At 39.0% G+C, this 144,179-nt stretch overlaps 2 protein-coding genes across 4 annotated transcripts; both read left to right on the top strand.

Moving 5' to 3' along the window:
- The first annotated feature begins 4,016 nt into the window (after positions 1 to 4,016).
- On the top strand, positions 4,017 to 84,306 carry igsf9ba (immunoglobulin superfamily, member 9Ba). The gene is made up of 21 exons (XM_053647050.1): positions 4,017 to 4,211; positions 24,130 to 24,327; positions 34,161 to 34,307; positions 47,950 to 48,101; positions 54,269 to 54,386; positions 59,431 to 59,572; positions 62,432 to 62,577; positions 64,194 to 64,336; positions 64,454 to 64,594; positions 64,950 to 65,069; positions 67,580 to 67,730; positions 70,557 to 70,680; positions 70,993 to 71,168; positions 71,323 to 71,549; positions 72,498 to 72,582; positions 72,864 to 73,025; positions 73,602 to 73,647; positions 74,344 to 74,430; positions 74,974 to 76,503; positions 78,428 to 78,558; positions 83,775 to 84,306. Exons 1-21 carry the CDS (start codon positions 4,148 to 4,150, stop codon positions 83,996 to 83,998), a joined length of 4,314 nt encoding a protein of 1,437 aa, XP_053503025.1. The 5' UTR covers positions 4,017 to 4,147; the 3' UTR covers positions 83,999 to 84,306.
- A 6,215-nt stretch (positions 84,307 to 90,521) lies between these two features.
- Positions 90,522 to 131,590, top strand: arhgap32a (Rho GTPase activating protein 32a). Of its 3 annotated transcripts, XM_053647058.1 has the most exons (23): positions 90,522 to 91,876; positions 91,982 to 92,098; positions 96,347 to 96,464; positions 97,760 to 97,850; positions 97,939 to 98,033; positions 98,163 to 98,247; positions 105,548 to 105,634; positions 110,731 to 110,868; positions 112,139 to 112,231; positions 114,067 to 114,189; positions 114,276 to 114,353; positions 114,759 to 114,840; positions 116,152 to 116,301; positions 116,405 to 116,507; positions 120,661 to 120,805; positions 120,890 to 120,972; positions 121,154 to 121,261; positions 124,359 to 124,504; positions 124,623 to 124,824; positions 126,173 to 126,321; positions 127,026 to 127,097; positions 127,199 to 127,879; positions 128,044 to 131,590. In XM_053647058.1, the coding sequence occupies exons 3-23, from the start codon at positions 96,376 to 96,378 to the stop codon at positions 130,323 to 130,325; spliced, it is 5,082 nt and encodes a 1,693-aa protein (XP_053503033.1). In that variant the 5' UTR covers positions 90,522 to 91,876; positions 91,982 to 92,098; positions 96,347 to 96,375; the 3' UTR covers positions 130,326 to 131,590. The 3 variants fall into 3 exon arrangements, with proteins under 3 accessions (XP_053503033.1, XP_053503034.1, XP_053503035.1); XM_053647059.1 differs by having other exon boundaries at positions 90,522 to 92,098; XM_053647060.1 differs by lacking the exons at positions 90,522 to 91,876; positions 91,982 to 92,098 and having other exon boundaries at positions 96,269 to 96,464.
- The last annotated feature ends 12,589 nt before the right edge of the window (positions 131,591 to 144,179 follow it).

Here is a 144,179-nt window from a genome sequence, read left to right on the forward strand (position 1 = left end):
ACCGTTTTTGATGCACTTTTAAAAGGTAAGACATTTAAAGAATAAGATCACATATTCTCAGCATATTTGAATCAAATTAACTTGTACATTAAAGCATGCTACTCAGTTATTCCTCATTGAATTAGTAGGTTTAGGGGATGTTATCAGATAACAGATTAGGCTACTGGAAGTTAGCAACATAACAAACCACGAACAGCCTATTAAATTAATTGTAAAATTTGTTCTCTTAATGTAGTTTCATCCATGATTGTGGAATTAGAGGAAAAAGCTTCTAAATGTGATTTTTTTTGTGGGGTTGGGGGTAAATATTAGTTAAATATAACATTGGGGCATGTGATAGTGATGGGTGGAAGTGGTAAAATGAGGATATCCATTTTATTTCTTATTACACGTGTAATAAAGAATAAAGTGCCTTATTGTAGGAAAAGAGCTATTATTTTTACGATGCATCCTATTGATATTTCTCTCAGTGTCCTCATCCCTTCATTCCTCAGTCTTTGAAACTAATCTAGGCAGAAGACATGGTACTCCTAATTTTGAAATAAAAATATCATTACAATTAGTAAGAAAGTTCATACATATTATACCTGTGTCAACTGTAACACTACAGCTGTAACACATCAGCAGCAATGTGCTCTATGTTCATAAGTCCAGGGGTACATTGTGGTGCAGGAGCCCTCCTCTTTTTGACCACAGGACTCTGCACAAAGATGGTGGGAATAGCATCTGGGGTGCTTCTCAATACTCGAACTGTTGCTTCCTTGTTTCCTCGCTCCTCTGTCCACAAGCCCGTGACCCGGAAATCGATCGAAGTCAGCCATCTTGAAGGACATATCAGTTCTCTAATTGCACTGTGAGGAAGTGAGGAACGAGGAGTGAGGAAGCTTCCAGAGGAGCTAAGAGCAGGGATACATGGGTGTTTTCTACACAGAAGTGTTTCTTGTACTTTCACATACTATCAGTGCATTTTGCTTTATTAAGAATGTTGTTATTAACCATGCTACAACAACATAACGGCAGATCCCTGAAGCGCTGTGAGGTCATCCAGCTGAGAACAGCCATCGTTAATTGACATCACTTTGAAGTGACATTTTAAGAGAGCGAGGATATTCCAATTGACCTGCTTCGATTCTTCTCTTTTTGCATCTCATTCTTGCATCCTTCCCTTGCATTCTAAGGGGGTGGAGCTAAGATGCAAGGAAAGGAAGCGAAGAAAGAAAACGAGGAGGCACAAATAAGAAGTGAGAAGCACCCTCTTGTATGTTTTGGTCCTGACAAACTGGTCTGCCTCAAAATGTACCTTCAGAGTGACTTGAGTTTACTTCCCACTTACACCTCCTTATTGTCTACCCACATACCGTACATATCCCACAGTGGTTAAATGCACAGTAATAGGGGAGACTTTATACATAGTTAAAAGACAACTAAGAACATAAGACCATGGCCTGAAGACTCTCTGCAATGAGACAGCACCATCACCATGAGTCTAAGCTCCCCAGGTTTTGCAAGTCTTTCGCTGTACTTATTTTTAATAAACTTCCCCGTGGTGTGGTCTTTGTGGAAAACATGCAAATACACTTAAGTATGATTATCTCACAAATTTCTTTGGTGTTGTAATGTTTTGTTATATTTATATTGGTCCTGCTGATTTGAGTCAACCATTTTTTTCTCTTCTGCGTGTCAGTGGGGAAACCCAACATTCATACTCCATTCTCTGAGCGATTGGAGCATCCCCATGCAGCACAGCAAACCATGGTGGACACTATACAAGGACAACATGGAGGAAAGGACACAGGAACCATCCATACATCCATCCCTCTATCTTCTATACCGCTTATCCTTCAGGGTCATGGGGAACCTAGAGCCTATCCCAGGGAGCATCGGACACAAGGCAGGGTACACCCTGGACGGGATGCCAGTCCAATCACATACACATTTACACACCCATTCATACACCATGGACAATTTGGACATGCCAATCAGCCTACCCTGCATGTCTTTGTACTGAGGGGAGGAAACCGGAGTACCCGGAGGAAACCCACAGCACAGGGAGAGACTCCACACACACAGGGAAGCAGCGGGAATCGAACCCCCAACCTGGTGGTGTGAGGCGAATGTGCTAACCACTAAACATAAATGTTGTAATCATTAGGATTCATTTAATTTCACTTTACATTCCACTTATTTGCAGTGGATTTTCTAAGGCAACACACTTAACATCATGCTGCTGCTGCTGCTAGTCCATTGACCCATTGTGCAGTGAGCTGACAATCATTGATAGTCACCTGTCTTTTGTCCTATCTGAAAGTCGCTATTAGTGATTGCGCTTGACTAACTTAGAAGTTTAAGAACATAATTTTTTTAAAATTCAAAACAACAGTGACACGGTCTTTAACCATGGTATGTTAACAAGGCAGGTAATGCTAATTGGCCACACCAAGCCTCAAATATAGCGGATTTTGTTATTTTTTAAAGCAACATTGATATAATTATATAGATGCATCCAAAAAAATGTGAATATTGTGGAAAAGTAATTTTTTTCCCGTTATTTAATTAAAAAAGTTGAACTTTCATATATTCTAGATTCATTACACATAAAGTGAAATCTTTCAAGCCTTTTTAAGTTTTAATCTTGATGATTATGGCTTACAGCTCATGGAAATCAAAAATCCAGTATCTCAAAATATTAGAATACAGAATTTATAATACAGAAATGTCAACCTTCTGAAATGTATGTTCATTTCTGCACTCAGTACTTGGTCATGGCTTTAATCCTTTAACACAAATTACTGTATCAATGTGGTGTGGCATGGAGGCGATCAGCCTGTAGCACTGCTGAGGTGTTCTGGAAGCCCAGGTTGCTTTGATAGCGGCCTTCAGCTCGTCTGTATTGTTGGGTCTGGTGTCTCTCATAGATTCTCTATGTGGTTCAGGTCAGGTGAGTTGGCTGGCCAGTCAAGCACAGTAATACCAGGGTCAGCAAACCAGTTACTAGTAGTTTTGGCACTGTGGGCAGGTGCAGAGTCCTGCTGGAAAATGAAATCAGCAGTGGACCGACACCTGCAGATGACATGGCACCCCAAATCATCACTGACTGTGGAAATTTCACACTGGACTTCAAGCAGCTTGGATTCTGTCCCTCTTCTCTCTTCCTCCAGACTCTGGGACCTTGATTTCCAAATGAAATGCAACATTTACTTTCATCTTCCCCATGATTGTGGTTGTTTGTACTGAACCAGACTGAGAGAATAAAAGCTCAGGAAACCTTTGCAGGTGTTTTGAGTTAATTTGCTGATTAGAGCTCTTCTCAGGTCGACATTTCTGTATTATAAATTCTTTATTCTAATATTTTAAGATACTGGATTTTTTATTTCCATGAGCTGATTTTTTTTTTTTTAAAAAGGCTTGAAATATTTCACTTTATGTGAAGTGAATCTAGAATATATGAAAGTTCCACTTTTTGAATTAAATTACAGAAAAAAATAACTTTCCCACAATATTAATTTTTTTTCTGAGATGCACCTGTATATACATACTACATACACATGTCAGTGTGTTATAGCCTATATAAAGATTTTAAATCAATGCATTCATTGGCTACTAATTACCAAAGAAAAAAAAAATCACAGTTCAGTCTCTCTAAACTCAAATTGGCCGCAAAAAACAAAACAAAACAAAACAAAAAAAACAAAAAAAAAAACCCCTGGAGCTCTCTGAAATCTACATGAATCACGTGACGATCAAGCGTTTGGAACTTCCGCTCTGCATTTCCCCCTCCAGTGTTGCGGTCGCAGCGAATGAGCGCGCGGCGTGGGCGGGGCCGGGGGCTGAATTCCCGCACTGGGTTTCGCGTCGCGCTTGAGAAGCGTCTCCGTCTTCCACGAGTGTGTTGGTGCAGGTGTCCGGGGGGAGGATGAGGAAGAGGATGATGATGATGATGATGATGATGAGGATGAGGATGCCATAAGAAAGGCGGGCAGGGGCAAGAATGAAGGGAGACGCCGGAAAGAGAGAAAGAGAAAGAGAGAGAGAGAGGACGGGAATATGATATGAATAACGGGAAAACGGTGCGGTGCGCGGAAATCGACTATGTGCAAAATATTGAAAGGGCCACACTGAGCTGTTATTTCTGGTCGGCGACAGTACTATGATTTGGTATGTGGCCACTTTGATAGCAAGCGTTTTCAGCACCCGGGGAACGACAGCTCAAGGTGAGTGGAAGAGCAGCATTATATATTTCTCATTAAAACAAACAAACAAACAAACACAGCATTCATCAGCATCATTATTTGCGTTTTGGAGTAGTCCAGGTTGCGCTAGCAGGAAAACATGAAGAGGTGTTTGCATTTGTTTTATTTATGTATTTATATATTTATTTATTTATTATCCATGCACAATGCACATATTCCCTGCATTAACTTGTGTACGAGTGCAAAGTCCTAAAGCCATTCATCCTGATTGATCCTGCGCCTGATCCTGATGTCTTCTGCCTTGTGTGAGGCCGTGAGCAGCGCCCAGACACAAGGCGTGTAGCATCGCCTCCAGCCCCATCACCTCTCATCTGTACACAAGCGACGCGCATTTCACGTGCCATTTAAGATCCAAACGCGTTTTAAATGACTATACTGCATATGTGGCATGGGAATGAGATAAATACATTAGAATAACCGAGCGCAGACGAAATGCATTATTCCTAGCATTCAGGAGACACTATGATTTCCAGTCTGTGCACGGCATTTGGGCAGGAGAACAGACTGGGGACGTGTGATTGTTACGCTAGGATTTATTCTCGGCATTTTGCATGGTATAGTCTATTCTCTCTGCAGTTATTTGCATTATAAATCACTTCAATCGCGTATTCTTTTGCAGGCGCCATGCTGCATTCAATAGCTACTCTGTTTTGGTTGCACTGCCAAATCATAGGCCTCCACTGTATTATTATTATTATTATTATTATTATTATTATTATTATTATTATTCGTGTTTTTATTGCTTTACGTTTGACCACAGCTTGCAGACCCTTGGACTTATTTAACCTTGCGTTTTCCCCGCGTGTCCAGGAGGAGGGGTCGCTCCCTCGCGCTAATTAGGACCACGAGCGTGCATCTGGAGTCCATACAATTAGTCTGCATGCATGGCGTGGAAGTCAGTTTGTACTCGATCATTTTCACTACCCTCACACGCAACCTACTGCGTCGGTGCAGTTTTCTTTTTCTTACTTTCTTTCTTTCTTTTGTTTATTTATTTATTTTATTATTATGACAATGCACATCGTCTATTTTTAGACCTTTAGATTTACACTGTATTGATATTGACGTTAAAAAGGCACGCGAGTGCGTGCGCGGGTGATGCTCTAAAATGCAGGCTGCATTCCCAGTCCGGGTCTTCTCAAGCGTCTGAATGAAAATAAAGAAATAAAGCCATGCGAATCAGTGATCATTATAAGCACTAATTGGCTTGTTGGTGGTGTGGCACAATGCGGCTTTGAAGGCAGGCTTTGAAGCGAGTGAGCAGTGTGAATCAGAAACTGACAAGGACTCCACTGGTCACACAGTGCAATAGGCAAGGTCATCTCAGAGCCAGAGTAGACCAGAATAAGCACGGGAAATGTTGATTTACTGCTTAAAATGTCTAAAAATGGAAAGATGTGAGCTGCAGGAAAGAGCGCGGGACAATTCGGCGCGCCTGTGGGCGGGGCTACACACTGCAGGTACAACTAAAGCAGTCTGAACATTTACTCCATTTATCCGTATGTGATGTCATAATCTGTACGTAGGAATTGCACAGCATTAAACTTACATACACGTTTATAGCACCGCGTTGTTGAATTCCTCAGTATGATTGGTCAGAAGGCGTTGGTTATTCTTCTCTAACAGCAGCTCTGAAAGTAGTCCCGGCTGTAAATTAGGTGCAGATGTTTATATTAATGCGCTCATTCCATTACATGGTTTCTATAGTAACAGCTAGTTCACAGTGGTGATGGGAAGTTCGGATCATTTTACTGACTCGGATCTTTGAATTTGAATCCGTCATTTCCTTCATTTCAGCAGAATATAATAAAAATGTTACATGTTAAATTCCCCAGAACATCTAGTACTTTACACAAACCTTGATCACATTTGGAATAAAAAATAATCTATAGGCTAATGCAGCCAAGGCTGAATTATGAGAAACAGAAATTATTCATTAATAGCTTAGCTGGGTCTTCAGGCTATGCAGTCTGTTAGTTTACATTACCTCCCGATCTGAGTCGTTCTTTTGTCACGTCACATTTGTCACGTCTGTTCCCAAGAAACAGAAATGATTAGTTCATCTCTTGAGTCTTTGGGTTCGAGCCGTTTGTTCATCCCGTGACTGCTCCATAGGCTGAATGCAGTGGGGCTGTGACGTGATGAACGAGCGACTCGAATCCAAAGACTCGAGAGGTGAACTAATCATTTCTGTTTCCTGTATAGAACCTATGGGGTGTTGCAGCGCATGCGCGGTCAAGACAAAATGAATGAATCACTCTCTGAGGCAACTCGTTGTTCCCGAATCATATTAAAGATTCGTTCAAAATGAACAAATCGTTCATGAACGACACAACACTAGTTCACAGGGACTTGAATGACACACTAGGGCTGTGCCATGTCGTATCATCCATGATATACCGGTACAATTCCTCCCCATGATAAGAAATTATCATCCCGCAAAATCGACGATATAGTTGATGACGTGTTTATGCTCCACAACGTGGGCATCTCAAACATAAAGCAGGAACAATCATGGCAGAAGGTGGAGGTTAGATTATGAATCCTGCGAGTGTTGGTCTTTGCATTTTACTGGAATTTGAATTTGTGAATAAAATTCATGTTCTTTTTTTAATTCTACTTAATTGGTGTAGTTTAGCATTTGACGATGGTCAGGATTAAGTTTTACTTTTTCGGATCTTTGTCTGTGTTTGCACGGCTCTCGAGACTGTATGCTGATGTGACTTGTGGTCAAAAAGATAGTGCTGGACGTTACTATTTTCTTATCACCATTTATATCGTTACCGCAAACAAAAATACCGTGAAATATTGTGATATAGTTTTGTCTGTATTGCCCATCCCTATGGCACACATGCGCATAAGCTAAGAACAATGATAAACAGATTGTTATTATTTATCAAAGAAAAAATGTAACTGATTATTTGGGGAGGATTTCTGTTAATGTAACCTTTACTGAAAAGAGTCTTTAGAGACGAAAGGGTTTTCACGATTTTGGCTTCTCAGTAAAATGACATGCTCTGTTTTTCATATTGTTAATTTCAAAAGAGAGAAAAGAAGAGCGGCTGGTGAGAGAATGACTGTTTATAGCTGCTGTAACATGAGTGAGAACAGGAACTAGTCTTGTGGATAATCCAATAACATTAAACATACCTATAAATGGTTAAAAAACATTCATTAATACATTCAGTAATTTGTAATTAGAGTTTTGTTCTTTGAATGGTTATGGTAAAATCTTTATAGTTTCTACTGTGAATGTATAATGGCTTTTTTGTTAAAATATCTATGAATTTTAATGATATCAAATTGTCTGAAGAATGGAAGGAGGACGTTCATCTAATCATAAACCATAACATTTTAAAGATGTGAAAATAAGAGAAAGCGTTGCCACCGCAAAGCTCCAGGGTCCATGGTTCGATCCTGAGCTTATGTTAGTCTCTGTGCTGAGTTTCAAATGTTCTTCCTGTGTCTGTATGGGCTTCCTCTGGGTTCTCCGGTTTCCTCCCACCTCCCAAAAACATGGCTGCACAAAATTGCCCCTAGGTGTGAATGAGGTGGTAATGTGTTTTGGTGACCTGTGATGGACTGGTGTCCCATCCGGGGTGTAATCCTGTCTTGCATCCAGTGTTCCACTGCAACCCGAACCAGGATAATGAAATTACTGAAGATGAATGAATGAATGAATAAACAAATGATAATATGAATAATGTATGTAGGCATTATCTAACCATGCATATTGAAAGAGAAGGTACCGTTACATTCCAGAAAAAAACATAAATGCTTAAATGAACTGCTTAAATGAACTGCATTTCCTACTACCTAAGGAGGTAATGTACTCTAGAGATGTAAAATCATACACGCATGAGTTTTAAAAATACATTCCCAGCAACTGATCACTAGTACTGTAATGCCTCACTTCTCAGAAAGGTTTATTCTTTGCATTGATACATTGAGGATTTGTGTTCAAGTTGGTCTCTAAGCACCATCTTTAAGGAGGATATTATATGAAAATAGGGCATGACATTAAACCTGAAAATGAATATCATATGCTGGTTTCCATAACAGATTGCCCACCAAAACCTGGGTCTAAAATAGCACCATAATTCCAAAATGTTCCTGAGATATTATTGAATTGAACCTCAATGAAAAGCTAAACCTAGGACCTAGGAATGGTCTATATGATGGAATAATATTTGAAGACTTTTTCACAGTTAATAAGACATTTTCACAATGTGTGTCATGCCATATATGTTTGCAAACAAAACACTGCTACAGCGTTTAAAAAAGCTCTTCAAAAGCAAGGGGTTTAGTCATTTTATACTCAGTAAAAGAGTTCAGTCATTTGAATCGCAGAAAAGTTCAGTCAGATACTTGTTACAATGAGTCACATGTCACGTCATACCTGTCGAAGCCTGTGTTTGCACATAAAGGTAAAAAAAAATTAGCATGGTGGCATGGTCTTCAGTCTTGAGCTCGGGTTGACTGTCTGTGCTGTGTTTCGCATGTTCTCCCTGTGTTTACATGGGCTTCATAGGTTTTCCTCTCCCAAACCATGCTAGTAGGTGGATTGGCTATGCTCAACTTCCCCAATGTGTGAATATGTGTTTATCGCACCCTGTGATGGACTGGCATCACTTCCAGACTGTATTCCTGCCTCACACCCAGTGTTTCTGGGATAGACTCCGGATCCACCACAACCCTGACTAGGATAAAGCTGTCTTCAAGTCTAATGCTAATAGGTTTCTCAGTTCATTGATTTTCTTTGTGCCCCTGGTAGTTAAATTCAGATGACTTGCTGAACACATATAAATGAACCAAGATGAGGAGAGACATGGCTCATGGATAGCTAAGGGCAGAGGTATTCACACAGCCATCTGATTGCTGATAATGCCACACCCTTGGCAAAGCGACTTCCTTGCCACCAGTTTGCCATGCAGTGTATGTTTGACCTTCAGCCTTCTGAGGTATCGGGTCTGTTAGAACAAGAGCAGCCGACTTTTCATTTTCTGCAGTAACTCTCAGTAACATTTTTTTCCCCAAGAATTGATCAGATTGTAAATCAAGCACAAATGCAGCGGATTTGTTTCTGTATCCTATAAAGACATTCCACTTATGAAAACAGGTATGGAACAGAGAACTGTAAAGACTGTAATACTGTAACACACACAGCATTTCCTGAAGTTCTTTTTTCCCTTCAGGATAGATTTTATTTCCTATTATCAAGCACAGTAAACCAATAAATCTGGATCAAGTACTTCCTGGCTGATAAACTGTAATCTATCTGGATGATATCCCTTCTAGTAGTTTTAACCCATCTGCTGTTGGAGAATGTCTAAAAAAAAGATTTTGCAATCCTTTTACTATCATTGTATCATCATCATCCACAATTCTGAAGCTTAAGCACTAAAATTTAACATCAAATCAGCTGTGTCCAGTCAGTATGTGGAATGAAATGTATTCATAAAAATATATTAAGATATTATATATATATAAAGAGTGGTTAGCTCGTTTGGCTCACACCTCTGAGTTTGGGGGCTCGATTCCTGCCTCTGCCCTGTGTCTGCGGAATTTGCATGTTCTCCCTGTGCTTCAGGGGTTTCCTCCAGGTACTCCGGTTTCCTCCTCCAGTCCAAAGACATGCGTTGTAGGCATCTCTAAACTTTCTGTAGTGTATGAATGTGTGTGCGATTGTGCACCGCCATGGATTGTCCCCCGCCTCATGCCCCGAGTCCCCTGGGATAGGCTCCAGGCTCCCAACGACCCTGTGTCGGATAAGCGGTACAGAAAATGGATAGATGGATGGATATCATGATATGTTAGAAAAGCGTATTGTGACATAATTTATTACACTATCTCTATTATATTATTATATAACCCTTCCCCCGTGCTTTTTTTTTAATTTCCCCCCAAAATTTGATGTATTCACAGTTGGTTATTTCAATATTATCATTTCTCTCAACTGCCGAAAATTAATCTACCGTAGCGAATTAGTGAACAGAACACAAGGGTTAAATGTGTTTGTTCAATATTTTTAGGTGCTCCTGGTCTGCCTATTTGGTCACTTGCAAATATGTCACTCAGTTTGGCTTATTGCAGCTCTCAGTACAGACTGAGTTTGAGTTATAGCTATGCACGCAAGCTTGAGCTGAGACACTAGCTCTTCACAGACTTGGGCACACTGCCACTGTGCTCTCTCTCTCTCTCTCGCTGCATCCTCTTGCTTTCTCACCTTACTTTCCGTCTCTCTTAGCCCTCCGTCAGCTGGAGTTGTCACCATGTGGCCCGTGCTGTCTCCTTCAGATTTATTAAATATTCAGCAATCTGCTTACAGATACTGAACTGCACTCGGTGTCTGTGTGCTAAGCCTAGACCTGCACACCTCTGTAGAAACTCCTCCACATCTGAATGTGTTATCAGTTTAACCCTACTGTGTGATATTCATTTTCACACATTATAAAGGGAAACAACTGTATTACCGGGGTAGGGATCCTACATTTCCATGCTCTATTGTGCTTGTTGTATAATTTACCACATTGCACTTGTAATGTTATAAAGGTAACGCTCTCAGTGAGCTGCTTTGGGAATCTGCTGTCCTGGGTGCAGAACTTATCATAGATTAATCTAATGTAGAGAAAGTGGTTGAGGCCCTGCTGCGTTTTGCATAAGACCGCATTTCCTGCGAAGGATTTGTTCTGCTGTCCTCAGGTTTAGGTATAAATGTAATCAAATGCCTTTACATGCATTATGGAGAGGAAACTGCACATCTTGCCTGGACGCTTTTTATGTATAGTCTATATACACTCACTGGCTGATGAGCAATGCCTAAAATCATGCAGATACAGGTCAAGAGCTTTAGTTAATGTTCACATTAAACATCAAAATGTGGGAAAATGTGATGCTTTGATGACCTTTGATGGTGCCTGGTTTGAGTATTTTAGAAATTGCTGATCTCGTGGGATTTTCACACACAACAGTTTGTAGCGTTTACACAGAATGGTGCAAAACCCAAAAAACATCCAGCGAGTGAGGGTGGAAATGTCTTGTCGATAAGGTCAGAGGACAGTGGCTAGACTGGTTCAAGCTGACAGGAAGTCTACAGAAACTCAAATAACTACTTTTTACAACCGTGCTGAGCAGAAAAGCATCTCAGAATGCACATGTCGAACCTTGGTGGTTGGGATACAACGGCAGATGTCCACGTTAGGTTCCACTCCTGTCAGCCAAGAACAGGAATCTCAGGCTACAGTGGGTGCAGGCTCACTGAAACTGGAAAGTTAAAGAAAAAGACCAGGTGATGATTTTTCCTCATTCTGATGTTTGATGTGAACATCTCTTGACCTGTATCTGCATGATTTTATGCATTCACTACTCGCACATGATTGGCTATTTGCATAACTGAATGAATAAGCAGGAGTTCCTAAAGTAGGCAGCGAGAGTGTATATATAGAATTCAGTTTTCACCATCATGCTATAACAATAAATCATTAATTAATTAATTCATCAATTCATTAATGTATTCCGTCCTTCCTTCCTTCCTTCCTTCCTTCCTTCATCACAGAGCACCATGTACACACATATTCTAACACTCATTCATACCCATGAGCATTTTAGCGTAGCATGTTTTTGGGAGGTGGGTGGAATCCGGAGAACCTGGAGGAATCCCATGCAGACAGAGGAAGAACATGAGGAACTAATAGACCATAACCAGAACTCAGAGCAGGATTGAACCAGTGAGCCTGGAGCTGTGAGGTGGCAATGGTAAGCACACAAATAACAATAATTTAGAAACGGGACAAATTCTTTCCAAACCAGTGCCTGGAACAGACTAGTAAATGCATTGTGCTGTACACTGCATGTTGAGGCTGGAAACAGATTGGGAAGTTCAGGGACACCAGGCTCCAGGTGGGGTGAGTTCATGGGACGAGAGCAGGGTGTACACTCTATCAGATGGACATCAGTGACCCTGCTAAAATGACCATGTCTTGCGTTTTCAAAGGACTTAGTGACCATCTGGTGTCCCTGAGGTGTCTGTACTACTCTACTAACTTTTTTTTTCATGCTGTACTGAAGTTACTGTGCTGAAGAAGATATTGTAATGTCTATGATGCAATCTTGACACAATTCAGCTCAAGTTTAATAAAACGTGACCTCTAAAGTGAGCATACTAATAGAATTCTTGAGGAGCGTAGGCTCTCATTTCTGAATATGAAAGTTAGTAAGCCAGCATGTGGGCTCTGGCTGCTTTGGTATTTGGCCTTATGCTGTAGTCACAAGTGCCCCTTTCAATATACATTACTGATGGTTTAGGTAGGTATAAATTTGAATGAAAATATGGGTGATAAGTAATGCAAGACAAATTCAACCTCTCCGCTTTTCTCTCTCACCTCTTTTGTCTCTCTGTCTCAGTTTTAGGTAAATCATACAAATGCTGAGGGATATATCATAGGATGCTCTAGCTCCAATCACTTAACCCCATAAACTCCTACAACTTGTCATCAGGTTCAGACTTACATCATCATACCAAAAGAAGCAAGACGTAAATACTTCCATTTACTGAAAACAAGTATTCTGGAGATACATTTTGATGCCAACAGAATTTAATATAGATATTTGGATTTGTTTCAGTTAATTGGACAAAAATTATGTTTGTTGCCCCGGTAGTTAAACCATTAAAATGCCTGGCCTCGATGGCAGACCCAGACTTTTTATAACTACATACCTTTTCTATTAGTTACAGTGTAGTAACAGAAAATTCATAATACTTACAGAATAATATGCTTTAAGGTGCATACATTAATATAAACATTGGGCATCCAGGGGAAACCAGTCCATTACAGGGCAGCATGCACACACACATTTTGGAATAGCTATTCCACATAGTGGCATGTTTCAGGGAGGTGGGAGGAAACCAGGCAACCTGGAGGAAACCCATGCAGACATGGAGAGAACATGTGAAACTCCACACAGACAGTAACTCAAGCTCAGGATTGAACCAGGGACCCTTGAGCTGTGGGGCAATAATGCACACACTGTATCACAGGAAGAAGTGTGTCTGTATTTATCAGTCAGTTTTCCAAATACAGTCCCCTCTGAAAGTATTGGAACAGCAAAGCCAGTTGTTTTACTTTTGCTATACAGTGAAGACATATGGCTGTGAGATAAACAAACAAGCAAAAAAAATTATAGATCAGAATTTCAGCTTTCATTTCCTGATATTTACATCTTGATGCGTTAAACATGGTACTTTTCATTTGAGCCCACCAATTTTTCAAGTGATCAAAAATATTGGAAAATGTCACTGAGAAGTGTTTCTTGTTACCCAGGTGTGCCCTGTTAGATTGATTGTTTAAACAATTAATAGCTCTGAATGTCTATTCTTGGTTTGAGCCCTGGATTTCACCTGTGAAATCTGCATTTGTTGTTAAAAAAGGATAAAGCAACATGAAGGCCAGAGAGCTGTCTATTGGAGCCGGAGTCATTGCACATACATTGGGGATAGCCAATACAACAGTTTGGAATATCCTTGAAAAGAAAGAAACCACTAGTGTAATAACAACCAGACATGGAACAAGTCAGCCAAAGAATACAACAGCAGTTGATGAAGGAAACATTGCGAGAGCTGTGAAGAAAACCCCCAAAACAACAGTCATTGACATCACCAGATACCTCCACAGGCAGGGGTGAAGGTATCACAATGTATCTTTTGAAGATGACTTTGAGAGCAGAAATAAAGAGGCCATACCACAAGATGCAAGCCATTCATCATCAGCAGGAATCAGGAAGCCAGATTGGAATTCACAAAGAAATAAAGAGATGAGCCACAAAAGTTCAGGAACCAAGATTAACCTCCTACCAAAGTGATGGACAGAAAGGATCAGCTCATGATCCAAAACATATGAGCTCAATGGACAAGCATGTCGGTGGTAGTGTCGGGGCTTGGGCTGTTTCTGGAACAGGCTCACTAATCTTTATTTTGATGATGTAACTCATGATGGGATCAGCAGAATGAATTCAGAAGTTTAAGGGAACATCTTGTCTGCCAATTTACAGAGAAATGCATCCAAATTAATTGGGAGGAACTTCATCATGCAGCAAAACAACGACCCAAAACACACTGCCAACTCAACAAAGGACTTCATGAGGTTGAAATACGTGGAAGGTTTTAGACTGCCCAAGTCAATCCCCAGTCCTTAACCCAGTTTAGCAGTATTTAACCTCCTGAAGGGGGAACCCCCCCCCCCAAAAAAAAAACAACAACAAAAAAACAAAACAAACAAACAAACAAAAAAAACAACAACTGAAAGATGTTACCATGTGGTCTGCTGCCACAGGTGCCAGGAATTAGAAGCTGGAATTCTGATTTATTGTCTCATATTCTCATAGAACTCATATATGTTTTGATAAGCAGCCCAAATGTCTTCAATATGTAGCAAAAACAAAAGAATTGGCCTTGCTGTTCCAATACTTTTGGAGGGGACTGTATATACAGTCAATACTATTTCGCAGAATGATATTCAAATTGATCTCCCAGAAATGAATTATTGTTGCATGGGTTTTACTTTGGGGCTAACTAAAGTTTCTGTAGTTTAGTTGATTCAGCTACAATGAACCATGTCTGTTGGGAAAAGAGACCTACAGACATAAGCTTTGATCCAGCTCTTGTCAGCAACTAGATGTTCTCACATTGCTAACATTCCTAACTTTTATTTTACACAAAGAATGTCAACGAGATATGCTAAAAAACAAAATAACAAAGAAACTGAAAGCAAAAATGAACAGGAGGCAGCCGGGGAGGCTGTATCCTTAAAATATTTATCAGTACAAAAGAGAAGGAAAAAGATTTTGTGATATATGTAAATAATATAAGCTATTAGATAAAGATAATAGAATTTTTGCGCCTTGCCTCCTTGGTGTAAAAATATTGCGAAAAAAATCAGCTACTGTATTGTAATGATTCTTGCCAGTATAAGCAAAGAAAATGAGCTGAGTCCACCTGTTCAGGTATGAGATGTGTGTGCTTAAAAATTTCATGGGATTAAGACAGTAAACGGGGTGGGTGATATATAAGAAATAAAACATGACCAATTTTTTTTATGTATTAAAAAAACAACACATTCACAAAACAACTTAGTTTCCTGCTTTATCACTTACATTTTAACAGGTATAAACAGTTATTCTCTCACCAGTCTTTTTTCTCCCTCTCTCTTTATACAAAAAAAAAAAAATACAGCGTGTCATGTTGAGAAGGCAGAAAAGTTCTCCATCCTAAAGACTTTGTCATGTCGGACAACTTAAACAGCTTGTTACATGTTACAGAAAGCACTGATACAGGAGACTCGTTCCAAAATGCTCAATAAATGTCTCCTCTTGATTAATGAAAACCTCATCAGATGAACAATCACATATATTACAAGTCATTGTGAATTAGGTGTTGCTATAGAAACAAGCTGCTGTTTTAGAACATTAATCAGCACCTTCAGTACCTTTGGTATGAGGCAAAAATATCATAGGCCATTATAGATTCAGACATTTATTCCAGCGTTTAGAAAAAAAAAATGTTGAGCAAAATTAGTTACTTAAAAATGTTTTAAAAGCAATGACAATAAGAAAAAGTGTGTCATGGTGCTATTATATCATGATATTGATGATATCGGTATCATGTTGTCATACTGCCCAGCCATAATAGTAGCTGACTTTAACTTGGTTGTGTCTAGCATGTATTCTGCTGCAATATCACGACACAGACATTATTCCAGTGACTGTGAGACTCCAGGGTGAAGGGAGGGTAGAGAGTGAGGGAGGGTCGAGGGTGAGGGTAGAGATTCCAGGACAGAACTCCTGCCTCTGAACATGTTCCTGTTAATCAGTGTCTAAAACTCCCTGTGTTGAGTTTGTGGTACAAATTTGCTTTGATCTCTCCCTCCTTCTCTTGCCTCTCAACAGTATGTGTTACCAGCATTGGCCCGACTCTGGCCAGTTTTTTTGTGTTAAATGACCTTTACCAAAGGCATGCTGGTGTTTAAATACAGATCTATCAGTGGCCCAGGCAGCCGAGCGGTTCTCTGTACATGTCTGCTTACCTTGCTGCATGATTGCACATTCCCGATGTGTCTCAGTGTTACAAGTCTAATGCTGTCTTGATGTCTGAGGATCGCAGTTGATAGACGCTTTCACACCCTCCTCCTTCCTTGCCTTATGCTGAGATCTTATACTTGACAAGTAATTAATGTAGGTGAACATCCTGAAAATTACTCATCGAGTGATAGAAAATAGCTATTCGTATTATATAAAGTTAGCCTCCACTGACGAAGGCACAACGTGCTGACAAACATATGTATATAGACTTATATCCCCTATGTATGGAGAGGTTTGGTACACCCTATATTATAAGCTTTTATATGGGTTAATACTGAACTGGAGATAGAACTTCAATAGTATACCAGGGTCACAAATTAGTATGTTTTAGAAAAAAGATTTGGTTGCTCATTTACTATATTCAATATATAGAAACTGAATATAGTGTATATTATAACAAAATTATTCAGAATTCTTAACTCACTATGTACTAAGACCTGAAAGATATACTGGTTGGCCAATACAAATGACTGATAAGACTGATGTTTTACTGACTTACTGTTATCAATTAAACTTTTGTTAAAGCACTCATAATGACTCATAAAATGGTCTACAGACATCAATAGGTGCTAGATACTAATACTAATTAGTAATACTTGTAGTATACTCTCTCCTGGCCTCCCTGTCAATTTAAGGCAATTGTACCATTTGGGAGCCCACAATGTTTTTTCATTTTACTTGTTTGAGAATTGCGAATTTTCGACAATGGTTAAATTATCACTCCTTAAAATTTATATTGCTACTGGTTGTTGGTCATGCCCTACTATGGACTAACAATTATGTGTGTAAGCAAGCTTTTGCACTCTGGGCTCCTTCATTAAAAATTCCATCAATAGTATTTCTGAGATGATACTATGCATCTCTCCCAGTGTTTCCCATCCCAGTCCTTAGAGCCACTCTTAAGGTCCACTTATTTGCTGTCTTTCAATTACAACCATCCAGAGTCAAGAAGCACATAAATGTGAATACCTGATCTAGGTGTGCTGGAAGCTGGGAAAGAGCGAACATGTGGACTGTCAAGAGGATTTGGTTGGGTAACACAGACTACATTTACATGGACAGCAGTAATCTAATTATTGACTTTATTCTGAATAAGACAATATTGTGATTAAGGTGTTTACATGAGTCGATTAACGGTACATGTCATTACGTCACTGCGCCACGCCGTCCGACGTTCCCGCTAGAATTTCACGTATCGACATACAGTTCTTCTTTGTTGTGGTACCGTATACAGTTTTGGGTGTTTTTATTTTAAATTTTTACGAAAGCTTCAAGTGCGGTTAATTATTTGTCATGCTACACTTGCAAATAGACGACAGCTTGAAGCCATGGGCTGTGTCCCAAACCGTGTACTTACCTACTATATAGTAGCCGAGATGCATGTATTTGGCCTACTATAGGCCTATAATAGGTAAGCACGCGGTTTTGGACGCAACCGTGCTCTCTTGTTTGGCGTAAAACAGTTGAGCACTGCCGTGTGTGATCATGTCCTGTCACAGGTAGTGGTGGGGAATTACTGAGAAATTATAATTAATTGTTGATGTTGTGTCAAAATCTTACTTAGTTAAAAGTGGAAGTATTCTGACAAAAATCTACTCAAGTAAATGCCAAATTGTTGCTAGTTTTAAATGTACTCAAGTATTAAAAGTAGTTTATGTTTTTAACATATGAAATTAAGTCGGTAACAGCAGATAACGAATTGGCACGATTCTTCATAGTTTAAATCTATATTGATGAATTGATGAATTTGATTGGACGATTTTAAACTGAAATGTAATAAAACGCACAGAAGTCCATTCAATTGATTAAAAGCATAAAAATGATTGGATGGATGAGAGAATACAGTTTGTAATGAGTACTTTAAAGGCCTAAAAATATAAGGAGTAAAAAGTATGTTTATTGTGGAAATTTATTTAATTAACAGTACAGTTATTCAGTTGCAATAACCGCACACACATTCATGACCTTGATTTAGTATCTTGGTGCTACATTTATACAGTTGTGCACACAATTATGTGTCAGCACAAGATATTGTAGGATGTGTTGGATCAAGTGCTATTTTATAAACGGAACGTGGAAGCCATATTGTTGCAATCTTCTCATTCTTCTTATTACTGTATTCACCTTTTTTAATGTTTAATTTAAATTTTGCTTTTAGGTTGTATTTGTTTCACATTTGACAGCAAAGAAAAAAAATCAATTTGCTTCTTTAGTCCGCATTTTCTATGCTGTTTTTTGGTTTAAAGACAAGTGTGTTTAAATGTGATGGTCTAGTTCAGTGGTTTGCAAATGTTTTGTAGCTAAGGAATCCCTTAAAAAAATATTTCCACTGACCCCCTCTGTATGGATTTTTAATATTATTTTAATATATATATATTTTCTTTTCCTGACATTTTCACCAATAGAACATATTAGGCCTGAATTGACTTTGGTGCTTGGACCCCAAAATATAATAACTGTGATATTGTTGGTTGTGATTTCTGCCACTGTAACAAAATCAAAAAAGGGGTCAGACCCCTGAGGGGTCCCTGGACCCTACTTTGAGAAACACTGGTCAAGATGCTATTGAAAAATCCCCTCTGCTGGTTTTACCCCGGAAGAATCTGGCAACCTTGAAGGCATGACGTCCACACAGGTGACTTGTGTAATCTGAATGGTGCACCCAGAAAATTGACTCAGTCATGTACTTAAACCTCACAGTAAGGATGATAAAACATAGGTCTTCCACAAAAAGAATAAAATAATTTCAGCTTTGGTGAAGGAGGTAAACATGCCTTTCGGCACAGCTCACAACGGACACGTTTTTGCAGTGCTAATGTACAGAATGACTGAAGGGACTTTGGATGTGCGCTAAAGGGTTCATTTGACTTTGTTGTACCTGTCAGAGCCGAAGCATACTGAAGTGGACTAAAAGGTGATCGCCTCACCAGTGCAGCCACAGCTCACAATGTGATGAACTCGGCCTGCAGGGCCTATTTCTGTTTAAACCCTCTGTTGCGCCCACAATAAATTATAGCTTATTTGTGTCTGTGCTGTTTTTCATGTGTAATTGCATTTGTTGTTATCCCAGACGCACAATATTTATTATTAAAATAATGTGCGTGCAATACATGGTTCTGCTAACATTTTATCCAATGAGTCTCCAATTACGTTGTAAGATGTCCACATTAACAAGCCTAAACCTGCATGTACCCTACGTGTAGGACTGAGGGGTTTTTATTGCGAGGTTTCTGTTGTGTGCAGGATTTAGAGAGTGTAAGAGAGTTGTGCACACATCCCCTTGGCCATTCATTATGGCTAAACTGCCTTTTGTGTGGCTTATATTTGCACACTTGTGCTGTCATGATAAGCTCAGGACCACACACATAATTTGATGAAATCTGTTCTGTTTCTGTCTAAAAGCTGTGCAGGCAAAATCTAATAAAGTGACCTATTTCCCTAGAACAAGAAGATGAAACTGGTAAATACTACCATTAATTGCTGTATAGCAGCACTTACGCAAGAAGATGTGGAAATAATTTCTGCTGCAGAAAAAGCCCTATCTGTCAGTGCAACACAAATATAAGGATTCTTAATGTTTTTGTTCTCAGCTGTGTTCCTAGACTTGGTGGCCTTCTGAACTTTTCTGCAGTACTTTTAATGGTAATTTTTTTTCCCTTTTGTATCTAAATAGTCCATTGCAGTTTTAGTTTTTAGCTTCTTTGGAGAAGTTACCGAGTGAGCTGCTCGGTTTTCCACGCAGTGTCTCAGAATTGGAGAGTGCACCATCAGCAGTTTTTGTTTTTGTTTTTGTTCCAGCAGTGACTTTCCTCTTCACTGAAGTGCTGAACGTAATGTACGTTCTATTGAAGTGAACATTCTCAAGCTACAAAGTGGAACCAATGGGGAAAACCCATTCCTGAGAATATTTTTTTGCTGAGACAGGTACAATGACCTTTAGCCATTACTCACAGGGCTGGGAGGGGCCTGTATGTCGATTGACTAATCCATCTCCCTTATTATCAGATCTGACCAACTGCAATTTTGAAGCAATCAATTAGCTGGCCAGAGGCGCTGCATGTCCTCTCATTAATGCAGTGGGAATTTCATCTGCTGCCTTTCTATTAAAGGCAAATATTTGGTAGTTGAACAGTTAGAAAGCTGTCAGTTTATAGAAAAGTATTCTGATCCTGTTGCTCCTGAAATTGGCTTGTTTTTATTTATTTTTTTACCTTAATTACATGTAAACTGACTAAACAACCCTCACAGTAACCATTCGTGGGAATCATACTATTGGCTATTGAAGTTAATTTACAAAAAACATTTGAAATTTCAATTGACAGGTTGATTATTTGAGTTCTCTGAAATAATTCTGAATTGTGAGGCTTTACATGTCTCTGAGGAAGCACATTAGCCTTTGCCCTTTCAGGTCTGTAGCTATCATGTGATATGTGAGAATTAGCTAGGAGGTAAAAATTGTCAACACCACATCCGGTGTATAAGGGGAGTCCATCCATCCATTTTCTGTACCACTTATCCTACACAGGGTCACGGTGAACCTGGAGCCTTTCCCAGGGGATTTGGGGCACGAGGCAGGGGACACCCTGGACGGGGTGCCAACCCATCGCAGGGCACAATCGCACACACATTCATTCACACACTATGGACAAATTGGAAATGGCAATCAGCTTTAAATGCTTGTCTTTGGACTGGAGGAAAGCTGAGCACCTGGAGGAAACCCCCAAAGCATGTAGAGAACATGCAAACTCTGTGCATGCAGGGCTGAGGTGGGAATCGAACCCCCAACCCTGGTGGTGCGAGGCAAACGTGCTAACCACTAAGCAACCGTTCCCTAATAGGTTGTACTCAACACCTCTAATCAGTAGACAACTAAAATAAAGGTTGAAAAACAGATTTTAAAAAACTCCTTTCACTCAAGTCATTTTAAAAGACTTCTCCAGTCTCCGCTGCTACAGACGCTCTATCAGTATAATGATGCTTGAATTCATGATGATAACTACCATCAATGTTGAAGTCCAGGGCACTTTTAGTGGGTTCAGAGAGAGAGAAAGTGACCTTTTCACAGCTAGACAGTGAGTATGTCTCTGATGTAGAGTAGGAGGCAGTGTGCATGATCTGCTCAGTAATGATGGAGATCTTTGGTGATAGCAGGTTTTAAGCTTTCCACAAACAGAAAACAGTCTTGGTGGACATGTTCAGGGGATCTTTTCAAGCCTTTCATGCTCTTTTCAGTCCAGGAGGCAGCGAGGCAGACTGCTTGTCACAATGAGGGTCTTTATAACTGCTTGTATGGTTTACAGCGGATGATGTGTCTAGGGAAGTTTTCAGAGCAGAGAACAAGTCATTTGTCTCAGGGAAGGGAGAAATGGAACATACAGCTAGAATGATATATTGAAAACCCTTCAGTTAAGAGGTTATTTCAGAGAGAAGTCAAAGATATAGTCTATTTAGATTTGGTGAACCCATGATTAGGTCGAGATGTTTTTAAAGAGTCAACATGCTCGATTGTGATTCATAGGCTTTTTTTTCCAGTGCATATAGACCAAGTAATTTTAACATGATACAATTTGTTAAGGAAGCAGCAAAAATATAACTGCAGTCTAAAAGGTATTAAAAGGGTTTAATAGCATTCGTCACTATTACACAGCAGACAGTGAACGAGTCACAGTCACCAGCATGGCACAGATTAATGGAGAAGAGATCGTCGAAGCCCAATCCTATCACTAACAATAACATGATTACCCATCAGTGATAGTACTTTATTAAAATCTACAGTTTACTTAAGCATTTAATTTACACCATGCAGTATAAGTGCATTTAAAGTATTCTTCAGATCGGAATGTCTATTAGCCCGATTCGTTAACATATATATATATATATATATATATATATATGTGTATATATATATATATATATATATATATATATATATATATATATATATATATAAAACAATATTTCATTAAAAAAACAATTACTTGAGTGTAGGCTAATGACTTATTTTATTTAGCTAATATTACTGCTATTGCTACTTCATATGTTGACAGTGTATTAGTTACTTGATTGGTATACCAATCAAGCAAACAAGCATCTACTTTACGTGTACACATCATAAACACTATATTCACTGAGTTGACAGTAGATTAGGTATACCAGTCTAGTTAACCATTAAACTTACAAATTATTTTATACTGGTCCAACTTTAATAAGTCACTGTTACATTTATGTCAGGTTTGGTTAGTTAGGTAAGGATTTGATTCTGTTACTTTGTACATTAGGTTAAATTATTTTTCTCAGTAATGTTAAAAAAAATCATTTAAAAAAATAATCTTTTTCATGGCCTGTGCAAATTAATACAGTTCAGTACATGACAAAATATGGCAGTGTTCAGAGGTGGATAGAGTAGCTACTCTAGACTACTCTAGTACTCAAGTACAAGTAAAAGTAATAATGTTAATAATTACTTGAGTAAGAATAATAAAGTATCCAATGAGAAGACTACTCAAGTAGCAAGTTACTAGTTACTTCGAATTCGATTAAAATGAAGGGAAAATTACATTCAAGTAAATGTAACAAAGTAAATGTAGTGCGTTACTGCCCACCTCTTACAGTGTTTTAGTAGTTGTTTTTTTTTTAAAACTTTCATAAGATAACAAATTTAGTATGAATATGTTCGCCTTAAGGTTATCTATACACTAGTGCGCTCCAAAACAAAGACAAAATTCACATTATAAAATATATGCATTTTAAATTTACTGTCTCTCTCTCTCTACCAACAATACGGATCAACAATTTTGTTGACATCACTCTGCACTTCAGCTTCTCATCAGATTTTCTGTCCAATCGAATGCTCTCTAGAATTTGATGTGTCCCGCCCCCAACCTTACAAAAATCACCTTGCCGAAGTTGCCATTGTTGAGCGAGAGAATCATATCAGCGAGCATGGGTTTTTGCATTTTTGGCTGGTCGAACACACAGGTTGTATTCAGTAAAATGTAAACTGGTTAAGAAATGGCTTGAATTCATTCACTTTGAAGGAGGGATTTGTGCCTGCTCATGACTCTGTGGCAGACATTTTTCCATGGTACTAACTGTCAAGCTCGGGCTGTGAGGTAAGCTAAATGCTACTGGCTATTTAAAAAAGGGGAGGGGCCACTTCATATGTCCCACCCAGACTTCCTGTTTCAGTGGAAATTACATCAACACATCGAATAACGCTGCTGTTTCAAGGCACTTCACGGGGACTTTAGTATGTTAGAAATTGCAGCAATACTGCTAGCTAAGTCAAATTTTTTAGACTTGTTGGTTAAAGGTTGTCTAAATATTTTGCCAAAAATAAATAGGAACACTTGTACACCTGCACATGTATGCAGTTATCCACTGCATACAATCATGCAGATACAGGTCCAGAGCATCAGTTAATGTTCACATCAGAATGGGAAAAAATGTGATCTCTGTGACTTTAACCATTAAATGGTTGTTGGTACCAGATGGGCTGGTTTGACTGTTTCAGAAACTGCTGAGCTCCCCAGAATTTCCACTCACAACAGTCTCTAGAGTTTACACAGAACCGTGCATGATTTTATGTATTGTGCTGCTGCCACGTCATTGAATGATTGGAGAACTGCATAAATGTGCAGGTGTTCCTATTTAAGCGGACGGTATGTTAAATTCATGAATTATTTTGATATGAGCCTCCTGTAAAATGATGTATGTTTTATTCAACACCCTTCTTGTCTGTGTCCAGGTGTCCACGGCGTGAGAGAGGAGCCCCAGTTTGTGACGGCCCGTGCAGGAGAGAGCGTAGTTCTGGGATGTGATGTGAGCCACCCCCTCAACGGCCAGCAGACTCCCTATGTGGTGGAGTGGTTCAAGTTCGGTGTGCCTATCCCTTTTTTCATCAACTTCCGCTTCTATCCTCCTCATGTGGATCCGGAGTATGCTGGTGAGTCCAGAAGTCTTTGTGTACAGTCTATGAGTGGGATTGGACTGTATGTCCATTTGGCTCAAGTTCATGCATTATTTAAAAAACCTGAATATGCATGCATTTTGTTTCAGTTGAACATTTAGATGCATTGCAATGCTAATTATGTGACATATATACATTAAGCGGTCCCATTTGGCCTGAGCTTGCTAATAAGATTTGATATCCAATCTAATGTCTTTTCTAATCATTAGGCTTTTAAAGCTTCAGGTTGATTTTTCCTACTAAGCATGTGAGATGCTCTATACCAACCTGCCACTTGTTCCTGTTAAAAAGTGCATAACACATCAATTATCGTACGTCTGCTGTTGGAGCTAGTAGATGACACACACACACACACACACACACAAAGCTGTGAAAGACACACTTAGATCAGTGACATCAGCAATGTGGATATGCCAAACCTAGTGGCAGACATGAAGAAAGTGTCCCATGAGCAGCGTGATTCTCTAAACTAGGACATGTGAGCAAGTAGTGCGTAATTTATCTCAGACTTGAAGACTGTGGAGCACTAGAAAGAGGAGGCAACATCATTATTTATAAGGATGAGAATAAGATTTGTGTGAGATTGTGTGAGTTTAACTCACAAATCAAAGACACTATGAAAAGTGATTAGACACACCCACACCCATTGGCACTCTGATTTTCTCCCAATTTGGTCATTTGCCAATTCCCACCCACTAGCTATCGCTCCCTTATCACACACACACAACAGCTAGCAACCAGGGAGGATGAATTCTAGGACTTTCTCCAAGATACGTAAAGCCAAACACTGTCTTTTCTATCCTAAGTTCATGCTGCTTTACAGAGCACCTGAACCCTCATACGAAACTGCCTTTTTCCTCATACATGCTACAAGCTCACAGATGCTACAGATTGGTTACTGTCGTTGTGATTGACAGGGGTGAAAGAATATGCCATCCCTCCAAGTCTTGGTTTCCTGGCCACGGATGGCTGTGGCATTGTAGGGATTTGAATTTGCGATCTCCAGATTAGAAACCAAGCGCTTTTCTGCTGCAGCACTCAGAAGCGATTTTTAATCTTAACCTGATTGAAAATGAAAGCTCAATAGCAAATCTCCAGCTCACATAAACATAAATAGATTTTTGGTGTGAACGCAGAGAGTAGTGAAAGTAGTGATCGTCTCACTATTTGGCTGCTTCTCCATCACATTTTAAATTAGAAATGAGGTCTCATGTTCAATTTCAATTCTCTTGAAATGAGCCAATGCAGCACAGCGGCATCTTTAGTGTGGTTACTACAGTCAGACTGCAGCTCATTATGAAAGACTGCATTGTCTTCCTCATGGCTTACACTCCTGACTCTGGCTCACCCCAATTCACATGTATTTCTTTAATTGCCTTAACGACAACCTTTAATTGCCTTAACAACAATCAGTGGTGTGGAATTTTATTTGGAGCTAGACTTTTTAGTGGGTTTTAGCCACCAGCTCTGTCCTAGCATGCTGCCTGATGACGTGTTTCAATATTTTGCTCTTGGGCATAGTTGATATCTGACAGGGATATTTTTATCCATTTGTACTGACATCAAAAATAATTAATATATATATAAATACAAACATCTGGTCTTTTCTTTCTAGGCTATTTTAACATTGAAGCTGCACTCTCTAAACACCATGGGCGGCACCCAGGGTGGGCTTATGAGAACTACTACTGAAAGCTGGAAATCACAACTCAGTATAATGTCATTTTTGACCTTGATGTGTTTCAGCTACAAAGTGAAATTAAAGATGAATGCCTCTATGAAAGCGTGTTTTGTTAGAAGCAAGCTAACCAGCTAGCATTAGTGAAATGAGTGCTAGTGTTACCTTCTCAAAACAGCAACTATATGACCAGTGCTATAGATTTAACCAAATAATCTATCTGTATTTGACTGATCTAAAGAAAATACTACTATCATCTTATATAAAAGTAGAGTAGTGGTACTTTATTTACTGTTGACAGTGAACAGCTGTGTTGATATGACACCATACAATAAATTCAGGGTCAAAGCTTGTTACTCAGATTCAAATAAAACTCATAACTTAGATTTGACTAAAGCTTTTAACGTGGACTTGACCAAACTCGTAACTCAGATTCAAATAAAGCTTGTGACTCAGATTCAAATAAAGCCTGTAACTTGGATTTGACTAAAGCTCAGATCCAGAAAAAAACTTATAACTTGGATTTGAATTGAAGTGTATAAATCAAATTTGACTAAAGCTGGTAACTCAGATTTAAATAAAACTCATAACTTGGATTTGATTAAAGCTTTTAACTCGGATTTGACTAAAGCTCGTAACTCAGATTGAAATACAGCTTGTAACTCGGATTTGATTAAAGCTTGTAACTCAGAATATAAAGCTTGTAAATCAGATTCAAATCAAGCTTGTAACTTGGATTTCACTAACTTGGATTCAGAAAAAAAAACTTATAACTTGGATTTGATTTGAAGCTTGTAAATCAGATGTGACTAAAACTGGTAACTCAGATTAAAACTCATAACTTGGATTTGACTTTTATTGTATTTGGCGATGAAAGCACCACATGCTAGCCATTAGTCCACTAGGAAACCATAACTTGGATTTGATTAAAGATTGTGAAACAGATTTGACTAAAATTCCTAACTTGTTTGTTTTTTCAATGTTAAAGTTATCACCCAGAACAATAATGATCATTTGAACAGCAGAAGGTGTATAAATTGTACCTGCATACATTGCCATCGCTATCAACTAGTCTCAGAATAAGTCAGAAAAAAGCTTGATATGGATGTCTATTTTCATCTCAAACAGCATGCTGTTGTATTTTAGGAATATCCAACACGTAACATACACCATCCCTCAGGATCCTTGGTAATCATTTCAATTTTCATTGAACTTTTTCGCATCCCAAATGATTGTTTTTCGTATGATGCCCAAAAGTGCATTAATAATGGTTTTAATAGATGCATAAACTTTTTATAACTTGTCCTGAATGGTTATAAGTGAAAGCAACCATAAATCATTCATTTTCACTGAGATTAGGCGAGAGTTACTTATTGCTATCCCTGTATTACCAGGATGAGAATGTGGAACGTGAAACTGCCACAGGGAGAGAGAAAATAAGATCGAAAAAAGAGATAGATGCCAATGGAGACATAAAGAAGAAAAAGGTGAATGATAGACCTGTCATAGAAACAGAAATATATTAAGTGAGCCAAGAAGAATAAGGTTTGTGTACAGGCAAAACTATAACAGCGCTTTTCATTGTTTTTAATCAATCTTTAATTTGTTAAATCTGTCCAAAGGGTTTGCAGATTGTTTGCAGATGCTTGAGTTGGGCAGTAAAGCCAGGGGTTATATGTCATGGCCACTGGTATCATGGAAATGGGATTAAAACAGTATATCTGTTTCTGTCCTAAGGCCTTGATTCACTCACAGTTGGGTGGCCAAAACGAATTCCAGTTTTGGAATCAAAATGATAACAAAATATCATCTGGTTTGTTTCTGGCGGAGATATGTAATACTGTAAGGCCTCCAAACTAGTAAAATCAACATATTTTAATTTAATTATTTATGTTGACTCGAGTCCAAAAGTTATGTCAATATTTACGCAAGGGTAAATTTATTGTCTTTAAAATCATGCACATATATTTAAGCCTGAAAAACAATAAAATGTGGAGTGAAGGCAGCAGCATTTTTGGCTGTCAAATTTAATGATATAACATAAAAGCAAGATAAAACAGAAAAATAAAAATATTATTACAGTTATATATGTATGAAAAGATTCACAGCATTGAAATCTAATAGGAGACTTGTATATTGTCAGTATATTGCTGCATAGAGTCGTAGTGGTAATTATCACATTAACATTAATCACTGCAAATTAGGTTTAATGTAATAATACGGCTTTCACTCTTGTTATTCAGCAGCTTATAAAATAGCACTTGATCCAGGGATGGATTATGAGACAGTGTGTCACTGGGCACTTACATTAAAGAAGTGTGATGCTATTTCAAATCATTATTACCATAACCCTTGTGCCACAATATAATTAATACTGTATTTCCATTGAAATAATGGTACCAGAGCTCAGCTCTGCTTGTTGTGATGGAGCGCCACTCTCTCTCCCCTGAGCTTTCCTCCCGTTTAACCCCTGAGGATATGTCACTTATGGTCAGGTGTTGTGTTCATTTATTCATTACCCCACATACAGTAGGTTTCTATTTACATTTTATGTTGTGTCTAGTTTGGCAAGTTAAAAACCTGCTTAGCCTAGTACCGTGTCAGTCACACCTAGAATTTAAATAACTGCTTTAACTTAAAATACTTCTTGTGTAGTATTTTCATTGTCTGGTGTCCACATACATTTGGCCATTAAGTGTGTATATACATCTTGTCCTAGCTTGACATGCTATCTCCGGTCACTCTGTACAATCCAAGATGATTATGAGTGAGACTATGATAAAATCTAGTGGATTGTTCTCCTAAGGACATATACAGAGTTAAGTTAAGTGCAGTTAGTGAGGATTTAATACCGACATTGCACACATCACTATTCCAGATTCCACATCATGGCTGTGCTCTTCTTCCACACATCTTTTAATCATGTTAATGTAATACTATAGTTGTAGTTCCTGTCAGTGCCAACATCCGTGCGAGATTTCATAATATAATTGGTTTACATTAATACTATGTGAATTTTTGAGTGTATTATGTAGTAATAGTATGCAGTATTTATAGTTTTGAAAGTCCACTTGTTAATCAGTGCTTATCTCAAGGAGCAATCATGAGTGCTTAGTCAGCATTATCCCTCAAACCAGGGTCAGATTTCCTTTACAGGGGCATCAAATGACCAAAAACTTTGGTTTTATTATATTAATTAAACAACTCCTAACTCCAACTCCTACATTAATTAAACTTGTAGCCATTCATTAAGCTGTGCACACATAATTTAGATGATATTTTATATATATTCAATTATTGTCAAGTCACATTGTTAGTTAGCATGGTATATTCAATAAGATCCAGTATCCAGACATAATTTACTTACTGACTGTTCATAAGGCTCTTCATTACACTGAACTACAAAGTCAGAGTTAGTGTCATAAGAGAGAGCGTCATTACTCAACACATCCACATAACACATCAACAGTCTGTCATCTTGACATAAGAATGAGCTAAAATGACAGTTGAAAACTACTTGAATAATTCAGTTTTATTTTACTTCACTAATAGATATTGTCAGAAAGCAGCTTGAGCAGAAATCCAAATGTAGCTTTCCCGTTGCAATCAAGATTATTCAACCCCCATTGCAAATCAGGTTTATTGTCAAAATGTACAGATGTGCAGCTGTTTGCAATGAACAAATTAAACAAAAGCAATTGAAAAAGTTCACCACAACGAATGCTTCAAGTGGTTTCCCCAAATTCAACCCGAAAATGCAACTTATAACGTAGACGTGGTGGCTCTGTGATGCTGTGGGGCTGCCTTGCATCCTCTGGCACTGGAAACCTGCGGCGTATGGAAGGCAAGATGGATTCACCTGAAGTATCAGGAAATCCTCGGAGAAAACGTCATGCCGTCTGTGAGGAAGCTGAAGCTTGGGCATCATTGGACCTTCAAACAGAACAATGATCCCAAGCTTACCTCAAATTCCTCCAAGACTTGGTTGCAGAAGTCTTCCTGGAAGATTCTACAGGGCCATCACAGTCACCTGACTTGAACCCCATAGAAAATCTCTGGTGGGATTTGAAGGAGGCGCTTGCAGAACGCAAACCCAAGAATATTACTGAACTGGAGGCCATTGCTCATGAGGAATGGGCTAAGATAACATGAGCTGCATTATTAGGGTTAATTGGTTCAGCATGCCCTATCCATTCCAATGAAATGAATAAAACCGGAAATGAACTATTCAGCAACTACCGCAGCATGTTTAATGTAATTTATTCACAAGCGCTGGCGTGTGGATTATGTTCATTAAGCTGCTAAAAAGCTTGGACGCTTGCTCCTCAGCCTGCATTAAACAATGAGTAGGTGCTGAAAAATTACTTTATGATACACCAAGATGAGAAGCACCGAGAGCAATCCAGCTATAGTTAACAGTCTGGATGATGGGAAGTGCATGTCTCAAGTAGTGGCTGAGACAGTCTTTTTCATTTGCCAAGAGAGTGTGGATTTGCTCTCTAACCTCAGTGCTGACGCCTCCCCTCATCAGCACTTTATCACCCTGTGCAAAAATAGATGTGTTTCTCCAAAGCTCTGATTTTATAGAAAAAAACTCTTTTGCTGCAAGGCTGCAGCCCCCTGTTTCCCTGTGGCATATTGATTTCCTGCTCTGGAAACCTGCAGTTTCCTCTCTCAGGTACGGCTTGCAATCTCAGGACTATGATATATACTGGTCAATACACCAGTGCTGTGAAGCATGAAAACTGGCCACACTGTCAATATGCCGATGTTTAATCTCAAGGAAAGTCTTCCACCATGGAGATGAGAGATGGTATCTCACTTGGTTTCCAGGACATAGCTTCCAATGCAGTGAGAAGCATAACCCTATGTAATGGCACAATCTATGATTTACACTATTTTACTCACTTATTGCTGATGAAAGTTTAATATGGGTTCTGGGAGTCACAGTACGCCATCCTTTACTATTGCATGTACTCTACCGTTGAATGTATGCTGTTATGTGATAGCATTATAGGGTTAATATCAAGGATTGCTTTCCAGGTTCTTATAGTGTGTTGCATTATTCAGTCCTCAAAAATATACATACACTATATGGGCAAAATTATGTCGACACTTGACCATGACACCCATATGTGCTTGTTGAACATTCCATTCCAAAACCATGGGCATTAATATGGAGTTGATTCCCCTTTGCTGCTATAACAGCCTCCACTCTTGTGGGACAGCTTTCCAGTTGATCTGGACTGTTGCTATGGAGAACTGTGCCCATTCAAACATGAGAGCATTAGTGAAGTTGGGTGTTGATGTTGGGTGAAGAGGCCTGGCGTGCAGTCACCTTTCTATTTCATCCCAAAAGTGTTCAGTTGGGTTGAGGTCAGGGATCTATGCAGGCTACTTGAGTACTTCCAAACAATCCTTGGCAAACCATGTCTTCTTGGACCTTGCTTTGTGCACATGGGCATTATCAGGCCGGAACACTCTTGGGCCCAGCCCCTTAGTGCCAGTGAAGGGAAATCCTAATGATACAGCATACAAAGAGATTCTCCAACTTTGTGGCAAAAGTTTGGGAAAGGCCCACATATGGGGGTCATTGTCTGGTGTCCACATACATTTGGCCATTAAGTGTGTATATACATCTTGTCCTAGCTTGACATGCTATCTCCGGTCACTCTGTACAATCCAAGATGATTATGAGTGAGACTATGATAAAATCTAGTGGATTGTTCTCCTAAGGACATATACAGAGTTAAGTTAAGTGCAGTTAGTGAGGATTTAATACCGACATTGCACACATCACTATTCCAGATTCCACATCATGGCTGTGCTCTTCTTCCACACATCTTTTAATCATGTTAATGTAATACTATAGTTGTAGTTCCTGTCAGTGCCAACATCCATGCGAGATTTCATAATATAATTGGTTTACATTAATACTATGTGAATTTTTGAGTGTATTATGTAGTAATAGTATGCAGTATTTATAGTTTTGAAAGTCCACTTGTTAATCAGTGCTTATCTCAAGGAGCAATCATGAGTGCTTAGTCAGCATTATCCCTCAAACCAGGGTCAGATTTCCTTTACAGGGGCATCAAATGACCAAAAACTTTGGTTTTATTATATTAATTAAACAACTCCTAACTCCAACTCCTACATTAATTAAACTTGTAGCCATTCATTAAGCTGTGCACACATAATTTAGATGATATTTTATATATATTCAATTATTGTCAAGTCACATTGTTAGTTAGCATGGTATATTCAATAAGATCCAGCATCCAGACATAATTTACTTACTGACTGTTCATAAGGCTCTTCATTACACTGAACTACAAAGTCAGAGTTAGTGTCATAAGAGAGAGCGTCATTACTCACCACATCCACATAACACATCAACAGTCTGCCATCTTGACATAAAAATGAGCTAAAATGACAGTTGAAAACTACTTGAATAATTCAGTTTCATTTTACTTCACTAATAGATATTGTCAGAAAGCAGCTTGAGCAGAAATCCAAATGTAGCTTTCCCGTTGCAATCAAGATTATTCAACCCCCATTGCAAATCAGGTTTATTGTCAAAATGTACAGATGTGCAGCTGTTTGCAATGAACAAATTAAACAAAAGCAATTGAAAAAGTTCACCACAACGAATGCTTCAAGTGGTTTCCCCAAATTCAGCCCGAAAATGCAACTTATAACGTAGACGTGGTGGCTCTGTGATGCTGTGGGGCTGCCTTGCATCCTCTGGCACTGGAAACGTGCGGCGTATGGAAGGCAAGATGGATTCACTGAAGTATCAGGAAGTCCTCGGAGAAAACCTGTGAGGAAGCTGAAGCTTGGGCATCATTGGACCTTCAAACAGAACAATGATCCCAAGCTTACCTCAAATTCCTCCAAGACTTGGTTGCAGAAGTCTTCCTGGAAGATTCTACAGGGCCATCACAGTCACCTGACTTGAACCCCATAGAAAATCTCTGGTGGGATTTGAAGGAGGCGCTTGCAGAACGCAAACCCAAGAATATTACTGAACTGGAGGCCATTGCTCATGAGGAATGGGCTAAGATTCCTCCGGAACCCTGCCAGAAGCTATGCATCTTGTTTGCAGCAGGTCATAACAGCAAAAGGGTGTCCTACTAAGAACTAAATATGCTTCCCATGAAGGGGTTGAATAATTTTGAAACTGGAGAAGTCATTATAAGTTGCATTTTCAGTTGAATTTGGGGAAACCATTTGAAGCAATCGTTGTGTTGAACTATTTCCATTGCTTTTGTTTGATTTGTTCATTGCAAACAGCTGAAAGTCTGTAAAATTTGACAATAAGCTCGATTGGCACTGGAGGTTGAATAATTTTGATTGCAACTGTAGATCCCTAATGAGCAAGCCAGCGATAACAGTGGCAAGGAAAAACCTCCTGAGAAGTCATCAGGAAGAGACCTTGAGAGGACTAAAAATGGAACCCATCTTCTTCTGGATGATTATATAAATTATATAGGATTACCTCCATGTAGAGTCTCCTTGCTTAAATGTTAAATAAGCATAATAAATGTTTTCCTCGCACCTCCAGTGTTGGGGGTTTGAATCCTGACTCTACCCTGTCTGTGTAGTTTGCATGTTCTCCCCATGCTTTGGGGGTTTTCTCCAGGTACTCTGGTTTCCTCCCTCAGACCAGAGACATGTGTTGTAGGCTGATTGGCATTTCCAAATTGGCTGTAGTGTGTGAATGAGTGTGTGTGTGATTACACCCTGCGATTGGTTGACACCCAGTCCAGGGTGTCTCCCGCAAAGTGCCCCGAGTTCCCTTGGATAGGCTCCAGGCTCCCTGTGTAGGATAATCATTATGGAAAATTAATTAATGAATTAATAACACTATATTGTTAAACTTAAATTATGTGAGCATTCACCACACAGGAAATGATAATGTATTAGAGCAAGCACATTAATATCTAACCTGTACAGAGGTGTGCTTATATAGAAAACTCATCAACACCATATGACCAATCAGATTTAAGAATTCAACAGCACTGTGATGTAAGCACAAATAATGCTCTGGTTTAGTCTGTGGTTTCTTGTGACAGAGTGATGAATATGAATATTTTACAAATTGCTGCGTTCTTGTCTGTATCTGCTGCAGGTAGGACGAGCCTACATGGCAAGGCGTCTCTGCAGATTGATCAGGTGCGCTCGGAGGACCAGGGCTGGTACGAGTGCAGGGTTCTCATGCTGGAACAGCAGTATGACACCTTCCACAATGGCAGCTGGGTCCATCTCACAGTCAACGGTTAGTTACACACCAGACATTTGTAATCTGGAGAAATCTTTTATAGTCCAGAGAATACAAAGCACTTTGAATGTTTCGCCTGCTCATGTCCATTAAGCAAACTCCTGATGCAGGAATGAATGCGCTTCTGTTTTTTATGCCTAATGATCTTGTCGCTGATTCATCCAGCTGAAATACACATGAAACTATTTCAAGATGGTAACTGTGCACTCTTGCAAAATGGAGTGTGTGAAATGTACAGCTACAATCTTATTGTATTTGACTGATTACATTGCCTGTTATTTTCTCCCAATGGACATATTGAAGCTCGTGTTTAAAATGCAGGGGCAGTTTTTGGCAGGTTTGCAATAGTGAATGTTTCAAAATAGAACGACTGATTGGACTCTGTCAGATCCAGCGTTGTTGCTCATTCCGAGGGTTCACAAGCCGAACTGATGATGGAACTGGAAAAAAATATGGCCATTTGGGCTACCTTTTTTTAGACTGCTTGCGTGTCATGTGGAGACTATTCTGATCCTTTAGGGAACTGAATAACATGAAATCAATTCCAAAGGAGCAGTCAAGGAGCAGTAGAGTCTGAACTCACTCGCTCATTGTTGGAAATAAGCTGTGCACTGTGGTGTGTCTTTACTATTTTTATCGAATCAGAGTTTTCTAGGATGTTGCCTCAATCTTGCTTAATGCACTGCCTTGTTCTGTTCTAAGATTTGATAAGCTCAGATTGCTGAGTTGGTGTGTGTGTAGGTATAGTATATGAGTGTGTATGGGGGGGTAGGATGGGGTGGGGGGTTATTACCACCGTCTTGAGAGGATCATACACACCAGGAGCCATTAGGCATTTCTTTATAGACTCTTTCTATACTCTCCATGTATAATGGACAAGGTAAAATATAAGTAAACACAACGTCATTTCATATTCATCAATGAATCAGAGGTGTACTGTATGAAGCTGGGAAGTGGCAGTCAGACAAAGTGTATCTCTTTCCTCTGTTACCACTCTTCATACAATGAAGAACGGTTATTGTGCTATAAAGCATTTATAATGTTGAAAGTAGGTGTATATATCGTATAAGTCAAAATCACAAGTTTGGGCATTACAGTAATTTAGAAATGCTTTACTTCACTTTATAAACACTCACTAAACATCACCACTCAATAAATAAATAAGGAAGGAATAAAACATGATAGGGTTGTTGAAGGAAAATCAATGATAAGGTGGTGTGATGTAGGCTAACATGGAGCATCCAATAATAGCACATCACAAAGTTTTATTGCTCTTATATCACAGCAATTACAGTTGTAACAATTGCAAATTTTGTGCCAACAATGACAGTTTTTTATTAATTTAACCCTTTCTCACAGTATGGAAATTGACATTGGCCATTTCAATCAGTATAAATAAATGAATGATATATATATTTTTTTAAAAACTTTATTTTATGTTATAAGACTAGTCAGGACACTGTTGGGTTTCTGCGTGTAGCGTACAGTGGTGCTTGGAAGTTTGTTAACCCTTAAGAATTTTCTATATTTACATTTACGGCATTTGGCAGACGCCCTTATCCAGAGGGACTTACGCTTATCTCTGAGCAGGTGAAGGTTAAGGGTAAAGGTTAAGTCCAGCAGTGGCAGCTTGGTGGTGCTTAGATTTGAACTCATGACCTTCCAATCAGAAGTCCAATGTCTTAACCACTGAGCTACCACATATTTCTGCAGAAATATAACCTAAACATCATCAGATTTTCACACAAGTCCTAAAAAATAGGCAAAGAGATATTACATATCTGTGAGCAGCAAAAGTCTGTGAACCTTGAGGATTAGCAGTTTATTTGAAGGTGACATTAAAGTCAGGTGTTTTCAATCAATGGGATGACAATCAGGCATGAGTGAGCACCCTGTTTTGGTTAAAGAACAGGGATCTATCAAATTCTGATCTTCACAACACATATTTGTGGAAATGTATCATGGCACTAACAAAGGAGATTTCTGAGGACCTCAGAAAAAGAGTTCTTGATGCTCAACAGGCTGGAAAAGTTTACAAAACCATTTCTAAAGAGTTTGGGCTCCACCAGTCCAGAGTCAGACAGATTGTGTACAAATGTGGGAAACTCAAGACTATTGTTACCCTCCCCAGGAGTGGACGACCAACAAAGGTCACTCCAAGAGCAAGACGTCTAATAGTCCACGAGGTCATAAAGGAACCCAGGGTAACTTCTAAGCAACTAAAGGCCTCTCTCTCATTGGCTAATATTAATGTCCATGAGTCCACCCTCAGGAGAACACTGAACAACAATGGTGTGCATGGCAGGGTTGCAAGGAGAAAGCCATTGTTCTCCAAAAAGAACATTACTGTCCTTCTGCAGTTTGCTAAAGATCACTTGGACAAGCCAGAAGGCGATTGGAAAAATGTTTGTGGACGAATGAGAATAAAATAGAACATTTTGGTTTAAATGTGAAGCGTTATTTTTGGAGAAAGGAAAACACTGCATTCCAGCATAAGAACATTATCGCATCTGTGAAACATGGTGGTATTAAACATCATGGTTTGGGCCTGTTTTGCATTTGGGGCAGGACGACTATGACAAGGGGAAGGAGGGGCCAGGCTGTGAGGATGCACGCCTGGCACTGATTTGTCTAATCAGTGGGAGAGAGCGATAAGGAGTGACTGGAAGCACCACAGGGAGAGAGAGAGATGCAACTGTGCATTATGTTTGAGTTCTGTTTGTGTGTTTCTCTTGTGTTTTATGTTCTGTTTATGATTAAATATTACGTTTGCGTTCAGCCGGTTCCAACCTCCTCCTTGCCTGTCTTTGAAGTGTTACACCATCATTAATGGAAAAATTTATTCTGAATTATACCAGCGAATTCTAAAGGAAAATGTCAGGACATCTGTCCGTGATCTGAATCTCAAGAGAAAGTGGGTCACGCAGCAAGACAACGACCCTAAGCACACAAGTCGTTTTTACCAAAGAATGGTTAAAGAAGAGTCCAAGAGCCAAGTCCTGACCTTAATCCAATAGAAATGTTGTGGAAAGACCTCACAGTTCATGTGAGGAAACCAACTAACATCCCAGAGTTGAAGCTGTTCTGCACTGAGGAATGAGATAAAATTCCTCCAAGCCGATGTACAGGACTGATCAACGGTTACTGCAAATGTTAATTGCAGCTACTGCTGCACAAGGGGGTCACACTGAAAGTACTGAAAGCTACTTTTGCTACACACAGATATGTAATTTTTGATTGTTTTCCTCAATAAATAAATGACCAAATAATCATATTTTGTCTTATTTGTTTAATTGGGTTCTCTTTATCTACTTTTAGGACTTGTGTGAAAATCTGATGATGTTCTTGGTTATATTTATGCAGAAATATAGAAAATTCTAAAGGGTTCACAAACTTTCAAGCACCACTATATGATGCCTCTATGTTTAGCTGTTGGTGAGCAGGGTGAATGTAAAGGGGAGGGGTGTGAACTCCCTGCTGGGCAAATAATTCACACCTCTCCACAATAACATTGGTACAGAGATAAAACAGACAACACAACTAAAGCTTTTTGATAGTAAAGCACTGTATACAACTGCCATAATAAAATTTAAACCTAGTAGGCTAGGTTTAAATTCTCTACTTTCACATGAGCCATTAACCACTACTGTGGAGTGTGACATCACAAATAAATTCAGTGGTGAACACGGACACCCCCAAAACAGGCGGATGCTTGGCCTCTGGTAAAAAGACTTGAGAAACCTTGTTATACTTTTCACATTACATTGCGTTTAATCTGCTGGAATGTCCACTAAACAAGTTAGTTCCTGTTATCATTTATGTTATAGTACCTACAAAACCATTGTTTCTTGACTTTCCTATGTCAGAAAACACAAACTTATCATTCACTTACATCTGACTGTTTCAGACCACAGACACTGAAGGATCCTTCCAAAAATGCTAAATAACCATCTCTTCACAGAAAGGGTGCACCATATCAAAGATTGCACACATTTTAAAAATCTGTTTATTTGCAGTGTCTACCATACAACTCTCTGTCTAAGCTGTCACTATAGAAATGATAATGTATTCGAACAAACTTGCCTGCCAGCAGGAAACTGTTATCAGTGGTTTACATGTCTCTGCACACAGCTTAGGGTACATAAATGAGTGAATGTGTGATGCCCTGTGATGGATTAAGGGTGTATTGCACCCAGTGGGCTTGGAATAGGCTCCCGCTTCACATCCGTGACCATTGTAAAGTGCTTACTTAAGCTAGGTGACTGATATATAAGTAAGTAAATAATAAAAATGTTCCCAGATTCAATTAATTTTGTGTGTACTATAAGTGCACATCCATGAAATGCATCGCAACTATGAATCCAACCATAAAAATCCCTGTAAATCAATCTAATTATTGCAATCACAGTAGTATTTCAAATAATAAGTTATTATTTTGCTGTATATGCTAGTGATATTTTCCCTATGTCTGCCATGTAGGCTTAGAAACCCATTAGGCCATCTCTGGAATTGAGCCATGCTAGTATCAGGTAAACACAACAATATTTCCAACAGTAGATTTTCCCAAACGTATTCCAGTGGTCCGAAGTAAGTGAAAAAATTTGAATTTGGCCTTTTCCTTCCTTTTGAGCTTATCACTCTGCCTGATTCATTATTTATTTTCCTTACTCAATTCTGCTAGAAATATTACACCTATCCCTTCCACAGAGAGAGTTTGCATTTTATTAGATGATGAATTTAATATGATCCATTAAAACAATATATAAACTATCATGCTTCATGACTCTGTAATCATTGCCTGAAGGTCAATTCTAAAAGGCCTTCTGTCGCATATTAATACTATCATTAAGGCGCTGTAGGCTTTGTGTATGTGCTGATAGGACTGACAAATTTCAACACCGGCGTGTTTTGTATTCTGACTGCAAAACATGCAAAAGAAGCTTCAGTCTGCTCTTTGTTTATCGTTCATTACTTTACATGTAGGAGCTGCAGTAAAAACAGAATGAGATAATGATCGTAATAATCACAAGGCCTTTTGGTCTCTGTTTGTACTGTACCATTCAAGCTTAGCGCTTAGATTGAATTTATTGCACTCTTTTATATCAGCTGTAAACTGATTTGCTAGAAGTACACCCTCTTCTTTTCTGGATCATGGAAGTAATGTAGTGAAGGCTAGAACTGATGTCTGAAGCAATTTGGAAATACACCTTGTAATGTGAAAACTTAAGACACTTCTGGTGCCTTCCAGTTTTGTGTGTTTCCTGTCTCGTACCCTTCTGTTTCATGTGACGTCACACTGTATAATTGCTGCCATTTTGAGGACTGAATAGGGCACTGAATGTACCAGTATTACCCAGGGGCGTTAGCTGGAGTGTTAATCATCCGGGGCTGAGCCCAGATTCTTCTCCATCAAAAAACTTTTAAAAACGTACTTCTAAATAGACTGTTTCCATGCATTTTTTTTTCTTGCATGTGAGGGCTGATTGTTTAAAAAATGTGAAAATTGGACAGAAAGTTGGATTTATCATAAAACTTGCCTCGGGTGTTATCACTGTTTGCAGGACTACCAGACTCATAAAATATAAAAATGTTTTGGATATCTAACACACGACTAGGCTAGTTTGGTGTCGCTAGCCAAGGGGAGGCACAACTAAGCTATCATTGTATGGGTTATCATTGTATGGTTTCTCCTCACATTAACAGACTGTGTGAGCTAGCATTTGGCAGAATTGAGAGCTGTTAGCCAATAAGACACGAGTAATTCCACGTATTGTCCTGTAAAACCTGTCTGATTGGTCTTGCCTCCATTCACTGAGGATAAAATGCAGCATTCTGTTCACTGAAGAATCAAAATTACATCACTGACATCTTCAGTTTCTGACGTTCAGTTACGTAGTGACAAACCGCTCCAACTGGAGAATCATTCGGGGCTAAAGAAAAAATCTTCAGGGCTATAGCCCCAAATATTCAGGCCAGGCAACGCCCCTGGTATTAGTGTGTTTGTGCTTCATTTATACTGATAACTGACTACCATATTACATATAATATACTGTATCTTCAACAAGCAGCAGTGCAGCAGATCCTCATGGTCATGCTGCCTCATAGCTACGTTATGGGACATTTATCTTATCATCACCAAATTTAGTTGATATTGTCATCCCTGCCTCTAATGACAGCTTTCGCCTCCTCCTGGCGAAAAGTACTGGAATCATTTACCCACCCAGAGGTGAAATGCTGCTTCTGTACTCTTAAAATCTTTTATTCACTCTCCAGAATAGGGAGAAGGGTTGTGTTATGAGTTAAACACTATTCACTTATTATATATTAGGAATACCTTAGGAACATGTTCAGTTCAGTTAATGTTCACATCAAACATCAGAATGGGGAAAAATATTATTACAGCGACATGTTGATGAGAGGTGTCAAAGGAAAATGACTGGCTCAGACTGGGTCAAGCTGACAGGAAGGCTATGGTAACTCAACTAATCACTTTTACAACCGTGGTGAGCAGAAAAGCATCTATGAATGCACAACAAGCCAAACCTTGAGCCAGGGAGGTTACGACAGCAGAAAAAAACATCAGGTTCCGCTCCTGCCATCCGAGAACAGAAATCATATATATATATATATATATATATATATATATATATATATATATATATATATATATATATATATATATATATATGTGTGTGTGTGTGTGTGTGTGTGTGTGTGTGTGTGTGTGTATTTAACTGGAATCAGCAGTTTCATAAGTATCACAGTCTACTTTATCAGCGTTGTTGTGGTACTTTTTATTCTCTTTAGAAGTACTGTGAGTAATTCTAGCCATCTTTCGCCACTAGTTATGTTTACTCCGTGCAGCGAAGCTAGAAATTCGATCCCAAATATGGTGACCACAACAGAAAATGACGTGACTGAAACGCAAGGATTCGTGTGGCTTTGTATTGTCTCGTTTTCGGTATTTTGCTCTGACGATATTGGCTGTATCTGATTGCTGAGTTGTGCTCATTCATCACAACGCTTAGCAGCTCTTGGTATTTCTTTCCTCTGCTGCCAGATGCTGAGGTGCCATCCACAGGAACATTATAATTAGCGGCGAACTGTCAGCTTTTAGTATGCGCTCGATATTTGTTCACTAAAAATGTGCATGCAAGCCAAAGCTCATGAATATTCCGATCCCAGCAAGGGTACCTTGTGCTCACAGTACCTGCTAGTTTAAGCACTGCATAGGTTTTAGGTGTTGGTGCAATGCTCAGAGATGCACCAGCATTCAGGGTTGAAGGGTGAATTGTGCTGGCGTGTGTGTGAACATTAGTGTTCGGCACAGTGTGAAGGAGTTCATTGTTTCCTAGTCTGTGAAATGTCACCTGCACAGCTGCAGCAGGTGACGTAGGCAGGATCATATGCATGTATGCTAATGGTTTCTTCTCTGCTGCTGCTTTTCTCGTTTTCATTATTGGACAGTGTGGTAGGTTATGTGCTCCTGTTATGTCTTATCACAACACCCACCCACACACCCACACACACACACACACACACACACACACCCTCCCTCCCTTATGTGCAGTGCTATGCACACTTCACCTCGCTTTCATGTACACGTGAGTGCTCACATATGCAAGGACACACAATTGAACACACACATTTGTCCTTCACCTTTAAACGGTTTATAAAATCTCAATAGCACTTACTGTTCAGGTGGAAAGAATAAGGTTTTTATGTTACAAGGCCATTTTAAACCATGCATACAGTGGGATTTCTGTGACCTTACTCAGCTTTTGATATGCTAGTGCTGCTGCATTGCACCTAAATGCCACAAAGACTACTTGAAATTCATCATATTTGCAGGAATCCGAGCAAATGCAACAAGAGAGATCTGCAGAGGCTGTGCTATAGCTCGTGACTGAAACAGAACAGGGGATACCTGCTATCATTCTGTGTGTGGGGATGCAGATTTTTTTTTTACGTTATTATCTCAATTGTGTCAATTTTATTTGATCCGAAAATGAAAGATTACTCTGAAAATCAAAGAAAATCCTGTCATTTTCATTTACACCTTATTTTTTCTTCCAGCTCACACAACCCATAACCTGATACTTGTATTATTACATGCTGGTTTATGTTCCTTTTTTTGAACACTAGTGTGACCGTCTGGTTTTGATAATATCCATATCAGGAATCAGTCCAATACATTCTAATCTTTATGTGGTATGTAAGATACATAAATGACCATGCAGTTACAGTGCATTCAATTGTTTCAAAAGTAATGCTGACATGAGATATGAAAAATGAATACCAGCATTATGACTGTAATATGTCTCTGACTGGATTGGAGGATTATTGTTCAGGTTTAATCAACAATATATAACAATGATGGCAATTTGTTTACTCTCCTTAAAACTAAGCGGATATTAAAAACAATCAAGGAATATATACAGTGACTTACAAATATAGACAGCCACATATGAGTATACTGTATGCTTACAAATACCAGGACACACGATTTAACGCACACATTCACGGTTCAGCCTTAAATCCTGTAATAATCTTGGCAGCATACATTTTTTTTTTCTCAGAGAACACAGCGAATGCAGGATAAGAACACTCATGAGTCTGTTTATCGGTGCTCATGCCACTTGGCACAGTCAGTAACATTAAACTTAAAACAACCATAACTGTAGATTTACAGCTTGTTCACTGCTTATGCTGCTGAGCTACAGCTTTGCACAGCTCACAGCCACACATGCATTCATCTCACTGCTGAGAGAGAGAGAGAGAGACAGAGAGAGAGAGAGAGCGAGCGAGCGAGAGCAAACATAAAAATGGTATGGGATATGGCATCAGCCATCAACTTTTGGCTCATCCCCCAAATTACATCTTCCTGCCGCAGACTCTTGCTAAACCGCAACCTGCCACATACACTGCTGCCCAATGTCTTCCTTCTCCATCCCCTGGGACAATCCCCCCATTCTCTGCACCCCCAATTCAAGTAAGAAATTGAATAATGCAATTTAAAATAGACTAATATATATATATATATATATATATATATATATATATATATATATATATATATATATATATATTAAATAAAATAGACTTCACTGTATCACCTATACAGTGATTCTTATTCAATTTACTGAAGTTATTCAGTCAAATGAGTGAGTGAGTGACTTTCTCTTTGTCTTTTGTTGTTTGATTAACATTAATGACACAGACAGCAGCAGGTTTATTAAACTGCCGTCACTTTAAGACCTAATGCACAGATCCGATATACTGCATTGACACACCTCTGATTTTTCCCCAGCTGTTTACATTCACTTAACACATAACCGACTGTTTGCATGAATACTCGGCCAGACCTACATTTTGACATGATGTGTGTGTATTTATTTGACCGTCCAAGCGCAATAAGCCGCTAAAGAGAACCCAATTCTGTACTCGTACGATGAGGCGATTGATAACAAGAAATGAATGAATGTCTCCTGGTTGACCATGTGGCTTTCTGTGTGCACACACTTGAAACGCGCACACAGAAAGCCACATGGTCAGGCATGGAGACATTCATTCATTTCTTGTTATCTTAATTTTATGTTGTTATTTATTTTTTATCTTTCTTTTCATGTTACACATGACGCGGACTCGACTGTACGCGTAAAAATTTCCAAAATGTCTGAATCCGTGTCAAGTTTGAGTACAGATTTACCTGAGTGCATGACAAGTCAGAGTTCATTCATAATTGGATCGAGTACTCCAACTCTACTGTATGACTCCTATATCACTGCCATGTTCAGCATTTAATAAGGGCAAGTGAGCACAAAGGCACACATACCGGCTGACATTAGTGGCAAAACACACATTACTGACCTTCAAATGACATTCATTTTCCTAGCCAATAGAAACAAGCCCTTAACTGATGCACTCATTGTCAGTCTCTAGGCATAGAGTTATAACGAGCGACATGGAACAGCATTTCCTTGTGGCTCTTTGGAATTAACAACTTGGTTACAGTTCCACCTTGTTGAGTGTCCTGGCTCACCTAATACAACCTCTATCCATCCATTTTGTGTACCACTTATCCTACACAGGGTCCTAGTGGAGTCTGGAGGCTAACCCAGGGGACTCGGGGTGCAAGGCACCCTGGACCGGGTGCTAACCCATCACAGGGCCCTAATACAACCTCTCTTTAATAAGGGCAATGTACACCTCAACTTGTCCTCCCAGCACTTATCCAATGCTGGAAGACAAAGAGCACCTGGTCCGTCTCCGTTTACAGACTGCCAGACCTTACAGTAATTGTCCTGGTCCTGGACACCCCAACAGGCCTCGTTCCAGCTCTCTGGGGAATAGTGTGGCATCCTGTGGAAGAGAAGGGAGAAAAAAGAAAGATAGGTTTGTAAAAGTGTAGAAGGTCGTCGACTCACTAAGTGTACAAATATGGCATTCCAATGTTCACCCTTGTTCCTCGGCTGGCCTGCCTGCTGGTGATCGAATGCAGTAGGTACAGCCTCAGTTCATGGCTCACAGTCAAAGATAAAACATAATTAGTGTATTGGATCTGAAATGTAGGTGTGCCATATCAACCATCACCTTTTCAGCTCGTCCTCCAAATCACACCTTCCTAATGCAGACTCATGCTAAACCATCAGCTGCAAATGCTTTTTGAAATCTCAATAGCAGTCATAATTTTTTATCAAATGTATAAAAAAAGAGATCTGTTAATATTTTCTTAGTATGCGTTTGCAAATAATTTTTCTATGGTACTTTGGCAAATATTAGACCTACAACACTTCATTTTACCGTCTGTACAGGATTCCGTGGAGTTTTTTTTTTGTTGTGATTGTTGCGGCCAAAAGGCTTGACTTTGGAAAACTACTTGAATTGGTGAAACTGCAGTTGCACAAAATTGTTTTCCACGGTGTGTCACAGTGATGTTTGTTGATAAATGAGACCTTTTAGCTGTACTCGTGTTCGACGCAGGGGAATCGAAGAGGGCTTTGGCTGAGTGCGTGTTGTGATGACGTCACATGACGTGTCTTGGCCCAAATCTGTGGTAATTTTGAAAAATCGCAAGCTCCACCGAATATTGCGGAGTTTGCTTGATTTTGTGTTCATTTCTGTGATCGCAAAGTCGCGAAATCCTGGAGGGACTAATTTTGCACTTCTTTAACTTGAGCACACAGTTATGCTTAATCCCTACATGTTCTGTACGTAGGTATGGCTGCGGATTTTCCTTCCAACCAAGCAGAAGCCATATACTCATTTTCGCCCTACCAAATACTAAGCAGTGTTGTACCACAACTGCATCACACACATTCTGCCAATGTTTATTACGGGCTGTTGCATCTCTTGACACTTGCGTCCTCTTGTGAAACACTGACATTGGTACTAAATTAGTATTCAGTCTGTTCCACTCTTGTCCAAAAGCCTCTTTGTCAGGGCAGGTGCTGTCTGGCTCCCACGGAAGCTGAAAGGCCCGACAGTGTCGGTTTCCTGTGGTGGTGTATTAACACTCTTGTGTGTGTGTCCTATGTAGGCAGCAGTTTTCTTCCTGCCATGGGTGAGAGAGAGGATGTCTGTCTGTCTGCAGGTGTCAGATGGGCAGATGTAGCTGTGCTCTGAACAGTAGCGGTTCTGTAGAAACCTCAGAATGACTACCCAAACACATCCTACCTCAGAATGACTACCCAAACACACCCTCCTTATCAGAGCCTCATTGCAGCGGCCCAGCATCCTCCTGCCATTAAGAGTAAATGCCATGTGTAAATCTGCCAGGTGTAGGAGACAGTGTGAGAGTGGTGATGGTTCTTATAGAGGTATTAGAGGCTGGACATACTAAGCTTTGATGCTCAGGAGGGAAAAAAAAACACTGGCTTGCATGATGAAAGATTTCATAGAGTGCTTTCTCTGGAAACTTTGTGTACTACGCTGAAATTGTACTTAATCTACCTTATTAGCGAAATATACATGAACTCAATAATTTTTATTAATTAAAATTAAACATGTCCAGGAGTGTGTTATTCCTCATATACCATAGCGATGTGTCAATGATTAATGACAGACATTTAAAACTTTTTAGTGGTTTATAGTTACATTTAATGTTTGGTGAACATCTGCACGATAAATTAGTTCCTGTTATCACTTACATTATAGCAGCTATAAACAGTAAGCTGTTTATATAAATGATATTGTAATAATTAGTACAAGCGCATTAATATTTGTACAGGTGCATCTAAAAAAATTTGAATATCGCGGAAATCAAAAATCCAGTATCTCAGAATATTAGAATAAAGAATTTATAATACAGAAATGTCGACCTTCTGAAAAGTATGTTCATTTATGCACTCAGTTTTTGTCAGTTTTTGCACGAATTACTGCATCAATGCGGTGTGGCATGGAGGCGATCAGCCTGTGGCACTGCTGAGGTGTTCTGGAAGCCCAGGTTGCTTTGATAGTGGCCTTCAGCTCGTCTGTATTGTTGGATCTGGTGTCTCTCAGAGATTCTCTATGGGGTTCAGGTCAGGCGAGTCGGCCGGCCAATCAGGCACAGTAATACCATGGTCAGCAAACCAGTTACTAGTAGTTTTGGCACTGTGGACAGGTGCAGAGTCCTGCGGGAAAAGGAAATCAGCATCTCCATAAAGCTCGTCAGCAGATGAAGCATGAAGTGCTCTAAAATCTCCTGGTAGACACTGCATTGACTCTCGACTTGAGAAAACACAGTGGACCAACACCAGCAGATGACACGGCACCTCAAATCATCACTGACTGTGGAAACTTCACACTGGACTTCAAGAAAGTTGGATTCTGTCCCTCTCCACTCTTCTTCCAGACTCTGGGACCTTGATTTCCAAATGAAATGCAACATTTACTTTCATCTTCCCCATGATTGTGGTTGTGTGTACTGAACCAGACTGATAGAATAAAGGCTCCGGAAACCTTTGCAGGTGTTTTGAGTTAATTCTGTGATTAGAGCTCTTCTCAGGTCGACATTTCTGTATTATAAATTCTTTATTCTAATATTTTGAATTACTGGATTTTTGATTTCCATGAGCTGTAAGCCGTAATCATCAAGATTAAAAAAAGAAAAGGCTTGAAATATTTCACTTTATGTGTAATGAATCTAGAATATATGAAAGTTCCACTTTTTGAATTAAATTATGGATAAAAATGAACTTTTCCACAATATTCAAATTTTTTGAGATGTACCTGTATGTGCCCTCCAGAATTGTTGGCACCCTTTATGAAAATGAGTGTTTGTGAGCTTACACTTCATGACAAGTGACATGTTACGGCCTGTGTGACGTTTCTTGTGGGTTTCCTCCAGGTTCTCTGTTCATCTGTAATATGCCCTGTGGACGGATTGGCTTCCCTAAACTGATTTTTTTTTTTGAGTGTGCATGTGTGATACATTGAGATGGACTGGCATTTCCAGTGTTTCCAGGACAATAATTAAGTAACAAAAGTATACAAAGACCAATCAGTATACTTTAATTCTTCTTAAAATCATGTTTAGAAACAGGACTGTAGATAAAAATGTAACGAAATATTGCAGAAGTTGTGGTGTGGCTGTCATTGACTTGTGGTCATATCTGATTATGTTTGTGTTTTTGTGCTCTGTGTTTTTTTCCCTTAGCACCCCCTACGTTCATGGATGTGCCACCGCAGTATGTGGAGGCCAGGGAGGGAGGCAGCATCACACTGAGTTGCACCGCCTTTGGCAACCCCAAGCCCGTGGTCACCTGGCTGCGAGAGGGCGAGCAGCTGGCCACCAACAAAAAATACACGGTAATGTCTGCTCAGGGTTTACTGAGTGGCTAAACTGATGTCATGTAATATCCCACTATGAGTCATTTCACCCTGGTGAATTGATCCCAGCTTCAGAGAAGTGGGAAACAGATCATGTATACTGGTTTGGTTTAACACCCTCATTACAAGCTTGGTATTGCGTGTATTCGAGCTGTGGTAATAAAGGAATTGTTCTTTTATGCTTTGAAAGGAAATAATTAATGCCTAAATAAGCGCCGTCAGGGGCTGTTGTGTAGGCTGAGCTGACAGACGATGGAGCACAATTGTGTGGAATGAGTTTGAAACATTGACAAGATGAGAGCGAAGGAGAGAAGACTGTGAGAATAGCTTGTGCTGGATATGACAGAAACATTCAGGCAGTCTGGCTCCAGCAGGCACCGTCTGGCAGCACATCAGAGCAGCACCAACACTGAAAGATGGAGACAGGGAGGGGAAAAAAAAAGATAAAACAGGCAGACTGAACTTTTCTTGTCTTTTCTCTCACCCATTATACTCAATCAAGTTGTTTTGGCACTGTAAATGCTGATCCTGCTGAACTATCAGTATTTACATTTATTCGGTTGGCAGATGCTTTTATCTGAAGTGACTTACATTTAACCTGAGCATTTGAGGGTTGAGGGTTTTGAATCAGATGATCCTGAGATTTAAACTCTTTCAATCACTATTTAAGAGACTAAGAGACTTTAGAAATGTAACCACTACTCACTTGTTACTGATCTACATCCCCTGCCTTATTTGCTTCATGCTTGTGGACCATTATTGCCATTTGTATTATTGTTATCTCCGTTTATATTATGCTTTGGAATGGGACTCAATATAACCCTTTAATATTGTAGTAACTTTATTAGGAATAGCATCAATTCTCATTTAGTATTTTTTTTTTTAATGATTTAAAAACTCTTAATGCAAATATATGTGTCCTTTTGTGTTAAACAGATGAGAAAGTAATAACATATTGTTTAATAATGAAGTAATAACATATTGTTTAATAATAGTAATTAAACAATTAATTAAACAAAGTAATTTAGTAATAACATATTGTTATTAATCCAATTTTGGAATATAGATTTATTTTTTTAAATTAATTATCTAAGTTATTACAACTAAATTGATCATTATAGATCATTATAGTCATTTTGATATGTTGTAATTACATAACAGCAACAGGACTGGAGACCACTCATGCTGAAGTAAACAAAATTGGAAATAATAATCCATATTAAGTAAGGGTTTGACAAAATTGTCTTAATCAGTTAATCTTAATGATATTTTCCATAGAAGCAAAGTCGAGGAAGTTTAGACCACCATATTACAATGCAATACTTCATACTTAAACAGAACTAATCAGAATTGTTATGATTAGTCCTGTCGTATTTTAAGGTAAAATTGAATATAGCAAGGTATATGTCACATGGATACTCGAATGACACTGTTGACGCAAGCACAGGGGATTGAATTGAGCTGCTAAACAACCCATGTCCACATGTGTGGCAGGGGATGTGGTCCGAGTATCCAGTTACTAAGCTACATGTAACGAACAAGCTGCAGCCCTACGCTCTGTTTGCTTTTAGCTAGGGTAAGAGCTCTAAAAATTCTTGTGCTGCAGCATTGGAGATGAAACATTTCCCACATTACTGCCTAAATATTCACATTGCTTTTGGTAAACCGAGACACAGTTGGCTGGTCCTGTGTTCTGGATTTCCTGCAACACTTAGATGCTATTAAGTGTATACTTTATTTATTCCTCTGGTTACAGTCTGACGCAGTCGTTAATTTTCCCTTTTCAAGTCATTCCCACTGCACCAACTTTTCCATAAAAGCAATGTGGAAAATTCATGACCTCACCTTTAAGAAGAGTGGCGAGACGGCCACTGCATTTGCGCCCTCTGTTCTGGCTGCCATGGCCGGAAGCCGGAGAAAGGCAGGAATGTGAAGATGGAGCAGACAGTGTAAAGAGCAGGAAGAGGGGGATCTGGTCTCAGAAAAGCAGGCTGTTTCATTCCCTGGAGATCCTGTGCTCATATTCTCATTCCGCAGCCTCCCACTTGCTGTGCTGCAACGTGCATGCATTCAGTCAATTCAGTAGAAGCAGTGTTTATAGTTTATTACTCACTCTTGTCTGGGGCTTCAGTGCAGTGGGTCAGACAGTTACACAGCGCTGATGGAGTAGTAAAACCACTAATTTCTGTGCAGCTGTGTTGGCTATACAGAGTGCAGAAAGCAAATTAATATGTGTATTATTCTATACCATCGTGAGAGTTTGCTCTGTCTAAACATCCGAACAATAGTCAAGACTCTTCCACATAGATCAAACTTTATTCCATCCCTAATGGTGCCTTCCAAAGAAAGAGCCCTATGCGCACAAAGAATCCTAAGGCTAAAATATAGCTCTATACTGAACAGGTTAGGAGAAATAAATTTGAAGATTTAAGACTCTGGCTAAGAGTAATTCACAAAGCATTTTGGTGCCAAATGTACGTCCTAAGCCTTTGAAAACTCTGAGTAATCCAGAGCACTCCTAAGTACAAATCACAAACAATCCTAAACATCTGCTGCAGTCATTCTTATTCATGTGATATATTTCATGACAGTTTTCTCGTTTTTCACGTTTTCTCCCCAATTTTGGTCGTTTCCAACACCTACTCCATCGCATGACAGCTACCAACTAAGGAGGGTGAAGGCTAACCTCTGAGATACATGAAGCCTCAAAGTACAGCTGAACACTCTCAAAGGAAAGCACTATCTGCACTCTTCCACATACATTAACTCTCAGACACTCACGATCGGCTAGTGTTGCTGTGATTGATAAGGGAGAAAGTAATGCCATCCCTCCCACCCAGAGAGCAGGGGGAAATTTACTCTCTAGATGAATCCGTTTGCAGCTTTTATTATTTTCTTTTGGTACCAGCATTTGGATGGGCGATATGGACTTAAAATTATATCACGATATTTTCTGATATCAGTGACGATATAAATATAGTATTTCACCAGTGTTTTTAGCTACAAGTGATGCTGCATGCAGTCTTGAGAGCCTCAGAAACACAAACACTGGTCTAAAAGTAAAATTGATTTTCTGTAACCAAACCAGTTCCAGATTGTAGAGGTAGCTCCTCGTTTAGAGATAAACTCCTCCTCAGCTTCATGTCTGCCCTCTGCCGTACTTGTTTTTGTTCTGCACGTGAGCTGCGAACAGGACACAGACCTTCACACGCAGAAATACATCATCAACTAGGCTTTATCGTTATTATGGCAGGAAGACTAATTCTCATTGTGGGGAGAATTTCTACCGGTATATCGCAAACGATAAGATATCACCCATCCCTAGTCCAACCCTGACGTAGTGCAGAACAGAGTTTTTTTGGATGCACGGAATGTCATATTCGCAGAAGAGGAACCATTCTCAAATAAGAAGATATTTAGCCATGCAGGCCAGCATGAGACACACACTTTTTACGATGCTCTCAATGCAAGCACTCTTGCACCACAAACATGAGCTAATTATATCACTCCAGTACTATAAATAGTATTTTATATATATCAGTAAGGTGTTTCATCTTCTCCGCTGATCAAAACAACTCTTTCCTTGGCTTCATGAAACTTGAAACAGGAAGTTACGTGACAAGTTGAACCGATCAAGTTACTCAGCATACAGAGCTGAGAGTGGATGGCTTCCATACCCGATAAGGAACCACACCAGATTTTGGTGGAAGCAAGCCCCAGAACACAATTTTCACCAAATTCTCTGGACTGTGCCTAGGCTCAAGAACATACTTCACCAAAAATACCAAATTCGATCCATTTGCCACAGGTTATTAGGCAATTTTTAAGGTCCTGTTCAGGCTTTACTTGTGATTTGATGATCTCTTTCATTTTTCACCTTATGGTATGCATACATTTACTCTCAAATGCAAACACACGCATTGTAAAAGTACACTGATCATAATGCATCAGAGAAGAGCAAACATGCACTCCGGTGGATTTGAATCATTTTCATCCATGATGATATTAGACTTGCTAGGATCTCTAAAATACTTTGTAATACAGTGTATCAGGCGTGATAGCAGCATGACCCCAGAGTGAAGCGCGAACACACGAGCACACACACTTGATAATTGAACCCTAGAGGGGATGTTTATTTTCACGGCAGAACGAGAGTAGTTGCCTTCGTCTGTGAAAGCAATGAATCTGTGATTTATGACTTTACGTGGAGCATTGTGCAAAATGTCAGTGAAAAGGAAACATTACTGAAGCAGCTACAAAAAAAAAAAAGAGATTTGGAAAGAGAATTAAAGTGCACTATTGAAGATTGCTCTTTTAACAATTCTAGCCAGAGATTTGGTGATGTTTGTGTTTGACAAGTCTGCACTTTATCTCCCTCCAATGTAAAGTAACCAGAGGGTAGTTGGATATGGCACAGATACCTTTGCAGAGAAAACAAAGACAAAATGCAGGATTATTGTTTTTGTAATTTGTTTTTGTAATTTGCAGAGTCAAACCAAGCCATGCTGTTTGGTTGTAAAGCCTTATCTCACCATGTCTTCATATTCTGTGTTTTTGTCAATGCCATGGTTACTGCTGGGGCATGGGTGAATTTAATGAGGTTGTGATTTTAAAATAAATTACAAAGGATAATTTTAAACCCTCAGCTAAAGTAAATGTGTTTGGTGTTTGTCTGGTTTTGGCATCTCTCTCAAACATCTCGCTATGTCTCCCTCACATCTCCAGGGTTGATAGCTTGCAGAAGAGCTGCTGAAGGTTCAGTAGCAAAATCCCATGCCAAAAATCCAAAGGCTAAGCTAATTATTGTGAGCATTACTAAATTAGATCTCAAGACATACAAGTGTTATTTTTCTTTCATTATTAACAATTGTGTGTGTAGTTATTTTGTCTACTAATTATTAGTAGTAGTCTACTGGAATTTTAAGAACCCATCCATTTTCTGTACCGCTTATCCTACACAGGGTCGTGCGGTGCATGGAGCCTATCCTAGGGAACTCGGGGCACAAGGTGGGGGACACCCTGGACAGGGTGCCAACCCATTGCAGGACAAAATCACACACCTATTCGCACACTGCGGACAATTTGGAAGTGCCAATCAGCCTACAATGCATGGCTTTGGGCTGGGGGGTAGAATCCGGAGTACCTGGAGGAAACCCCTGAAGCATATAGAGAACATGCAAACTCTGCACACACAGGGTGGAGGCGGGAATTGAACCCCCAAACCCGATAGGCTCAAGGCAAACGTGCTACCCACTAAGCCACTCTGCGCCCCAATCTTAACTAACCTGCTATAGTATTCTGTAGATATTTAAATTCACCATGTGTGATGTAGGAGTGTGTGTGAGGTTTTCTTCTGTCTTGTTTTTTTGTATTGATGTATTGCGACAGTTCATTCAGGCAGTTAGTCATGTTACGGCCATACAGAAAAGCAAACTTGTGTTGCTGTCCATGGTGCTGAACCACACTCAGCCCAGTGATACCAGAACAAAAGCCTGGGTGTCACATGGAATTTTACTTTTTTCACTGTCTTATGCTTAATTCTTTTTTCTTTTTACACTGTTTTGTTAAAATTGATCTATTTTGATACCATGATGCAGTGATCTGTTACTCTCTGTACATGCTGTATGACCGCTTTATATTTAGTACTATAAGTCAAAGCTTTTAAATTGTTAAGGAATGACTGAAATTTAGAAAGCAGTGTATGTAAGTTGGAACAAATTCATTCATTTATTTATCGTCAATAAGCGATTTATACTGGTCAGTGTCACGGTGGATCCACAGCCTATCCCAGGAACACTGGGCACGAGACGTGAATACACCTTGCCCATCACAGAGCACCACATACACACATTTACACACTTATTCATGCCTAGGGGCAAATTAGAAACCAGTGGAACTGGGGAGAACATGCACAGAAACTCGACGTTAACAGTATAAGTTGATAATGTTGTCAACAATCAGGCTTTGAGAAGTTTTACAGTACATATTAGATGTACATAATAATTTTTTTCCTGTGTCTTGGGGTTTTCTGGCTTGTAGTGTTGCGCTAAATTGTATTATTGATAATAGACGATTCATTTATGAGTTACATGGATTGATAACGGTTTAATTCATGGTTCTTTCATGTTCACTGCATCACTGTGTAGGTGAGTGATGGCAGTTTGACAGTGCAGGCCATTGCACGGGAGGACAGAGGAGCGTACAGCTGCCGTGCTCACAGCGACCAGGGAGAAGCACTTCACACCACACGTCTGCTAGTGCAAGGTGAGGAAGGTTTAAAATATCCATTATAAAGAAAACTGGATGGTCTTTAATATTGTATCATGATATCTTTTGACAAGGATGTCACTGTCCACAGCTAAAATGAGCATGTGACAGCACAAGAACCTATATATATATATATATATATATATATATATATATATATATATATATATATATAATGTGTATTTATAGGTATATACACACACATATATATGAGTACATGAATGCAATTTTTTTGAGGTTTCTCAAATGTTTTTATTTGTACTTAAGCTTAAACTTTCAATAGATAAATTAATGAAGAGCTGTTATGTTAAAATATGGACATGTTATATATTACAAAAAAAATCCCTATAAACATTTTGGACCAGGCTGAACAAATGATACATTTATTAGCCAACCAACTAGGCAAGTGGGAGTCCCAGTGTCCTGTCCAGTCCCATATTTTGGTTGCCTGGATTTTCATTACTTAACCTAAAAGGTTATAGTTAATGCACAGGTGTTTTTTCCCCCATAATTTCACTCAAAAAGTGGAACTTTCATATATTCTAGATTCATAAAGTGAAATATTTCAAGCCTTTTTTTAATCTTGATGATTACAGCTTACAGCTCATGGAAATCAAAATGTATCTCCAGTATCTTAAAATATTAGAATAAAGAATTTATAATACAGAAATGTCGACCTGAGAAGAGCTCTAATCAGCTAATTAACTCAAAACACCTGCAAAGGTTTCCTGAGCCTTTAATCTCGCAGACTGGTTCATTACACACAACCACAATCATGGGGAAGATGAAAGTAAATGTTGCATTTCATTTGGAAATCAAGGTCCCAGAGTCTGGAGGAAGAGTGGAGAGGAACAGAATCCAAGTTGCTTGAAGTCCAGTGTGAAGTTTCCACAGTCAGTGATGATTTGGGGTACCATGTCATCTGCAGGTGTTAGTCTATTGTGTTTTCTGTGTTGATTGGCCAGCCGACTCGCCTGACCTGAACCCCATAGAGAATCTATGAGAGACACCAGACCCAACAATACAGACGAGCTGAAGGCTGCTATCAAAGCAACCTGGGCTTCCAGAACACCTCAGCAGTGCCACAGGCTGATCGCATCCATGCTATGCCGCATTGATACAGTAGTTTATGTAAAAGGATTAAAACCACGACCAAATACTGAGTGCAGTAATTAACATACTTTTCAGAAGGTCGACATTTCTGTATTATAAATTCTTTATTCTAATATTCTGAGATACTGGATTTTTTATTTCCATGAGCTGTAAGCCGCAATCATCGAGATTAAAACAAAAAAAGGCTTGAAATATTTCACTTTGTGTGTAATGAATCTAGAATCTAGACCTGTATCTAAAAGGCTCAAACATGTTCCAGCATGACAATGCCCCTATACATGAAGTGAGGTCCTTAAAGACATGGTTTGCCAAGGTTGGTGTGGAAGAACTCGAGTCGCCTGCACAGAGCCCTGACCTCAACCCCACTGATCACCTTTGGGATGAACTGGAATGATGACTGTGCCCCAGGCCTCCTCACCCAACATCAGTGCCTTATCTCACTAATGCTCTTGTGGCTGAATGAGCAAATGACCACAGCCACTCTCCAAAATTTAGTAGAAAGCGTTCCCAGAGTGGGGTTTATTATAACACATAATAAATCTATAATGGGATGTTCAACAATCACATATTGGTGTGATTTGTCAGGAGTCCACATACCTTTGGCTATATAATGTATTTCTCAAGCATATTACTAAAATTTGAGATGGGCAATGCAGTGAATTTGTTAGAACACAAATACAATTACCAAGACTTACGACTATAAGACATATGAGCTACATGACTGAACACATTCACAGATGACTCTACCCTGCTGAGTTTCAAGGAGTTTTTAACCTCAGGAGACAAATAAAGAATAAATAAAAAGGTAATAAATATGAGTCATAATATTTCAAATAAATGAAAAGTGAAGGTGTTTGTTATGAGCAGAGCAGCTCATGGGTGTGTGTGCGTGTGTGTGTGGCACTAATGTTGAAGCCTATACGACTCCAGAGTACAAGGGTGAATGATGAAGTGGCTGCATTTATTAGCCCTGCTCTGTGTACGCAATGACAGCAAACACCATCAGTCTGCATGTTACTGCCTTTGTGGCTTTGTGCAGTCAGATTTATGGATGCAGGACACAGGCATCACACTCAACTGTGTGTTCAACGCAAACAAACTCACTACATGTGGAGTCTCACATGCTTTACTATAATATAACCGCTATAATACAGCAGTGGAGGCGTTACAGCGGAGGAGAAATGCTGGCTCTCATTCCAGCCACGCAGAGTCAGATACAGTTCTGGCCCGAGCTGTGCCAAGTCAATATTGCTGGCCCAGGGCTTGTTTTCTTAAAATTTAAACTGATGATATTGTTTATACAAAAAGCAATATTCGCTTATGGCCTCTGGGGAAACACTCCACAGAACAGTCTTTTGTAATAACACTACATTTGCCTGTGCTTAATATTTATACATATATATGTGTGTATATATATATATATATATATATATGTATATATATTTGTGAAGACTTTTAACATGCAAAAGCCACATGCAACTATTCAGGATTCACTGAGATATGTGCTACTTAAAAGTGCACTCCAGGAAGGTATTAGTATAGGGTTCAAGGCACCTTGCAGACAGCCATGCAGTGTCTGTTTTAAAGGGACTAAGCAAGAAATTAAAAATTGCTCTTGCTTTCATAAAGTTTTCTTTAATCATGCCTGAAGTCTGGAGTCCTAGAGAACATTATAGTACTGTATATATGTAGTTATAGTTTTTAAAAAGGTTTTTAAATGGACTTTTGATGATTTTTGGTAATATTGGTAGAATTAGTCATGTATACAATGATGTAGATTATTTTAATAATAGATTTTGTTTAGGCTTTTAGTCTTGTACATATAAAGCACTTTGAGATGATGATTTTTATTATTATTATGTCTTTGTGTTCCCCAATGGCCACCTTGATTATAAGTGGACCTGTAACAGTTACATTTAAAAACAGATATTTTCATACTCTTACTTCAAAATGATAAAACCAGCAAGACATTTAATTAGTAACAAGTGGTCAAAAAGTGTATGTTAACATATTAATAGTAAAACAATGAAAATTATATTTCTGAATGTGAAATGTAGATTTATTGTCTATTTTTTCCCCCCTTTGTAGATGCATTTCATTCATTTCTTAGTTTCTTTCCTGTAAATGGGCAATATATTCTGTTTTAGGTTTTCTGATCCAAATGACTCTTCACTTGAATGCTTAAGAGTTGCAGTCTCATTTAAGGCATGAAAAATTAAGTAAACATGTTGATTGTTTTAGGACAGTCGACAAGAGGTACCTTGAAAGTAAATTTGAGAATGTCGACCCAAGTCCTGCATTATTAAAGGTTTATATTTGTGTCCTGAATCACCTGTAAATGAATATTGAGATTTGTTGATAAAATGTAAAAAAGAGCTGCACTTTTCTTCCCTCCCACTTTTTTTTTTCCGCCCAGACATCAAGAGGGACATAAAACTGTACTCAGCCGTATATTCACTTTGGGTCAGTGTCCAACATTATTTCCAACATGAGATTTTATGTGCTCAGTTTTCACTAATTTTGCTCAGTTTTTATACAACATAATTGTATAAAATCATTTGATATATATTCCTTCCTGGGGGAGGAAACCAGAGTACCCAGAGGAAACCCCTGCAGCACGGGGAGAACATGCAAACTCTGCACACACAGGGCCATAGTGGGAATTGAACCCCCGACCCTGGAGGCGTGAGGCAACCGTGCAAACCCCTAAGCCACTGTGTGCCCTATATTTCATTAATTTTAATTCAGTTTGATTATACAGATATCTGGGTATCGATATAGATTTAGATTTAGCTCTAATGAGCAAGTCAGAGGTGAAGGTGCCAAGGAAATCTCCCTGAGATACTTGATTATATTTATTATATTTACAGTGTAAGTGATTCTTGTGTGTTCAAAATCATAGTTAAAAAGGAATTAAACTTAGTCATTTTGAAAGAAATATTGGAATTTTGATTCTCAATGTTTGGTATCGGTATTGGAAAAAACACATTTTTTTGTATACACCATGTGGGCAAAAGTCTGTAGACACCTGACCATCACACCCATATGTGGGCCTTCCCCAAACTGTTGGCACATCCCCAGTGAATTCCTGGAAACTGGATAAACTGGAAGGCTGACTGCACCCCAGGTGTTGTCCCATGACATTAGTGCCTGGCCTCACTAATGCTCTTGTGGCTGAATGGGCACCATCTAGTGGAAAGCCTTCCAAAAGAGTGGAGGTTATAACAACAGCAAAGGAGGGATTATATCTGGATTGGGATGTTCAAAGTGCACATATTAGTGATATTATGATAAGGTGTCCACAAACTGTTGGCCATGTAGCATATAAGGCTGTTGCTTTTATGCATGTGTTGTTTCCCTGGCATATTCATACAGCATGAGGTTGTACAGATGTAAAATCCCTTCAATACAAAAGAGACAGATTCAGAATTCAGCAAAGACCAATTCATTCTCTGGATTGGAATCCTACATGCCACATGCACAAAATAAAGAATACAAAGGAGCTTAAAATGTTCTGTACAGAGCAAATGCTTTGTAGAAAACAAAAGTGTCCTACTTAAAAAAACCAAAAACCTATACAATAAAACTATACAATGTCCCTGTTCGTTGAGCTCAAAATATCACTTATTCTTTTACTTATTATTTTTTTATTCATATATATAATTTTTTTTATTATTTTCAGTAATACAATAGTAAATTCCAGTAGTTCTGTGGGCCTGTATATTGGCTATTTTAAAATAAATCCAACAATTTTATTGCTATAAAATCCAAAGATTGTGGTGGCATCAGTTGGATCTCAATTGCTCAGTAATAAATTAAATGTAAGGGTTAAATCAATGAGAATTCGATTAGAATAAACAGCAAAAGTGACTATACATTTTTTTAAAAACATTTTCTCGCTTAATACAGTGTGTTTTGCTTCTTCTAGGTCCTCCATATATAGTGGCGCCCCCTGAAAACATCACCGTAAACATTTCTCAGAATGCGCTCTTCACGTGCCAAGCAGAGGCATATCCCGGCAACCTGACCTATACCTGGTTTTGGGAGGAGGACAACGTCTACTTCAAGAAGTATAGTTATGATCCAGTGCACTATTGTACCCTGTCACAAACTAGTGATGTCATGTGAGATTGTACATCTGTGTGTGCTTCGGAGTATGTTTAGTTAAGGATTTGCATATAATTATAGCCGTCTGATTTCTGAATCTCGGGCTGGATTTCTGCAGCTGTGTTGCTTTGACATGCAGAAGCTGACACAGCAGGTTTTCTCAGGACGGCCTGCTTGTGTCATCACATGCTTATAAAACACATGCTGAGAGTCTGAGGGTAAGCCAGGAAGTTTTTCTCTTTTTTTTTACCCTTCTAAAAAGAGAAATACTGCTCTTCTGAAAAGGAAATGCTGAAAATAACTTGCCTGAGTTTACACTTAATCCACACTTTTGCTACACAAGACCTTTCTTAAGATGTGCTTAAGCATTTTTGCACAGAACTGTACACTGAATGAGTGTAATGCTATTTTTAGTGTCTCTGTAGACCAAAAAATAGCCATCACAGTCCTATCTCATAATTGAATTATAACTATTTTCCCAGTGTGTTTCCTGGATTAACCCTAACATCCTGCTGGCCCTTGAGTTTTTTCTGGCCCTACCATAGTGTGTGTGTGTGTGTGTGTGTGTGTGTGTGTGTGTGTTTTAAGCTCAATCACACATGGACAGCTGACACCAATATAATAAAATAGCACCACAGAGCAAAAAAACCTACACAACCAAAAATGTATAGAGATCAGACTAAAATAGATGAGTGATGTTTTCTTTCCAGTTTAAGGGGAAAAAAAGCACTGAGGAGTGAGAATTTATGTGAAGAGGTATCGCTAATGAGTTCAGCACTTCAGTTTTAAACAAGATTCATCTCTTTCCCATGGTTTGTGTCAAACGTGCCTAGCAGCAGTAGCTTGTAAAGAAAGACCATGATAAATTGTATTTGTAAGAATGGTTTTAATGGGATTACTTTGTAATCATACTCAAGTATATACTATGTCTTACATTCTGCTCTGTAATTTTTTTTTTTTTATTCTGAAAATTAATATCTAATTGCTAGTGAGCATTCCTTTAAAAAAAAAAAATCAGTGCTATAGACTCCCACTAAATTTAGGTGCTCATTTTAAATACACTGTATGGCCAATTGTTTGTGGATACCTGACCATCACACCCATATGTAGTTCTTCCCCAAACTGTTGCCACAAAATTGGAAGCACAAAATTGTATATAATGTATTTGCTTGCTGTAGAATTACAATTTCCCTTCACTGGAACTGAGGCCCAAACCTGTTCCATAATGACAATACCCCTGTGCACAAAGCCAGCTCCATGAAGACATGGTTTTCAGAGGTTGGAGTGGAAGAACTCAAGTAGCCTGCACAGAGCCCTGATCTCAACCCCATGTAACACCTTTGGGATGAACTGGAAGACAGACTGCACACCAGACCTCCTCACCCAACATCAGTGTTTGACCTCACTAATGCTCTTCTGGCTAAATGAGCACAAATCCCCAAAATCTAGTTGAAAGCCTTCCCAGTAGATTGGAGATTATTATAACTGGAAATTGGGGGACTAAATCCCTGTAATGGGATTTAGAAAAATTACATGTGGGTGTGATGGTCAGGAATCCACAAACATTTAGTTATAGAGTGTACAGTATAATGATAGTTTGTGTGAGGTGTTGAGGTGTTCTTACTCTCCCCCTGAAACTAGCATTGGAAATTGGAAAGAAATTGAAAAGATGAATTTTTCTTCTTTTTCTCAGTCTTTGCATGGGCAACAAGTTCACAGTAGCACACACAAACTGTTGATTTGGAATATCTGTGGTATGCCTTTTTGTTATTGCCTAGTACATCATTATTCACTCCACAATCCCCCTTTCCCTCTCCTAATGTTTACAATGTATCTTACAACAGAAATGGTTCTGTACATTATATATACACTGTTTGAACTTACATATTACCCATTGTTTGTCAAAGCCTACATTTAGATTACATTATATTCCAGTTATTAGCTTTAAAACAAGATCTTGGCAGGCACGTACCTACTGTTTCCAGCTTTCCACCTGGCCCAATTTGGTGGTAAAGCTGTGACCCTATGGCATCCATGACCATTTGTATCCTAGCGTCTGACTAATAACAAAAACAATTTTTAAGAGTTAGCAGTTTTGTTGGATTACTTTGAAGATACAATGCTCTCCACATGTCAGTGGGGACAAAGTTTCTTACTTCAATACACAACTTTTCCAACCACAGCAACTTCATAGGACACCTGAATATTCTGAACAATTGCTTGTCATCATCAAACACGTTGTCTCCCGACCATAGACTAAATACTTTCTTGGTGCACCAATAATTTATGGTCTTTTGTTTATTATGTACTTCCATAAATCATAAATCAGATTTATTTAGGTGTTTATTTAGCCGACATACTAAACTGTAATAAGAATTTAAGTAAAAGATGTTTTAGAAGATATCTTTCCTAAATATAATTTTTTGAAAAAAATCAAAGCTTATTGGAATTCTCATAATAGCATAACATAATACATCATTTTGATCTAATTCAAGTAGACATGAGTGTATAGTTTTTATTTGGAAATCAGTTCCGCAAGTGTATTTTGGTTAGTACAGTGTAAAGTATGCTAAAGCTCTGCAAAGAACATTGTAAAAATAAAACGGACTGACTTGCCTTGGTCATACCTCATACTGATGACCCTCTGAAAAAGGAAGCACTTTTTCAGGTACAGTAACTCTGATTAGTGGTGAAGAGAAAGGTCTCTTATGATGGCGGCCAACAACAAAACACCACTACACCACTACACCTCTGCGTTTTAGTTCATACACATTCTGAGACACTTAAAATAATGAAACGCATTCTGTCTGCTCTTATCTCAGTGATCTGAAGCTCAGAGTGCGCATCCTGATCGACGGCACCCTCATCATCTACCGTGTGAAGCCAGAGGATGCTGGGAAATACACCTGTAGCCCCAGCAACAGCCTGGGCATCTCGCCCTCTGCCTCGGCCTATCTGACAGTGCAGTGTGAGTGTGGCCTTCCTCCTGCTCTTCCAACATCTAACAACCCAGAACCCTCACACTGCACACTCCACCTCCACTGCATCTTTTATGTCCTTTGTGTTTTGTGTTGCATGGTCAGAGTGGGTAATTGGTGTATGTTATGTACACGTGCTGTGGCTGTTTGGTTTGATGCTGATCCTGTCTTGTGGTCTGTCCTAGTTTCAGGCTCTCTGTGGAGTACACAAGCACTTGTTTTGATGCTGTATGTGGCTAAATAAGCTGGATAAATCTGAGCTATGTTCCTCTCAGTGGTGATAGTGCCTTCTGCTCCTGTTTAGCATTATCATGAGACAAAAATTCCAAGTATAGTATCACAGTTTTCGATATCACGACAATATCATCAGAAAAAAAATATGACAAGCACTTATGATAGTCTGACATTCATCACACTGTGTTTAAACAAATTCAAAATAGATTATACCATTTTGTAATTGTGATTTTTTTTGCATATTTTAGTTTATGCTTCTACAAACAATCAATGCAATACATTGTAGGAGCATAAACTTACAAGCATTACTGAATAAAACTCTTCACCGGTATGCTTTGTATCAGCTACTGGCTTGAGAAGGGCAGATTTTTCCCCTTTTGTGTTGCCTTAAATGGCAATAATCATTTGTATATATTGTAGCTGATTTTAGGATTTAAGGAGATGCATGAGCTCTCAGATACTGGATGATTTGCTAGTGTTGCTGTGATTGATAGGAGAGACAACAAGCATGGCCAATTTTGTTCTCTTGGACTCCTGGCCACAGATAACTGTGGCATTCTTGGGATTTGAACTCAAAGAATCTCCAGATGATAAGGCAAACATTTCATTGTTGCACCACTTGGGAGCCTGATAATGTTATATATATATATATATATATTTCTATATATATATATATATATATATATATATATATATATATATATATATATTTATATATATATATATATATATATATATATATATATATATATATATATATATATTTATATAAAACACCTCATGTACTACAGCTTTATAAATTAACACAGAGATGGAGTTTTAGGCTATGGGGTCCCTGCAACAGGAAATAGTTAATAATGTTCAATATAAGTGTTTTATTTATGTTATTTGCCTGATAAGATAGATTCTGTGATATTGTGGCATATAAAGAAATCTGAATATGAATGTTATGGTATTTCTTCTGCCACTGTGCCTTTGCCTTGTACTTTTTTGTCTATTTAGTATTATCATCTTGAAAATCTTGTTAACAGTTAAATCCTTGAATGGAGAAAGGGGCAAACGGTTTTTAATATCCTTTTTCAGTGTAGACTTCTTCTTAATAGCAGAACAAGAATTAAAAATAACTCTATGCTGGCAGGCTATAGTTTAAACACCTCTACCTTAAAGTTCCTTTGTTATACATTAGCTGTAGTTATTCTTATACTCTGAAGTTTATATATGCTCTACTCACTGGACAAGTTCATCTAAACCATCTTGTTTGTACTATCATGGCTCTGTTGTGATGTCTTTTTAGGTGCTTATTTACATCATTTCATCATCATTGTTTATCAAATGACGACTATTAAGATTTTCGTTTTGGTGCTTTCTGTAGACCCTGCCCGTGTTCTCAACATGCCACCAGTCATCTACGTCCCAAGAAAGTTGCCAGGAATCATACGCTGCCCAGTCGATGCCAACCCGCCTGTTATGTCTGTCAGATGGGAAAAAGATGGATATCCCTTAAGAGTTGAGAAGGTTAGGAGGTCATGATGCCTGTTAACCCCTGTGAGATCAGTTTACACAGGATTCTTGTTTACACTGTGCAAAGTGATAAGGAACACTGTTTGTTCCGTTGTGTCTTATTTCTCACAGTACCCTGGCTGGAGCCAAATGTCAGATGGAAGCATTCGGGTGGCAGAGGTTACTGAAGACTCCCTTGGCACCTACACCTGTGTGCCTTACAATGCTCTAGGTACCATGGGACAGTCCCCTCCGGCCACTCTGGTGCTAAAGGTTGGTCACTTTGTATAGATTGATGTCTAATATGGCTTATAGTGAAAATTTGTTATGCTTATACTGTATATATGATGTGTAATGCTACAAATTATCAGCAGGAAATACCCTACACTAAGGCTACTTTTGTAACACTAAGACTAACACTAAGGCTACTTTCGTACACTGTTAACTGCAATTTTAATTGTGAAATACTTCTATTATTATATATATCATATTATTTATCATAGTAAACAAAGTATACATGACTAGGAAATAACCAACCCCTGATAAGAAACCGGGTAATGGAATGCAAGTTGTTTGGTTACAGCACATGTAACTCTGATACTATGGTGATTTCACAACTGCCATATAGGACCCCCCTTACTTTAATGTGAGGCCTGGTGGGGAATATCGTCAGGAGGCCGGCAGAGAGCTTGTCATCCCTTGTGCTGCTTCTGGAGACCCTGAGATTCCAACCATCACCTGGAGAAAGGTAGAGCAACTCGACTCACGTAGCAGACCACTGTGCATCTGACTGAGAGTTGTGACTTACTAGTGAGATTTAGAAAGGTTACATAAAACCATTGTTTTATAACAATGGTGGAATGGAGGACTGCCAGCGCTGTTTCTGTTTAGTGGCTTCTGTAAGACATCCTTAATATCAGTCTGCTATGCAATAGCTGCAGCTGTTGAGCTGCACTCCTGAATTATACTCTAATTATCAGAATGCTATGAGCACTCTCTGCCAGGCCGTGCTTAATTTGTAAATCTGCAGGTCCCGGAACACTAAGATGGCAGTGATCCGGCAGGTCGGGAGGCACATGAAAGGTCCAGGTCCCCGAACTTACAGACACGTAAAAGTACAATCTCACGTATCTAAACGATATTCAATGCTGATAGGTAGGCCCATGCAATTGATCACACTGGTACAGCGACGTAATGAGTTTAGTGCAGTGAGTATTCTCAGTACAAAGGGACGCATTTATGGATTGCACATTCTGTCAGCTTATCAAAACAGAACCGTAGGCCTACTACTACTGCTGTCACATCAGTTAGCTACAAAGCACATTTGCCCAAAGCACTTAGAAAACAAAGCTACATTTCATACAGTAGGTTTACTTACAATAAACATTAGCTGCACAACAAAATCAAGAAATAAGCATCTTACCTAACACAAAATATTCCAGATAGCTGTCATGTCAGTGTCGCCCTGTGTCGTGTTTTATCTGAGTGTGTATGGAGGTCCTGTGTCCCTTACGTATCCATGAGCGCACAAATGCCTCTGGATTGAGCTAAGCAGTGAGCCCACGATGTTTAAAAACATCAGAGACAAAATGGTAGGGATGAGAAGGGATGCACGCTGCAAGCTGCAAATAAGAGTCATTTTGGAGAAACCCCGCTCACACTCCACTCGAGATTGGTATGGTATTCACAGTAGCCAACAACTGCCTCAGTCCTTCTGGAACTTTTTGTGTATTTGAGTCCCTGTACTTCCTAAAAGCCCGAATGACTGTATGTGGGCTGTTAACTCCATTTAAATCCTGGCAGTCAATCTCACTTTCAAAGCCATGCTCTACTCCACTAGCATCTCCTTCCACAATAAGGCTAGCATTATCACCAAACTGCTTCATCAGTGACCTGCTCCCGCTTGCTGTCTTGGACTCTTGGCTTTTTAGTATTTTGCTCCGTTTTCTCATTGTCGTTGTTTGTGTCCTTAAAAAATGCTGTTAATGATAACTGCTTTCCTTTCGCCATGATGCACTCTACAACGCATGCTACGTGACTGTAGGCTTTGCTTCGTGAAAACGAATTAAGGTGAACTTTGAACTTGAAATGATTGTTATCTGAAAGACGCTATTGATTGGCTATTAGCAATGTTTGAGCAGCGGTAATATAAGATTAGCGTTTGTATTGCAGTTTTTTTTGTTGTTCTGTTTTACTTTTAGTGAATTAAAAACGAAAATATTACTGCGTGAGACTTTAAACATCCAGCTGCAAAGGTGCCGGATCCACATAAAAGGTTCCGGAACGCAGGTGTGATACATTTCAGAGATCCAGCTCAAATTAAGCTCTGCTACCAGGGTGAGCTCATTTTTAAGTTGAAGTTTAGAGAATGAGAAGTAGCCACTGAGAGTACATCAAGGTCTGTCTCTGTGTGTGAGGTAACTGTACTAAACTCCTTGCATTATTGCACTTTATTTCCCTGCTTTGCGCCAACAGCTCTTGTGTTTGCCTCATGCCCCACTGCCAACAACATCAAGGTCTCTCCAGCGTTGTGCAGGCATTCTTGGGGGGCTGAATATCTGAACCTTCTGGCCATTTCTGCTCCTGCTACGACAGTCTTCTCCATCGGGGCCTGGCAAAACTAACAGTTTGACATCCTGCCCTGAATTACAAATGGTTGGGAAAGTTCAATAATTCACAAGTTAGGAATTTGTAAAATTCTGAAATCAGTTGCTGTGCATCCACAGCACAATAGGCCAGGTGTGTGTTATAAGGACAATGACGCTGAGAGTAGTAAAAATTCAAGCACTAGAATTACCATCACACAAGGTGTGCATTAATATTGTGTGCATCCTTTCATGATGCGCATTTAACATGAACAAAATTAGAAAGAATCAAAGGATTAGAGCTTTATTTAGCATCTTCAGTGCACTTCCTTAACTCCTCCAAGAATGGCAAAGAGGATGAGAGTCCTGTAGAAGGGACCTACATTGGCGTAAGGTTAAGTTCACACTTTGCTATGGATACTTGGCAGGAAAACATGCAAACAGGCAGGAATACTCCACTAGTTATGAAGGAAACCACCCCACGATCCAGAATGTAAAGAAATACAACTGGACATTTTTTTTGCACACTCGAAGAGTGATTTATTTTACTTGCTGCTACACTTTTCCATTCTTTTAAATATATATTTTACTTATTATATATTTACTGTATATAGTGATCCTTTTCATTCTTAATGTTTATTACTGACTGGTCTTGCGTTTTGTGTGCTTACAGGTAGGAAAGCCAAGTAGAAGCAAGCACAACATCTTACCCAGTGGCAGCTTACAGTTTGTGTCTCTGAGCAAAGAGGATCACGGGGAATGGGAATGCGTCGCCACCAACGTCGTCACAAGCATCACTGCCAGCACAAGACTTTTTGTAATAGGTATATTGATTGTGTCCTGTGATCATTTTAAGTGCACACCCCCATTATAGAAGCTTGTCTAACACGAACTAATGTGACCTACAACTCTGATAAAAATTTGGTTTTAGGCATAGAAGTACAGTATAGACATTTTGGTGTCAAATTAGCCTTGGCTCAATGCGTCCGGCTTTCAGACTCTATTTAATATTCACAAAACTGGAGTCCTTCCTGTTATAATGAGTCTTTATTGGTCACATATACATTATAGCACAGTGAAATTCTTTTTTATTTGCATATCCCAGCATGTTGGGGTCAGAACACAGGGTCAGCCATGATTCGGTGCCCCTGGAGCAGGGCCTTGCTCAAGGGCCCAGCAGTGATAGCTTGGCAGTGCTGGGGCTTGAACCCCCACCATCTGAGCAGTAACCCAGAGCCTTAACTGCCAAGACACCTCTGCCCCACTGTTATGTTATATTCTGTGATGTTCTGTGATCTAAGGTTAGACTTGGCATCTGAACAGCTGGAGTGAGTCATCATGTGAAATGTCTGTAAGGCCTGCAGGTGCTCCATACCAAATGTCATGTCACATCACAGTAGCATGCACTGGTTGTTGGATGGCAGGTTGCATTCATGACACTTATATTTAATTAGGTGTTAATTATAATGCTTAATACTGCTGGGCTTCTCTGATGAGAGAGCTTATGGATCTGACCAAGTCCTTGGCTTTAGCTGTCAGATTTTTTTAAATCCCACTCCCATGCACTTTTGCAGTTATTTCTGTTTGTAACTTTTTAGTAACACTTACTCTTCCAGTCTTTTGTTGCCCCCGTCCCCACTTCAGACGTGTTGTGGCCATCAAATTCAAAATTACCTTATTTTTTTCTTATAATGGAACATTTACTCAGTTTAAACATTTGATATATTTTCTATGTTTTGTTGTGAATAACATATGGGTTTATGAGATTTGCAAATCATTGCATTTTGGTTTTATTTGCATAGTACACAGCGTCCCAACTTTCTTTCTGGCTGTAGTTACAAACAGAAATGACTGTAAAATTGCATGGGAGTGGGATTGTACCTGGCCACTATATTTTCGAATGAATGCTATTTTCCAATTAGTTGTTTTTGACCCTAAAAATGGAAAAGCAATTATTTAATTTGAATGAATGAATAGGCTTTTTAAAATTGCAGCTAAGTATTAGTTTCAGGTGATTCATTAGTAACTGCTTTATCCTGGTCATGGTGGTTTTGAGAAATAGATCCAACAAAGTTCATTAGAAAATATCTTGGGCAGGTGCAAACAATAATAACTGAGGGAGCAGGTGAGATTGGCGAGACTTTCCGCAGGAGCAGGTGGGATTACTCAAGAGAGTCTGCAGTACTGGTCAGAATTCCTTTGAGATCGAGAGGGAATGGGTTTAAGCAGACCCGTGCACACCTCTAGTCTTATTTGTTTTCGCTTATGGATTTTTTTTATGATTGCTTTCTTTCAAGTCATTAATATGAACCAAATAATCTAGAGTGCTGTGAAAAAGTATTTGCCCCATTCTGATTTCTTCTGTTTTTGTGTATATCTCATACTAAATAGTTTTAGATCTTCAAACAAAATACAACATAAAACAAAGGTAACCTGAGTAAACACACGATACAGATTTAATTTTTTTTTTTTTTATTGAAGCAAAAAAAGCTATCCAACACCTATCACCAATGTGAAAAACTAAATGTCCCCTTAAACTTAAAATCTTTAGCAGCAATAACTGCAACCAAACACTTCAGATAACTGGAGATCAGTCTTTCACTTAAATCTAGGACTTGAATAATATGTTTTGGATCATTGTCTTGCTGCATAATCCAGTTGCACTTGAGTTTCAACTTACGGCCTGAAGATCGGACATTGTTCTTTAGGATTTTCTGGCAGAGAGCAGATTTCATGTTTCCCTCAATAACTGTAAGTTGCCCAGGCCCTGAAGAAGTAAAGCATCCCCACACCATCACACTTCCACCACCATGCTTTACAGTAGGTATGACGATCTTTTTGTGGAATTCTGTGTTTGGTTTACGCCAAATGTTACGGGATCAGTTCCAGTGAAACAGTTCCACTTTCAACTCATCAATCCACAGAACATTCTCCCAAAAGGTTTGAGGATCATCAAGGTGTGTTTTAGCAAAATTTGTGTTATTGGGTAAGACCTTTTAACCAACTTTATGTTGTTGAAAAAGTGTTGATTTGACTGAGCAGGGTTTGCAGTAATCAGGACTGGTTGTGTCTAGTCCAGCTGAAACCCCATTATGAATGCAGTTTCATGGATTTGGGAAATTAGTAACTTATGGGGCAAATACATTTTCACACAGGCCCAGTTGATATTGGAAAAGTTTTTCCATAAAGTTTTCCATATTGGCAAAGGTTTCCTTTGTTTTATCTTAGATTTGTTTTAATTTCTGAAACAATTTAGTATGAGATATATACAAAAACAGAAGAAATCAAATCAAATACTTTTTTCTTTATAATACTTTATAATTCTTTATTATACTTTATAATCAAATACTTTTTTTTTTTTTTTACTTTTTCACTGTAGGTTCATATTAGCGTAAATTTACACATACTCAGGAACTCTTGTAGGAATGTTTTTCTAAATTGGATTGTCATGAATACCACATTTCTTGTCCAAATTCTCCACGATTTACAAATAAATTTGTTTATATCCAGGTTGATAATTGAGGCCCAATGATTGATGAATATTTATTAGAAACTGCTTGAATAAAATCTTTAAAAAGTTAAAAGAAGACAAAAACAGATTTGTATGCATCGAAAAGAGTGAACAATGACAGAGTTTGTCTGTGTTTCAGGTACTAGTCCCCATGCGCCAGCCAATGTCCGTGTCTCTGTCTCCACAACCTCAGCTAATGTCTCCTGGGAACCCGGATATGATGGTGGCTTGGAGCAGACCTTTTCGGTCTGGTATGGCCCTGTGTAGGTCCCCATAGCACCTATAGCTTTTAAATATATATTGTCCCCTACCAGCATTTTGTTTTATGACTATAATAGATATAATAAATATATAATATAATATACTCATGACTATAAATTGTCTTCACCCTTAAATTCTGTGGAATGCAGAAGGAATAACACAGATATTGCAAAAGCAATCTTATCTAATTATATATTTACTAAAATTAATGCAAGTGTAATGCAAGTCAAGTGTTAGTGTTACGTTTCTTTTCCATTCAATTTCCCTATATAGGATTTTCTCTGGGGTCTCAATGTGTGCTGTCTTTCTAACAGGAAGAAGAAAACTGATCTGGGTCCTCATGATTGGCTGTCCATTCCTGTACCCAGCACTCAGACCTGGTTGGTGGTGCAGGGCTTGGAGCCAAAGACAGCATATCAGTTCAGTGTGCTGGCCCAGAACAAGCTGGGCACAGGCCCGTTCAGTGAGGTAGTCACTGTGAATACAGTAGGTGGGTGCCACTTCCATTTACGCCCTCTGTAGGGTGCAGACGTTCTCTGACAACCATACAGACTATCAAAATTTAATGCTTTTTGGGGATGGCGAACACCTCTGTACTTGTTACCTTCTGTGTGTGTGCTTTTCTGCATGTTTTTCTCCATAAGTGTACCCTATAAGTACTCCGGAACCACTGGTGCTTCTTACCCCACCGCGGTGCCTCACAGCTAACCGGACACAGCAGGGTGTACTGTTGACATGGCTTCCTCCAGCCAACCACACTTCACCCATAGATCGTTACATTGTTGAGTTTCGCCTGGGAGAGCGGTGGGAGGTGCTCGACGACCTAATTCCAACAGATGAGACTGAGATCATGGCTAGAGACCTCATTCCGGTAAAATTTCTGTACTTGAGCGGAAGCATGTTTTTTACAGAGATGAAGACTTGATCCTTACCTGGCATAATACAAAAAAAAGGTTAAAAAAAATATTTAAAATTGTATTTGCAGGTCTTTAAAAAGTATCAATTTGACTCAGTCAGTGGGCGTTTCTTTTATTTTGGACATTTAAATTTAATTTAATTTAATTTAAATTTATTTTGTTGTAAATTTGAGAAATTAAGCCATGCCCAACAACATTTATATTTAGATTATCATGTAACACTGTAAATTATTTGAATCAAACATATAGTGCAGGTTTTGCAGTGTCCCACTTGTCTTCTATTCATGCACCCTTCATTTTTGTGTTTATTCTTTACACTATAGAGTTTGGCACACAAACACAGAAAAGAAATCCTGATTTTATTCCAATTTTAAAATATAGTAATCATGTAATACATATAAAGCATGCATTAGACTATAAATTTTGTAATTGAATCTATTTGGAGAGCATTTTACATCAAGTCACACACACACACACACACACACACACACACACACACTTGAAGTGAATAAATATGTTGTTGGAACACTACGAAGAGACATGAATAAAACTGTGATTGGAAATGTAAATTCAACCTAGACACATTGCTATGAGTTCAGATAAGGCATGAAAAAAATGGTTAATTTTACACCAAAGCATTCCTGGCTCTTCACCACTTTACACCACTGACTGAAACGATTTGTTTTATACAATAAATTGCTTTCCCCTGTTGCGGTTCAGCTGGCACTAAATTGCCATGTAGCTATTAATAGAGATGATAATAATTCACTTTATTTTAATACAGTCATGTTATAGCAGTGGTGGTCATGTGGTATTACTTTGGCCCCTATGATATTTGACCTATGCCCTGTTAACCCACTTTGAGAAAGTTGTAATATATTTGTCTGTCCCTCTTCCCCTAGGACTCGTGGTATGAATTCCGTGCCCTGGCAGTCATGGATGATCTCATTAGTGAAAGCAGTAATGTAGTGGGAGTGTCAAGCACAGGTGAGAATTTGAAAAAAGCTATTTTTAGACCCCATGATTTCACAGCTTTAGCAGCATTAACCATGTGGTACTTCATTGCCCCCTGCTGATCATAACAGATAGCATGGCTCTTTCCCATGCTTTGTAGTGTTAGTAGATGTCTGGTTGCAAAATGAATGCCAGCGGATTATTAGAATGAAATAACATAGATGCTTTGTTGGCTGCTGTGTGAATAACTGCATGCTAGTTGGCTGCCATGCTTCCATCTTATTTCACGCTCTGCAGTGTGTCTCCTCTCTCAGACCCCTTCCCTCCCACAGAGATCTCTGACGAGGGGCTGGCAAGGCCAGTGGTGGCTGGAATTGTGGCTACAATTTGCTTCCTAGCTGCTGCCATACTTTTTAGCACGCTAGCCGCGTGCTTTGTCAACAAGCAGCACCGCCGAAAGCTCAAGCGCAAGCGAGGTGAGTCCTGTTTCAGACATCTGTACATCAGAAACAGAATCAGAAATAGTTTTTTGGCTAAATAATATTTCACGTACAACGATTTTGACTTGGTACTTATTTTTAAACATATTGCATTAAAGTGAAACAAAGCAGGGGATAAAAAAAGGATAATTAAATAGAAATAATTAACCCAAACCGTAACCCTAGAATATAAGTTACAGTCTATGTAGTATGGACGGATGGTTAGGGGTATGTGTATAGATATAAAACACAATAACACAAATGAAAGGAGTGAAACAGTGTATCCAGCTGTGCCAGCTGTTCATGGTCCAATCTTGAGCCAAATGTGGTAATTAATGAAACATTTTTCATTCATAGTTGCCTGGAAGAAATGTAGGTTAAACAAGCAGAGAAAAAGAAACCCTACTTCCTTCCAACATTTGCTAACAAGGGTTTTCATTTGGTGTGCATGTTTAAATGTGATGTACCTCACAGTGGTTCAATGCACCTTGATGTTGTACCTATCTTATAGGAATAGCGTTCCTTAATGCGTTTGTTAATTTATAATTATTGTTGCTTTGTCTGTGTCTCTAGATCCTCCATTGTCAATAACTCACACCAGGAAAAGTATTGAGTCTCCGTAAGTATTAATGCATGGTAACATCCATCATACTTTGCAGTTCAACAGATCTGTTGAGGTGCAGTGTGTGTGTGTGTGTGTGTGTGTGTGTGTGTGTGTGTGTGTGTGTGTGGGATTGAGAGAGAGAATGAGAATTTGTGTATATATGTATGTGTGTGGTAGTGAGAGTAATGGAGGAAGTGCATGTAAAGTGTGGTAGACCAAATGGCTGACCTTAGCAGCCACCCTGTTTACTGTGAGGGATGCATGGAAGAGGATTTGAGTGACCAACTGAATGACTACTAAAAATGCATCTGTGCTTACATCTTCTTTTTGGCCAGCAAGATGCATTGATTTGCAATCACCAGCAATCTCATGCAGCTTCTCCATAGTCTGCTGAGTTAGAGCCTGATCAATCATCAGTGGCAGCAGGACAAACTGTCACCATGATGCTTATACATGAGCTTCTGAGAACTGATTAGTCAGCCATGGCCACCTAAACATTTAAACACCAGTTTGAAGTTTACCCAGACTTCAGTTTACCCCCAGCCCAAATTGAGGAAGGCATTTAATCCCATCCTGATTTCATGGCGGTTTTTGTAATTCTAGTCCCATGTTCCCATCCATCTTCATCCATCTTTGCATCACTGTTTGGAAACCCGGTTGGGTCTGATGGCCGCCTCTTGCCCCTCCTCTCTATTGTGTCTCTCACCGCAGGCCTCCTCTTACCCCTTTGCCTGGCATTGAGCCCTACTGGGAAGAGCCAGACAGGAGCAGCTACAGGCCCCCATCCACCAGTCCTCAGTGAGTGCCTGCACCTGCATCCCTTTCCCAGCACATGGCGCTGGTTGCGTCTCGCTGCCTTAGCTGCATGCTTTGTTCTTTTGTGGTGCGGTCTATAGCTTGGTTAAAGCCCATTTGGCGTAATAGAATACACTGCTGCTCCTATGTTTACCTACTTATAATTTTTTCTTGAGGTAGATAATTATTGATTATTATTAAGACATTTTTTAAGGTTGAGAGCTATATAGTAGATGTGACAGTCACATATATAGCCCTGTCCCCACTGCTACTCAATCTTTTTGTCTCTTGATTCCATTCTGTTGTCCCCTCATGGTGCACCATGACACTGTCTTTTGTTTCATCCTCAGTGAAAGTGACCTATTGTGTGAAACTGTTTTGTGTGATAATAATAAAAAATATTTAGTTATTATATTATGGTCTTCGTATAACAAAGTCACTCCAAAGCTTTGACATATGATAAGAGAGACTCGAAATACAATACCGAATGCATGTTCAAGCTGTATTCTACAGAATAATGCGCACGGTGTCTGCTCTGATTCACAGGCTGTCCTCTGGGAAAATCAGTCCAGAGAGCATTGCTTCCTCCCGTCCTCCATCTCTGGCCAGTGTGGGCACACCTGGTCTCTATGTCAAGAAGCTGCCAAGCCCAAGGAAGGAGAAGGAGCTCTCTCTGTACAAGCGAACCAAGCGAGCAATAACGGGCAAGAGGTACAGCGTGTCGAAGCACGAGGCCGAGGTTACCACTCCCATTGAGCTGATCAGCCGCGGCCCGGATGGCCGCTTTGTTATGGAGCAATCAGACACAGACACATCACTGAAGCCACGTCGCATTGAAGGCTTCCCCTTCGTGGAGGAGTCAGACCTGTACCCTGAGTTCAGACAGTCCGATGAGGAGAATGATGAACCTGGGCCCCTCCCCCCAGTTATGGCCACGCTCAGGCCCCAGATTTCGCCTGTGTCCTCAAGCCAGGAGTCCTACATGGTGCAGCCTCCAGCCTACAGCCCACGCTTCCACAGGCCTATGGAAGGTACGAGCATCTTGGAGGGTAGCGGGCTTCAGGCCACAGGGCAGAGCCGAGTGTCCCACTTTCACAGAGTCTTTCCTCCGGGCCCTTTCTATGGCTATCTAGGTAGTGGCACCGAGCTGGAGCTGCATCCTCCATTCTACGCTGCTGATGTGAGCCCACGCAGCTCAGCCATGTCCTCCTCCTCACCACCGTGCCCCACCGAGGGGTCCTACCACCATCCCACCATTGCTTCTGGCCACACCCTTCCGCTGGCACATGGCCCACCCTCCTCTCGCTCTACTGACACTTGGCGCCCTCCTGACTTCCCCTTTCTGGGTCAGGAGGGTGCCTGTGTCATTTTGCCACCACACCCTCCTCCCCCTCATCTCCGCCGAGACGTGCCCGAGCCTCCACCTTACCCTTCACGTAGCCACGTCCCCTCCAGCTCGGCGTTCCTGCGGCTGGAGGCGCTCCCTTCTCAGGGCCTAGCGGGCACACATGCAGCTATGCAACAGGCCCAGATCGTGGGGCAGTTGAGACACACTACCCACGGGATGGGCGTACCAGTGTTGCCTTACCCAGGCCGAGCAGGGAGCCCCAGCACGCTACGCAGCGAGAGCTCGGACGAGCCGTGGCTGAGCCCGAGGGCGGCACGCCGCCTGGATCTTGGCCTGCAGCAGGTGGTGCTGCAGCCATCACGCCTCTCACCCCTCACCCAGACACCTCCTAGCTCCCGTGCCGGCTCACCCGACATCCTGGTGCGCCCGCCACCGCGACCGGGTGTCCTTCGCTCCTCGCGCTCACAGGAGATGCCCGAAAGCATGCGCCACATTACCTTCTCCCGGAGGTCCCTGTCCTCTTCCCCTGCCACCTCTCCCACCCTGGGCTCAGGCTCCATCCGCCTGCCTGGCCTGGGCTATGGTGCCCATGTGGCCTTTGCCACTGCAGCGGCCAGCTACCCGTCACAATCCCCCTCGCCCCCGGCGGAGAGCAGTGATGCTTTTGGTCAGCTGCCATCTCAGAGGAGGACAGATGAAGAGATGCTGCCCTCAGAGCCCTCACCAGGGTAGGTGAACTGCACCATTGGCGGTTCCAAAAACATGACAAAGAGATCACGTTTTCATCAATCAATCTGCAAAAGCAGTGCCCTTTATGCTTTTGCTGTTTTTTAAAAAAATAATTCAACATTAGCGTCAGTTGAAAACACATTTAAAATCATGTTTTTATTTAAACATATATATATATATATATATATATATATATATATATATATATATATATATATATATAAAGCACGCTCTTCTACTACAATATCAGTTGTTTTAAGCTTTAACTTTGCTATCTTGGTTTTTGAAGTTACGTTTTTGTAGCCTTTTGAATGGTTCAGTAATTTTCAAATGCTTTCCTGATGATTTCATGACTCTTTTACTTTTTTTGTCCTCTTCTATGGGCTGGCCATCTCATGTCATCTTCTCCAGCTCATTCACTCATCCCTCTCTCTATTCCACTCCCACTGACTCAGCGCTTTCTTCATCAGGGTGGCCATCTTAGGTGGTCTTCCTTGCCAGGGATGAGCCTGCACTCATCTCTTGCATTGTTCACCATCTTCATCTAGAGTAGCGATGGCTGATTAAAAAAACAACATTTTGTCCTTCAAGGCTTTGGTAGTCTTACCTTCTTTGTTTTTGATTGATCTCAGCTATCTGGGCAGCATTGTTGTGACCAGGTCCTCTACACCATAATAGGTAAGGGTTGAGTCCATGTCTGAAAGGGGAGAGGTTAGCAGGTGGGGCTTTAAATCATTTTTTTCATTTAAAGGGGAATTACGCTGATTATTTTTTTTATGAAATAAGGAAATTATCAATTGACTAGAATGTGTCTTTTATTTTAAATTGTTTAAAATTGAAATACCCAATTTGGAAATAGTTATAATATTTCTAAAGCAAGGTACTTAGTTTGGTGTGAGAACAAACAAGATAATATTGTTTGAATGGATTTCAAGTAAGTGTCTTTTTAACCACAGACTTGCATATTCCCCTTTAAACATTTGTTCCATGACCAAAACTGTCATGCATGTCTTCTTCAAATTTTCTTCCTCAATGACAAATCAGTAATGGTGATCCTGAAACTAAAATTCTTGTCCCATTTGTTGTCCCAGTGGTTTGGTTTCTTTTCTTCATGTGACTGTTTAATGGCCATTCTACCCCCTCCCTGCCATCTTTTCTCCTGTCAGCATGGTGAAGCCACTCTGTTCATGCTAACCAGAGTTGTGCTTGATGTGACTGTAGGACTGTAGTGTGTCAGCCATGTCTCCCCCTCCTCTACTAATGCCTTTCGCTTTCTCTCTCCACAGCCTCAGCAGCAGGGAGACTCTCTATAAACGCTTTGTGTTTCTGTGCCTTGTGATTCCCATGAGTTGTTGGCTGACTCTTCCGTGTGGACTTTTCAGTTTTCATGGTCTCCTTGTCATGCTAGTGGGATGGCATGTATGATTAAAACTCAAATAAGGAGAAAGAATGCAGGGTTCTTTTTGAGGGGGATGACACGCGTGACGTTTGTGTTTGGACAACAGCATGATATAAACATTTGAATTTTGCAATGCCAATTTTCCCTTACTGACTCTCTGAAGACTGAATGACAAGAAAATTTAAAGCAACTAAAACTAACCAAATTAATATGTTATTGCTCACAGGAAATAAGTATTATGGATTTAAGCATAAACCATTATGGGATTGTTTCCTAAAAGCAAAACTGTATTTTGTTAAATGTGAACTAACTTTATTAAATCACTCATTAAATGATTGCCTTATTTAAAGTATGTTTTTTTTATATTCTGTTGCTCGGTGGGATTAGTATGTAAAATATTTAAGTAAGGCATCTCTACTCCTATTTGTAAAACTGGCTTATGTACTTCTGCGATAACTGTTATGCTTGCTGCTGGCTGTGTAAAGTAATGCTGCTTATTTTGGTTCTGCCTGCCTGTTTTGTAGGGAGCCTGTAGGTGCAGTGAGAGTGCCTGCAGGGTCTGAGAGCTTTGAAACACTGTTTTATCATTGTATGAAAAAAAACAAGAAAGTGGCTGTCAACAACAACAACAACTCCACATCCAAGAAAAGGACAGGTTAGTATTATTTAATTTCTTGTATAAGATCTTACAGTTAAAATTTGTCAGCCCCTGTACCCCATTTGAAATGTATCACCATGTAGCAAGTGCTGACCACATCTGATTTGGGTGGTAGTGTTTGTGACACTGGTGCAAAGCACAGCAGTGTTTATGTGCTTTTACAGTTTAAACACTTACATTTTTTATATAATTAATTATTAATATTTACATTTTTAAAAACTTCCTCTGCTGTCATCTGTACAGACTGTACAAGTGTTATTCTCTGTTTTGATGATGATGTGACATATCATCACAGGCATTTTGATAACAAAATGATATTATACAAAAGTCAGTATTAGCTCACAAAATGAATAGTGTATCTATCGAAATACCTGACCAAACCATGAGGAAATCATTCTTATCTATCGAGTTTTTAGCCTTCTTTAGGCAAAATTAGTTTTTACTGCTGCATTTGGTTCCTTACCAGACATGATCTTTGCCAGGCAAGTGTAAAAAATAACCCAAATAAGAATATTTCCACAATGTTTTGGTAAAATATATAAATTTTTTCTTAAAATAGATACAGTATGTCAAAGTATATTGCTTCCAGAAAAACAAAAACTTTGGTTGAACTCCCAAATGGGAGCAAGGTGTGACACACTTCCTGAATTCTCTCTCAGTTATACTTTTCTCTGGTTTTTTAAAGGGACAGAAAAGTGAAGAGATTTTTCTTTTTTAAAAAAGATAGAGAGGAACTGAAAATTGTTTCTTGTGAGCATTACACAAACGAGCGACATCTGTCACTGAAGATAATAAGGCTGATGGCGTGGTTCACAGGTGCTGTTTTTATATCATGTGATGCTCTTAATTGCCACATCACCTGATCACGGCAGGTGATAGGCATGATGTTACACAGGCTTCAGATACCGGTCACGTGCGAGGGCACTTCCTACGGCATGAAGCAACGTTGAGTTCCCTTTGAAAGGAAATAGCATTTTCTCTCAAAAATCATGTGGCAAACTGATTGCCATTCCTTAAAAAATGTATTTATTCATAGATACATTATATGCTTGTAATATGCTCAGTCTCTAGGAACTTTGCTGTTGCCTTTAACCTTTTGCTAGTGTATAAAAAAATTCTATTCACCCTTCCTAACCACAAGATGGCAGTGTCTAGCACCTTGATACCTTATTGTGCATGTGTGCACACATGCTGAGACCTTAACACAAAGTAACAAGGTGACAGTGTGATGGAGTATTTGCTATAAAATACCATATGATGTACAGTACAATACAATAAGTTAGACTCCTATCAATTTATCTTTTTCAAGTGAGCTAAAAACTGTTTTTTGACTTTGTGCAGTCCATCTCAGTCCAGTGCTGAGAGGGGTTTCTTTCAGTCTGCTGAGTTTTTACTTGCTTTGCCCACCATTTGACCATTTTTGCAATTTAACTTGACTTACTGTTTTGTATTTTGCATCTGACTAGCTCCTGACAAACCTGCCATGAACATGGTTAAGTGTTTTTTCCTCACCATATCATGCAGTACCGAAGCTTGTGAAGTAAGCTGATTTCTACTAACATGCATACATGGGCTGGAGTGGGTCTCCCTCCATTTCCGATATATCTGTTCTGAGCCAGCCTCCTCAGGCACTCAGTTCCCACAGTCTCCTGACCAATGACCCTTTGGCTAAGCTTCTTCTATTCTAATTTTAGGGAGGTTGGTAAACAACAGATTGGTGCATGACCACCACCTATTGGTATAAAGCATTTCTACACTTGGCTTTTGACCACTCTTGCAATCTGAAGACTAGCTGATCTGTAAATTTCACACATTTAGCTTTCACATACTTTGCCAGCATATGAGTAGTGGGACTCTACCGTGACTCCATACTAATACAGTGGTGGGCTTTCCAAGCATAACATGTGCTCTTTGTGGTTAGCTTGCTTCCATTATACACACAGCTTCAATTTTAAAAAAAGGAGTCATACTGCATGATTCATACTCTTTCAGCTTTGTCTAAAAACCACAACTGTTCAACTCACATGCATTGCTTGCAGGCTCCAAACAGTGTGGGACAGCCACCTTCATGTGCAGCTCTTTGTCTCAAATGCACTGTTCTTCACAACTCTGGACACAAGGTCTTCACTAGGCCTAAGTTTATGGCTACTGCACTTTACCTGAGCTCTGTGACACAAGCCATGAATACATGATAGAATGTGACTAGGTCAGTCTGGGCCACAAGCCTAACTTAGATACTTAGGGAGTTTTCATACCTATAGATCTGTGCTTTTTCCGAAACAAGAACTTACATTGTTACAATGTAGCATTTTCTACTTTGCTCGGTTTACTTTCACAAGGCAACATTTCAAAGTGTACCAAAATGTGATTATGCAAGTCACATATGAGTGAACTGTCATCTGTCCTCTGTGTTTTTATGTGTTTTTGAGTATGTTCAACAGACCAAATTTAAATGAGGCAGTGATTGGTGTTGCTAGATATTGGCACAACAAACATGCTTTTTATGTAATACAGTTTCCATTATACATTGCTATACAGGATGGTTTGTTGGTCTGTTGGGTTGGATTGCTTTCTCACCATAAGCGAACTGCTCCAGAGTTCGTTTGCAGTTGTTTTTGTGCAGATCCAAGCATGACTGCTGTGTTCATGTATGTCTAAACGAACTGAACCAAGGGAGAAAATGCACCAGGTTCCAATACAAATGCTCCAAATGAGCCAGGTGTGAAAACGCCCTTAGACTGTTTCACCGGTGGCTTCACCAGACAAAATAATATGATCAGATATACAATGCCCGAGCACCAAATGCAGACACACTGATGACGTTTTGCAGTGCATATTCAGTAGGCAATTCACTAACATTTTTGCTGCCGTGAATTTAGCCCTAAATTTTTACAGGTGTACCATAGAAAACCTCAGCCTCCTCAAGTAGTAAAGATTGACCAGGTTAGGTCATCAGTAATATTTACACACTGGAATTTAAAGATGGACATACTTTTCACTGACTTGTGTTGGTTTGTACCCTGTATTCCAAGTTTTCCTGTAGTTAATAATGATTTCTTTTTCTTATTGGTGTTGTGCACCAGATTGTTCTTAATATGCACAGTAGTCCATGACTGATTACTGACTGCAGGTTGGAATGCCCTGGGAACCCCTCCCCATGCAGACTCATTATCAGAAATGAATGAAGAGGTGTGGCATGGACAGGCTATCTGCACCCATTAGAATGGTGGGCAGATTAATGATTGTTATAGCAGACCAGGAAATGACTCTGAATGCTGAAAATGGTGACCCTTTTTGCAGGCGGAAAACAGTGGCAAGTCCTTGTCTACACTGGTAGTGGATGGTATCTTGCTTGGGGCTCATACAGTACGCTCATAACAGTGTTTCTGAAAGCAGCTAATCACCTCTATCCACCACAATCAAAAGTAAGGCATGGAATTTCCCTTAAGATCTTTCCAGAGATCTTACTCGCTGGTGTTCACCTCAGTATAAGGGTGGGGGACCCGCATGCCTCTACAATAAGCTTGCCCTGCACAGTGACTGGATGGTTCTAGAACGATCTTGTGGCCAAATTCAGGGTTCCTGCCTAAGGATACAAATACCAATGTATGAATTCGGCAGTTGACCTCATAGTGCTCTACGAATGTCACGCTGCAGAAAGTGAACTTATGTGTCTAGTATGTGCCTTACAGTTCTATATGAACTGCATAGCGTTTTTTGTTCATCAAAGGTATTATTCATCTTTCACAGTGCCAAGTATGGCATGCTCCCTTGTCTAAGCAGAGATTGGGCCACTGGAGGATAGGTTATTATCACATCCTATGAACATGACGTGCCATTCCAAGAGGAGCATCTCCTACTCATGGGCAGTCATGCCGCTCTAGGAAATCCACATCACCATGCACTTAGTTTAGATTCTACAAGGTAGACATAACCTTTTCTAGTGGGATAAGTATGAAGATCATGTCTAAAGACCCTATGGTAAAGGTTCCTCATGCAATTATGTTATAAGTTATCCATATGGTAAACATTACTCCCTTGTGGTTAGGAGGGGTGCAGTAGAATACTAGTTATGCATGTAACTGTGGTTCTATGAACACCAGAAAACCTCCAGTGTTTACTCTTACTCGGAACCACATAAAGAAGGTTCAGATAGCTACAGATGGTACAGATACAGATAGCTATTCACAATGGTATTTTATAGTAAATACCATGTCATACAGTCACCAGGTGACTTTGTGGTATGTTCTCAGAATGTGTGCACACATACATAAGAAGGTATGCAGGTGTTAATCCCCGCAGCCTGGCGATTATCAAGAACCACAGCTACATGCGTAACTAGTGGTCACAGTTATTTTCAAGTCATGTCATTTCAAGACAAGTCATTTTCATTACTGTTGAGCTGAGTGTACTCAGGTAATTATTTTGTGATGTTACACCATAATGTATGTAATTACCTGTATATGGTGAAACTATCATTTGCTGTTTCATGATCACTGCAGGTTCTAAATGACAAGAAACCTTGCAGGTTGTGCAGGGTTCATATACAGTATATGATTGCTGCACTCACACCACTAGGAATTGTGATGTTAACCTTGTAAAATCTGGAGAAAGCACACGATGATGCCCAGGTAGTAGCAGCACAGACATCCTGGATTGATACACCTCTAAAGAAGGCTCTTGATGCATAAACTCTAATCGTAGTGTGGCATGCCACAATAGAGGCTGGACACTAACATCTGTTTAAACAAGAGAGTCTCACTGCAACATTGTTGTCAGAACTTGATGTAATCAACATCCAATGTTCTTACCTTCCATTTTTATGCCCCAGTGTGTAATATCTGTAAACTTTCGAATTATTAAAACTTAATACATTTTGTTATCCACTATCTGAAGCAGACTGCAAATTTAATATCTGCCTTTTGATTGTACTAATTTGTGCACACAGCCATCATTCTCAAAGTGACTTTCAAGGCAAATACACCAAAGGACATGGGGTACTGGGCTGATATGAAAGACGTAATCCACTGTAGACCCTGCATATTTATTTGGGTGTTATTCTGTTTGAACCTTTTTACATATTTACCTTTAGTAAGTCAGGGCTGTAGTGTCTATCTTTTGTATTACCTTTTTTTTATTCCCTAATCTTTCCAGCTATACCACTTTTGGCCTAGTTTTGCAATGTCATTCTTACGTTACATTGTTCTCTCTAGATGTGTCTTCCTCTCAGACCCAGCAGCAATTCGCATCTCAGGCACCACAGCAACGACAAAAGATCTGCTCTCCCACCAGGAAGGGGAGGGATAAAGTACCCCAAAAATCCCCTTACCCGCTCTTATCTTCCATGCTGCGCTGGTCTTGCCCCAGAGAAGACAAGAAAGCCCTTTTGGCCAGTGTGAACTCCCAAACTCCCCCAAGCTACGGCGCTCTGCCTTGACCAGTGGGAGAATCACATACTGATCCATTAATTACAACAGAGGATATGCAGTCAGTATTGAATTTGATTGACCTAAAGATTTATTCACCTTCTCCTTTGGCACAATACTATCCATACACATACATCTTCTGTAAATTTAATAAGGTGCCCAAGTAGAAGTGACAGAGGACAAAAAAAAGTTTTTTTTTTTATTGAATAAAATATCCCATGATTTATCAAAAAAACCCAACTTGTAAACAAAATTAGTTTTTATTTGTAGATATAACACTTAAGTATGAATTATTGTGTATATTATAAAACCGTAAGTCCCTCAAAATCTAATTAACACAGGGTTTATCCTTTTCCTCCTACAGAATATACCTCAGAAAAAAAAGTAATTTTGGCACATATTTACAGCACTTATACCATCATTTGTGCAAGCTAGCATTATTTTCTAATGAGTTCGATGGCCTCCATTGCAAAATACTAATAATATGTATTATTATCTGTTCTAGTAAAAAGGCATTGATCCACAGTGTACAAAATTGCTGTTCTTTTTATTTTTCAAAGATTTATTCATCAGTTAAATCTCAAATCATCTGATGCAAAGCACAGACGATCGCAGAAAATTGTAAGTTAGAACAAAGTCTTTGGATCATAATGCAATACTGATCTGCTGCTATATCGGGATCTGTCATCATAAACCTTTCTGAGCGGTCTGTTATGTGCATTGATGGGTACTAAATTTAGCCGCTTTAGCCCAGTTTTTCTTCAAACACAATGTAAACCCATTTTTATTTGTTGTCTACTCTTGAAACACAGACAATTAGTGCTATTTTTAATATACTTAATAGTCAGTGTGGGGACTCGACATAGCATACAAAACATACTTTTGTACTTTTGGGGTAAAAAAAAATGTATAGTTACAGTGAACATAAAACTTTGGCATGTTAACGGTGACATTAACACTAGACTGCTAGTATTTTTTCTCTTAAGATATTGAAAAGACTGCCTTTTTTCCGAGGGTTTTTGAGTGACTACGTGTTCACACCTCAGATCCTCAGATTCTCTTTTGTACATGAGATGCTTGGGGAAATACATTCAGTTCAGAGAAAAGACTTACGAAAATATCATGGTATATATTACAATTACCATCTGAGTTTTTCAATGTCTCCTTAAAATCAAAAATTCCAGAAGGTCTCAAAGTTGAAGTAATACAAGTATTGTAATTATTGTACTTTGGCGACCCTTGCACAAATGTCCGTAGAAGTTGTGAAATGCATTGTTAGTGTACTGTTGAACTGTTTTAATCAATTTGATAGAGATATCAAGTATTAATACATAGACTATATTATATGTACACCAAGGCAGTACTGTAAAGTAGATATTGTGCTAACAAATGAAGACAACATAAACCAATGAGAATTAACATGAACCTAGTCACCGGAAACATAATGGCAAGTTCTCTAGACTCCTTTATACTTAACAAAGTGAACTACTTAAAGTAGCTTGTCCATTTTTGTTAGGCGAAAAAAGCATGGATTATCCTCATCTTTTGTTTTTCCATCCATTTGTAAATCTTCATGAGGTACAACGAAGGTGTGTGACATTAGCGAACTGATGCATTTCTAATCCCTTAAATGCTTTATTATGTCTAGAGCTTACTAATATCTGCTGACTTACTACATGCATCAACATGAAACCTTAGCATGTACTGGATCAGTTTAGTTCTAACCGATGATGAATGTATGATTTGGCTTGAAGAGTGTTTGTTCTACTTGTTTTTAAAGCCTGCTGTCTTTTTTTTTTTAGATTGGAAAGCCCGTTGTTAAACTACTTATTCATTTGAACTGACTCACCAAAATACTGACTCTCTTTTCCCTAATCTTCTACTAAAGTGTCCAGTACAGCATGTCTATGAACATGGAGGGGGTAAACCACATTAGAATGTTGATGTAATCTGCAAAAAGCCAAAAATGAACCCTGTGTAGAGATATTCATTGATATTCAGAGCTATTCCTTGATATCCAGATACTCAAGAGATACATTGGATTAAAGAAAGTGGGAAAGTGTAACTGCATAGAACTTAAAGAAAGTTTTCCTTTTCCAGAACATCAGTTGGCTGATGGACTGTACAAGTCTGTATTTGCTTGTGGTGGTGTTTAATCCCCTCATACATTATATGTATCAGTATGTAAAGCTGCTTTTCATGTTTAGTATATTGGGAGCCATTGTAGGACACCCATTTACTGGCCTTTAGCTGTCCATTGAGGCTAAGGACCTTTTTTTGTTAAACCATTGTCCGGTTTGGGTTTTTATTTATTTATTTTAGAGTCCTACAAAAACCACATGTTTACATTACTCAGATATACAGTGCGAGGACGTGGCACATCATCCTCATTTTGACTTGGTGCTATGTCTTTTTGAACTCTTGTGGTGCTGTATTCCACATGTTAAAACAACTCATGTACAGTCCTCTTCATGCCGCTGTGGTTCCTCTCATCAAGGTCTTTCAATGAGTAGGGTTGTAAGCAATAATAACATACTAACAAGACAGCACTTGCATTCTCATTCTGTCTCACTGCAAAGATCAAAAAGGCATGTTTAGCAAGATTAATTTCCAATAACAGATTTAGTCTCAGATGTGATTGAAGAAATTGCTTACTGATTTGCATTTGCATAAAGATTTGCTGACCAAATTAAAAATGTAACCAGGGTATAATAATAATAATAATAATAATAATAATAATAATAATAATAATAATAATAGTAATCATTTAAAAAATGTCCCATTGAGCATGGACAGGACCTAGCAACACAATCAATTACAACACAGTCTGGAGAATTAAATGCAGTATTTGTTTTTACAGTGATTTTTACACACAAGTTCAAGTGAGTTCCATGTGAACCTGTCAGATCCTATTTAAGATTTCTGTACATGCTGACAGGTTTTCTTTAGATGATGCTTAATTGGATTCTGTTTTCTCCAGTACATGCATGGAGACCTGAGCTAATGCCGCTCTCTTGTAGAATATAACTAATGCTGTATATGTAGACAAGCCCCCCCTTTTGCTTATTAGGAGAAAAAAAAAAAAATAGGGCTCATGCACATGAATTTGTCATATCAGCTCTTTAGATTGCCTGTACTTTGCTTAGTATGCTATTTTTTTCACAGTGCTTTGTGAAACTCAGCCTTTTTATGTTGTATTGTGAACTACTAATTTCCCATTTGTCAGCTTTCATTCACTTGGACATGTGTTTCTTCCTCATTGCTTTTCATGTTTACCAGCACTAAGAATCTAGAATGTACTACAACATTATGCACTAATTTATGACTGTTTTAAGATTAAACCTCATACGTTAGAGATCATGCTAATTGGAAGCATATTTCAAACTTCATTCTTGTAAATTTTTTTTAAACTTAATTTGATTTGTGTTGTATAGAACTTGTTTACAATTTATTTCATGTAGACAGTTTCTGGGCTGACTTTTGCATATGTTTGTCATTCTTTTCCACCTCAAATGCAGTGTAATGAGACTGTTCACGTGTTGAAAAAAACACCAATAATAGACCTTTTTGATTTTTTTCTTTGTAGTTGAATGATTTCATTCTTTGAAGTGTCATTGGTAGGTCTGATTTATTTCAGGTATTATTCTTAAACAGTATGGTGCTGTACCAAAGCCTTATGTAAAATATTGTTCTAATGTATTGTTTCACTCTTCTGCCACTGCTGTTAAGACAAGTGAACATTCTTCAAGAAAATTGGGACATATTGCTAGCCAAACTGACTGATACCACTATAATGCAGTGTGCCTCGAATTCCTCGTCCTTGAATAATACTGCTCAGTATAGGCAGGGACTTTTGAAAAATTTTCACATGCCCAGTAAAATAGTAAGATTTGGTGCCTGGTCTGTCTTCTTCATGTCTGCTGCTAGGAATAAATGTTAATGGTGTCTCATATCTGTATAACATTATCTGAATCATGTTGTGTGTCTCCACTGTTTAACTCTTTTGGACATTGAGGGAAGAATTGTAAAGGGATTTATCTGAATGGCATTATCTGACAATAAGGGAAATGTCCCAGAAAATCCATCCAAAATCCATTTCCTCCTCAAGATCATGCAGTCATGTTCCAACCAACCTGAAACACATTAGATCCATATGAAAGCATTTTCCAAGATCTGCTTTCAGAAACAAGTCAGATTAGGGGTGCGTATAGGCTGTCACATTTGTAAGCTGTCTCAGATGGTCCATTTGAGTTAATACAAAGTGGAGTAGTTCAAATAGCATTGTTTACATCACCAGATGCCCAGATATGCACATTTTAGCAAGTTATATTAAGTTGTCATTTTCCGACGCTTCGTCCCATCTAATAACTCTCTAAAATTTTTTGTATTTTGATATAATAAAATACATGAGAGTGTACTTGAGTGTCTGTGGCTGATTTATTTTTGGATTTGCTTTACATTTTGAGTGATGCATGTCAATGCCGAAGACTGGTGTAAATGTAAACTACTCTGTGACCACAAGATGTTGGTATTGAGCTAGTTTCCTAGCACTTTTGCTGTACGCTACTAATTATATCTACAGTAAACTATAACGTGCATGTGTGTGAGGTACAGTGTACATATAAGGTATAAGATTTACTTGGTCAAGACAAAGCATTTATTACAAATCAATATATAATCTGCAATTAATTGATTATAAGTCTAATGAGAATTACTACAAATCATTAAATGTACATTTAACAAGATTAAAGATCCAAAAATTTAGCATAGGATAAGTTAAACAAGTATATATTTTAATCTGGATTTAAAAAAAGAATTTATAGCTTGATAGCCAGAAATGCTATCAATAAAAATTCACTGCCCCCCCAGATTAATGTTTGGTATTTATACTTAATACAACACATCATACATAATATAATATACTTTAAAAGAAAGAAAGAAAGAAAGAAAACTGTGTGTTTCCTTTGTAGCTTGAACTACTAAGTCTAAACCATCCAAAATATTAACTGAATGACTGAGAAAAAAACTTTTATAGGGAAATGGTTTGTGTATCTTCAGTCTTCCTTTTTGACTTGGCCACAAGATGGCTCACTTCTGTGAGAAACATCCATCCATCCATCCATACATCCAACCATCTTCTATACCGCTTATCCTTCTCAGGGTCACGGGGAAACCTGGAGCCTATCCCATGGAGCATCGGGCACAAGGTGGGGTACACCCTGGACAGGGTCCCAATCCATCGCAGGGCACAATCACACACACATTCACACACCCTCTGTGAGAAACATGATCCAGTGAATTAGAACATTTCCACCACATCAGAGTCTGCTAGATTTAAATTAATATTATTTTAATTACTAGATTAAAAAATGATTTTGTAAAAATCTTGAACCAAACCTTAAGTAACCTTGCCAAAATCAGTGATAGCTGGTAAACCTGGTGACTCTTAGATCCCTAATGACTAGTGCCATAAACAAGACAATCCAAAGTCCAATATGCTGCCTTTAATAACCCCACTTAGTATTTATTGCAAACGATGAACTTGTTTATTGGTACTGCAAAATACAATTTGATGTGTACAAACACCAATTTACCTTGGACTTAGTTTCTAAGAGGGGTTCTGGATTAAACCTTCTTTTCCTAAGAGTCAACTGTCCAACTTCTACTTCTGGTCTTCTGCTTTTGTAGCCAATTGGCCTGAAGTTTCGACATGTGCGTACATGCTTTTCTTTTTTTTTTTTTCTCACCCTTGTGTGTAAACTCTAAGGACTGTTTTGTGTTAAAAAGCCCATGAGTTCTGCAGTTTCTGAAATACTCAAACCAGTCTGTCTGGCTTTTACAACCAGGCCACGATCAAAGCCACTGAGGTCACACTTTTCCCCCATTCTGATGTTTGATGTAAACATTAACCGAAGCTCTGGACTTATATATAAATATATACGCATATAAACATTTGAACTGTGTTGGAACTTTGGACAAGCTCAGCTCAGTGCAGACTCACACAATAACTGTTCCCTGGGGTAGGCTCCAGGCTCCCCATGACCTTATGTAGGATAAGCAGTATGGAAATTGGATGGATGGATGGATGGATGAATGGGTAATCATTCTGAGTAGAAAATGAGTATTTCATATCATAGTAGGATATCTAGGGTAGTGCTCGAGTAATGTGCATGTTCTGTGTCCATGTGAGTTTCCTCTCACCTCCCCAAAATATGCAGGTAGGGGGATTGATGACACTTTTCCTCCGCATTTTTTCGGGGACAGTGGTGCAGCAGGTAGCATTGCTGCCTCATAGCTCCCTGGCTTGCTCCTATGCTCGGGAGATCCTCTCAGATCCTGAGATCCTTTTGAAATTTCAGTCTCTCAGTGTCCATGGACTGGATGCTCAAAAACATGCTGAAGTTGATTGGCAACTCTAAATTGCCCCTAGGTGTGAATGGGTGTGTGATGAACAGGTGTCACACTTGGGGTGTATACCCACCTCAGATAGGCTATGATTCTTGGGATCACTCTAATCAGGATAAAACACTTACTGAATATTTTGTAAGTTAAATGAAATAACTCAATTGAATGTATATGAATCCAAGATCAAATCCTTGTTTTTAGCGGTGTTCATGAGGAATAATATCTACTAAACTTTAATAACAAAAAAAATTATGACAGAATCAAACTAATATTAAATTGGTAAAACATAGATTTAGTATGTATAGGGCTGTAATATTTCTGATTTGGGGCAGACCCTGTGAGCTGGAGTATATTACTTAAGCGTCGGTCTTTAACCGATCGCAGATTACGTGAGGGAACGTAAACCTCAAGGAGAGTGTTAAGGTAGGAGGGTGCTGTTCCAGACAAGGTCTTCTACGTGAGCATCAGGGCCTTGAATTTGATACGGGCGGCTACAGAAAGCCAGTGGAAGGAGATGAAGAGGGGTTTAACATGGGTCCTTTTGAGCTGGTTGAAGCCGAGGCGTGCTGCTGCAAGGGGTTTGATGGAGCTGGCTGTGAGGCCCGAGAGTAGTGAGTTGCAGTAATCCAGTTTTGAAATAACAAGAGCCTGAACTAGTATCTGTGTAGCTTGTTTGGTGAGGTAGGGTCTGATTTTCTTGATGTTTATACAGAATGAACCTACAGGACCGTGCAAGTTTAGAACGTGTCGTAAGTGAAAATTTGTCTCGCTGTACATCATCTAGACGTATTTCTGGCAAATGTAGAAGGGACTGGGTAAACTCCATAGCGTTCCACTATGCTGGCGGAAGTAACCATACACCGGTTTGAGTCAGGACGGATGTTGCGTGACGTCATGCGAAAAAGGTATATTCTCTGAAGTACACTTCAAAACACAGGGACAGAGCAGGAGAGCGCACGCGACAATATAGCATTGCAGATGTAGGAGATGAGAGAGAGTCCAGCACAAAATTAAAGCTTACCCCTGTGCAGGCTTTTCTTTAAGCTACTTTTTTTTTTTTTTTGCAAGGGATTTTTTTAGGGGGGGGGGGAACCCGTCGCAAAATATTAAAGCTAGGCGCCATCTGGATCCCTGTAAACATCCAGGCTCTTTCCCACTTCACGTCACGTGCACTAGGACAGAGCCTTAGGCCATGACGTAACGCAAACCTGTTCCGACGTTCCGTGCACGCGCCGCTTCCTGCGCACGTCCTATTGGTTGAGCATCCTCCATATTTGCCATTCAGACACGCCCACAAGCGCGCGCTCCCGACAGCGGCTTGGGCGAAAAGAGGGGAACTTTTCAGTGGGCTGCGGTTGCACTCGCGTGCGCTTCTATGTGAGCCGCTTAACGTTATTGATTCCCAGCGGTCATTTTATAGTAATAACAAAAATCAGCATGACGAATAAACGACACGCTCTGTGAGAATATGCCACTACGGTCAGGTGAGTTGTTATTTAATAGTTGCATAATGAATAGTAATTCATCAACAGATATTTTGTCGTTGAGAATGACTTTTGCTTTTGTCGCTTTGGCATTTTCTCCACCAGGTGCAATTTCTGTCCTCGTGACGTCTCAGTGGCGTCTCATTAACTTCACATTGCATCTCATAACCAGCTGTGAGTAAAGGCCCAGGGTGTCTAGGAGGGACACAGCTCTGGAAAAATGTATGTTTTCCTTCTTCTAACTGACCCAATTAAGCCAGATATGATCTTTGCAATTCAATGAACTGAGTGAGTTGTGTTTGAGTGTAATTTTCATTCATTCATCTTCAGTAAATGCTTTATTCTGGTCAGGGTTGTGTTGGATCAAGAGATCATGGGAACGCATCTTGGATAACACACACTCAGTCACACCTAGGGGCAATTTAGCATCCGTGGAATGTTTCTGGATGGTGGAAGGAAACTGGAGAACCTGGAGGAAACCCACATGAACACAGAACCTGCAAGCATTCCCACAGAACGACAATAAACCGATCTCAAATTCGACCCACTGCACCACCATTCCACCTACGTGTCATTTTAAACCATTAAAATAATCTATGGTGAATAATATTACAGGCTGTCTCAAAAGTCTCCATGCATAGGGGGTTATTTGCTGTATGCAAGCACCATGTTTGTTGTACACTCTTAGGTTGGTGCACAACACTTCCAATCTTTTTGAATTTGTTAATAAGTTTGGCAACAGTGTCGTGTGTGATGTGCTTGCCATGTTTCCTGTTAAAGTCCATTGCAACCTTGCGAGAGCTTCACGATCCAGCAATGAGAATGATTTCAATACGTTCTTCTTTTGGCAAAGGCATTCTTAAAGGCTATCTGGAAAATAAATATAATCTATATGTGTATGAAAGATTTTGGAAGATATTTAGCTACAAAGTGTTAATTTCCCCAACGTATGGAGATTTCTTTGACATCATGTATTGTGTTAAATCTAAGAAAGTACTCCAATGGCTTGTGTTCATTTTACCCTTTTACCCCCATACAGAATGCAGTAATCTATATTAAACTATGTAAATTGTTTTGCAAATTGGGTAGAATATGAAAATTGCAAATGCAACCAAGCAGCTTTTATATTAATATTTCTAGAACTTTCATCCAATTTCCAGCACACCTGTACTAGCTAGTCAGTGTTCTTGATTGTTTAGTGCATTGGGAGCTGGAGATGGATCCAAGATGCCAGTGGACACCTTTGGACTTACAAGAATGCAAGGTTCCAAACTGGATAAATATGACCCTGTATGTCTGAATCTCAGACTGACAAGAGAGGAGACAATTGTTCCTTATTTATGGTTGTTTAGATATGTACTCCCCATCCCTTTGCACACAGTGGAGCATTTTGGGTGTAAACATAAGTTTGTGCTCGTGCATCACTGTCGTGCTGCTGTCCTACACAAGCTCTGCTTTGTAAAGTTTGCAGGTCTTCTTCACAACATTTAATATAAAATGCTTAATGGAAAAAAGCGTGTGACCAAAGTCCTGTCACTTGATGATTTCGCCTCCATCTTATGGTGATTGAGGTCATGCTGGGTATAAAAGGTAACGCTGACGTAAACAGTAAACGGAAGAAATGCATTTTTGTTTACTCTGGGTGTTCTGCTAAAGCTAGCGGCATCGCATTTCATGCATTTGACGTCATGTGCTATCGATGGGAAACGGCTTATACGTCCAGTTAGTAAAAAAACGCTAGTGTTCCATTTGAGATGATACTACCCATCTAAACTTCATACACTAGATGGTAGAGTATATAATGCATAGTGTAAGTGTATAGAACGTCATTTGGACACAACTTTAGTATTTACTCTTCAGTGCGTGTTTTCGGAACAGAAGTAACACAATGAGTAAATGTACCCCATACCGTGCGTAGACCAAATAATAGATAATGAGATTTGTTGACGATGATTTTCATAATCGATTATTATCGATTTTATCAATTAGTTGTTGCAGCTCTAGTATTCACCCTCCTGGGTCAATACTTTGCAGGGCCACCACTGGCTGCAATAACAGCTGTAAATCTTCTGGGATATGGATCCTGATATTTTTGCCCATTTTTCTTTGTGAAATTGCTCAAGCTCCATCATTGTGGATGGAGATTGGTAGCAAACAGCAATTTTCAGTTTTGTCAAATATTCTGAATCAGATTCAAGGCTTTGACTTGGCCTTGGCCATTTGAATTTGTTCAGGTTCTTGGTTTTGAACATGACTTCTACGTTGTTTTGTATTTCCCGCACTTCAGTATTATGGACTCTTTTGAGTAGATTCACAATATATAAACCAGATTAAGTCCAATTTAGTTTCAACTACACTACAACACTACAAAATGTGGAAAAGTTCAAGGGCGTGAATACTTATGCCGTATGCTAATCTTGAGAACAGTGTTGCATGCAGTACAGTTATGCAGTAGCAGCCAGTCATGTCAATAAATGGACATTGCTAGCTATTCTAATTCATCAACAGTTATCTAACACATGAACAATAATAGTTGTTGATGTATTAAAGTAAGTCTAGGCCAGCACAAAAGGCCTGGAGTAAAGTTTATTCCATATGAAATGATTCTACAGATGGTTCCATCTGAAGCATCTCAGTGGTGGGTACGTCGTATTCTTCAGTGTCTGAAGATGTAGAGGAGGAAGTCTTGTCGCTTAGCAACCAACCATTCATCAACGTACATAGAATCCCATACCACAATGACAGATGCAGCTCTCCCCCCAACCATGAAGCAGCATGAATATCCCTCCCTAAAAGCTCTTCAAGAGTTTAATATTGAAATCTGCACTGAAACTTTACAGCCAGAGTATATGCATGTGTTTAAAATGTGTGTGCAGGTAAAGGTTAACTTGAGACTGCATGTAGCCTATGAAAGGATTTTTAAAAGAAGACCACAGTGGTTAAATGCCTCATTTAACTGTTAGATGTGATCTGTAATTATGTAATTCCTCTGTGTATATTCCAGTCTATACAATGATAAAACCCCTGCTTGTATGTGCTATATTGTATGTTATGTGCTATATTGTAACATGGAGCCAATGTTTAGATCCAACAGTAGATCTTTGTCAAACACTGAGATGCTCACCCACTTATACATATAACCTATGTTAAGCACCAAATCCATCAAGGGCAAGTGACATCATCTCATGCAGAGATATAGGTCACTCTCAGTGATGTATATTTTGATCCTCTCCACTAGTGGATATTGTCTGTAGTTTTTTATTTATTTATTTATTTTTATCAAATGGTAATGTATGATGTCTGAAGTTCTTAGGTAATTGAAAACAAACTTAACTGAATCCTATTACTGATCAATGCTGTAATAATCTTAGAATAGTCATATATGTTTTGTATGTTAGTAATTAAACCATTTAGTAGAAGAACAAAATCAAACAAAATATGAAAGAAATAACTGCGAGTGAAGAAGCCGAGACACTGCAAGTGATAATCTGTACTTTTTTTTGTCAGTCCGTACAGGACTTCGCAGAGTTGCAGCCAAAACCTCTTGATTTTGCTGCACCTTTTTTTCTTGCAGTTTTTTTTTTGTAGAAAGCTACTTGTTGGTAAATGAATCCTTTCACCTGTACTCATGTTCTATGCACGTGAATCGAAGAGGGCTTTGACTGAAAATCTGCTGCAATTTTGGAAAATTGCAAGTTCCTCAGAATACTACGGAGTTTGCTCGATTTTGTGTTCATTTCTGCGATCGTAAAAGTGTGAAATCCTGTGGGGACTGCATTGTGGATGTCACACAACATTTTAAAATAATTTTTTTTAAAAACTCTTGGCAAACTGCTGCATTATAAAAATAATAAAACCTCTTTAAGGCGTGCTGTTATTGGAAAGCAATCAACTTTTGGGGTGTTAACAATAAATCGGCTTCACGTCAGACTGCATCACACCATTCTGTCATTGATTATTTCTCTATAACAGCATGTCTTTTTTTTGTTTCTTACTTGATATATGCAGTGACATGCCTGTAAGGTTCAGTGTAACTTGAGTAGAAGCTTGCAGAGAGTTTGTTAGTATCAGAAAGTTTGGCTCATACTGAGAGAATATATCAGTATATCAGACATCAGTATTGTGTTAAATAAGGAAAAATGAAATTAGTTCACCTGTGTATGGGCTGTATAATTAAAAAAAAAAGTGGCATAGTTGGTACTGCCAGTAACCAATTATAAATGTATTTTAGCATATTTGGTGAAATATGAATAGTGTAGATTTAGAGATACTGCTAAGCACATTGCTCTATTCATCTACAATGCACAGATTCAGCAAATGCAAAATATACCACCTACTACAATATACGTTCTGCTTGTACCGCCTGCATGCCACAGCTCATAGTGGGTTAATGTCTAGCCATTCTGCTGGCCAAGGTTGGAGCTTTATTCCGAACAGAGCACCAATCTTCTCCCCTCCCTCCCTCTGCAGACAGGCAGCTGTTGAGGTGAGGCAGGATCATGGAGGCAGGCAGCGGCACTGCTGCAGCGCCACACAACGCGGCTCCCGCGCCTCCAGGAGACATGGCAATTCCCGATCCCCTCCACGGGTGAGTCGTAGCTTCCCTTGCTGTCTAAAGCCTGAGACTCCTCTTGAATTTGTGCTGTGGAGGATTATGATTAGTCATGCTGTTTAGTGTGTGTGTTTGTGTGTGAGGGATTTTAAAGGGCTAGATCCAAGCATCCTGTTCAAATCTCTGTATATGTTGCAAGACTTGGCAATAACTGCATGTTGTTAATGAGAACTTATATAGGACACTGCATTATGTTTGTACAAGCATATTAAGTGTTTAGATGATTGGTGGCTTCTCCTCTCCTACCCTCTCCTCTCCTCTCCTCACACGTATGGCGCTTTCAACAATTGCAGTGACGGTTGTCCAAATAGATGAGACTTGTATAGTGACACAACAGGCCAGCAAGTCACATGATGCATTCAGTAAGAATAATGTTTACATTCTGGTATAAATTCTGATAATATAAGGAGCTTGTCCCAATAATAGTCCGTTAAAGTTGCTGCCTGTCTTTCCAGAATAGAAGGATTTCCCCCTCTTTAGAGACTCTCTCAAAAGCTCTCCCCAACTTGCATTGTTTCAACTCCAAATCTCTAATTTCACCTTTTGCTGTGCACAATAAAAGGCTCCCCAGTCCCCAAAGCAACCTGGACTCACCTTACCTGCCCCACACAGCTACTCAGATTTCAATCGGTTACAATTCATACAGGTTCTTTATGTCCCTTTTTCATTTATGACCAACACTGACTGAATTGTAGTCTTTGTTCACTGTTCAAATGGACAACAATTTGCTTTTTGTGCTCTCGATTGAAGGTACGGTTATCACCTGAAGGCAACCAAAAAACCTCTCCAAGTCAATTTATTTCTACTAGTTGTGTTGTTAGAAGTGTCATTAGGATGTAATGGAGATGTGTGTTGATTATTTCTCTTCTAAACTTGCCATTGCGTTGTGGTTTCAAATTATGAGCTATAATTCATACATGTTCATACCATAACTGGCATATGAAGACTCGAGTCCTTTCAAATTTGAGTTTGTATGTTCAAGCCACACCTGCCAAACCTGTGGCATGATGTTTTGTGAACTGCTTCACACCCAGATCAGAATTTCAATAGCTCTATTCTGTTTTACTCATCTAGCGTTATTTACTTCTTTCCTGCTGTTCTTCGTCATGCATGTGGTTTTATTCTACTTCATGCCATTGTGATGTATTGAAAGGGAAATATTTCTTTAATGCTACCCTTGTGTGTTTGTGTATATATATAATATATAATGTGTGTGTGTGTGTGTGTGTGTATATATATGTATATATGTATATGTGTGTGTGTGCGCCCAGCCCCCACTCGTCAGAGCAGGAGAAGGATGAGCAGGAGAGGAGGCCGAAGACAGCAGAGAGCGCAGGCTGGGAGGATGCCATCGCTCTTATGGTCAGTATCTGATGCGCATGCTCCACTCTACTATACATGCATATAGTGTTGTATAAGAGTGCCTGTGTGTATGTGTGTGTGTGTACAGGCGAGGAGTGCGACCGTGCTACCAGAGCTGTCTGCTGACTCGTCTCTCCGCTCATGCATCAGCACAGCCAGCATCAAGGTCGAGAACGTGAAAAAGTAAGTGCCCCTCCCCTCTCAGCTGAGCTCGCTCTCTCTCCCTCTCTCTTTTCCTGTTCTTTTCTCCTCTCTCACTGTGTTGGTTAGGGCACCAGATGCATACTGATGAGCATTCCTGATTTCTTGCAGGCTGCCTCTCAGTAAAGGCCATTTCCCCCGCCTGGCAGAGTGCGCCCACTTCCACTATGAGAACGTCGACTTTGGCTCTCTGCAGGTGAGGGAGGTTATTTGTTTTTTGTTGTGGGTTTTTTTTTTTTAAAGACACACAGACATGACTGTGGGAAAAGAGTAACACACAAGAAAGAGCTATGGGTTAATTAATGAATGGAGTTTTGTTTAATTACAGTTTTTGGAGAGTTTGTGTAGGGTGGGGTGAACCAGTCTCCATATTTCATATCATATTATTTGAATTAGGTATTTAAGCATTCACAAGCTTTTTTTTTGTATCTTAATCCATTAAGCTTAGGAGTAGAAATTGCTCTTTCAGTGTTCACTACATAGATATGATTCCTTAACTATAGAGGCACACAGGCATAAAAATGTTATTTTAATGAGCTATTTATCATGCGCTACAGTTGCCAAAATGACAAATAACATATGAAATAACATTGCGTCTCTTAACTGCTGCATTTGCATGACATTTTTCCATCTACTGCAATACCCAGCATGTATTATGCAATTACTGGATGATCTATCAGCTTCCCAGCAGTATTTTTTCCCTATCATCTGGCTTCCTTATGCATTAACTAATGAGGCAGCTAATGAAAAAAAATAAACCAAACCGTCAGCCCAAAAATATCCACTCTTAATCTGATTGTAGTTTTTACTTAAACCTTACTTATACCTCCACATGTGTCATCGGAAGGGGGTTTCCTCAGTTTTCCTCAAACTCTATGGCTACTTCTAGGAGAGAAGGAGAGCAGACATGTTTACAACGGTTAAGCATGTCTTGCACACCACTGTACCTTCAGATACACATTTCGTCAGTTCTTTCTAGCCTCCAGTAGAGAGCAGTAGTTGCGAGTTCTCTGCAGGGTCTACGGTGTTTTGATTTAGGGAGGTGGTATTTGTACTGTATATACAGTGCATTGTAGTATACAGGCAGGATAGAGCCTATTTCTGCTCTACCCTCTTCTTGTCATGTGATCACACACACACACACACACACCACATGTCTGCTGTACTGCAGTGTGCTGCGCCTACTGTTTGGGGGTTCTATGTGAAATACTGCAGTGCTAGAGAAGCAGGCACACACTGTACCGCTGTGTGCAGTCTGCACCATCACACGCATGCATTTAATACTGACTATAATGTTCTTAAAAAAACTCTAACGATATTCTCTCTCTCTCTCTCTCTCTCTATTTATTTATTTATTTATTTATTTATTTATTTAAAAATAAACAACTTCATATTTTACCTGTACATATCTCAGTGCACAAGTGATCAAAACACAAATCAGGCAGTGAGCCTAAGCATGTCTATTCTGCTGAATAGAATTGTGGGATTACCAAAGAGGACATGTACAATGTCGCAATTCAGTCTTTCCAGATAAAAAAATGAAAATTCTGTCACAGGATTTGTAGGATTTGAATACAAGCATCACAGGCACCTGAAAACAGGGGAAACAAGGAAGCATTTCATGAGGAACTGTATGCAGTTTGTGGTTTTGAGTACCTTTGATTTTATGCTGTCTGGACTTTTGGATTGAGGCCGCATTAACTTTAGTGAATATTATGTTTCCTGTTCAGATGATCATGTATTGGTTGGTGGCTTTTACATACACTCATTGGGCACTTTAATAGGAACACCTGTGCACCTTGTACATTCTTTCAGTTATTTCAGTGATATCAATGACTTTGACTGTAGTGTGGTTATTGGTTCCAGACAGATTGGTTCGGGTATTTTAGAAACTTCTGGTCTCCTGGCATGTTTACACATAACAGTCGCTAGAGTTTACACAGAGTGGTGTGGTTTTATCCCCCAATCTTCAGCTGTATTTTCAGTGAGTCTGCATCCACTGTGGCCTCAGACTCCTGTTCTTGGCAGACAGTCAGTCTCTCCATGATTTTGTAATTTTGCGATTGCAGAAATGAACGCATCTCTGCAATATTTGGAGGAGTTTAAATTTTTCGAAATTACCGCAGATTTAGGCCGATGCGCCATGTGATGTCATCACAACACGCATTCAGCCAAAGCCCTCTTCAATTCACGTGCGTCAAACATGAGTACAGCTAAAAGGTCTCATTTACCAGTAAACTTCACTGTGAAAGACCGTGTAAAACAATTTTGTGCAATTGTAATTTCACGCAGTTGTAATTTCACTAATTCAAGTAGTTTTCTGGAAAAAAAAAAACACAAAGCATCCAGCATTTTTGGCCGCAACAATCACAAAAAACTCTGTGAAATCCTGCACGGACTGAGCTGTGGCATCCGATGTGGTCTTCTGTTGTTATAGCTCGTCCGCCTCAAGATTCAGCATATTGTGCATTCTGAGATGCTTTTCTGCTCGCCGCAGTTATAAAGAGTCGTTATTTGAGTTACCATTTGAGTTTCCTAGCTCGTCTAACCAGTCTTTGTAAACTGTTGTGCGTGAAAATCCCATAGCTGACTTTGGATTGGTTCTCTCGTTTAATAAAAATGTCAGCAGCAGTAGAGTATCTGGTTTTCTTAGTTAATGATAATATTGATAAGGATAATGAAATGGTTATTGATAATGAACATTTTCTGAGGTGATCGTAAGCATGTCACACAGGGACACTGCTATTTAAAAATAGTTTTAAGTGTCTTTAAGCAGGTGTTGCAGAAAGTTAAAAGAAGATGCCATGGCATATAACTATCTTTCATCTTCCAAAAAAAAAAAAAAATATCATACTCTTCTGTTAGCTGAGGCATTTGTTTATATCTTACGGCTACGCCCAGACAGACCAGCCTGTCCTCCATTTATATTAGGGTGTATTGCGACCAATTTGGTGATTCGATTTGATTCTTATTTATATGGTTTTGATTTGATTTCGATTTGATTCTTCTTTATATGGTTTCTATTTGATTCCATATCAATTAGTTATCAATATTTCATTTAAAATGTTAGTTTTGCAGACATGGAATCCATGTTTTAATATAAATGCTGGTAACTGAAACCCTTCTACTTAGCTATATTACTGAAATACACATTTACATTAACATGAGGGCCCACACAATTATGTTTAACTACTTTTTTTAATTTTTTAATTAATTGTAAATGTGCAACAGTGAAATTCATTAACAACTTAAAACATGTTTAAGAAATAAAACCGTTTTAAAATTCAAAACATGAAAGATGGCGACATCTTCAGGACGAGAGGAGAACTACAGATAATATTCACATCTTCTCAAGTAAAGCATTAAGAGTCGATATCGTTTCGTTAAATTGAAGATCGATTAAAATCGGAGAATCGATATATTTTACCCAGCCGTATTTTATATACTGTGGCATTTCTTTTGTCATAATTGAATGACTGCTTTTGTTTGTCTTGATTTATGGGTTTATTAGCTGCTTGTTTATTTAAAAAAAAAATCATTAACGCCAATGTTATAACATCTTTTACAGACTTGTTTTCCTATGATAATCTTAGTCCCTGACCTAATGAACTAGCGAGAGGATTTGTTTTTGCTAGAAACTCCAAAGCACACCCTGGATCCAGTCACTCTGTATAAGGGTGTCTGCTAAATGCTGTAAAAAATAAAATTAAAAAAACCAAGCAATTTAAACTTGACAGTATCGTTCCACTTATGAAAGTGCAGTAATCCATGCAAATTATATGATTTGAAATCATATAATTGAGGATTACATTAGGTTAGTCTTCATATGCGTAAATTTACACGAACGCAGGAGTACGAGTGGGATAAGAATGTTTTCCCGAAATTACAGGTTTTTCTTGAATACCAGATTTCTTGTCTAAATGTTCCTATGAGTGATTTATAAACAAGTCCCTTCGTATCTAGTTTGATAAATGAGGCCTGGTGTCTTGTTTTTCTCCCCAACCATGGCGAACGAATACAAGTTTTGTTAATATTAAAGAACAGAAGAAAGCTGCTGGACCAACCAGTCCACACTGCAGTGTAAATTAACCTCTATCCAGAGAGATCTTTGCTGCATTCTCAGAGGCAGTGTGGATGTCCCACATACTTCAGATCAGGTGTACAGAGGAGACAACACCATCCCTTTTTGCCCTTGGAGAGAGGATGTGGTCTAAAAGCAGCAATGTAGGGTGGAGCTCTGATTTCTCGCCCGATTTGAAATGTCTGATTTCCCAGTTCCAGTTAATGCCCCAGGCTGAGGTTAACTCTCGACTATTAACGCCATAATCCTTAGACCTTCACTCAGCACCGTTTGTATCAATGAGTTAACTGAAGCCAAAGCGTTCCTGGGGCTCAGAGAGTGGCGTGGACATGCAATCAGATTTTCCTCAGATGTCTTTGCTTTCAGTGTGTGATCTCGGCGCCAGTATTTGTATGATATCATAGACAAATGATTTCAATTAAGCTTTTCGCAGTGAGTTATTATTCTGAACATCACGATTGGCACCTCATGTTCTTTCTCTCTTTCGTTCTTGATGAAAGAAAGCGAAAGGGTTTCATGCGCTCATTATCTCAGTCATGTTCTCACAGTTCATTCTATAAAACTGGATCAATTATTAATCTCATACACAAGATGCTATCTTGTTGGAATGAAACGTATAAGCCTACTGCATGCTTGTTAGCGAGCTTTACCCCTCGTGAGAAGATACTGATCTCAAAGGAGGCTGAAACGGTGAGCAGATCAGATTCCATGGAAATAAAGGAGACAATGGAGGGGAAAATGTATGATCTGTTTAAATTGTGTGTCGCCTGAAGAATTCCTTTGAGCATTAGCGTTTCCTCCACAGCAAAAGGCACATACTGTATTGTACTGCACAGGAGGAATTTTAATCCGCAGATTGTGTGACATGAACATTGTTCGTTGCAGTGCCTGTGTTTGGTGAATTTTCTAGGCTGCACTACAAAGCAAGTGCACCATTTTTATTTGAATATTTTTAAGATATTATTGAAAATATTTAGTTAATCGGTAGCGTGACATCTGTGTGACATTTGGGAATAGTCTCGGATATTCACAGAGGTGTTTCTGCTGCATGGGGCACATAGGCTAGCAAAGATGATGTTTCGATTTTGGCATCCACGTTAGATTATTTTTCTGTTAATTCATGCTTTAAGGTTGAATATTTTTGGACTTTTGCAGAATAGTACCAACAACGGTAGTTGAAAGAAAAATACACGTATTGGTATGGAAGAAGCGAGGCTGGGGCTGATTTCTTTCTGATTCATTTTTTCAGCAGTGATGTGAAATGCAGTTGCTGGTGTAACGAACACGAATGAGGTGAATTATTTACTGTATAATCCCTTTTCCTTATTTGCTCCAAAATGCCTTTGGAGGAGAAACTATAAGTAGATTGACTGAACACACATTGTCTAAAGTTCAAATTACACCAAAGGACAGAACTGTAATTTTAGTGGGTTTTTTTTGTTTGTTTTTTTTTTTTGGTTTGAACAAAAGGAGTACCATATTTGGCATGAAGCTAGTAAAGTGATACAGACCTGAAACATTCTTACGTCATGGATGAGACCTCACGGTGTAATGCATTACTCAGCCGTAACAGTTCCATTGTTGAGCTACTGACTGCTATTAGATTTTCTCCCTCCCTTTTATCATCTAATTTAGTGAGAGAAAGCTCTCTGATGCAGCTCTCAGTGCTGCTCCACTATGTGCATGCTGTTCCATCTGAGCCCTCTTCAGTCCCACATCACCTCAGGGGCAGGGCTTCCATCCAGTGCACGAGTGAAGACTGGATTTGTCCTCCTTTTCCAGTCGTAACTGGACACGGCAGAATGCGCACCCTTTCTGCTGCAGTACCAGCTTGTTTGAAATGCTCTTGGTAAAAAAGTGGAGCTCTTTAGACTCATCCGAATCTGGATTTTTAAAGGAGAGGAGGGGCTGTGTTTGCTGAGCCTCGACTGACGGATGGATGAGCCTACAGTATATGCAGCGTGACGGGTTGCCTATGTTTGTGTTAGGTGGGGTCCATCTAAAGCATTTGTCAGTGTGTGCAGGCTGGCCTGATGAAGCACGGAAGGTTACGGTGTGGTGAGGATTTTCTCTCTTTTTGCTTGATGTTTATTAAGGAATAGAAGTGCATGCTGGTGTGATAAGTAGTGAGGTAATATGCAGCTTCATGCAGAGATGTTGTGTTTGCTTGTGTTTGGCTTAACACGATGCTTTTCCTAACAATATTTTAATAACATGTTGAAATGAAGAGTTATAAGTTATGTACTTGATTACAGAAATCCCATGTATGGCTTTGTCAGCTTATATTGGTATTTATTCAGTGATAATACTTAGACCTTTACTGCTACTACATACTGTATGTGTGACACAGATAGTAAATTAATAAAAGTAGTTCTCTTTAACCAATCGGCTGTCATCATTTCAATTTCAGAGCACTGCTCAACTAGGTCATTTAGCCTCCTGTGCGCTTGCATTAGTTTTTGCTATAAATAAGCCATGCTTTAATATTCCAGTGCTCTGTTGAGTTTATTATAGTTCTCTACTTTCTTTACATTGCTTTGGAGTTCCAAATGTCTCTGTTCGTTGATTTTCTGGACTGATGCAGTACATTTTGAATGGTATTTTTGAGATGTGATATAGTGTATTACATCAGACATTAGAAAGACAAGTAAAAGTGGTATGGTGTATGTGTTTATAAAATAATAAGAATAAGAAGAAGAAAAATAAGAATTCCCAGGCAAGTGTGGTAAAAATAAAAGGTTGATTTTAATTCTGATTATTCATAGTGTAATGTTTATTTTATATGAATATGAGAGTATGTATTTGTATTCAATTCAATAATTTTTTTATTGGATAGCACTTTTAACAGTGAACATTGTCACAGGGCAGCTTTACATATGTATATAAATTCAGGATCTACATTTTACATGTATAAGTTTATCCCTAATGAGCAAGCCAAAGGCTATGGTGGCGAGGAAAAACTCCCTGAGATGATATCAGGAAGAAACCTTGAGAGGAGACTCAAAAGGGAACCCATCTTTATCTGGGTGACACCGGATAATGCAATTCTAAATAATTCCCTTCTATAACTGTGTGCTACATGGTCAAAAAGTACACTTATGTAACCAGGAAATTCAGTATAGTTTTCACAGGAAACTGTTCACTGATTGAGACTTGAGTGCAAAACTATTCATAGCAAAGCCCAAAGCCATCTTCACGGTTTTTAACTGGTGCCATGTCATATTTGTATGGCTGGACAAGTTTAGATCTGGATGCTCTTTACTAATTCATAGACCTAAAATTTATCCCTACTTGTCTCTCGTTAGCTTTTCAAACAGTGAACATTGCTGACATGGCTCTTCCTGTACTTAGCTCCACCCTGTAGGCTGTCCAGCTTCCCACTTAATCATTCCTCTCTCTTTCTGTCTGTCTCCAGCTAACTCTGACTGGTGATGAGAACGATCTGACTCGCAGCAGCCTCAACTCCAGGGAACTGGTGTATCTTGTCCAGATTTGTTGCCAGGTATGAGTGTGTGTGTGTGTGTGTGTGTGTGTGTGTGTGTGTGTGTGTGTGTGAGAGAGAGAGAGAGAGAGCTCTGTAGAGTCCTAAAAGACGAAATCCCATTAGTTTGTTATGGCAACAGTGGGGAAATTCAAGCTTTGTTATTATGGTAAAAAAAAAAAAAAAGAAGAGGGAAGTTATAAAAAGAACTGCACGCTTGGCTCAGAAAGGCAAAACAACCACACGTAGTGCGCTTGGTATTTTTCGCACTGCACTTAAAGAATAGAGTCAGACAGAAAAGCTGCAGTGTGAAGAAATATGTTCTATATACAAAAGGTTTTTTATACTTTGTTTCCTGCACAAGAGCAGCAACGTATGTTACATTTCGTACTGCTGGAATGATATGTATTGAGGGCATGATGTGTTTAAACAGGAGGATTTCACTCCTGTGTGGTGTGTGTATGGTTCACATCTTTCTGTTCTGATCAAAATCTCATTATTCAGCTATATGAAATCTAGATGGACCATGTTCAGCTGGATTTAGACATTCAGCTTATTGATTGTAAAACAAGACCATGTACGAGTCAGTATCAGGAAATGTCCCTTCATCCTTTCTCTTTTGGACTTAAATTGTCTTCACCAATAGTAATGACTTGTGGTAGAGCAGGAAATGATTATATCTATAATCTTGGCTATTTTTTGGATTCACTTGGATTGTGTTGATCTTTTAGTATCTAAACGGTACTAAATTATTAAGTTAGTAGTTCACATAATTTACTACTTTTACTAAACTGCTGCAATTTTATCGAACCACTTCCATTATGTAATAATAATGTCAACTGATATAGTCAGTTTCACTTAATCAAGCAGTAGCCTACTGTATAAATAATGTCAGTTGTGATACTTTGGCACAACAAGCTCCTTTGCAAACATTACATTTGACGCTTACTAATATCGCCTTTCCAAATAAAGGATTTCCATGTGCATATTTCCTCAACCTTAATGTTTGATGAACAGACAGCAACCTGTTAGACTTGTTATGGCTACTAGTACCGTTTACATCTGCTTAACATAACCTGCTATCAAGCATTATCGTAGCAAGTCAAAAGGTAAGCATGGCTACTAAACAAGTCATTCAGATGGATGACAAATATGGCATTTCTATCCACTGCATTATTTTTGTTCTTACTCTAGATAGCACGTAAATATTATTACATTATCTACAGTCCAATCCAAAACTACTGGGATGGCAAGGCCAATTCATTTGTTTGTGCTATACACCAAAGCCATTTGGGTTTGAGATCAAAAGATTAATATGAGATGAGAGTTTAGAATTTCAGCTTTTATTTCCTGGTATTTACATCTAGATGTGTTAAATAACTTAAAACAATGAACCTTTTGTATCAGATCACCAAATTTTTCCAAAAAAGTATAGGAACATGTAATATTTGGTTGCATATCCATTGCTTGCAATAACCGCATCAAGCCTGCAACTCACTGACATCACCAAATTGTTGATTTCTTCTTTTGTAATGCTTTTCCTGGCTTTTACCGCAGCCTCTTTCAGTTGTTGTTTGTTTCAAGGGCTTTCTCCCTTCAGTCTCCTCTTCAGGAGGTTTTTTTTCAACCTCATGAAGTCCTTTGTTGAGTTTGCATTGTGTTTTGGATCAGTGTCTTGCTGCATGGTAAAGTTCCTGTAAACTTCTGAATTCATTCTGATGCTACCATCATGAGTTACATCTTCAATAAAGATTAGTGAGCCTGTTCCAGAAGCAGACATGCAAGCCCAAGCAATGACACTACCTCCACCATGTTCCACAGTTGAGTTTGTTTGTTTTTGATCATGAGCAGATCCTTTCTTTCTCCACACTTTGGCCTGTCCGTCACTTTGGTAGAGGTTAATCTTTGTTCCAGAACTTTTGCGACTCATCTCTGTATTTCTCTGCAAATTCCAATCTGGCTTTCCGATCTTACTGCTGATGAGTGGTTTGCATCTTGTGGTATGGCCTCTATATTTCTGCATATAAAGTCTTCTTCTAACAGTGGATTATGATACCTTCTCTCCTGCCCTGTGAAGGTTGTTGATGTCACTGACTTTTGTTTTTGGATTTTTCTTCATAACGTTCTTCACAATGTTTCTGTTGTCAGTTTTTGTTGTTTTCCTTGGCCAACCCATTTGGTGTCTGTTGCTCAGAACACCAGTGGTCTTTCTTTTCTGGGACATTCCAGATTGTTATATTGGTTATACACAATGCCTCTGATTGATTTTCCCTTTTTTCTCAGCATCAAAATGGCTTGATTTTCTCCCAGATCTCTGATCTTCATGTTGGCTTATCCTTTTTAACAATGAATGCATTCTTCACAGGTGAATCTAAAGGCTAAAACCAAGAATAGATGTTGAGAGCTATTTATTGTTTAAGCAATTAATCCGACAGGACACACCTGGATAACAAGAAGTACCTGCCAGTCACATGTCCCAGTATTTTTGCTCGCCTAAAAATTGGGTGTTCTGATACAAAATGTGCTATGCTCTTTGTTGTTTAACACATCTATATATACATACCAGAAAATAAAATCTGTAATTCTAAACTCTCTTCTCATATTCATCTTTTGATCTCAAACCCAAATATCTTCAGTCTACAGCAAAAATGAATGAATTGGCCTTGCTGTTCCAATAGATTCAGAGGGGACTGTAGATACCTTTTTTTAATTAGCATACCTGATATGATATCTGCTATAATACTAGTCCTGGACAAGCATTAAGTGACTTTGCTAAGCAGAAAAGAGACATTTAAATAATCATAAATTAGCAGTTGGGTAAATAATTAGTAAGTGCATTAAATGGTATTTGGGACAAGGTGCCAGAAAGTCCAGGTGTTTTTTTTTAAAAAAAAAAAAAGAAAGAAAAGGAAAAGAAAAAAAAGTTAATTATGGTAGCTTTATGTCCAGTAGTTTCTCTTTCCTCTTACTTTGGTTTTGGGCTCCTACTTTATATTTATAATCAAAAGGCTTACTTATACTTTTACCAAATTGGCTGGCAGCTCCTACACCGAATACCTTCACGTATGCCAAGTGATGTAATTGGAACGACCATTAATAACTTCTAAATTATCTGATGAGATTAAACATAGGTTATTGGATCTACAATGTATGTTTCCCAGACACCTAGATTTCTACAAATCAGGAACACCATGGATTAACACAACATAATGCAAAATTTCATTAGGAAAATGCCCCATTGAATATAAAGCTGTAATGCATTAGGTATAATAGAAAAGTAAAGTAAACTGTAGCTAGATTTATTTGGCTTTTATTGTCTGCTTTCAAAAGGCATAAGGTAGAAGCTAAGGTGGTTAAATTGAGTAATTTAAATTGAGTAATTTAACTGTTGGATAGTGCCATTATCTCCACATTCACAGTTTGGAGTAAACAGTTAGCCACACAGTGGCATCAGTGACCAGGCCTAGCTGATTTGTAAGTACCAGTGCATCACCATTAGTTATACCACTGAATACTGTCAACTTGAATATGATGACAATTTTAAAAAAATGAGTTCGGTGTGTGAAATGTTCAGGGTTTAAACATTCTGACTCCAATAAACTCACAAATTCATATTCAAATAATGTACACATTATAATAATTAAAGAATATGAACTATTTTGATTATGTTCATGGGGTCCGTGGATTTTTATTTAATACGCTATCATGCCAAAAATATGTGGACAACTGACCAATCAATAAATCCTCTCTCATTATAGATTTAGTCCAAACTTTGCTGTTATACTTAATACCCTCCACTCTTCTGGGAAGGCTTTCCACTAGATGTTGGCGTGTGGCTGTGGGGATTTGTTTCCGTTCAGCCGCAAGAGTGTAAGTGAGATCAGGCACTGATGTCAGACAGGCCACTTGAGCTCTACCACTCCAACCTTAGCAAACCATGTTTTAATGGACCTCGCTTTCTGCACAGTGGCATTGTCAAGCTGGAACCCGTTTGGGCCTCTTAGTTACAGGAAAGGGGATTTTTTTCCAACTTTGTGGTAATAGTTTGGGGGAGGCCCACATATAGGTGTGATGGTCAGGTTTCCACAAACCTTTGGCCATATAGTGAAGTTTAAGAGGCTCTTGACTAGAAAACGTTCGAGAGCCCCTCATCTAAGCGAGCATCATTTACTTATTGTGAGGTCTAAAAGTCTGAGACCACATTTTTTCATTTAAAATAGGAAATAAACCAAAGGTTTTAGAATTGTTAATATTAAAAAAAAAAAAAAAAAAGTAAGTAAATCTTCAATATCTTGAATATTTGATATCCAAGATTCTGCACTTTTCTAGGTCCCTATTTAAATGTAAGCAAAATGTGATATTGACCAGGTTAGCTGCTTTGTACAAAAGGTCCGTTTTTCCTCATGATTAATCTCTTCTATTGAAGCATGTGTTCAGACAACACTCCAATGGATTTGATCTAAAATGGATCATAATGTTTTGCACAAATGTGTGGAGTCCATACCAGCTCGAATACACACTGTCATTTAAGCAAAATTTTAAATTCATGTAAATAGTTCAAAGATTCTACTTTCTAATTTTTTTGAAAATTGATGTATTAAATTAGAAAAGAATGCAAAATAGAAGCATTTTCAAGAGTGGTCTCAGACTTTGGACCCCACTGTATGTTGCAAGTGAAATTAGTTGGTTTGGTTCTTGTGTTCATTAAAGTGAAAACTTGAACCCATGTTTAAATGGTTCATTTCTGTACTGTGTTCTGTGCTGTGATAGATTAACTAACTGCAAACGGTTCTGTGCACAGCTCTATATGGCAAAAAGAAACACTGCCCCCAGTGGTTTCTGTAGTGTATTACATTCTACCCTGAAGTAAAAGTTTGTGCGTTTTTTACATAAAAAAATTTTTACATTAAAAACGTGTGCCTCGACTATAAAAATCCACATCAACGAATTTTCATAATAGATTTGGTAGCTTATGTGGTCTAATTGTTATAGGTTTTATGCAGAGACATATGTATATGAGCTCCTTTTTTATTTTTTTATTTTATTTTTATTTTTTTCTCCAAAGACTGTGATAAGTACAAAAAGCTCCTTTTAATATTTCTTCCTCTGTCTGCCAGGGGAAGAAGTGGATTGTGAAACGGTCATATGAAGACTTTCGGGTGCTCGACAAGCACCTCCATCTCTGTTCATATGACAGAAGGTTTTCTCGGCTCATGGAGCTTCCTCGATTTGAAAACCTGAAGGTCAAATCAGAGGTATTCCATATCCAATATTGTTTCTTGTCATATGTTTTGTATTCTGTGGGATTAAGCCTAATAGTACTTATCCATCAATAGTATTAAAATAAGCAACCTGTCTTTTTGTTCTGTCTTTTTTTTTGTTACATTTTTCTATATATTTTATCTTTCTGTATATTAATTTCTGTAATTTAAATACATAATAATAATAATAATAATAATTTAGTTGACAAAGTACTGAAAGGCCTGTAAAGTTGTTTATTTTTTAAGGTATAAAACTGCAAGGGAAATAATCAACAACGGGGTGGATGATGTACAATTTTTTTTTATATAAATTTAAGAATGTCCTACTTTTTTTTATTTATGTTTATCAGTTAATAGTTACATTTAATGTTGATGGAATGGCCGCAAAACAATTAGTTCCAGTTAGATGTTATGTCTTAGATCATGTAGACCGTCATACACAAATGTATTGCTACTTTAAATGTTAATATGATCATGTCAGGGATTTATAAGGAAGATGGTCTACATAATCTAATGATAAACAGATTAAAAACATTGTTATTTATGAAATAAAATGCATATGCATTAATATGGCGAAGCTTTCTGTAGTTTGATGTTTATTCAACAGGTATTGAAGGAGTCTCCAGTGTCAGTGTAACTGTCAGTAAGTTTTCTTTGCACTGTCTGGTTTCTCAGTAGCACTTTTTTGTCGACTATAAATAAATAAAAAAAATATTGTTGCCAAATTGTCATGATATAAGAGGAATAATAATAATAATGGGTGCCATATTTCTCCTCACGGTGTTAGTCTTTTTGACTGGAGAAATACTGACTACTGAACTGCTAATTGTTCTGTTATGTATATAACTCCTTTGCAATATATAATTCAATATATAGTTTTTTTTCTCATAGTTCATTATGCAGTTCAATCTAGAGTACGTTTCTATATTATTTGTTTGAACAAATGATATTCTCTGATTCTTTCACGCTGTCACATAGTGCTGAATACAGCAAAACTGGGTTCCATTTTCTTCTCACGGTGCTGAGATTTGCATAAACACAGACAAGCAAATTAACTTGAAACTTGTCCATGAAACACTCCATCAAGTGAGAGAACTTTTATGAGGGGGTGGGGTGAGTCACGCTGACGACATCTCCTACCAGTTCTGTAATGGAGTGAGGGTTAAGTGACTGATTCATTAGCATGTAGAGTAGGTCAGCTTTTTAGTGCATTGAGAAGTGTATTACTTCCCCTGTTCATCAGTCTTTCCTCTTGCCTTCTCAGCCTCTTTCCCAGATGCTTACTGCCTACCTTTCCCGTCTCTCAACCATCGCTGACAACAAGATAAACTGTGGGCCTGCCTTGACATGGATGGAGGTAAAGTATGCACCAGTGGCTCAGTCAATTCCACTCTTTCTTTAATTCTTTTCTTATCCAGTACAGTATTACAGATGTGCTTTGTGTTAAACAGCTAAAGAAACTGCTCCCACCCATCTTCTCATGTAACATTAGTCAGTTGACAGATACAAAGCACCTCTGTACCTGAATGAACTCGGATTTCACTAACGTAATACGTCTGCCAGACTATTATATACAGTAGTGTGACTCTATTCAGACAGCAGTGTTTGGCAGAAAGATATTGCCTTCAGAATGACTTATTGAACGAGTTGACAAAAGTACATGGGATATTTTGGTGGTTAGTATAGTGTTGCATGAACTTGACAGAAAATGATGTACATTGTAAATTGGTGAGAACCCTCCAAGGTCCTTCACTAAGATTAGTCACCATACTGACAGCACGCGATGGAAACTTGTTCAAGTGCTCCTTTGTTGAGCACCCTTTAATGGTTAGAACTAGATAGGCTATACCTGGCTTTTTGTTCGTTTCAACTACTGTGAACTTCTTTTGAATTCATGATTACAATTAACATAAGGTGATGTTCATTCCTACCTACCTATTACATATGTGTAGCAGCCTGGAAAAACTCTTCACTTGGTGAAAAGATGACATTTTCTAGTATATATAGTTCTGAAAACAACAGATTTTTCTGAATTAAAATACATTTCCCTTTTGTAGGTATCTCTTAACATTTTAAGGAAAAAAATGAGAATTGCATTTAAAGATTCCAGTCATATTCCACAGAAAGACACCAACACAGAGACCATCTAAAAGCAACTGCTATGTACAGTATTGATTTAATTTATATTTAATTTGTATTATCTATTTAATATGTATTAAATAAAATCTTAAGCTAATAAATATGAACATAAAATCTATATCCATCTTGATGTAGACCTACAGTAGTCTACAGCCATCTTTATACCTGCATTTGTTAAACTGGCATCTTACAGTATCTACCTAATGTGATGTTTGCTAATGTTTGCTTTGCTAGGTCTTGGCAAATTTAGAAAGGTTCTTAGTGATTAGTGGACAAACCGCTCTACCACTTAGGGTATGCAAATTAGTACTCGCTCTACAGAATGCAAGAGCAATGCTACAATATCTGTCCATCCGTCCATTTTCTGTACCGCTTATCCTACGCAGGGTGCAATCAGCCTACAACAAGCATGTCTTTGGACTGGTGGAAGAACCCATAGCACTCGGAGGTAACCCCCAAAGCACGGGGGGAACATGCAAACTCTGCGCACACAGGGCAGAGGTGGGATTTGAACCCTGGTCAGGGTCATGGTGGTCTGGAGCCTATTCTGGGAACACTTGGCACAAAGCAAGGAACATTTCACATGCACACACGCATATTTTTTTTCAGAAAACCCAAACAAGAGGAAACCCAAATGAACACAGGAAGAACATCCACATAAACTCCACACAGACAGTAGCCTGAGCGCAGGATCTGTGCCGGTGACACCGCTACTCACAGCCCCACCAAAACACCTGATTTTGGTCAAAATCCAAGTTTTCATCAGCCACAGCAACAATAGGTTTATATAATACCCCCTAACATATATCTCAATTGATTTTAGATGAACCTCATCCAGGGTGTCCCCTACCTCGTGCCCCGAGTCCCCTGGGATAGGCTCCAGGCTTCCCGTGACCCTGTGTAGGATAAGCGGTACAGAAAATGGATGATTTAGATGACAGAATTCTCTGTATCGGTTCCTGCTCAACAAAACTTGTTTGATTTAATTAATGCATTTTCTCATATTCTTCTTATCCTTCTGTCTGTATCTCCCTCCCTTTTTGTCTCACTCAGATTGATAATAAAGGAAACCGCCTGCTGGTCCATGATGAGTCCTCCATTAATGTTCCAGCTGTCGCTGCTGCTCACGTCATAAAGCGCTATAATGCCCAGGCTGCTGATGAACTCTCTTTCGAGGTGACTCAGATTTCAAAATGCTCAAGTTTTGTACTGCCATTAGACTTTTTGTCATTTAGCACATTTTGTCTCTTTTCTGGTTTTAGGTTGGAGACATAGTTTCAGTCATAGACATGCCTCCAAAGGAAGACACTGGATGGTGGAGAGGAAAACATGGCTTTAAGGTGGGGTATATTGTGTAGCAGAACAATAATGTTTGCTTCTGGAAATCTGGATGTGTGTCTCCCAATATATTATGTATTATCTTGTCTTCTTTCTTCACTTGAAAATACGATATCTTAAAATATCTTGAATATAGTCAAATTTATAGAATATTTCGCATTAGGATATTACAATAAAACACATACCAGATTTATAACGCCTATTTCTAGACTTTTTCAAATATTTTATTTATTTATTTACAAATTGTCATGTTCTATTGGCAGGTAATTTTGTTACGTTCTAGAAATAAATGCTCAATCTAAGCAAAGAAATTAACCGTTTATTTGTTTTAGTGTAACTGTATAATAAGAAATACTAGATAAATGTGACTATATGATTGTTGTAGTGTTCTGTTACTGTTTTTGCAGGTGGGATTTTTCCCTTGTGAATGTGTGGAACTGATCAGTGAGAAAGTTCCTCCACAAGTGACTGGTGCACTGCCAAAACCAGGTATTTTTGTGTAAATGTGGAGTTAAACTAAAGACTAACCAAGCCAGTCTTTCTCAGTTTTGTAAATGAAAGATACATTTTTATGTTTTGGTAGAACATTCATTCATTCATGTTGAGTAAACACTTTATCTTGCTCAGGGTCACAGTTTATCCTGAGCCTATCCCAGAAACACTGGGCATGATGTAGGACTATACTGTAGATGGGACGCCATTACTTTTTAAGGCACCAAGCATCAAATATGTACTTTCTTAACTAGGGTCATTTTAGAGTAACTAATCCACACCAAAACCTACCTAGTGATACCCGCATGCACACAGAGAGTACATGTGAACAGTAACAAGAGCGCAGGGATCCTGGAGCTGTGAGGTAGCAACACTACCCGCTACGCCACCATGCTGCTTTACAGAGCAGTCAACAGTTCATTTGACCATGAAAAACTGAGGAAGTGTGTCGGGACAAACCCATAGATGGTTGGGTGCAAATTCTAGCTAACTATATAAAAACACAACATAGGACAAAAAATAGAGCAAAGATTATATACAATGAATGTGAACAAGCTAACCCTGACACTAGGCAGACACATCCAGACTCGGGAGACTGACGCTCACCAACCAAACACCATTAGCAAACTGGCTAGCTAAGATTATCTATCTATTTTTAAAAAAAAAAAAATACAGAGGGGGGAACAAAATACACATGGTGAAGGGGACTAGGCATCCCTTTAAATTCTACTGACAGTTGGCTTAAGAGTGTAGTCAGTTTAGTTAGTTGGTTAACCAGGTTAGTTAAGTAAAGTAAATAAGTTAATTAAGTCAGTCAGTCAGTTAATAAATAATAAGCAATTGAGTTACTTGAGTAAGTAAGAAAGTTGGTTGGTTGAAGTAAGTTAGTTAAAAACATTAGTTACAGTAATTTACTTAAGTAAGAAAGTACGTTTATTGAGCAAGTCAGTCAAATATGTAAGTTAGTGTAGTACATTATAGGAAGTTAGTTAAGTAAGTAAGCTAGTAAGTTGATTGAATTAGTTAAGTAAATTATTTAAGTAAGTTTGTTAGGTAATCAAGTTAATTGTATAAGCAAGTTAGTTACTCGATTTTATTTCCTTCCTTCTGCATGATGTATGAAACATATCAAAATCTACACCGAATCAGACCCAGCAGTTTTCCACAGGTTTTCCACAGTGACATTTTTCACTTTAATTTTATTTGCTACTAAAAACTGATATAGCAGCTTTGTTTATCCCTCTTATGTTATTCAGCGTGAAGCTTTTAAATGTTTAAATTCGACATATGAGTCTTAATGTCTTTTAGTGTCTAATAAGCATGGGAAGCTGATCACATTCCTGCGTACTTTCATGAAGTCGAGGCCTACGAAACAGAAGCTGAAGCAGAGAGGCATTCTGAGGGAGAGGGTGTTTGGGTGTGACCTGGGAGAGCACCTCCTCAATTCAGGTCATGATGGTGAGTAGAAAGAGGAAAGCACTTGAATTCTGAAATAAAGGCTAATTGCTATTAATAATGTGCTTTTTAAATTTCCTTTCCTTTCTGTTTTTCTCTGCTGAAGTCCCTCAAGTCATCAAGAGCTGCGCTGAGTTTATTGAAAAGCATGGGGTTGTAGACGGCATTTACCGCTTGTCTGGGATTTCCTCTAACATTCAGAAACTACGGTAAGTAAGTGCGTGCTTTTCAGTGTGTCAATCATGGACACCTAAATTGATGACCACCTTTGTTTCCGCTTCCAAATGAGCTGAGCCCTCACACCTATGCAAAGAATAACATAGTCAAGACTGTGCTGTTAGACAAAAATACTGCACCCCATGGTGTTGTGATGCAGCATGAGGCGCAACCCAACCAGATTGTGTTACAACCAAGACAGGGTTCCCATGTGTCCTGGGAAACCTGGAAGTCCTGGAAAACAAATGGAAAATGAGAGAATATATACATTGTCCTGGAAAATTATTATTATTTTTAAACGTTCAAGTAACGCAAAGCGCTCTGTTCAGGGACGCTGAGTTTTGACACGTGAGCAAAGTATTCTGAGTTACGCTGTTTTATATCGCTGTGACGTAGCGACGCTGTCTTGTGTTGGTGGTTTCAGGTGCTAGGAATTATTTAAGTGCTCTAATGTTTGCAGAAAATGTTGACTGGTAAGCAGATAATATTAATAATTAATAAAAGGTTAATAATATTAACCTTGTTAATATTAATTATTGCAAACTGATTATTTTGATACGGCATGTGCAAGGGGTCTGCACGGCAACCTACAGTATGCGTGATGGCATTGGCCTGATAAGTGGTATCGATATGTGAAGGCTTTTTATTTTAGAAATGTTGAAACTTCTGGCAAGTCAAAATGAGATGCTGACAGTGCAGCACAGACTAGTGTTGTGAACACAAGGCGGAGGCTGCTGTTTTGCTGAAAAAAGCGCGTTTGAAGATAGTCACCTTAAACCGAAAACCAAACGAATAACAACCGACACTAATCATTATCATTCTCATCCTACATCACATTTTGTTCTCATTAAAGTCCAGATATAATTAGAAAGTGTGTTGGAATCTTGTTCAGCAGTTGTTTAGCAGCAGGGTGAGGACTAGGCAAGCTGCCAGAGAACAGGATGCTGAAATTCTTCCAAATACAGACGGCAGAGACTGCAGTGCTGTTTAAATCCACTAGATGTTCTCAGCGTATTAAATATTACTGTTTGTCTGGATAGTTCAGTCTACAGAAGAAGCGTGTAAAATGGCATGTTGATATACTGTAACTATGTATCGGCATAATATAACATTTGTATTTTGTAATTATGTAAAATGTCAAATAAAATGTATTGAGTATTGTTTAGGTCGATGTAAGGAGGCTATTTCAAAAATAGGCTTTTGAATGAGCTTCATCTGAACTCACACACTTAAATGGAACCAACTACTCAATCCTATAGCCTGCAAATACTGGTTGAAAGGACGGGAGCAGTAATACTGCATTAGATGTAGTATATTAGTATAGTTCACATATAGCGTAGTACATATAGTGTGCAGGTGCTTTTCACGGCAAGCCAGTCTGCCAGGAAATGCACCCCTCATATCTCCAACTAGGAAACACTAGTGTGAGATATAATAGTTCTTATATAAACTTAATAAAAGCAGGTTTGCAAATGTGATATTGATTTTCTGCAACTGTTCACTAAACAAGAGGTTAATATAAGTGAATTCCTTTTTAGACAAACTATTGTCTGTTTGCTCCATTTCACCAACCAAAGTAGTTCCAAACAAAGCCAGAGCAGAACGTTTCTTAGCAACATACAGTGGTGTTTCTTTGCCGAATGAATCTGTGTTTTTGAATGAATTGTTTGAAAGAATGACTGAAATGACTCACTCATTAAAAGTGAGTCACCTGCTGGTGGTTTTAGCTTAATCCATCCATCCATCTTCTATACTGCTTATCCTTCAGGGTCACACAACTCGGGGTACACCCTGGACAGGGTGCACCATCACATACACATTCACACACCTATTCATACACCACAGACAATTTGGACATACCAGTCAGCCTACCATGCATGTCTTTGGACTGGTGGAGGAAACCGGAGTACCCGGAGGAAACCCCCCCACAGCAATTCCGGCCACGGCAGGAATTGAACCCCTAACCCTGGCGGTGTGAGGCGAACGTGCTAACCACTAAGCCACCGTGCGCCTGTTTTAGTTTCATTTTTAAAGCATCTTTCCTTTTCTCTTACTATACAAAATTGTATTTATTTTAAAACATTTAACTCATTGCATTATTTATACAATTGTGATATATTGGTTGTTGGTATTTATATTAATACAGTAGATTATTACTAGTGATTACTAGTGATTTTATTAAGTAGTTTGTTAATATAATAATGTATAATATATAAACATAAAGTAAATTAATTTAATTTAACTTAATTTAAAGTAAATATAGAATGTGTGCTTTCCAAAAAAGAAAAGACAATGAAGTACAATGACTGAATACTGTCAATAATACAAAATTAGAACAAGGAGGGATGTAAAAAGAGATGGTAATAAAAGTAAAGATACTAGAACATGTAAAAGCTATTCCTACCCTTCATTGCATCTGTAAAACTTTGGATCTTAAATTACAGAAATAAACAACACGCATGTCAAGGAGGCAGTGAAATTTTAAGAAGGAATGGAAAGAAAATCCCCAGTTCAGGGTCTGGCTAGGACAAGTATCAGGAGATGTGCAAAGGGCATATTGCAAGTTTTGCAAGAAATCCTTTGGTGTCTGTAACATGGGTCTCTCAGCACTTCACAGTCATGGACGAGGACAAGGCCATGTAAAAGTTGCTACATAAATGAAGACTTAGACAAAAATGACACATTTTCTCAGGGAAATGACTTCTGAAGACCGAGGACAGGGAATTTGCAGAGAAACTAACAAAGACCTACAAGCAACAACTGTAGATGTGGAAAGTGGCAGTCAGGGAAGCACAGCTTTTCAAGTGTCCAGTTCAAATGAAGAGGCAGCATGCTCAGGCCCACAAGGCAGCTCAACACTCTCAAGGTTCTTGTCAAGCCAAGCTGTGCTTGAAGCTGAGATTCGTTGGGTAATCAAAATGGTCAGGTTACACTAGTCAGCTCCAGCTCTGATGTGTCAGTCATTGATATTGTCAGTGATATTGCCCAATTGTTTTCATGTGGTGCAACAACATGCAATGTCTGGTTTAGGACAGACATTTATATGTTGTTTAGTCTGTTTGGCACAGAAGCTTTTTGCAGGCTATTTTTTTTAATGCCTTTTATTTTTTTGTAGACTACGGCTGGGGGAAGAGGGAAGGGAAAGCTTAATGAGAAGGGCCTAGGCAGGCGTTATAACGTGTTCATTATAATAAAGTGAAGAGCCTAACTTCAGAAGGTGTGTGTGTGGGTATTTCTGATTTTTGAGTTTTTTTAAGACTTCTGGAGAGAGGAATATATTACTTTAGGCCATGGATCATTGTCTTTTATTCCCATCATCATCCATCCATCTATTTTCTATACCGCTTATCCTACACAGGGTCGCAGGGAACCTGGAGCGGGGTACAACCTGGACAGGGTACCAAGCCATCGCAGGGCACATTCACATACACATTCACACACCCATTCATACACTGCGGACACAGCATGTCTTTTGACTGGGGAGGTAATGGAGCACGTAAAGAACATGCAAACGCCGCACACACAGGGCTGTGGCTGGAATCAAACCCCCAACCCTGGAGTTGTGAGGCAAACGTGCCAACCACCGTGCAGCATGTACCCATTTCCATCATCATGAAATTGAAAAGTCCTGGAAAATGATCTCTGAAAAAGAGTGGGAACCCTACAAGGTTCCAGAAATGTTACATAACATAATAATGTTGCATAACATTCCAGAAATGTTAAATAAATGTCTCCTAACAATAAACTTCACCACATCAATGCGTTTAAGAATTACTTTGTTAAACCATAACATGTTTTAATATCTGTTTATTAGCGTAGATTATTTGGAGACAAAAATGCAGTCGAACGAGAACATTAATGATAACCTACTGTATCGTTTATGTTACAGCCGAACTGCATGTGCTGTTATACAGAAATAATGCACACCTTCTGAACAATCGGATTTGAGCGTTCAACCAGGCTGTGGTATAAGGCTTTTTAATTAACTTATAAGTTGCATCTGTGAAAGTACACTAAAAAATATAGCAGTGATTTGTCTAACCAGTACTGAGAATCTTGATGGTTCAGTCAGTGGTGCCAATATGCTAGAATATAGTCTAAATGAGTATAAATTAATAAAACCTGCATCATCTCCTGTTTCCTTAGGCATGAGTTTGACTCGGAACACATTCCAGACCTCACTAAGGACACGTATATCCAGGACATCCATTCAGTAGGGTCCCTTTGCAAGCTCTATTTCCGCGAGCTTCCGAACCCCCTGCTCACCTACCAGCTCTATGACAAATTCTCAGTAAGTGTAAAGAAATGCACGTTTTAGATCATAGCCGAGTATTCATAATGCATCGTCAATGTTTTGGTGTATGTATTTTCACAGGAAGCAGTATCGGGAGCTACAGACGATGAAAGGCTGGTCAAAATCCATGATGTCATTCAGCAGTTGCCTCCTCCACACTACAGGTGCACAGCACACTCTGGTGACATCAATTAGTACTGCAGTCTACCCCGTACAGTATAAGCACTGCTTTAGGTTACATACATGTGCACAATAGAGCTCAGCAAATAAACCTCTTGATGGTGCGATTCTAAAAGAGTCTGTTCTTTGTGTTTTTTTATTTGGTTGTTTTTTTTTTCTCTTCAGAACACTCGAGTTCCTCATGAGGCACTTGGCTCGAATGGCGACCTTTAGTTACGTCACCAACATGCACTGCAAGAACTTGGCAATTGTCTGGGCTCCCAATCTCCTTAGGTAGTATACTTTTAGGCTGTGTGTATAAATAGATTTGCATTTGGAGCTTTGGGTAAAGCTTTATATTAAGATTCTCTTAACATTATTTATTGCAGTAGTTAACATGAGCAACCTTGGACTTTGGCAACCTGATAAACTATAAGTATGGTAGCAAAATAACTAAGGAAAAGCACATTTATTAAGGGATTAGCTTTTTTTCACATGTTCCATCGATGACTAAAAACAAGTACACATAAAGTAGCATAAATTAATTCAGAGTAATAGTTGATAATGAATTGAACTCAGTTATGCAGGTATAAATATTGGAGGCCAAAATGTTGTTTTAGGAATGCCTATGTTCAGCATTCAATGGATTTGTGATGTCACACTCTACAGTAGTGGTTAATGGCTCATATGAAAGTAGACACTCAGGGCTTTAAGAATTTGTAATTTTTCAGAATTCCTTTTTTTAATTTTTATTTTGTGTGTGTGTGCGTATATATATATATATATATATATATATATATATATATATATATATATATATATATATGTATGTATGTATGTATATGTGTATATATATATATATATATGTATGTATGTATGTATATGTATATATATATATGTATGTATGTGTGTGTGTGTGTGTGTATATATATATATATATATATATATATATATATATATATATATATATATATATATATATATATATACCTGAAGCTTTACATGTGCTGTCCGTTTGGTCTCTGTACAGATGTTATTGTGGAGAGGTGTGAATTGTTTGCCCAGCAGGGGGCTCGCCACTTTCATTTCCCACCACCCTGCTCACCAGCAACTAAACAGGGAGTCACACTACTCTGAACACAGAAACCCAACTGTGTCTTGACTAGGGATGTCACGAGAACCGATACTTCAGTACCAAGTCGGTATCAACATTTGTAAAACGTGACGGTACTTGTTTTTCTGCAGTAGCATAGGTTACCGTTGGTAATGAAGGTACCGAGGTTGCAATTCTTCCGGAACTGAAGGGGGCAGCAAATACACACAAGTGTTTTAGTCGGTCCACAAGTGGTAAAGAAGAAGAACGCCTACAAGCACACGGGAAAAACTAGAGAAATGGCGACAAGTTTAGCTCCTAGTCGACTCGTTGAGAGGAAAAGAGAGGAAAGCTAGCATCGGTTGCCGGTGTGCAACTGATACTATCGTTCATTTCAGACAAAGCGAGGAAACAACTGGAATTTTGGCGAAGCATCTGAAAGACGGTCCTATATTATGTTTGTTTGAGGCAGCTGGCATTGTGGCCATGAAACCAGCTAAAGTTATGCTCCATGTAAAGTTTGCGATAGCCAGTTATTTGTTAACGAAGCTAACGCATTGCAGTGTTATAAACTACCTCCTAATGGGCCACCATGCATCGCCATTCAGCCCGTGTCCTGTCGGCTAAATGTAGTCTAATGTCACTAATAATTATTCAAATATTCATGCTTTTAATAAATTGTTTTGGCCCGCAACCATATCAGTGAATTTAAACTAATGCTTGCATTAAGAGTATAAGGGTTTGTGTGTGTGTGTGTGTGTGTGTGTGTGTGTGTGTGTGTGTGCGCGCACGTTTAGGAGGGCACCTTAGCATTTGTTATTAGCACTTAGCACTGTTTTATTAGTCATTGTCAGACAGTGTTTGATAACTAAAATATCTCTCTCTCACTCTCTCTCTCGCGCTCTCTCTCTCCCTGCCAGTATTAGCCAGAGGAGGATGTCCTCCATGAGTTTATTTTATTTTTTTAAAAAAATTATTATTATTATTTTTTTAAACCACACCGTGGTATCGAGTATCGTGTACTTTTTGTGGTATCGGTACCAACTACTAAATTTTTGATATCATGACATCCCTAGTCCTGACTAATCTTACAACAGATTTTTGGGAAACATATTTCATTAGTTTATACTGATTGAACATGTCTGATAAGTCGATTTTCATTCTGCCAGCAGAATGTACAGTACTGCGAGAAAGGGTTAAACACCACAAGCAGATTCACTTATGTGTTCGTTTATATTGGTCAACATGGACTTATTTTTACTCATGGTGTTTTCAGGTCCCTTTCATTATTTAAAAAAAGTGATTCACATAAGCATTAATTACATCATAAACATTAAGAATACATATAAGAAAACATATGAGAAATTTACATTTTGGACGGTGCTGCTGTTAAAAAATAAATAAATAACGGTATAGTATGATGCAACTCTATTTGAAGCAGAGTTAGTCTTACCACCCCAACGTTGATTATCTTGTGGAACATCTGCAAAACCAGTTCCTGTTATTGCTTGCATTATGGCAGCTATAAACAGTCACCCCGTCACCAGCCTCTCATTATTTATTTTTTTTTTATTTAATTTTTTTTGTTTAATTTATTTTATTTTTTGTGAAGGTAATATGGCAAAAAAAAAACTCTTGTCACGTTACTGAGAAACCACAAAGACCTCCATGCTGAAGACTTTCCTGTTTTGGAAAACTTAGCAACATCTTTACCTCTGACTGTTACAAACCACTTTTGACTCCTTCCAAAAATTCTAAATAAATGTTCGCTCATGGAAAACTTCTTATCAACAATTACACATGGTTTTTAATACCTCACAGGCCCTGTGTCCATGAGTGCATTAATATAAACCTTTGCAGCTGATAATTCTGTCAGAGATGCTGTTAAAGAAAATTAATCAACACCTTCTGACCAATCTGAATTAAGAATTGAACAGCACTGTGGTATAAGGTTTATTAAGTTCATGTGTTCAAATGTAATAATGCTGTAAATAATATCGATTAAGGGAACCTTAATATAAAATGTCACTAATATGTATCAAAATTTAAAGCTCTGAAAAACAATTTCTGAAACATCCAGTGCAGTGAACTATACAAACAGCATGCCAGTGAAACTGTAGCACCATATACCTTTGCCTTTTTCACTGTTCGTGAATACTTTGGACATGGTGATATGTCTGAAATTGGGGGTTTTAAGGCATACCAAAATGATACCTACTGTTAATGCTTTGAACTGAATCCTCATAAACATGACTGACACCTTTTCTTAAATGCCTTAACTGTTCCTGGTCATTATAGGTCAAAACAAATAGAGTCAGCCTGTTTCAGTGGCACATCTGCCTTCATGGAGGTGCGCATTCAGTCAGTGGTAGTGGAGTTCATCCTCAATCACGTTGATGTCCTCTTCAGCTCCAAACTCAGCACTCTGATCCGTGAAAGCACAGGTAATGAAAACGGGGGAAAAAAGCTTACTCTTGCTGCACCACTGAATGCTCAGTTTCCAGCATCAACTGTTTAGTGACATGTTGCCAATAAAGGTTTTTCTGCAACGTGCATCCGTAGGCCATGCCACTTTGTCCCGGCCCAAGTCTCTGCTCGTGTGCTCCCCATCCACTAAGTTGCTGTCTCTAGAAGAGGCACAAGCCCGGACTCAGGCCCAACTCGCCTCTCCTGTCTCCCCTGAAAGCAAGTACATTGAAGTGGGAGAGGGTCCTGCTGCCCTGCACGGAAAATTCCACACCATCATCGAGTTTCCCACGGAAAGGTGCGTCCATTTAAGTGTACTGTGTTACTGCCGAAATGAATATTCCGTTCATTCAAAATATTCAACAGTAATAATGACTTATAGTAATGCTTTAATTGTTTTGGCTGGAAAGACAAAGGTTTGTTTATTTCATGCTCCTTCAGAATAGATCTTCGAAATGGTCCTTTGTATGTACATTTGTAGAGCTGATTTAATATTTAAACTTTGAAAACTTAATTTCTTAAGATTAATTTCTTAATTACCTTAAGTTCCCAGCTGGGTAAGTGCTTCTTTGTCTCATTTTTCCACATGCTTTTGTTTGCTATTACTTAATCACACTGTGTATATACATATTCTGTTCTTGGTCATTGCATGTTGTTGTTTCTCAGTTTGTGTTTCTTGTTTCATGTTTTTCATCCAGGTAGTTATGTTGTGTGTATTCTCAGTTGTGTGTACTCTAATGTGTTACACTATATGGACAAATGTTTGTGGACACCCAAATGTGGGACTTTCCAAAATTGTTGACAGAGTTGGAAGCACACAATTGTATTTCCTAGTCCAGCATGACAATGCCCCTGTGCACAAGTCCATAAACACAAGTTTTGCCAAGATTGGAGTGGAAGAACTCGATTGGCCTGCACAAAGCCCTGACCTCAACCCCAGTGAATACCTTTGGGATGAATTGGAACACTGATTGCACCCCAGGGCTCCTTGATCAACATCAGTGCCTGACCTCACTAAAGCGCTTGTGGCCGAATGAGCAAATCCCCAGAGCCACACTCCAAAATCTAGTGGAAAGCCTTCCGAGAAGAGTGATAGTTATTAAAACATGAAAGGGGAGTGAGGGACTAAATCTGGAAGGAGATATTCAAAAAGCATATTTGTGTGATTTTCAGGTGTCCAAACACGTTTGGCCAAAAATTGTATGTTTACTCATAAAACCAGCATTTATTAAAACCTTTGTGTATCCAGGTTTACTCATACTTCCTTGTTTTAAGTCACCATATCTATTGTGTAGAATGTAATTATGATCGATTCATAAATCCGAATATGATACTTCTCATACTCATTTCTCAAAAATGTTCTTTACGATCCCGTATTTGCACTCCTATCATTTGTCACACTACTTTCTATATACCAGTATTGGATTCAGCTAACCACAAAAAAAGAGTTTTGTAAAACAAAAGGTTTTAGTTCATTTTGTGTGTGACTAGGCTATGACGATTATGTAGTCAATGTATTTATCTTGCCTGGTTGTTTTGTCCGCTCTGTGTTTGTCCCTGCCAGTAAGTTTCAAAGTTCCATCCTGCTCAAATGGCTTTATTACAGGTATCCGGTGTACTATAAATAATATTCTGTGTTCTCATAGAAAGAAGGTCCAGACAAAGGTAAAGAAATCACCTGTGGCAAGCTGGCGTTCATTCTTCAGTATGGCAAAGTCATCTACCACGGCCAAGCGCAAGCTGCTCCGTCATCCCAGTGAGCCCAATAACATGAAGACCCCACAGGCCCTGTCAGGTAGAGCTTTTCCTATACACAGTTCACTATTACAATACACATTTCAATACTTTAGGTTAGAGGTAGGCATACTACAGCCTACCAGTCATCTCCTTTTGCTTCTTGCTTATAGAAATGATTTTATGTACAATCCATTATCCTATTAGTGTCATATCTATGGTCAGTTACAGATGCCAGAGAATTAGTGCATTAAAAAAAATTCCCTGACACTGTTAGAGATCCTGTCTAAATTTAATATTGAGTACATATGGTTTAACAAAAAGTGGAATACTTCTTTAACAGAGTTAGGAACATAAAGGTTTCAGTCTCAGTTGCCATTTTACTACCAAATACTCACTATGGGAGCATACTGTTATGTGAGGTGTGCATATAATCCTTAATAAGTAAGCCAGATAAAATTTGAGTTAAAAAAAAGTAACTCAGCTTCACAGCTCACTTTAATTAAGAACCGCTTTTTGGTGGGAATAGCTCTCTTTAGTGTAAATGTTAACATTGATCTAATAAACCTATACTGAATTTGAAACTTACATAGGGCCTAGGTTATCCACAACAATAGTGTGAAAGTGGGTCAATATACCATTTTGGAATTTTATGTGACTCTTGGGTTGAAAATGTTTATCCAATCATGCTTTATGTTTATGGTAAGTGTAATGCATTGAGTGGATTTGGAATGATCTGACAGAGCCTTGATTTGTTTTTTCCAGGTGGTAGAGGAGATACTGGAACACTACGATCATCTAAAAGTGAAGAATCGCTGTCATCAAATAATCTTGAGGGTAAAGTGCTGTTTTGTTTAGTTCAATTTTTTCTGTCTATAATTGATCTAACATTTAATGTCTTTTCTATATCAAGTAAATGAACATTTTGCCTACTGTAGGTGGATCAGCGATGTATCAGGCACGCAGGCCTCGCTCTACTAGTGTTGCCTTGTCCACTTCCTTCAATGAAGAGCTGCTAAACAATCGAGTCCACAGGGACTCTCTGTTAAGCCATAAAGAAAGGAAAGACACAGCTTTGTCCACCACTTGTGTGCCTGCTCTCATATCGGCCCCACACTCTGCTGATGCAGATATTGGCAAGGCTTCTCTAGACTTTGACCCAATTTCGTTTCAGTGCAGTACAACACCAATTGATGCTTCCATGTCTGACGAAAGAAAAAGAGGCAGCAGACGGAAGACTGGAGGCAGTTCCTGTGAATCAGAAACCTTGAAAAAAGTCACCCCTACAGGACCATCTGATGCAATCCCAACAGTTTCAGAGGACACAAATCATAAGCACTCAATGTCAGCGAAATTTGCAACAACTATTACAGCTAAAGAAGACCGGACATCCTCTCAGACTGCTCCTGTGGGTCTCTCCCACAAACCTGAGGTTGCATTAGAGATGAAAACTCTGTCTGTGCCTCCCACTGAAGTGGTATCACCCCAGGTCATGCCCAGTGACTCAACATTGGGACAAGATTGTCAAAACAAACCTTCTTCTTTACTCCGGACAGAGGCTGAAAGCCTTGATGAAACTCCCAGTGAAGAAACAAGACCAGTGAAGCAAACAGAATCAGGTTAGTCCGAGGGCTTTTGCCATGTAACAGTTACAGAGTGATCATCCTTACATTTTCCAACATGTTTGACAACCATTCATAGTGATTGATGGCATACAAGCCTTTTCTGCATCTTTGTTGATAATTTATCTGCAATTAGGTGTTTTGTTTTTCCCAATTCTCAGGTGCTGTGACCTTTGACTGCACTCCCGGGCTGGTAAGATCAGTATCTCTCATAACTTCCCAGCCTGCTGTAAAGAGTGCTGCACGTATGTTGGCTCTGGCCTTGGCCGAATCGGCGCAACAGGCCACCTGGCTGAGCAAACGAGGGAGCTCAGAACCACCAACTCCTGTTTCTCCAAGTCGCATCCAGGACCCACTTTCCATACTGCAGTGGCCTGCAAAACCTTCTCCACAAGTCCAAACATCATCCGCCAGTAGAGGACTTTGCTGTGGCACTTGCAAAACGTTTGGAAAACCTTCAAGTGTTATCTCTACAGGGAGTTACACTGATGCCGGCAGCCTGCAGAGCACCTGCGCATGTCATGGCAGCGAGAGCGGACTTAGCTACTCTGATGGAGGTGAAGTTTCTGCTGAAAGTCATGAAACAAATTTGCCCTCCCTGGACTTGCCTGTTGCTAAAAGTTTAGATACTCAGCAGAATGCTGAAAGCCATGTGCCCATGAGAGAAAATGTCCGCCATGTTGGAGTTGGTACAGATGGTGGTAGCCCAGACCGAAGCTCTGAGATGGAGTCATACAAGAACCGGATGCCCTCTCCCTCACAGACGGAGACATCACTCTATACCGTTGACAGTCAGTCAGCCAGGGCTTCTCTTCTCAACAAGCAAGCTGCCAATGCTTCCAACTACCATGTGATATTAGCTGAAGCTTCTATGCCAGCTTCAGTGCATGATGTTCTTCCACAACCTCCAGTTTCTCCTCTGACTTCCACTTACCAGTGCAGCCCCAAAGATGAGATGTTAAGGCCATCAGGTCAAACTTACTGGTCGGGTCCATTTGGACAGACCAGTTCTTTTCAGCCTGATTACATGCAGTACCAAGCTAAGATCTTCTCCAAGGATCACTACAACACCCTGGCACCAAGGTCCCTACACCAGTCTATTAAATACAAGAGTCAACAAAGGAATGAACACTCTCCAAGCTTCCTTTACAGACAGTGTGGTCCAAGATACCCACCAATGGATGGTGCGTCTGTGTATCCCACTATTCGTAGGGTGCGCTCCATGCATGCACCACCAGAGGACACGTTTTTCTTCCCGCAGCCATCTTACCAGACCAATACTTACCGCAGACAAGTTTTCTCAGATATCCACCAAGTGAGGCCTTATTTTGAGGATGGTAAAGTTCAATATAGGTACAAGCCCTATTCAGGAGCGCAGTATAACAACCTGGATCAGTATCGAGTAAGCAGTCATGGATATGGCCACTCCTACACCCTCCTCAGACAGCCTACCAATCCTGGTAGAGTGAAGAGCAAAGCTGAGAACTATCACAACCCCCTCATCAACATGGCCTATAGCAGAGAAGCTAGTTTTATAAAACAAGGCACTGGCCATTTTCCAAGAACAAGAAATGTTGGTCTGTATGAGGGTTTTGATGCTGGATTATCAGATCGACATTTCAGTCCATCTATTAGACAAGGAAATATGGAGAAGAAGAGACTGCAAGTTGTTGTCCCCCAGCCCCATCTTCAGAAAGAGAGCCAGTGTGGCCAAGAAACAATGCACAGTAGGAGTAAATCTGATTCAGCCAAAGATTTGCTTATTTCTACTGAGGGGGCTGATGGGAAATACAGGGTTACCATGGTGTCTCATTACTCCCCTGAACACCCACTCTCTGAACCTAACATACCCCTTCCCACTCAGACAGAGAAACATAGGAGTGGGCACAGTGCCAAACCTGCCCTGACGCTAAAGCAAAGTCGGTCTATGCAGAACTACACTCAGCACACGCTAGAGGCCTTGCCACAATCGCGTAAGCTAACTCTGCATAAAGAATACAGCTGCCCTGATTTTAAACACCGCGATTCTTCTGAGCACAGCAGTGGCCGACTTCATAGCCAGGATAAGCTGATTAGGATCCACGGCAGCCATGCTAAAGAGGACTTTCAATACGCTTGGGTTAAGGGACGCGATTTGCAAAGATCAGCGAGGTCACAGAGCATGAAAAGTCATCAACAACCCAGACAAGCCAAAATGACACTGGAGCATGATCAAAGATTTTCATATCCTGTCCAGACCAGGCCGAGGACTCGTAGCATGTTTGCGCCGTCTCGTACTGATTACATGGATGGTTATGTGTCTTTGCAGCCCAAGGTACATGGCATTTTCCCAAACTATGGCTGCATGCCTCCTCAGACTAACAGACTGTACTCTACAGCTATGGGTACCGGACGCTTTCTTCACTCTGAGATTAGGCCTGAGACAGAAATATATGCTGAATGATATTTACTAATGGATGTGTATGGGGGAGTGGTATTTTGTTGTTCAGAGTCTATTATATATATATAAAAAAAGAGAAGCATTACATGTATTTTAATATGTTATGAAATTTTACTTGTGCATAACACCATATTAATACACATCAAATTACACCATCAGTCATAGAGTTTGATGAACATCAAGTCACTTGGCATTTTTACTAGTTATGAAGAAAATGTCTATAAATTATTTGTAATAGCTAAAATAAGTAATTTTATTCAATAAGACATTATTAGTCATTCTTCATCCGTCCATCCATTTTCTATACCACTTATTGTACAGGGTCACGGGGAACCTGGAGCCTGTCCCATGGAGCATGGGACACAAGGCGGGGTACACCCTGGACAGTGTGCCAATCCATCGCAGGGCACATTCACATACCCATTCACACACCCATTCATACACTATGGACATGCCAATCAGTCTACCATGCATGTCTTTGGACTGGGGAAGGAAACCGGAGTACCTGGAGGTTACCCCCGCAGCACGGGGAGAACATGCAAACTCCCCACACACAGGGTCGAGATAGGAATTGAACCCCCAACCCTGGAGGTGTGAGGCGAACATGCTAACCACACAGTGTGCCAAGTCGTTCTTCAGCTGTTTCTAATTTCATAACTATTAAATAAATCTTCTGAAATAAATTTCAACGTATCACTTGGTCTTACAAGGTATTAATTAACTGATCAAACTGGTATTTGATTAGTCTTCATATGTCTTTGAGCTGCTTTGATGTTATACCACAACACCAAATGGCATCCAAGGAACAGTTTCACAAATTCTTAATGTCTTTTGTGTCTTTTTATATAGTGACTCCAAAATCTATGATGAATGCTGTCAGCACATCTGCGGGTAATTTAATATGGAATAACAATTTATTGTTGTAGACACTGTAAGGCCCTGATTTACTAAGTTTCAAAATAATGTGGTAATTTGTGTGTGCAATGGGATAAATTGCAAATTCAAATCTCAAAGATTTCTGGAATAATAAACTGAATTTGAAAGCATGACAAAGACTAGTGAGACGGGTTGAAATACTCTTCAAAACACATTGTGAATAAATGAATCCAAGATTGTCAACATGTTAAACTATTCAAAGACTCTAAATGCCTTTGGCATTAGAACATGCAGTGAATATCTCGGCTCAATCAGAAAAACATTCAGATTTTTTCCCTATTGCTCAATTGTGCTCAACTTTCTATATAATTTTATCTTCTGGAAATGTAATACATACCTTTTTGGTAATATTAATTTGTGCACACAGTTGCTGTCCCTGAAGTGACTTTTAGGTAAATCACGTTGAGTGTGCAAGATAATTGAAATAAACACAAACCTTTAGTAAATCAGGGCCTGTATACATTGCATACCATATTGATTACACTTGGAAAACTTCACTCATATATTCTTGTTACAGAGGTTTTTATTTGCTCTTTTGAACCAGTTTGATTACTTGTACATTCCTTTAAGAACAGAGGTCAAAGCATACAAAAATGTGTATGTGTGACCAAAATTGTGTTAGCTCCATTTCCTGAGTCATTCTTCTTTTATTAGTTTTGCATCAAAGTTGTCAAATGAAGTCAAATGTATTCCAATTTAGCTTTAACACAAAAAGAGGTATGTCCCAAATGAAGCAGAAGTTGCTGTTTCAGCTGTAATGTATATAAGTCTTGTGGTGTTGAATATCTTTTCCTGCTGTTTATTGCTTATATGTAGTAGGTGGATAGGCAAGCACTTTATGATTAGACCCAGTCTGTGAAACAACCAGACACTTTAAAATATTGAATTTAATAAAGATAATTATTTTACAACTTCAATATGCAATGTAGAGTTGAGGATAAGGATTGAGGATAAGAGTGATCCTGGGACTAAAAAAACAGGGTCAGGAAGTTGAATTGACCATTAAATGGTTACGAATGGGAATATAATGTAAATTCATATATTTATTTAAATGAAAACAGTCATTCTTGTGTAGTTGAATATATATGTAATGTTCGTTATTCTAATGTTTTTTATGTTGTCCAAGTTTTTTTATGTTGTACTATTACTTTCATTAAAGTTGTCTATTCAAAATGATGAAAACTATATACTTGTTTATCAATATCATGTCTGTTTTGCAAAACTGCGCTTGAATTTTAATGATCATTGTTTTATTGATTTAATTTTTTTTAATCTGAATTTGTTAATACAGTGTTATAGTCTAGGCCTGTACTGATATTTAAAATTTCATAGTAGGATATAGGTTGTTAGCTAACTCTTTATTGCTTTATTGGACATTTATTTAGCTGCTTATTCATGATCCAAACCTGTTTAACACGGAATGAGAGTTTGCTGTAGGAAGCACTTTCAAATAGCAACAATAGCCTTCCCTCAGTAACTGAAAACCATGCTGTGACACAAAAATGAAATAATGGGTTTATCTGGGTAAACTGCACAATGCATGAAATCATGCAGATCCAGGTCCAGAGCTTCAGGTAATGTTCACATCAAACATCAGAATGGGCAAAAAATTGTTCTCAGTGACTCTGACCGAGACATGTTTGTTGATGCCAGAGGGGCTGGTTTGAGAATTTCAGAAGATGCTACTTTATAGGGGTTTTCATACACAACGGTCCCTAGAGTTTACACAGAATGGTGAAAAAAAATATCTAGTGAGTTGCAGTTCTGCAGGCAGAAATGCCTTGTTAATGAGAGAGGTCAGAGGACAGTGTCCAGACTGGTTCAAACTGATAGGAAGGCTACAGTAACTCATATAATCACTTTTTAAAACTGTGATGAAATGCCAACCATATTACCTGCACAGTTTATCACCGTGCTCATTGTCGCGGTGTACATTCCACCCGGCACTGACACTAAGGAAGCACTAAGTGAACGTTATGGGGCTTTCAGTAACTTACAGACCTCGCACCCTGACGGATTTTTCATTGTCGCTGGAGATTTTAACCAGGCGAATTTTAAATCGCTGCTATCAAACTTCCACCAGCATGTTGATTTTGCAACCCGTGGTGCAAACACTTTGGATCTTGTTTACACCAACATTTGCAATGCTTACAAGACTGTGCCCGCCCCCACCTCGGCAGCTCGGACCACATCTCTGTTATGCTAATTCCAGCATGCAGACCACATCTGAAACGTGCCAAACTGGTTCTGAAACAGGTGAGAACCTGGTCTGAGGGAGCCATGTCAGCACTTCAGGACTGCTTTGAGCACACTGACTGGAATATGTTCAGAGAGGTTGGTACATACCATAAAACCACAGACTTGGAGGAATACACACCATCAGAGACTGGCTACATCAGCAAATGCATAGATGATGTAACTTCCTTCAAGACCATCAACACACGTGCAAACCAGAACCCATGGATGACTGCTGAAGTGTGATTGCTGCTGAAAACCTGAGACTCTGCCTTCAGGTCTGATGACAAGGCAGCCCTCCACATATCAAGGGCCAGTCTGTCCCGGGCTATCAGAGAGGCAAAGCGCAACTATTCAGAAAGAATCCACAGTCACTTCACAAGCACCAAAGACACAAGGCGTATGTGGCAAAGCATTAAGGCCATAACAGATTGCAAAGCTACACCACCTGTCTGTGATGATGACGCCTCGCTCCCAGATACCCTGAATGATTTCTACACATGGTTCAAAGCGCAGAACAACATGCCAGCGAGGAAAACCACCCCTACTCCCATCAGCTAAGTACTTCATCTGTCTGCATTAGATGTAAAGAAAACTCTGTCCTGAGTCAACCCATGGAAAGCTGCAGGTCCTGAAAATATACCTGGCCGGGTGCTCAGAGAATGTTCTGATCAGCTTGCAAATGTCTTCACAGACATCTTCAACATTTCATTGAGCCAAGCAGTTGTCCCTGTGTGCTTTAAGATGACCACCATCATCCCTGTTCCGAAGAAATCACCTGTGTCCTGTCTGAATGACTACAGGCCTGTTGCACTCACATCTATCATCATGAAGTGCTTCGAGTGGAAAGTCATGAAACACATAAAGAGCAGTCTTCCCACCACACCGGACCCACTTCATTATGCATACCGTTCCAACCACTCAACAGAGGATGCCATATCTGCTACCATCCATCTGCCTCTAACCCATGTAGACAAAAAGGACAATTATGTAAGGATGCTGTTCATAGACTTCAGTTCAGCATTCAACACAATCATCCAACAACAACTAACAACAAAGCTGAGCCTGCTGGGTTTAAACACCTCCTTCTGCAACTGGATCCTGGACTTTCTGACCGGGAGACCCTAGTCCATCAGGATTGGCAACTCCACCTCCAGCACCACCACACTGAACATCGGCGTCCCCCAGGGTTGTATGCTCAGTCCACTGCTATTTACCCTGCTGACTCATGACTGTGCAAAGTTCAGTTCTAATCACATCAAGTTTGCTGATGACTCTACAGTTGTGGGTCTCATCAGCAACAATGATGAGTCAGCGTACAGGGAGGAGTTGAAACAGCTCACAGATTGGTGTAGAGACATCATGCTATCTCTTAATGTTAAGTCTAAAGAGAGGATTGTCGACTTCAGGAGAACCCAATCGGATCACTCAGCACTGCACATCAATGGAACAACTGTGGAGAGTTTCTTGGTGTGCAAATGACAGAGGACCTCTCCTGGACTCTCAACACCACCTGCCTAGTCAAGAAGGCCCAGCAGTGCATCCACTTCCTGAGGAGGCTGAAAAGAGCCAAACTTCCCACTCCCATCCTCACCTCCTTCTACAGAGGGGTGATAGAGAGTGTGCTGACCAGATGTCTCACTGTGTGGTATGGGAACTGCACAGCCTCTGACCGCAAGACACTACAGCGGAAAAGATCATCGAGGCCTCTACCCACCATTGACATCTCATTCAACAACTGCTGCATCCGCAAAGCCATCAGTATTGTGGATGACCCCTCTCACCCTCTTTATGGACTCTTCACCCTCCTCCTCCTTGTTTTTGCTGCCAGTGTTGCTGCTATACTTGTGGGGCTACATTACGAAATAACTCTAGTCCATGTTTACAATTACAGTCCATGTTCTGTGTATCTATTGTTTTGCACTCTTCTCACACTGTTGTGTATTTGCACTTTATGTAGTCTTGTGTACTGTTCTGTGTTGCACCATGGTGCTGAAGAAATGCCATTTTGTTTCAGTGTATACAAGCTATATAGAGGAATGAAAATAAAAACCTACTTGACTTGGTAAGCAGAAAAGGATCTCAGAAAGCACAATACATCAAAGGGGAGCCCATCCTCTTTAGAGTGGCATGAGATAGTGGGATTATAAATCATTACTCTACTACAACTGTATAGTATAAAGTCAAACAGTAAGATGGATGTTCAGTATGTGCATATTGTGAATAAGAGTACTGGGATGAACATCGTCTTTATGATTACAGCAGCAGTTCTTGGGTACAAGTATGAAATTAATGAGATTATCCACTGAAGCAAGGGTGGGATGTGAGTGTAAATTGTTTTCTGGGAAGATGGATGGAAGTGGAACCAGCTACAGCAGCAGAAAGTTTGTCACAAGTGCAGAAAGCTCCAGGCAGATGTGGAACATCAGATTGAATCCGGCAGGTCCGGAGGGCGAAAGGAGCCACAGCAGTAGAAGTGTGTCAGGATCAGACTGATGACTGTCTGTGATTGGATGAGAAACATGAATGTTCCTTGTTTTACATCATCTACTGTATATATATTACTGTAATTCACCATTGGGCGACTTAGTGAAAGTTTCTTAAAAGTTATTGTGTGGTAATGAGAGTTTGCTTCTTGTGTTGGTGATTTTCATTTTGATCCCTGAGGTTCCTCTGACTTCTTTCTGAAACTGTACCATCTGCATTTGGGAGCACAAAAACTCACATCATAGCCCTGCTGAATAAATACAGCACACAGTGTGGTTGTGTCCCCATTTAAATTCAACTGCTGGCAGCAAAGTAGCAAAATATTCTACAGACTGAAACAGAAACAGTACAGGCAAATAGTTAAAGCTAGTATAACTAACCTAGGAAAAATTACACTAACATTAATTGAGTTCCATTTATCAGACCAACAATCAACTGATCTCAGAATATAGCAAGTACAGCATACAGCAATAATTATATATAAAATAAATTGTGGATAATCCCTAAATGTAGTTACTGAATATTATGCTTTACCTCTACCCCATCTAAGGTGTCCTAAGCCTTGGGCCCCGAGTCCCCTGGGATAGGCTCCAGGCACCCTTGCAACTCTATGATAAGTGGAACAGAAAATGAATGAATGAATGAATGTATGGATGCTTTACCTCTTTGTTCAAAGGGCAAATTAGGTAATTTCATGTTACTGTCCCAAAATTTAAGCACTGCACACCAATGACTGACTATTCACTTAAATAACGAGAGGATAGATGTACCTAAATAGATCATGCTTTAAAAATGTTTAATTTTATTAAATAAACCAAATAAACTATGATATTGCTGTTGTTTCTACATGTATTTGGTTTTGATGTCCTATGTTCCTGGCCATGTTATCCTGGCATCTAGAGTTCCAGCATGCCGTAAACAAGTCTCAGAGGTGACACGTCTGTTCAGTTACCAAGCGCTCCACAACCAGACAAAGATCAAATTTCATATGCAGATAAATAACATTTTCCTTTGAAAGATGACATGCAGCTTTTGTTGATATCGTCTCTGGACACTAGCGCTTACACCACTATTGGGTCTGAACAAATAGGCTATGATGAATACATAAGTGATGAGCAACCTGAAACTTTACAGGGTTGAATCAATCAGATCTGGACATTACAGTTCTAAGAAGGTGCGATGCCACTTCTGTCTTGTGTGTTCAGAGCTTGCATGTTTTCCTGTGCTTTGGGGGTTTCCTCCAGGTACTCTGGTTTCCTCCCCCAGTCCAAAGACATGCGTTGTAGGCTGACTGGCATCTCCAAATTGTCCGTATTGTGTGAATAGGTGCGCGATTTTACCTTGTGATGGGTTGACACCCTGTCCAGGGTGTCCCCTGACTTGTGCCCCAAGTTCGCTGGGACAGACTCCAGGTTCACTGCGACTGTAGGACAAGCGGTATGGAAAATAAATGGATGGATGAAACTCTACATACCTGTAGAGATTTCTGTAAAGCTCCTTTGAAAATATTTATTGTTAAATTTCTATACAATTAAATTTAGTCCAATGCATAACACAGTCTGCAACACACAGCTCATTCTTGCCAACTGTGTCTCTTCCATTGGTGTAAAGCACCCAATTTATAGATTATACTGTATTATACTGTGCTAGGTGGTTATTACGGCACCTTCTATAATATAGCTGAAAATATCTTGAAGGGAAAAATAATTTATCTTAAATAATTAATGATATGTCACAGTTGCCTGTAATAATTTTAAGAGATGAAACAGCAGAGGGAGCCTTAGCACTGGAGGAACTGGATATTTCCTAATGAAACTATAAGACATACTGTACGTTCCTTCTTCAATTGTGATGTACATCTAGAGCATTTTATTTATCTCCTTTTTTGCATTGTAATAAGACTTGAGTATTTCCATTTTGACTTTTGCTGCAGGAGACACAATCTACATAAATCTATACAATCTATACAATGAATTGAACTAATGGATTTGAGGTAGTCCATTGCCTTTTATAGACATGTAGTATGAGAGAACTGGAATTGTAATTGGTTTTATACATAGGATACATGGTGTAAACACAGTTTGACAATAGCATTAGTTATGTAACTGTGCAAACTGTTGGTTCCTTCTGACATTATAGCAAACATTATCCATTGATTCTCACCTCCCCTGGCAGGTAGGAGAAGTAAAATAAAGAGCTAATTACATAACTAAATGTGTTTCTATAAACCATAGGTAACTGCCAGGAGTAGTAAGAATCCCCTGGATACTGTCACGAGTGTGTGCACAGGCATGCTGAGTCCTTTCAGTGACGTAAGATGCAGCATTTGCAATAAATGCTTCTGTCATGCTGCCATCTGTCCATGGAACTTTCTCAGCAAGTTCTCAGCAGGTGGGTGTTGGTTCTGAATGAGAACAAACCCTGGCACATATCCAGGCTTCTTAGAACTAGTTCTCTAGACTTCTTGGAGTGGCCTCCAAGTAATGCTCAAAAAAAGGAGATGCTCTTTGGTAGAAGCTTGGCATCCAGCATCCAGTGGTCTAGGCTCTGTTTAAATAAGGGAGCCTCTTGTGTCTTTCATCTGTGACAAATGAACAGTTTGTTCAGTAAGATGGCTGCCATCCGGTCTAAAATAGTGCCATACTGGATACAAGGAACACTGCAGACTCATCTTCATGGAGTACTACAAGGTTCATACATAATTTTTTGTATGTATCATTTGTTATTATAATAAATAATTTGTTCATATGACCTTGGGTTCAATGCTATGTTCAACCACAAAGTCAACGCAGAGTGCTCTGACCACCAGTGCATGCAAGGTCAGATTATTACCAGAGCATTCAGTTCTCCCACTCTTTCAGCTGAAGTGATTGCTAGAAAAAAAAAAAGAGGCATTTTTTGGATATACACATTTCAATTTGAATTGAATAAGCTTGTAAGGAGGTGGCTTAAGAAAGAAATCCCATTCTGAGCTCTTGTCTCTAACAGCACGGCTCTGACAGTAGTATCAACTGCACAGCAAATCACAGGTTTATATTAACGCATGTGTTCGAATACTTTTTCATTATTATAGTAACAGCTAATTCTCAGGTGCTTGTATGGTGGCCATTTGACATATAACATATAATAATAGTCTAAATGTAGTAATAATCAGATATTAAAAAATGTGTTGTTCTTTGAAATGGTGTAGCTTTCTGTAAGGAGACATTTATTTCACATTTATGGAAGGTGTCCCAAGTATCATTGCTTTCTGTCTCTCTGAGAGAGAAAAAAAGAGAGGCTGGTGAGGGAGCTGCTTATAGTTTTAGCCACTATTGGATAATATGAACTATTTTTTTGTTGTTGACATTGCATGTCATTAAATGTAACTCTAAAGGGATAGATAGTATGCGTTTTTTTTTTTTTAATAAATCAAAAATGGGCACGCTGATGGGGAATAAGAGGAATAAAACACTTTGGGGTATGCTGTTATAGGAAAATAATCTACTGGGTGAAACAATAACTCAGCTTCACACTAGACCACATCACACCACCATGTCATTGATTATTTTCCTATTACAGCATGCCCGTCATGTTTTTTTTTATTACATAGGTACCACAATAAAAGTTAAAATTCACAGTCACCAATACGTTACTCCACATTTTGGGGATTTAATGAGCTATCTATAACAGTCAAGTCAAGTCAAGATGCCAATCTAAACATTTTACAACTTTCCTGAATATGTGTGAAAAAATATCATGAAAAAGAGAAATAAAAACAACAGACAAAGCAAACTGTTTTATTGCCCTAGAATACTTCATTTACTGAAGTGCAGTCTTTAGAGGTAGCTATCGCTAGCAGCCAGCCTACATGCGCTAACTTGACATTTTGGGAGGGTAGATATTTAGCTATGAAATGTATATACAGTTAAGTGTTATTAGTAGTTCATCTGTTGGTGAATGTTATGTTTCTGCATTACCTGTTGGGTAATGTTATATTTCTTAATAAATAAATAAATAAATAAATCTTGAAATCTTGGGATTACTGTATGTCTTTTGGAAGTCAGAAAGGAAGGTCTCTAACCCCGTTTCCAATAACCTGACAAAAACACCTTGCTAAACCCAAAATCTTGTTAAACAATACTTATCTATGAATAATAGTAATATACACTGATGAACCATAAAATTAAATCCACTGACAGGTGACATGAATAACACTGATTATCTCATTACAGTGTCACCTGCCAAGGGGTGGGATATATTAGGCAGTACGTGAACAGTCAGTTCTTGAAGTTGATGTGTTGGATGCAGGAAATGTGGGCAAGCTTATGGATCTGAGTGACTCTGACAAGGGTCAAATTGTGATGGCTAGACGACTGGGTCAGAGCATCTCCAAAATGACAGGTCTTGTGGGTGTGTTCCCGATATGCAGTGGTTAGTGCCTGCCAAATGTGGTCCGAGAAAGAACAACTGGTGAACCAGAGACAGGGTTATGGGAGCCCAAACCTCATTGATGCATGTGGGGAGCGAAGGCTCGCACATCTGGTCCGATAACACAAATTGCTGAAAATGTTAATGGTGGCTATGGTAGAAAGGTGTCAGAACCCACAGTGCATTGCAACATGGGCATCAGAGTACTCATGCTGACCTTTCCTACCCAAGTGCCTACAATGGGCATGTGAGCATCAGAACTAGACCATGGAACAATGGAAGAAGTTGGCCTGGTCTGATGAATCAAGTTTTCTTTTATATGATGTGTGCATGCATACATGTACCTGTGGAAGAGGTGGCACCAGGATGAATTATGGGAAGAAGGCAAGCTGACAGAGGCGGTGTGATGTTCTGGGCAATGTTCTGCAGGGAAACCTTGAGTCCTGGCATTCATGTGGATGTTACTTTGACACGTTCCACCTACCTAAACATTGTTGCAGACAAAGTACACCCCTTCATGGCAACCGTACTCCCTAATGACAGTGGTCTCTTTAAGCAGGATAATGTGTTCTGCCACACTGCAAAAACTGTTTTGAGGAACATGACAAAGAGATTGGCCTCCAAATTTCCCAGATCTCAATACGATCGAGCATCTGTGTCATGTGCTGGACAAAAAAGTCCGATGCATAGAGGCCCCACCTCGCAACTTAACAGGACTTAAAGGATCTGCTGCTAACGTCTTGGTGCCAGATACCACAGCACACCTTCAGAGGACTTGTGGAGTCCATGCATCAACAGGTCAGAGCTGTTTTGGCGGCACAAGGGGGACCTACACGTTATTAGGCAGGCGGATGTAATGTTATGGCTGATCGGTGTGAATCGTTAATAGCAGTAAGCAATAAAAAACTAAAGAAATATAAAAGTATATATTTATAATTATATATAATACACACACACACACACACACACACACACACACACACACACATATATATATATATATATATATATATATATATATATATATATATATATATATATATATATATATATATATATATATACGTACATACATAAAAAATAATATATTCCATATTTAAAAGAAATATAGAAGTATAAAAAAAATATGGTGTGACAACACTTTGTTTTTTAAAAAAATGTATCAGTAGTCTCAGATATGCTTTGTGTAGATTTATAAGGAAATTAGCTGGTAGGTTTTGCTAAGAATCTAGGAGAATCTGCCACAGTTCTTCTGAAGACTTTGTTACACTTGCTTCTTTACGAACACACACATTTTTATGTAGCTTTTAGTTTTTGTTGGAAAAGTTATGTTTGGAAATAAAAATGTTTTACTGACTTAATAATGCAGAAGTCATCAAATAAACACCTATAACAAATTTTTTATTTAAAAGTCTTTTGCACAGTACTCTATTTAAATATTACACTGATATGATTATATTACAGTTGAATTCCTTTATACAGGCTTACTCTAAATATAAGCTAGACTACTGCAGTATCTAAAGGGAGTCAATTTACCCTTTCTCAACAAATGTGTTAGAAAATAAATTAAATTAAACAGAGTTCATTTTGTTTCTGCTTTGCTGCACTATATATTTGATGATTTATGATTGAATGGTTTGTGTGTGTGTGTGTGTGTGTGTGTGTGTGTGTGTGTGTGTAGGTTATTATAGTTTTGCATTTTTCATTAGTTTTTATTTTTATTTTGTTTTGACTATGTTTCCAAATTCAAATATATTTGATGATTTATGATTGAATGGTTTGTGTGTGTGTGTGTGTGTGTGTGTGTGTGTGTGTGTGTGTGTGTGTGTGTGTAGGTTATTATAGTTTTGCATTTTTCATTAGTTTTTATTTTTATTTTGTTTTGACTATGTTTCCAAATTCAGTTTAGTTTTAATTAGTTTTTAAAGCGGGTTTGCTACTTTAGTTTAGTTTCTATTTTTTGAAAATGCTTAGTTTTAGTTTAGTTTTTATTAGTTTTAGTGTTAGTTTTAGTCTTTTGTAATATGGGTTATTTGACACGGCCAGAAAAAGTATTGTGTAATAAAAGCTCAACAAAAACATCATACAATTTTAGAAATATGTATTCAACAATAACACCAGTACATAACATGTTCATATGGGCACAAATATGAACACCCATGAAAGATGCTGTTAATCCTCTCTTGCTCCAACCATCTACACATAGGGTCAGCTTCCTCGCATCCTTAATGATCTCTTTTCATTTCTGCTTTGCTGTATCCATCTTAGCCCCAATAAGGCTGTTGACTCTTGCAGCTCCAAGTGTTTTGAACTTTGGTTCAACTAAAGTGGTGAACTTTTTGAAAGCAACTCACACAGTTGTGTAAACATCCCAGTATCAATAAACATATTAACCAGTGCTTCCTCCGGCTTGTGGTGTTCCTGTGTATTTACTAACCAGCAGCTATCGGTTCGCCGGTGAAAGCACTGCTGTAGTGTTCTCTGTCCTGCGGTTGTCTCCGCCATGCTGCCTAGCCCTGTACCAGGGTTGGCTTCTGTTTCAGGGGAGGGGGGCATGGCGTTCTCCTTTACCTTATTAAGGTAAGCTAGGTTAGCCTCCTTGTGCGTGCTTCTCAAATGTAATTTCAAATTCATGGGATTTTTACCTTTAATAAATTGTCCACATATTTCACCACCTTCCACTGCAAGACACTTGCTTTTATCTGACACACAGTCATATTCAAAGTAATCCCAAATAGTCGCTTTCTTCCGACTTCCGGTACTGCCATGATGCCAGGCAAGGAGCATGGACTATGCTATGTTCAATTTGACATGAAATGTCGTCATTTCCGGGTTCCCAGTCGGAAATGTCAACTCAAAGATATTTGCTCTATGAAAGACATTGACAAAGACGAAAACGAAGGACATTTACTCTATAATTGTATTTTATTTTAGTTAGTTTTGCAAACAGACAATACAGTTTTAGTTAGTTATCGTTTTTTGTTTTTTATTGTAATGCCTCATTTTTATTTCGATTTCAGTTAACGACAATGTTTTTTCATACCTAGTTTTCGTTATTTCGTTCGTTGTCGTTCACGACTATAACCTTGGTGTGTGTGTGTGTGTGTGTGTGTGTGTGTGTGTGTGTGTGTGTGTGTGTGTGTGTGTGTGTGTGTCTTCACACCCAAAATATCACGATATTCCTACATCCATGTCATACAGTATGTATGTCTATGTCCAGGATCTCTGCCACTAAAAAATGTGTTACAACTAGAGTGGACACATGATTATGCTGTTCTGCTGCTTTTACACTTTGTGTTCTCAGTGTGTTCGTGAAACTGATTGGAGAAAGAGAAGAGAGAGAAAGAGAAGAGGGCTTTTTGTGTCACACACACTTGCCTTGGACATGCATCAAGGTAAGCAAATGATCACTGTGACTGCACAATATGCAAGGGAATCTGTTGTTTGTTTGGGGTTTTTTTCTTGTTTGTTTTTTTTTTTGCAGGAGAAGAGGAGACAGGGAGAAAAGATGTGCATCAGTCAGGAGCAAATACATACAAAAGAACTGTGGGCTTGATTTGTCCTGTGAATTGATGTTCAAATGTTTTCAAATCATGACATATAAAAGTGCTATGGCTTTAAGAAACAACTGGTACCTACTGTGTGTGTCTTTTAGTCTTTTTTCCCCTTCTTTCAGTATTCACCATGTTCATTCAGGGTCCCTCTGTGGATTTACCACGTAATCAAAAGCAAGGTTTCCCCACTGTTTTTGCCTCAGGTCTCACATTTCTCCTTCATCAATAAATCATG

The sequence above is a fragment of the Ictalurus furcatus genome, chromosome 17 (assembly GCF_023375685.1).
Source record: "Ictalurus furcatus strain D&B chromosome 17, Billie_1.0, whole genome shotgun sequence".
Taxonomy (NCBI): Eukaryota; Metazoa; Chordata; class Actinopteri; order Siluriformes; family Ictaluridae; genus Ictalurus; species Ictalurus furcatus.

Bases quoted from the DNA above. Each gene is read 5' to 3' on its own strand.
- igsf9ba (XM_053647050.1), top strand. From the start codon at position 4,148: ATGATTTGGTATGTGGCCACTTTGATAGCAAGCGTTTTCAGCACCCGG. The intron at 48,102-54,268 runs GTAATGTCTGCT...ATCACTGTGTAG, and splicing joins CCACCAACAAAAAATACACG to GTGAGTGATGGCAGTTTGAC. The intron at 78,559-83,774 runs GTTAGTATTATT...TGTTCTCTCTAG, and splicing joins CACATCCAAGAAAAGGACAG to ATGTGTCTTCCTCTCAGACC.
- arhgap32a (XM_053647059.1), top strand. From the start codon at position 96,376: ATGGAGGCAGGCAGCGGCACTGCTGCAGCGCCACACAACGCGGCTCCC. The intron at 96,465-97,759 runs GTGAGTCGTAGC...GTGTGCGCCCAG, and splicing joins ATTCCCGATCCCCTCCACGG to CCCCCACTCGTCAGAGCAGG. The intron at 126,322-127,025 runs GTAGAGCTTTTC...TGTTTTTTCCAG, and splicing joins GACCCCACAGGCCCTGTCAG to GTGGTAGAGGAGATACTGGA.